Below are 112871 nucleotides of genomic sequence, written 5' to 3'. Positions count from 1 at the left end.
CTACACCAGCGACACCATCACAGGACCTAACCAGATCAGCCACACCATCACTGGTTCATTCACCTGCACATCCACCAATGTAATATACGCCATCATATGCCAGCAATGCCCCTCTGCTATGTACATCGGCCAAACTGGACAGTCTCTACGGAAAAGGATAAATGGACACAAATCAGACATTAGGAATGGCAATATACAAAAACCTGTAGGAGAGCACTTCAACCTCCCTGGCCACACTATAGCAGACCTTAAGGTGGCCATCCTGCAGCAAAAAAACTTCAGGACCAGACTTCAAAGAGAAACTGCTGAGCTTCAGTTCATCTGCAAATTTGACACCATCAGCTCAGGATTGAACAAAGACTGTGAATGGCTTGCCAACTACAGAACCAGTTTCTCCTCTCTTGGTTTTCACACCTCAACTACTAGAACAGGGCCTCATCCTCCCTGATTGAACTGACCTCGTTATCTCTAGCTTGCTTGCTAGCATATGTATACCTGCCCCTGGATATTTCCACCACATGCATCTGAAGAAGTGGGTATTCACCCACGAAAGCTCATGCTGCAAAACGTCTGTTAGTCTATAAGGTGCCACAGGATTCTTTGCTGCGTATAAAATTGGGACATCTGGTCACCCTAAGCAGCACACAGCAGTCCTGGGAAATCAGACACTGGTGGGAGGAGACCTCCAGAGAAGAAGGATCTTGGAGTGGGGGAGGGGAATCAGACATGCTGGTGGGAGTAAGGCATTCTGAGTATCTGAGACATCTCAGGGCATCAGGCACTGTGGAGAATGAGGCTGCCTGTGAGCAGACAGATAAGGTACGGGACATCCTGAGGGAATCCTGCACTCAGTGAGGGCAGGAGATCAGACGCTTTAGGTAGTTCTCTGGTTCAGATCCTCTGCAGAAAAGATGTCCTAGGGTGTGGGGCGGGGGGGGGGCAAATCGAACACTATCCTGGGGCAGGAATGTCGTGGGACAGGGAGATGTCTCTTCTTGCCCCTACGCCTTGCCTCCACTCCTCAGTGACTACTCCTGGCTCTGCCTCCAACCTCTAACCCTGATTCTGGCATGCACCACTACAGGCTGGGGACTGACTGGCTAAGCAGCAGTTCCGCAGAAAAGGACCTGGGGGTTACAGTGGACGAGAAGCTGGATATGAGTCAGCAGTGTGCCCTTGTTGCCAAGAAGGCCAATGGCATATTGGGCTGTATTAGTAGGAGCATTGCCAGCAGATCGAGGGAAGTGATTATTCCCCTCTATTCGACACTGGTGAGGCCACATCTGGAGTATTGCGTTCAGTTTTGGTCCCCCCACTACAGAAAGGATGTGGAGAGAGTCCAGCGGAGGACAACGAAAATGATCAGGTGGCTGGGGCACACTTATGAGGAGAGGCTGAGGGAACTGGGCTTGTTTAGTCTGCAGAAGAGGGAGGGGGGATTTGATAGCAGCTTTCAACTACCTGAAAGGGGGTTCCAAAGAGGATGGAGCTTAGCTGTTCTCAGTGGTGGGAGATGACAGAACAAGAAGCAATGGTCTCAAGTTGCAGTGGGGGCGGAGGTCTAGGTTGGATATTTGGAAGAGCTTTTTCACTAGGAGGGTGGTGAAACACTGGAATGAATTACCTAAGGAGGTGGTGGAATCTCCATCCTTAGAGGCTTTTAAGGCCCAGCTTGACAAAGCCCTGGCTGCAAGGCCGGCTCCAGGCACCAGCATTCCAAGCAGGTGCTTGGGGTGACAATCTGCAAGGGGCGGCCGTCTGTGTTTTTGCCCACCCAAGCAGCGCACCGAATTGCCACCGTGGATGACGGGGGCCGTCCATGTGCCATTAGGGCGGCACGCATGTTTCCGCGGCGGTGGCAATTCAGTGGCAGCTTCTGCCTTCAGCCGGAAGACAGAAGCTGCGGCCCTGCAGACAGCTGAAGACAGAAGCTGCTGCCGAACTGCCGCTGCCGCGGAAACACGCAAGCCGCCCTAACGGCACATGGACTGCCCCCGCCGTCCACGGCAGCAATTCGGTGTGCTGCTTAGGGCAGCAAAAACAGTAGAGCCGGCCCTGCCTGGCTGGGATGAATTAGTTGGGGATTGGTCCTGCTTTGAGCAGGGGTTTGGACTAGATGACCTCCTGAGATCCCTTCCAACTCTGATATTCTATGATTCTATGACCCTTGGTTCTAGGATTTGGTATCTGACCCTCGGCTCTGACCCTCAGCTTCGACTCTTGGTTCTGACTCTGGCTTGAGCCCTGGCTCTGATAACTGACCTGCATGAACCTTCCATCACTCACAGGAGACATAACTGCCTTGCCCTGAGCCTGCAGAAATCACAGGCAGAGTGTGTGAGCTCTTGGAAAAGGGGCTTTGTAATTCAGATGCAGGTTGTAAACTCCTGGGACAGGGCCAGGGCCAGCTCCAGGCACCAGCCGAGCAAGCTCGTGCTTGGGGCGGCAGATTCCAAGGGGCGGCATTCACTGCTTCGGCCGCCCCTGCGGGTTTTTTTTCTTTTTTCTTTTTGGTTTGCTGCTCCAGCCTGTAGGGGGCAGCAGTGCAGAGGAGAGGAGCACCCTGCTGGGAGTGGTGCCAGGTCTGTAGCAAGAGCAGCTGGGCAGCCGGCATCCTTCCCTGCCCGCCCACCAGAGTGGCACAGAGCCCTCCTGGCAGGCAGCGTGGCGAGCGCCCCGCTGAAGGAAGCCCTGGCTGCCCTCTTCTCTCTCTCACCTCCCCCCACCCCCCCCGCTGCCCAGGGCACATCTGCAGGGCTGGGAGTCCTCCCTGCACCCGCGCTCCCTCCACCCTGCAGGTTTGTTTGTCCGCCCCCCACTTCACAACTCCAGCCGGCCCACAGGTTTGTTTGTGTCCCCCCCGACCTTCGCTGCTCTGGCCAGCCCACAGATTTGTTTGTCCCCCCCCCCCGCCCTTTGCTGCTCCGGCCGGCCCACAGCTTTGTTTGTCATCTCCCCACTTCGCTGCTCCGGCCGGCCTGCAGGTTTGTTTGTCTCCCCCTCCCTTCGCTACTCCGGCCAGCCCGCAGGTTTGTTTGTTCCCCCCTCCCTTTGCTGCTCCGGCTGGCCTGCAGGTTTGTTTGTTCCTCCCCCTTCGCTGCTCCAGCCAGCCCACAGGTGTTTTTTTGCTTGGGGCAACAAAAAAGCCAGAGCCAGCCCTGGACAGGGATCTATGTCTTGCCCAAAGCCAGCCACACAGCTGGGCCTGACCATCTAATCCATGGATTCACTCCTGAATCAGCCCAAACGAGGTTCTCTCTCTCATACACACTCCTCTCACTCACAGACATACATGTTCAAGTGATGGAAGATAGGCCATTGTCACCAGGAAGGGCTCAGCGGGGGAGCGGGGTGGTTCCCAAACCATCTGCTCCCCAGCATCCCCCTCCAAAAGGCCATCAGTGCCCATCACCCAGAGACTCATATCTGGACAGTTTCAGCAGAGACCAAGGATGCCAATGGTCTATGGAAGCCTCTAACCCTGCTAAAGGAGACACTTCCCAGGCTGGACAAAGGCACATTAGTGGAGGATGAGGGGGAGGGCTGCTACTCCCCATGCCTGTCCATGGATAAATCAAGGAGTTCAGCCTCCAAGGCTGTGTCAGCTCCTAATCTTGCTTGCTCATGTTTCAAAAATTGACAAGGAACGAGAGCAAAGGTGACACACAGCAGTTTTCACAAGCACAACAGTCCCCCAGGACATCATAGGAAATCATTAAAAACAGAGGAAAGGCTCAGTCCTTTGGGTTACTTGGAAGAGGTCCAGCTCTGTCCACAGGCAGGCTGCAGTGATGCCGCGAGCCACAGCCACGCTCTGGGCTTCAGCTGTTGTCAAAAGCCAGAAGAATTCAGTGCGCCTCGCACACAGCAGAGCTCTCTCTTCTTGCCTGGCTAGATGATTTGCTTCTCCTTTGCTCTAACAGGAATTGTCCATTCAGCAATCTGAAGCCAAATGCGGCCTCGGGGAATTTTGACTTCTGACATCACCTCTCCACGGTAACTAGCTGTGATGTCATAGATGCTGAGATTGTGAGGTCATACATTTACCCACATGGAAACCAAGGATAGGAAGAAATAGAGACATCCCATTAATTTCTGCATAACTGACTGGGAGGAAGGGTGAACTTCCTCCAGCAGTGCCCTCTTATCAGCTTGCCTTGGAAGTGATTTAGGCAGGGTGATCCTCTTCACAGCAGAGCCTTCGTACCAGGCAGTTGGGACTCCAGACTCATGAGGAGCTAACGCTACCACAGTGAGCATATCTTTAGCGCTGTCTCAGGCTTGGGTAATGGAACTTCTGCCCTGCCTCAGACAGCTGAGAATCCAGAAAGGAGAGGGCCCTTTCCTCAGGGGCCTGGCAATGGGAGTTCACACTCCAGGACTGCAAGATTCCTCACTGCAGTGTCCTCTCAGTGCCAACTGCCACACCAGCACTTTGATCTGCCTTACACTAGTGCCAGCTGTGTCAGACCTTGCTTGCACGTTTCAAAAACTGCTCAGAAATGAGAGTACAGTAAAGGCAAGACACACACACACATTTCTGCTTCCTTTGCAAACCATTCCGCTGGGCAAATGCTCACAAAGCAAGTCATGTCACACAGCTGGGAAAATGAAGAAAAAGGCTCATGCAATGACTTGGACTGTTCCATCCTAGGTTCAGAACGTGAACTCCTCTTCCCCCCACCTGTTACTGCTTCCCAGTAACTGTGTACAGTACACACCTATGCCCAGGGAGCGGCTAAAGCAAACAGGATAACAACATTGTAACTTCAAACCCTGCCAGCTAACAATCCACAGAGCAAAGTTCAGCTGCTCTGGTTCCCTTGGTTCCCCCAGCACACAGTTGCCTAGCAGTATTTCTTTCAATGCAGAAAACCAGAAGCCACTGACAGTGAGCATGTGAAACTGGGGCCAGTAGACTCTCATCACCTCCACACTCACCCTCACGACTGTGTGTGGTCAGGCAGGTGCTCATCAAGGTGGGGGAATGGCTGAGTTTTGCTGGAAACCAGTCACAGTTGAGGTCTCTAAGACATCTCAGCACACCCAAAGGAAATGCTAGGCTGGGGTAATCAAGTCTCATGCTTCAGGGCATCAGCTGATCACAACAAAAGTCAGGAAGGAACACTGGACAACTGACCAAATGCCTTCAGGCAGCTGGGGATATTGCCTTCCCCTGAAGCATCAGGCACTGGCCACTGCCAGAGACTGTCTGTGCCAATGTCTGTATCTGGTGTAGCAACTCCAATGGGCCTATGAAATAATCAGAAACTGGACTCTACAGTTTAACTCAATGCTCTGCAACCTTCCACGTGCTCGAACGTCCATTTGAACATTTGCTCCAGAATGCCGATCCCTGCTATTGGACCATGTTTGGAAGGGCAGTAACGGCTTCTGGAGGGAGCCCCCGGGAACACTTCATGGCCAGACTGATGCCTAGTGATGATGGGGTGGGGAAAGGCATCAACAAAGGCACTCAGAAAGCCATACCCCCATGGTGCTCAGCTGCAAAGCATCAAGGGTATGACAGCCCAGATCAGGCTGGGACATGTGAGAGCTGGGTTCAATTCCCTGATCCACCACAGAGCTCCTGGTTACAATGTACAATGAGAATAAACTGGGCTGTTTTACAGTCCATGTGTCTCTCCCCACTCCTGCCTTCCTCAAAGGGGCTTTTCTCCTGGAGGGGAAACTTTGGCAGCCCTGCTCGCCCCTTGTGGCTTCAGCCATTTCTTGTGCCATATCCTGGCTCTTTGATCTCCTTCATGGCCCAGCTGCCCCATCCCCTTTATTCATCCAGTGCTGAAGTCAAAGCCCCACTTCATCATCCCCTCTGTGCTGATCCATTAGGGGCTTCCTCTCCTCTCAGCCCAAGGGGCTACAAACTGCACTTCCCTAAGCCAGTGGTGCCCCAGCGGGGTGGATTCACCCCTGGGTGTGTCACCCAGGAGCAGGGGGATAGAGAGGCGGGTGTTTCCTCCTTTCAGCACTGATAGGTAGAGGGAAAGCCTCAGGGAGCTGTAGTCCCAAGGGGAAAGGGGAACTGCTTTTGTCACTGCTGCTGTACCTAAGTTTTATGTTGAAGAATTCAACTGTTCCTGGAAAGACAGTTGGGCCTGGCAGTGAGTGCATCAGCTCAGCAGCCCATATGTGGCAGAGAATGTAGGCAAGCGATTGTCCCTGAACTAAGAGGGAAACTGAGACAGCAGCTGACCAAAGCCCATCCAGGAAGATGGCACTGTTATACCTTCCTCCTTGCACACAGCAGGAGCTCTATGTTACCTCCACAGAGCCTGGAGCCCTTGATGACGCTGCCTTGATGACACAGTAGCATGGGACTATAGCTTCCCTGGGCAGTCCAGCTGAGTAATAACAACAGTTAGCTCTCACACAGTGCCAGAACTGGGAACAGAAGCTAGCCCCCCTGCCGACACATCCTTGCCCTTAACCACAGGGCGTGCCTCTTGTAGAAGAAGCTGTGTGCGTGCTCGTGGTGTGGGGGGGAAATGTCTAATCCAAACACAGGTCTCTGCACTAACGGGAAAGCAAAACGTACTGGCTTCCTGGCAGAGTCCATCACTTTGTGAATGAAGAATCCCTCCCTGGTGCGTGTGGGGTCTTTGGAGAGATTCATTTCCAGAATGCCTTTTGGGGGGTTACAAAAGTTTAACTGGAGAGTAAAAGCAGCTGAGCGGGGTTTTTTTGGCCTGTGGGGAAGCTGAGAGCAGGAAACAAGATAACAGGACATGGGGACTGCCAGTTTGGATTACACCGATGATCCTGCAAGGCCGGTCTCCTGTCTCCAGCCGTGTCCAGTGCTGGGGGCTTCACAGGAAGGATGCATCTGATGGCTGTATCCTCCCACTTCTCTCTGACCTTGCCACCCTTCCATGTGTCACTCTGGCGCATTTTGTTCCAGCGGAGAATTCTTCAAGGAGGATTTTCACAAGAGAGCAACCTTGGAAAGCTGATTTCGCTTGAAGGAAATGTACTCGCCCCGCATTTCCCATACTTTCTTTGTCCTCAGTGTTGTTATTTTTATTTTACTTTGTGCTTCACTCCTTCCCTCAAGAATCTCAAAGTGCTTGACAAACATTATTGACCCTTCCTGCCCACCTCCCATGGGGCAAGAGTTAGCCCTGCTTTTCAGGTGGGGGAAACTGAGGGAGAGAGAGGTTACATGAATTATTTAAGTGTGGCTAGAGCAAGGAATGAAACCAAAGTCACTTGTCTCCCAGGTCTGCTTATTAGCTCCCAAACCATCCTCCTTTCAGCCCACTCCATCTACTCCTCCTCCTAGCTTGCCAGCCCACTCCCACGACCTCCCTCATGCAGACCCCCAGCGTGCATGGAATAGTCTGCGTCCAGGGAATGGGATGGTGTCATGGACACGGCTGAGCCAGCCCCCTTTCACACAGAAGCATGGAGATCTGCTGGTCAAGGGTCTCCATTTGCAGATCTAGGAAGCAGGTTTGAACAGGAGCTTGGTCCATCCCTCCTGACTCAAACTGGGGTGGAATCATAATTCCATGTCTACACATCACAGTGTATAACTTTGTATCTCACAAAGTAAGTCGCCCAAGCCTCAGTTTTCCTGTATGCCACATGGAGATATTTATACAGGAACTTGCAGGGAAAGGGAGTAGTTCACACACGTGCGTTAGGGCTTTCAGATCCTGAGATGGAAAGTGCTGCAGATGTATTTATAATTGTTGTTATTTCTGTGGGGTCAAACAGGAGACAAGAAAGGGCTTTGTTTACTCACAATCACCTTAGGTAATTAGCCAATGTGGTAAAAACAGCTGTGAAAAACTTGAGCAAGATAGCCCAGTCCCAGATGTACTGAGCTGCTTCAGCCTATCAGGTTTGCAACTCCCCTCCCACCACACCACCATCCCTCCATCTCCCCCCCCTCCCCACCCCTGCCCAGCATGGTTAGAGCAGGAGGCAGGCAGCCAGATTCTCAGGAGCTGCAACTCTCCACAGCCCAGATGACTTCGATGAAGCAAACGATCTAGCCCTGGAAGTTGCGCCTCCAGGGTTCTGTTTCTGGGTCTGCCAGTCACAGACTGTGTGAGCTTAGGCAAACCACGGGCTAACACTGCTGGGCTTCTGTTTCTCCCCTAAGTGACAAAGACATTTTCCTAACTCCCAACTGAGGTTAGGAAGTGTTGTAGGCCTTGTCTACACGATGCATTAGTGCACACCCGTGGGGTGTAAATTCTAGTTTGTTCCAATGGGTCACACACTATCTGGCCTGTATGGGACCTGCTGGCACCCACTACAAGTGCCCCAGAGCGTGTTAATGGAGTGCTGGGGTTGGCAACCTCCAACATGCGGCTTGTCAGGGTAAGCACCCTGGCAGGCCGGGCCAGTTTGTTTATCTGCCGCGGCTCCCACTGGCCAAGGTTCGCCATCCCAGGCCAATGGGAGAGGTGGGAAGCCGCAGCCAGCACATCCCTCACCCGCACTACTTCCCGCCTCCCCCATTGGCCTGGGATGGCAAACTGCGACCAGTGGGAGTCACGATCGGCTGAACCTGCTGACACAGCAGATAAACAAACTGGCCCGGCCCGCCAGGGTGCTTACCCTGGTGAGCCGCGTGCCAGAGGTTGCCGACCCCTGATGTAGTGACTTCTACATTCACACTAGGGCTTAAATTCTCAGAGTAGGGTATTTCCCAGAGAGCTATAAAAACTCCTGAGGGGTTGAAAATATTTATCAGCCCTCTGCTCTGGACAATTCTGGCTGAATTTAAGCCCTGGTTCATGCGCACTAGGGAACTTCTGGTGCACACCAGTAGGGTGCACAGGGGCCAGCTAGCACACAACTGGCAGACTAATGCACCGTGTAGCCAAGCCCTTACTGAATGTTAGAGTTTCAAGAGCCTCAGCTGAAAGATGCTATCACATCAGGCACAACCAGCATGTTGCATGACAGTCTCCATTCTAACCCCCTTTTCCCGTGCAGTAATAACTCTCTAAAACTTTCACCTTTTAGACTGAAAATGTCTAGACTTTCATCCATGCCCAAAAGGGAACTCTTTGGGAAAGTTTTGAGCCAAAATGGGGCAGGTTTTTTTAAAAACATGGAGCCTGGAAAATAAAACAACCCTTTTCCTCATTGTAAGAAAAAACTGGTTACTTGGCCTCTCCAGCACACCTTACCCATCTCCTCCACGGGCGTAAACTCCATTAAGGAAGGCCAGGCTATGCATGCATGTGTGACTAGCTGAGCTATGACTGTATATGAAGCACATGAGGAAACTGCAGCCCTTGCCTCAGCCACTGTGAGGAACCTCATCCATTCCCTGAGCAGAAGCCCCTACTGGGCTGTATTGCAAGGTCCCTTGAGGTCAATGGGAATCTTTCCAATGACTTCTGTGGGCTTTGAATCAGGCCCATACTACATCCCTTGTAAGGAAGGGCAGACAAAAAGCTTGGAGAGACCATTCTTGGGCAGCCTGGAAATTAGAGGAACCACTGAAATTGAAAACTAACTCACACTGCAAAATGCACATGCCCTCATGTAGAGTTCCCCACACATACAGCTTTCTGTGCAAAGCTGGATTCAGTTTCAGTGGATACCCTGGCTCTGGGGCAGCAAACTGCAAAAGTAGCTTAGCCGCAAAGCTAGGTGAGGCCTGCACACACCAGTATGTTTCTCCTCTTTACCCCATGAAGTTACACTCCTCCGGGAGTGGGCTGCGTACGTACAGCTTACTGTGTACTTTTCCATACACACGTCTTAGATGGACTCTGACTGACACACAACACATAGAAGGATGATGTACCTGGGTCCAAGGCCACGGAAGCAGCACGTGATGTACCAAGAGGCAGTCTGGGATTACGTGGTGAAAGATGGTATCGTAAGATCATCTGTGCCCAAGGAGGCAGAGCTCAGTTTTGATTATCTTGGACTTTGGAGTGCTTAAAAGTGAAAGCTTAACATTCATGCAGGATGAAATTTACTCTGTGCAGGGGCTCAGCACTGTGCTTATGCGCTGCTTAAGTCCCATTTAAGCCTCATTCGGAGGGCTCAAATGGGACTTGTGTGGCAAGATGGTCTGCTTGTTAGGGCACTAGCCTAGGACATTAAATTCCCTGCTCCTCCACAGACTTCACATATGACCGGAGGCAGGTTATTTAATGGAATTCTGTCCTGTTATTCATCTAACCATACACAGGAGACCAAGAATCCTTTATTTTCACCAACTCGCCAATGTAAAAGACCAAACATCTCACTTTCTCATCCCATTCCTCCTTCCCCACCCCCACCAGAGCTCCCTCTAGTGTTCTAAAGTGTGTACTGCAGGTACTCGTTCCTGTCCTATTCAGTAAACCTTCAAGAAAACAGGAGGGGGTAGCATGGATTAGGTTGAAAAATGTGAACAAGCTGAGCTCTTGGGCTAGTTGAGTCCAACCTTGATATGGGTATCTGAGCTGGAGTTACTGATCTTTCACATCAACAGATATTTTGCACTGTATTCGAGCCCAGCCCACCCAAACCAATGGGCATTCCCAGTTCCATTACTGTGTAGGTGCAGATAGGTGAGATTCCAGGTGGAGTGTGTAGGGGTGCTACAAAGGTGCACAAGGAGAAGACATCAGATTTGTAGCAAGGATTTACTGGAGATCACTAGATGGTCTCCCTGCACTTCCTACTCAAATCCCCTGCCCGACTCTACCCCAAGGCAGAATATTCCTTTGCAGTGAGCTCTGAGGGGTGAAGAGAAGAAGAAGTGGGTTTGTTTATCATTGAATCAATCTGTTAAAATGTGCACTCGCAGGGCAGGGAGGGGCCACAGTCCTCACCCAAAGCCAGGCCGCAGACAGGGAAAAGGCAGGAATGTTAATGGGAACCAGGTTCGCTCTTCAGTTTCCTTTTTGTGGTGGCTGCTGGCAGAGCAGGCCAGATTCCTGGAGCAATCTGGGGGATATTCTTTACTGGAAGGTGGATCTCAGCTGATCCCTGATGGGAGCTGGCTTTAGTCTTTACCCTTGCGCACAGGCTAGGGAGTTTTGCTGAGGCCCGAAGGAGACATTCCTGGCACTGAGCGAATTAAAGTTTCTGTGAGTTAGCAAGAGGCTACACGGTAAGGACAAAGAGAGAGGCAGAGCCAGACTATGCAAGTGCACAGCCATTCTTTGCCTATGGCTCCCAAAATGCTTTACAAAGTGGGTAAATATCATCTGTCTTGTGACAGCTACAGGAGAAACAGAGGCACCGAGAGGGCAGGGCCCAAATTATCAGATGTGGCCTCAGATTTGGGGTATGTCAGTTTTTGGGTGCCCAACTTGGATTGAATCGTCAGAGGTGGTGAACTCCTGCAACTACCATTGACTTCAACACCCACAAAGCCACTCCATTATCCTCTTTGAAATGCCTTCTTTAAACAACTGCACTCACGCACCATCCCTGAACATCTCCTTGTGGCACGGTACAGCACAGCAGGGTCACTGCCTCTGTTTCCCTACTGGTTCCTCACTGCTCCACCCAGCTTCCAACACCTTCTGGATTGAAGGGACCTAGCCAGAGAGCTCGATCACAGAACAGTTCTATGCCTACCAACATGCTCAAAGTCCAAAAGCAACACAAACATGTCCCTCTCTCCCTCTCAGCCCACAGCAGCTGAGCTGGGCTCTTCCTTTTATAACTCCTCCCTCGAAGACCCCAGCTTCAGGTGTTGCAGGGCAGTGCTGATTGGGCCCCAGCAGCCTATTAACTCTATCACAGTTACCTTTGCTAAGATGCCCACTCCCAACTGGTGTTGGTCACGCTGGCAATCTCCTATGATCCCTAAGGCCACTGGAGCCACTAACTCATTTTGTCACATCTGCCTCCACTGTCCCTTGTCTCTTCCCCTTTGTCCTTGCTTAGTCCCCTGTTGCATACTGTCTAAATCCTAGACTGCGAGTTCTCTAGTGCAGGGGCCATCTTTTCGTTATTTGTTTATACAGTGACTAGCACAGGGGTGGGCAAACTTTTTGGCCTGAGGGCCAAATTGGAGTTCCAAAACTATATGGAAGGCTGGGTAGGGAAGGCTGTGCCTCCCCAAACAGCCTGGCCCCCGCCCCCTCCCACTTCCTGCCCCCTGACTGCCCCCCTTCTCTACCCTATCCAACGTCCCCTGCTCCTTGCCCCTGACTGCCACTTCCCGTAACCCCACCCCCTATCCAACCTCCCCTGTTCCCTGTCTCCTGACTGCCCCACCCCCTTATTCACACCCTTGCCCCCTGACAGGCCCCCCTGGGACTCCCATACCTATCCAACACCCCTTGTTCCCCATCCCCTGACCGCCTCCCCCAGAACGTCTTCCCCATCCAACCACCCACGATCCCTGTCCCCTGACTGCCCCCCAGCACCCCTTGTCCCTTATCCAACCCCCCCCCACTTCCCAAGGGGGAGGGGCCGGGGGCTAGCCTCCCTGGCTAGGAGCTCAAGGGCTGGGCAGGACGGTCCTATGGGCCGGATGTGGCCCGCAGCTGTAGTTTGCCCACCTCTGGCCTAGCACAAAGGAACCTAGTTCTTCTCTGCAGTCTCCAGAGCAGGTCCTACATCACATAAATAATAATGGGTGTTCTGCACTTCCAAAAATCCAGAGCCTGAATCTGGATTTAAGAACCTAATGTTAGGCCCCCATTTTTGCAAATCTCAGCCCACATCACCTGGGAGAGTGTGTGTCCGTCCCTGGGAACGGGGAGGTTGCAAGCGACCAGCAGGGACTGGGAACAATTCCCAGGCAAGGTCTCATTTCCCAGAGCTGTACTAGGCCTCAGTTCCCACAGGGAGTTTTTCCCACAGCCTCTGTAGGGAGGTGGAGCTTATCCCTCCCCCTGTCTCCCATGGAAGAGACAGAAAATCTAAACCAGAGGAGTCTTTCCCAGAAAGGCTGTTTCCGAATCAGGAATTGCAGAGAATTTGTAATCTCGAAACCCCACTGGGTGGCCTGTGTATGGAAACCCAGATCTTGAGATACAGTCAGGCAAGACAAGCCAGTGAGATGAAGACCGCCTGTGTCAGGATCAGTGCTGCTCAAATTAACATCTGAAACAGACATGGCTCTAGCAGCATCTCCAGCTCTCCATGGACCTGGCCCAAGTCTCACTGAAGTCAGTGGAAAGTTTCTTGGAAGTCGAACCAGGTCACGAGTGGGGAGGCACGAATGATATCTGGCAGTGGCTCATTAAGAGAGATGCCACAACGCAGGTATCGCCGTCTCTTTGCACTGGGGCTGTGTTGGAGATGCTCAACCAGTCTAGAACTCATTCAGCAACACTAGCAGTCTGGCGACAGGGGCAGCGGTACCCAGGGCAAAGGCAGTCCGATAAAGGTGGGACTATCAGTGTGTTCTGCTTCTCCGCCAGGGACTGCACCGGAATCAACCATTCAGCAGAGAGACCCAACGAGAAGGGACTATCCGCAAGCTCTGCTAGCTGGGGGGCGCTCAGTACTTAAAGGGGGCAAAAAACCTGGGGGCTCCTACTCTTTTCTACCACAGTGAAAGTGACAGTATATCTGCCTGCCCTCTGCACCCCCACATCTGTTCTGACCCTTCATCTCACCTCTGTCCCCTCCAGCCCCCATCTGTTCCAACCCCCAGTCTCACCTCTGCTCACTCGTGCCCCCACTTCTTCCCTCCACCTCTGTTCTGACCCCCACTCTTACCTCTGCAGCCTCATGCCCCCACCTGTTCCCCCCCATCTGTTCTGACCCCTAGTCTCACCTCTGCTCCTCCTGCAGCCACAGGAGTTCTTCACCCCCACCCCCACCTCTGGGGGCGGGGCAGCTGCTCCAGGAACCTCTTCATCCCTGGCCCAGGTTGAGTGCTGCAGGGAGGGAGGGGGAAGGAGCAGACTGACCCAGTGCTGAGGGGGAGGGGGAGAAGCAGACTGACCTATTGGGATGAGGGGGAGGAGAGGATCGACCCATTACTCACAAGAGTAGGGAGGAGGAAGGAAGAGGGAGCGGAGCTACTCTGAGCTGCCAGGCTTATTCTACTCCCTCCTCCCTCCTGTTGACAATGGTGTCAGCTCCTGAGGGGAGGGAGAGAGCTGTGTCCAGTTCCTGCCAGCAGCTCTGATTGGCTGCTCTGCCCTGGGGGGGCGGAGCAGTGGGGAAAGCAGCGAATCAGAGGGGTTTCCCCTGGCAGGGCAGGGCTAAGCGCTGGCCTCCAGGGCACCACAGGACCAGGCTTGCCCAGCAGAGCGCCCTCATGAAGGGGCAGCGTCCCACCCTGCGGTCTCTGGGCTGGGCGACAGGGAGAGCGGTGCCTGGCTTCCCACTCAGGGTTGAGGGGCGGAGACGGAGGACCGTCGTGTCAGTGCCCCGGGTCCCCCAAACCACTTGCAACATCTTCGTGAACAGAGTAAAATGAGAGGGGAGGGGCCCTGGCAGACATGACATGCCAGGGTCCCACGTTTCTCTGGATGGGCCAGTTCACACTCCTCTTCCATTGTTGCACTGTCTGTGCTGTATTGGGGAGTAGCAGGCTCTCTGCTGTGGCCTCTGCTCTGAATCAAAGGGAGGGAGAGAGCAGCCCATTGTCCATTGTGTGCCCGCAAGGATGAAGAATGTGATTCAATAGGAGGCTGGAATACGGTGGTCTCGGGACATCTGGTTTCAACATGTGGCAAAGACAAAGCTTTCAGCCGGCCCCTGTGGAGTAACTACCTCACACAACTCTGCAGCCAACTGGGAGGGTAAACAAGTTGTTAACCCTCCTACCACATTAACAGCACAAGGCCAGTACACAAAGCAAAGGGCAGCCTGCTGGATCCAGGGGTGAAAAACGGAGCTGCTATGGAATTATGTCACAGCTGCTCCAGACCCTGCCTCTCCCTCAGGAAATGCTGTCAGAGCAGGGGCAGGAGGAGGCTCAGAGCTACAGTGGTGCAATCTAGTCCCTGGAACGGTGCGGGAGTGCCAGCTCTAGGGAGGGATCCAGTAACTCCATCCCAGCCTCTCCCAGTAGGAGTGCTAGGCCCTATACTCCAGTACTAGGCTGCTGTTGCAGGAGTCAGGAAGGGTGTCAACCCACAGTGGAGAACGTAAGTGCCAGGGATCGCTGGATGTGAGGACGCAGCAGAAATGAGGGCATGTTCACTGCATAGTATACAGCACTCACCAAGACGTTCATTTTTATTGAAAATTACGGATCAGTCCTAACTGTCAAGAGGATGCAAAAACATGAACCAGCAGAACTCAGTCCAAATGGGGACCAGATGCAGCCCCTCTGGATTCCCAGGGATGTTATTGTTTTAGCAATACGCTGCTGGACCACATGACCCGAGTGCTATTTTTAATCCAAGGATAACTCCAAGCAGGCCCAACTTTCCTTCGTTGCTGCAATTTATTCTTGACATTTCCCTTTAAAAACAAGGGCCTCGTGCCAGGCCTGTCTGCCTCCCAGTGCAGCATCATGGTAACTGCTCTCTCCTGTCTCCTCCTAAGCCACACACTGTTCTGGAGTGGCGCATGGTACATGGATTCTCCCTGGAAGTAATAGGTACCTAGAGCTATACTCATAGCCCCCGCTTCCCGGAATTCTGCTGCTCAGACAAGAAAATTTAAAACTATCCCCTGCCCCACAATGGGACATTTCTTTGCTGGCCTGAAGTTCCCCTTTCCTTCTGTTTGGCCGCAAGCTCCGCCTCACCAGCAAAAGGTTAGCTCCACACCGATGCTCCGCCCCTCCAGCAAAAGGATAATTCCGCCCCCAACCAGGGTATTTCAAAGGCAAGGGAAACTCAGAGGGAAAAAAATTGTAAGAAGTGAGGGAGGGGGAAAACCTATGACAGCTGCTAGTGGAAGCTCCTCAGCTGCAAATATCGCCACTGTTCAGAGCCAAACTGCACCACCTCTTTGGCCATGGATAGATGTGGCTTTCCAGGAAGGTGACAGAGAACAGGCTGATTCTGCTCTGCATCTCCTTGTGGGGTCTATATTGCCACAGTGAATGTAGGGAGGGAAGGTGGAAGCTGGCATCACTGTAGCAGCTTCTCCACAGAGAGTGGTTTCGACACTCTTGGTGCCTTAAAAAGTGGACCCTGCTGACTAGGAGATGAGGTGCTTGTACCTCTGTGCTCTGCTACATGGGAAAATGGCTTCACAGCAAAATGCATATGGTCTCAAGGCCTGATTGCCCAAAGAGCTAGGCAGCTGGAGCTCCATCTGAAATCAGTGAGAGCTGCAGACACTCAGCACCTCTGCAAATGAAGCCTTTAGTGAGGCCTGTACAGACTAAGCTCTCCAGCATCAACTGAATCCAGGGGGACCTAGAAACTGCAGCCTCAGAGCTATCGGGCCTCGTGGAGTCTACACACGCTCTCGGTGCTCCAGGCCAAGCACTGGTGAACTTAGTCCATGAGCTACTCGTATCCCTCGCTCAGGGAAAATATCAGTGCAGGCAAACGTGACGGTTGTTTGCATTTATTGTCGATACAAAGGGAGCATGTGGAAAATGAGATGAGATGCAGGCCTAGGGCTCCAGGCAAGTCCCCAGCGTGGCCCTTGGCACCAAAACATTTGAGCACCTCGGCTTCCAGCACTCATCTAACAGGGTTAGTGTTGCTGCTCTTAAGTGGGAATGAGGCCTGTTGCAAGTGTGAGGCCAGCAGGACTTGTCTTCTGGCAGGAGTGTCGCAGCCCAGTGCTGGGGGGAAGTGGCCATCACCTGCTGGCATCTCTGGAAAGGAGCTGCAAAGTTCCCCTGGGGAAAGGAAAGCTAAGGCATCTTGAGTCACCAGGGATTGATGTGTTTCATAAAACCAAGAGGGACTTGTGGAGCCGTCTTGATGCTCTAAGGGTATGTCCCAGACCGTAGTGCTGGAGAAGAGGTAAGAAACAGGCAGGGAGGATGGTGTCATGGCCAATCTGACTTTGGGAAGCTTCATCCTTGCATGAATGGCTGGGAAGGCAACTGCAGCTGGCGATGAAGGGCTCAGAGGAGGTGTGGGAGCAGAAGATAATGGGGACACAGGTCTAAATTCAGCTCTCGGTTACATCAGTTTAAATCCAGTGACTACAATTAAATTACTCCAAATTTATGCTGGTGCAACCAAGGGCAGAATTTGGCCCAGACTCTCTTACCAAGGCCGATAAAGAATTCTTTGCTTTTGGTGCTTTAAACCTGACTCAATAACATAAAATGCAGCAATGTAGAGATAGTGGGCCTGATTCTGCCCTCCCCAGTGTAAACCAGGGGTGACTCCATTGAAGGCATGTCAGAGTAAAGCCTGTGTGAGATGAGTCTCAGTCCAAGTGGATTCTGGAGTGGGAAACTGTAGTGACAGGATTGGGGAGGGGACATTATTTTGTACCATATGCGCAGTCCTACCCCAACATTCACCTGTTCTCTCTTGGGACTGAGCCATGTAGAAACAACACTGAGATGGCTCCATAACCTTCCTCGTTCTGGAGTCAGAATGATCTTTCCTGGGACATTTGCTATGTTGCTTTCTTATTCTGAGAGCAGGTCAGTCCAGGGTTATTACACTCCTAAGGTTGAAAATGACTGTAGGGCAACCAAGCTACAGCTCATGTGGAATTTCCAGGAGTCAGTCTGAACATTAGCACTCCAATGCCAACTACTTTGTTGCTAAAGCTGGTCAAAAAGCTGGAAAAACAGTTGTGCAGGAAATTTCATAACTGGTTCCATTTCAGGGGGGTTGAAATGGGCCCATTTTCCACAAAAGTTTTGCTGATGTTTGTTTATTCAACCTTTTATTGAAAGCACTATGGAACGTTTTTGGTAAACAGACATAGTCAATAAAGATTTCAGTCCCAATTTCCGTACTGGTTCCTAGTAAAAAATTATTGGTAAAAAATCTCACAGAAACTTTTGTGAAAAATGGAAAATTACGACAATTTAAAAAAAAAGTTCCAGTTTTGAATAAAGGCCTTTTTTTTCCCCCATCAAAAAGCTTTCTGTGTGTAAACTTTTGACCAACTCTACTTTGGATGTAGTGTATTAACCTCCCTACTCTATGAAAACATGTTTCCAGAAGCTAAAGCTTATTGCAAAGAAAGTGAGCATCATAGAGTCAGTGTCCATTTCGCTTGTGAAAAGTACCTATATCCTGCCTGTAAACTCTGGGAGATGGAAAGGGAGTGGGGGGTCCATCTATCAGAAAAAGAAGTGGAATGGTCAGCCGGAAGACACGAGTGTAACAATTTCCTGCATATCTCTGCAAATTAGTTCCAGGAAAATCGGGAAAAGCCAAATGGAATTTGGTCACTAGCGTCATGAGTTTCCATTTGTTTTCAGTCCACTTAAAACAGGAAGGTCTGCAGGGCTCCAAGGAGCGAACCACGTGAGTCCAGATGGAAAGTGGAAAGCAGATGCATCAGGTGTGGAAGGCATTAGAGATTGTCATACATGCGTAAAGTCTTTTCCAGCTGCTGGCTGACTCTCTGGTAGAAGATGATCTGTTGTTTCAGGTAGGACTGCATCATTTTCTTAAAGTCTGCTATGCGCCGCTCATGGAAGTGGTTCATCTCTGCCTGGAGGGAAAAGCCAACCACTCGGCAGCGTTTCCGAATCCCATCTGCCTCCTCCTGATCCATCTTCCCCTCGTCACTCATCCGCTGGCTCTCCTTCACCTTGGCAAAGGCTCCTGAGAGGGGGAGAGAAATGAGACACCAAGGGTTAGTAAGATGTAAATAGCGTGTCCGAGCCCTCCCTCTCTCCAAGCTATACCGTGTCCTCCTCTTCCACCCCAGCATCCCAAGAGAGAGACGAACGCTCACTGTGAGCACCAGGAGAGCTACAGATGCACCCTTGGCCTGGTTCTGTTCCCCCTTAGCTGTAGAACCAGGTCTTTCCCTTCAGGTTCACATACCTACTAATGCCTACACATTCCTATGGTCCTGGAAAAATCCAGCACTCCCTCTGCCAAGCCACATGAATGATGCCCTCCCTCTTCATCCTTAGTCCGTTCCAGTCTCCCAAACATCTGACTACATGGGACTGAATGAAAACAGGCAGCTGGAAAAATTGCATCAATCCAAGGCCCTGAGTGTCACTTCACTATACAGCCAAGGCACTGGGAAGGCACCAGCACACTCAAATGTTCCACAGACAGCTCTGGACAGCAATGCTGGGAATCACATCCCAGGGGGCAATCTCTGAGTAAGCTTTGCTCCCTGCATAAGAGAAGGAATGGATCCACCAAAGGCCCTATGTACTTTAGAGAAGCACAATACTCTAGCACTGTTTGCTCTGGCTTTTGTGGATCAGACGGAGTTTACATTTTCATCAGGATATGACACAGTTTGGCCCTGCCACATGGCTAGATCGATGTGTGTTAGAACATGGCTGGGTCACTACCAGGTTTAACAGCCCACTGTTTTCAGAACATACATGGGGCTTTAGTGTATCCGGCACCATCCAGTACATAGTGCATCAAGTTGATTATCAAAAGACCTGTGCTCTGTCTCCAGTTTTCCCACTGTCTTGCTATGTAACCTTCAGCAAGTCACCTAAACTCTATATACTGTGCCTACGTGTGAAGAGGGGATAATCATTCTTACTCACCTTTGTAAAAAAAGTGCTTGGAGAACTACTGATGAAGTGAGCTACATAAGGGCCTATTATTCAATTATTATAGTCTAGGAATAAATCTACATTGTAGCGACTCAGAACATCAAAGCTGCTAGAAGAGGCAATACATTAACAGAAGGAAGGAGCATGAGGTTTTATACAGTGTCTTAGGGATCTCAAGACACCCGACAAAGCAAAGGGTTCAGTTCTAGTCATGCAGTGACCACAAAGGTGAAATCTGCACATAGCAATAGCTTATGCACCTTTGGATCTGTGGCAGGAGGGATGGGAAAGAAGGATACTCCTGCTGCTTCTTCTTCTTATTGCAAAAGGACATGGGACACTAATCTTCCTCCTGGACAGCTACCACAGAAGGATAGAACAGACCCCAGTTCATAGAGTCATGGATTTTAAGGCCAGAAGGAACCATTATGATCATCTCACCTGATCTCCTGCATAGCACAGGCCAGAGACTCTCACCCAGTAATTCCAGCATCAAGCCAAATTCTCCTCTGAAGGACAATCTCTATAGCAGTGCAGCATCCACCGCATATGCAGTGTGATCAATGGGTACAGCAGGCCCAAAGTCTGCAACAACCTTTCATCTCCCAAGTGCCAGGTTCAAACATAGATTAGGTCACCTACTCTAAATACAGTGGATTCACCATTGTCCACAGCGGAAGTTTGTCCATATCACAACAGGCTTTTCTGCTAGACCCCATTATTCGGGTGAGCCTCTCAGGACTGTTTAAACCTATTCCCAATCATATTAAACTCTGCTGATATAAGTCACTCATAAACCAAAATAAGATCATGCACACAGCAAGGAGTTTACATCAGTTTAATGTAACTGGTTTAAAAACCTATTTAAATTAAACTAGTGCAACTTTCTCATGTGGACAACCGCTTGTACCAATTTTACACCAGATTAACTCCATTGTTTTCAGTGGAGCTACTGCTGATTTACACCAGTGAAAGTCAAAGGACATTCAAGTCCTGTGTGTTGTGTATTCTGCTGTGTTGTACCTGCTGTGTCTTTATTATTATGTATTCCCATAAACATGCACATGTGACTAAGATCCTCAAGGCAGGAACCAGTCTTATGTTTTGACACACTTCACCTGTGTACACCAATGGCACTATATAAATAACAATTACCATAAAAACACCAAAGGGTTTGTTATAATAAATAGAACACAGCAGGAGAGGCCAGAAGAAGATCAGCACAGGCTGCTTAGTCAACACTGAGGTGCATTAGCAGAGCTATGGCAAGAACTGCATGTCAGAATGAAGATGCACTGGCGGAGTTCTGTGGGGTCCCGGGGCAGGAGGACTGAAAGGTCAGGATTCAGATGTATTGGCAGAGCTGTGTGAAGGCAGCTTACACAGCACCTGTGTGTCCTATGCTTGGCTCTAGCAATTGCTATCATGAACTTCCACAGGTACTCTATTTGCCTACGCAAAAAAAAATTAAAACCTCTACTGCCCAAAGAGCAAGGATTGCTGGGAATTAAAGACTTAGCAGCTTAGGAGGACCAAGCATGGCTTTTTGAGACCCTGCTTGAAATCTAACTTGTGTAAGATGTCAGGGGAATCACATCAGCTCCTAACAGCACATACAGTTGTGAAAAATGCTGTGTATGTCTTTTGCACTGCTCCTCCAGTACTGCTGAGGAGCATTGTTCTCAGGTGATAAGCAATGTTTCCCCATATCTTATGCCCTTATGCCCTATGTCATGCTTGTTCTTTGTCTCCTAGGCAACCCCATGTGCTCCCTAGTGTCAGAACTTGCCAAAGGACCCACTCATTGTGCTCCAGAATTTCATATTTCATTAAAGGGGGGCGGGGAGGGAGGGGAGATTTTCAAAGCCAGGAGAGGGGGAATTGGATGGATGCCCAATTCCATTAATTTTAATTGGGTGTCCAAATCCCTTAAGCAGCTTTGAAAACCTCATTCGGAGTCTCTGGCCCTTACAGTTGTGAAGAAAACCTTCCAAACGTGAACAGAGCGTAGCACAGCCCATGCAGTGTAGTCTGCTGACTCTGCACAGAGCCTGAAGCAGTAGCTCAGAGAAGTGTGAACTGGCTCATTTAAATGTTAACATTGTTAACTATTTCACTGCTGATGACTTTAGGAGAAACAGACAGTTAGAGTACTGATCCTTTATCCAAAAACCCTTCAACCCTTCCTCAACTGCCAAAGCTCTCAGATTCTTCCCCAATGAGTGTTGAAATTTACCTGAGGCTGCCATGGCATTTCCAGCCTGCTATATTAAACTGCCACAGAATCAGGGCCCTTGGCACAGAAGTTAGGCGAGTTTGCCACAGACTACACGGGGCCTGGCTCACATTCCCCCTCAGATGAGCAGTTAAAACACCTCACTCACCCTGCCCCATCACCAGAGTCCAGCTATACTGCAGAGAGGCCATCGGCACTTAGATACCAAGTGGAAGGAGGGAGGGATTAGGCTGTGCCTTTACTCAGTGCATTTTTACGTACAGATAGCTATCTCCGTGTAAAATGGTAATGGAAACAAGGCACTATGATCTTTACCCCAGTGGAGCTAGTTGCGGTATACTCCAGCTGGAGGAGGAGGACTTAGTGTTGATCCCAGATATGGTTCATCATGGTACAACTCCCTGTGCCTTTGTCTCCACTAGGATTTTACACCCAGAGTGTGATCTTGAGGTAGCAATCTCGAAGTAAAAACACACCTGTTTCTGCAGTGCACACGTAGCACTAAACAGATCAGGCCTGTCCAGGAATCAGAGGTTAATTTCATCCGAAGATTCACAGCACCTCCCCACCCTTTCCCAAAAATGGCCTCAACCCAACCCTGGAGGGAAGGCATCTAACTACAGCCAGAGTCAGGTTCACTAAGTCACCCCAAACCAGATCCAACACCCCTTCTCCAGACACCCTCCAGAAGGGCCCCTGCCCAGCTGGTATTGGAAAGATGGACTAGATAACCTGATTACTCATTTCCTTTCCAACATCTAGGATTGCATTATCTAGAGCTCCTGCTACTAGGAACACGACTGAGCCAGAGGCTTTGCCCACCACATCTCCCGGAATGATGTTGGACTACCTTTGTGTTCACCTTCAGAAATCATTGACAATGGGGGAATGTGACATGGCCTAATTCCTTAGGCAACTGGAGTGGTACACTCAGTATAAGACTGCGATGGGGTATACAAGCCTCTCACAGGCTGGAAAAGGTTAACGAATTGGCGTGAGCACAACCAGCACCACCTGCTACCCCTGCAGTGCATGTCAGGCCTATAGGAGAGGGTGAAAGGGGACAGCTTGCTCAGGTATAGCTACCTAGGAAGGAGAGCAGAAAACCAAGTGTTCTTACTTGGGGAGTGTAGCGGGGCCAGGCAGTTACCTCACTCCAGCCCTGAAGGGGTTAAAACAGCCCTGGGAAAGGGCTGCTCTGGGGGAGCCAATAAGGTAGGCCGATTGGAGAGGCAGCCACAGCTGGCCCTATAAAAGGGCTGTGAGGCAGCTGCTTACAAAGTTTCTAGTGGTGGAGAGAGAATAGTGTGACCAGATGTCCTGATTTTATAGGGACAGCCCCATTTTGGGGTCTTTTTCTTATATAGACTCCTATTACACCCCACTCCCTGTCCCCATTTTTCACACTTGCTGTCTGGTTACCCTAAGAGAGAAGGACTTGGCTGCCTGGGAGCTGAACAGGGTACCTGAGGTGGAGCAGGGCTGGGGGAAGGCCAGAGGAGCTGAGGAGCTCCAGCCTGGGAAACCCCCAGGCTGCAAGTCTTGCTGAAGGCCCAGAGCAGGTAATAGAGTTGCAGAGATACAGCCCAGGGTTAGGCAAAGGCAGCAGGTCCAAACCCCCCTTGCCGTCTGCCCTAGTGAGCGGGGGCTAGATGATGATTGGCAGTAGCCACTGAGGCAAGATGGGGATAGAGGGTTGGAGGTTCCCCGGGGAAGGGAGACCCAGAGACTGTGGGGGGTAGTGCAGAGGTCAGAACCCTGAGGGAAGGGGCACTGAGGTCCAGGAGGGACATGGAGGGCCTGAGGCAAGTGGGACATCAGTCAGCAGAGGGTGCTCTGGAGCTGGAGACCTAATTCCCAGGACGACCAGCAGGAGGCGCCGTGCCAGTGAGTCGTCAACTTGCTACAGGGAGAGAAACCAGGAACAGGGCAGGACTGTGGCTGGTCACAGCCTCCCTGGAGGGAAGGCAGGCTGGACACTGGACTGTTTAGGTTTATCAGAGACCTGCTGATGCCTCACCTGAGGCGAAGGGTGATATCTGAGAGCTCAGCCAAGGGGCATGTGGTCCATTAACCTCAGAGGGACTGAGAACTAGGACAAAGCCTCCTTTATTCTGTGATTATTTGGGGACTGTGATTTTAGACTCTGCTACTCCAGGAGCAAGGGAGCATGGGGCAGGGGTGCCAGTGTTTGAACTTTTATAGTGAAATGGACAGAGAGCTGAGCCACTAGAATGGGCTGAAAACCCCACTGGGGAAACTGAGGTGGAGTGAGTGCAGCACAGGGGACAGTGACCCGATAATAAAGACAATCCCCCAAAACTCCTCAGACTTTGAGATATGTTAGGTTCCCTAAAGATCATTTCCACCTTGTCCCCAACCAAGAGCAAGAATTATCTGGAAGATCCCAGTCTCCTCAGACACGTAGGGAAATCCTTCCCAAGCAGCAATGCACACACACAGAATCACCGCCATTTCCCATTGTATCCTTTGTTTCCAATGAACCTGGAGGAACACTGCAAAGGAGAATGCATGAACCTCCACTGGCCTGCCCAATGGCTGTATGGTTTGACCTTGTCTGCCTTTATTATTCAGTATTTGTAAACGCTCTGTGAATGAGATTCCGTTTGCATGAATGTTAACGAATTGGGTGCTCGTCCTGTAAATACGGTTATTTGCATGGGAACGGGGTCATTAGTAATTCACTGATAGTTACGCACTGTACAGGGGTCAGCATCACCATGTTGCATGATGAACACTTGACAAAATTACCTTAGTGATGGACATTGGTGGGGGATGGAAGGGGGCTCCCAGCTGAGGCAGGGGGTTGGAGTGTGGGTTCTGGGGTGGGACCAGAAATGAGGGGTTCAGGGTGTGGGAGGGGGCTCCAGGCTGGAGCAGGGGGTTGGGATGTGGTGGGGTGTGAGGGCTCCAGCTGGGGGTGTGCAGGCTCTAGGGTGGGGCTGTGGATGAGGGGTTTAGGGTGTAGGAGGGTGCTCCAGGATGGGACCAAGGGGTTCGAAGGTTGGGAGGGATATCAGGGCTGGGGCAGGGGAGTGGGGCGCAGGTGGGTGTGTGCAGGCTCCATGCAGCGCTTACCTCTAGCATCTCCTGGAAGCAGCAGCATGTCCCTCCTCTGGCTCCTATGCAGAGGCGCAGCCAGGCAGTCCTGCGTGCTGCCCTGTCTGCAGGTGCTCCCCTCACAGCTCCCACTGGCCGTGGTTCCTGGCCAATGGGCTGGGAGCCTCAGAGTCAGTGCTCAGGGAGTGGGGATGGAGGCAGCATGCCTACAGAGCCACATGGCTCCTAGCCACGCAACGGCAGGGACAGGGAGCCACTTGCCAGGAGCTGCGCGAGGTGAGCACCCCCATAGACCTCAAAATTTTTACCACTGACACGTTGCCAACCCCTGGGGCTGTACTCCTGTTTAAGAAGTTTCAGTCCTTCTGATCAAGGGAGCAGAAATAATCCCATGTGACCAAACACCATGATTAGTCAAAGGGAACAACTTACAAACAAGCCACATGTTTGCACGGCCTGTTCAAAGAATCCCCACTCTCAAATGGATTTGAAAAATCTAAGTCTGTTTAGGAAAAGAATAAAAGGGTAAATTTTCAATGAACTCTGGGCCTTACTCTCCGCTGGCTTATTGTGCAAAGTGGGTATAATGCAGAGCTCAGCAGGAACCAGAATTTGTCTTTTGTAGGTATCAGAGGGGTAGCCGTGTTAGTCTGGATCTGTAAAAGCAGCAAAGAGTCTTGTGGCACCTTATAGACTAACAGATGTTTTGGAGCATTAGCTTTCGTGGGTGAATACCCACTTCATTGGATGCATGTAGTGGAAATTTCCAGGGGCAGGTATATATAAGCAAGCAAGAAGCAGGCTAGAGATAAGGAGGTTAGTTCAATCAGGGACAGGGCCGGCTCTAGCAATTTCGCCGCCTCACGCACGGCAGCACGCCGCGGGAGGCGCTCTGCTGATTGCCGGTCCCGCGGCTCCAGTGGACCTCCCACAGGCGTTTCTGTGGACGGTCAGCTGGTCCCGCGGCTCTGGTGGAGCTGCCGCAGGCGTGTCTGCGGGAGCTCCACCGGAGCTGCGGGGCCAGCGGACCGTCCGCAGCCACGCCTGCGGCAGGTCCACCGGAGCCGCCTGCCGCCCTCCCAGCAACCGGCAGAGCGCCCCCCCGGCGTGCCGCCCCAAGCACACGCTCGGCATGCCGTGGCCTGGAGCCGGCCCTGATCAAGGAGGATGAGGCCCTCTTCTAGCAGGTGAGGTGTGAAAACCAAGAGAGGAGAAACTGATTTTGTAGTTGGCAAGCCATTCACAGTCTTTGTTTAATCCTGAGCTGATGGTATCAAATTTGCAGATGAACTGAAAGTATTCTTTGAGTCGGAGACGGCGAAAGTAGGCTTCCAGATCGCCGCAGAACTGTATCATGTTAGTAGGGGTGGCAGGGCAGAAAGAGAGTCCCCGAGATAGGACAGCTTGTCTAAACTCCTACCTGCCACATGAGGCCACAACTGTGGTACCCCTAAAACACCCAGCAATATTGTCAATCTATCCAACCACACACTCAGCCCAGAAGAAAAGTCTGTCTTATCTTGGGGACTCTCTTTCTGCCCTGTCACCCCCACTAACATGATACAGTTCTGAGGTGATCAGGAAACCTACTTTCACCGTCTCCGACTCAAAGAATACTTTCAGGATAACACTGAACAGTCCACTGATACACAGTTACCCTCCCACCAACAGCACAAGAAGAAGAACTCCACATGGACTCCTCCTGAGGGTCGAAATGACAGTCTGGACCTATACATAGAATGCTTCCGCCGACGTGCACAGGCAGAAATTGTGGAAAAACAACATCGCTTGCCTCATAACCTAAGTCGTGCAGAACGCAATGCCATCCACAGCCTCAGAAACCACCCTGACATTATCATCAAAGAGGCTGATAAAGGAGGTGCTGTTGTCATCATGAACAAGTCTGACTACCAAAAGGAGGCCGCCAGACAACTCTCCAATACCAAATTCTACAGGCCACTTCCCTCAGATCCCACTGAGGAATACACTAAGAAAGTGCAGCATCTACTCAGGACACTCCCTACACTAACACCAGAACAAATCAACATACCCTTAGAGCCCCGACCAGGGTTATTCTATCTACTACTCAAGATCCACAAACCTGGAAATCCTGGACACCCCATCATCTCAGGCATTGGCACTCTCACTGAAGAACTGTCTGGATATGTGGACTCTCTACTCAGATCCTCGTTATCTCTAGCCTGCTTCTTGCTTGCTTATATATACTTGCCCCTGAAAATTTCCCCTACATGCATCCGACGAAGTGGGTATTCACCCACGAAAGCTCATGCTCCAAAACGTCTGTTAGTCTATAAGGTGCCACAAGACTCTTTGCTGTTTTGTAGGAAATTTCACAACTTCAATTTTCTCCCCCATTCTAAAATGGACAACAAACTAAATATTTCTTGTGAAACAAAATCCCCCTCAAAAAATTATTTTGGAGTCAACAGAAATGTTTCCTTTCAAAACAATCAAAATATTTTCTTCCAATTTCAACCATTAATTTTTTTTTAATTTTCGTTTTTTTATGAAAAACAATTTTGTTTCAAAATGAACAACTGAAATGGACCATTCTGGATATGTCAAAATGAGACATTTCAAGAACCTTCATTTCATTTCTTTCTAAAGAAAATTTTGTCAAAATGACATTTTCCAAAACATGTTAATTTCATCCAAAATGGCAATTTTTGGTCAAAAAAAAGACATTATGATTTAAAATTCCCAACCAGCTCTAGTGTAAAGTGCTGCCAAATCAAGATGATAGTGTTTCACCCTCACTTTGCAGTGGGGTAACTTACTGCAAATCAGAAGAATCAGACTCATTCTTAGCAATGAACAAGCCTTGATTTTAAAATGCAGTGATGGCAAAGGAAATTGCTCTGTGTCTGAGGTAAGTCAAGATGGGCTTCACAAGGCACTTCATTATTTATATCACAGCAGTACCTTGATGCCCTGTGCTAGGCGCTGTACATGCATATAACAAAATGTCAGTCCCTGCCCCAAAGAGATGACAGTCAACTAGCTGCTTCACAGCAGATACAAGAGTCCTCTTTCAATTTCGCTTTAGTTTCTGAGAGTTGAACTAATAGGCAGGGTTTTCTCGCTCTGATTTCTGACTTTCAGGCCTTGCCTAGCTTAGGGTACGTCTATACTACTTGCCGGATTGGCAGGTAGTAATCGATCTATCAGGGACCGATTTATCGCGTCTCGTCTAGATGCGATAAATCGATCCGCGGATCAACGCCTGTATCGACCTCGGCAGGAGGAATAAACAGCGTCGATAGGGGAGCCGCGGCAGTCGACTCGCCGCCGTGAGGACGGCCAGGTAAGTCGAACTAAGATACTTTGACTTCAACTATGCAAATAACGTAGCTGAAGTTGCGTATCTTAGTTCGATCCCCCCCGTGTAGACCAGCCCTTAGAATGTTAGAATGTAGCTCTGTTTAACTGATCGCCAATTCACTTGAGCTAACTAAGGCCTTGTCCATACACAGAAGTTGTACCGGTTTAACGGAGGCCTTGTCCACATGCAGAAGTTGCAATAGTTTCACCGAAATCAGTTTTCGGACTGATTTAAATTAGTGCAAACCCCTGCGTGAACCCTCTAATTTTGGTTTAAGGTGGCTTATTTCAGTTTAGCTTAAAGCTGTTCCTAACTGACTTGAGTTAAATCAAAATAACCCTGCTTTAAGCCAAAATAAGAGCATTCACATAGCCTTTTGCACCAGTTTAACTAAATCCACCATAAATTCAATTGCTGCAACTTTCTCCTCTAGGCAAGCTCTAACATGAGTGTAAATGCAAATGATGGCACTCCACCTATGTTTAATCTTGGACATGATTCACCCTAAGGCTCAGGGAGGGTCAAAGGAAAAATGATGCAGACAGAGAAACAGGTCTGAAAGTCAGAATAAGCCATAAAGTGAGCCACAACCAGGAACACTTTTTGTGAAATAACTAATTTAGCATTTACACTCAAGTTCACTGGAAATTAACTAGCTCACCTGACACCATGAACAAAAGTCACCATCTAGACAAGGCTTTGGGGGGGGGAGGGTAGCTGATACTTGTGGGAAAGACAGATTCTATTTTTTTTAATTTTTGTGAGAAGGAATTCTGCTCGGCTGTTTGCAGCATTCCTCTCCCCCATTCTTGAGCTCAAAGTCCATTTGCATGAAAATAGAATTTCTTCTTCCTAAGAGTTTCTATCAAGGCCAGCTGCGTGCGCCTGACCTGAGGTTAGAGTCCTCTGTTTGTGACAGCACAGTAGGTTGCCAGTGGAAGTTAATGTGATGTCACAGGATTATGACTCCTGATCAGGATGTAGCAGGAACAGAAGCTCTGTTTAGAAACAAAGGTTCTAATCTAAGCCAAACCCTGCCCTTGGTTACAGATACAAGCCTCACTCAGGGCAGATTCTGGGCCATACTTTCATACAAAAATCCTTAGTAATAAGAATGAGTGGAAAGAAATATAGAAAATCTTGAAGGTTAAATTCCATCTTGGGGTAAGTGCAGGGAAGGCAGCTGAGTGACACCCGAGAGGAATTTGGCTCCCAAGGTTTAAGAAGAATTGTTTCTAGCTGAAATCTATTATCCAGGTTTTCTGGGTGGTGGTAGCTGCTCTCCCAGGAGTAGATTCTGCCATCCTCACACAGAGAGTAGCACTTTACTCCATTAGTTGTGCCATTCATTCGTATGGAGCTACTTGCAGTAGCAAGGTTCTTCTGAGGCCACGTCTACACTACAAAATGTTGTTGACCTTACTTACGTCGGCATACAGCCACTGCAGTTATAAATCACTTGTGTGTGGACTTGGCTGCTTGTGTTGGCCGTGCACGTCCGCACCATGAGAGCTTGTGTTGATTGTATTGTCAATGTGGGGCATTGTGGGACAGCTCCTGAAAGCCACTAACAGTCAATGTAAGAAAGGCAGCATCTACACTGACACTGCATTGACCTAATTACATCGATCGTGCCTCCATGCCGCTCAGGAAGGTGGTGTTACGAAATCGGCACAACTAGGTCGATGCAAGGCAGCTTACATTGACCTAACCCTGTAGTGTCGACCAAGCCTCAGTTTAAGGGTGGCTCTAAGTATTTAGCAGGACACTTCCTCATGAACACAGAAGCACTTTTTTTTTACCTGCAAGCCAGGTGTGATTCACGGTTCTGGTAAGATAAACCAGATCCCACCCATAAACCACAGCCCTTCTGTCCGTGCTATGGCTTCCTGGATACATACAATGGCATTGTAGAAAAGCACTTAACAGCCCAGTCTTCCTGCCTGTACTTTTCACTTGCAAAATATTTGCCCTGGAGTGAAATCAGAGCTGGATCCTCTTGCCAGCTTCCTCCTCTTGGATAGAAATGCAAGTCAGGGGAGATGGCAACCCTGAAGGAAGACAGAGAGTCTATGGGTAGATTTTTCTCCAGTAGGAGTCAGGTGCCTGTGCTTTTGGAAATCTAGCCCTCTGTGAAGGACAAGGCTGTTTTCTCCTGGGAAGGCATTTTGTTCCTGCAGCACCTCTAACCTGGGCCTCCTGGACTGGTTTACAATGCAGTACCTCTTGTTTTGCCACATGTCCCCAAAACACCCAAATGTCTCACTTTTGCCAGGCCACATATGAATAGAGGAGGGAGCCTGGCACAAGCAGTAGGACTTCTGAGATTGAAAGGGACTGCCTTTCCTCAAGTGCACTACTTTCTATAGTGAGTCTCACAACTCTGCTGCTAGCCAAACACAGATACAAACAGTGTGTTCTGGAATCCAGGCCTCACCAAGACTCTGACGCTAGCTACTCTGACAAGCAGCATGCCAAGACTTCGTGTTTGCCTTGCTGCTCTCACCTCACCAATGATCGTCTCCTGTTTCCTGGGCACTCTGTCCTCTTCTGGGATAAAACAAGATTCTCCAGCTCTCTGGCCCAATGGGGCAGCCTGGCTCTGCACTGGCAGACACGGGACAATGAATTTCCAAGAGTTTTTGCTCTCTGGTGCTCTGAGGCTCTTTGAGAGGAGCTAACAGAGGCCTAGGGCTTCCCTAGAAGCAAAAGACTGTGTAGGCTCAGAGCAAACATGATCCTAGCCACTTGCAGAAGGTGCCCTAGGCTGCTCCCTGCAACCAGTGTCGCGAATACAAATACATCTCAGTCAGCTCTGCCAGTATGGGGAAACAGGGATTTATCTGTCACTAGATTTCCTTTCCACACATTAGTGGAGAGACTGGGGATACTTAATCAAGGTCTCATTATCTCAATGGAGGAGATGAGAAACGAGGAGGAGGAGAAGCTGGCTGGTCCTGGTCATGAGGTGATTCCTAAGCAGGGTTCATTCAAGAAAGTCTCTATCAGGGTTGGACTCCCCAGCGAGGAACCAATCACAGGGCTGCCAAAATGCATTCCGCTTCCCCTTCTAAGTGTGAGTCAGTGGGAGGGAAATTAGGCCTGGTACCACAGCCAGAGTCAGGTAAAATGTCAGGTGGTCACATGGAATGCTAAGAAATATAGGGCATTAAGCAGCAGCACATTTGACTTCTGCATAGGGCAGATCCTGGCCCATATCCTGGTCCCAGAGATTCAAACAACCCTTTCCAGAGGCAGGATGGTCTAAGAGACTGAATATGAGGCTGGGAGAAACAACATTTGAGCTCTGCCACTGACTCACTCTGTGCCTTGGGGAAGTCACTTAAGCCCAAATTTCCTAAAGTGGCCTCTAATATTAGCTGTTCCAGTTTAGACACCTCAGCGACTTGCAGAGTATGGAGCATCCACGACTCCAGCTGAAGTCCCCAGGGGCAGGGGATACTAAGGTCCTCTGAAAACCAGGCTCTGGAGCTTTCCAAACTTTGCACCCAGAAAAATGAAGCATCTACAATTCCAGGTTCCTGTTGAAACCTTGGACCCTAATTTCATTGTTCTCAGATTCTCTGGCTGCAAAATGAGAGTAATTATGTGCACCTGCCTCCCAGGACTAACAGGAGATTGAATTAGTTAATGGGGGCACAGCACTTTGAAAGACAAAATACTGTGAAACTTCTATAAGAGGCTGCCTACCTCCTGTCCTGAGAGACCACCCCAGATTATCCCCAAGGAAATTCAGTCCAATCCTGCTCCACCTTCAGGAGAAGGCCACCTCCATTAAACAGCCAAATGTTGCCTGTCCCTAGGGCGGTCTCCTGAGACAGGCTTATCATGGCAGCAACTGAGGCCCAGAGAAAGCTGCGCGTGGGCATAGCTTACCTTTCTGAAGGTGAATGATGTCTGGGAAGTTGGAGAGGAGCCCTTGGTACAAGGAGAGAGTGTCCAGCATGAGGAAAAGGTCATTCTTGGGCTGCTCAGCAAACATCTCCCCTACAGTCTCATACGTCTTGCCTGTGTGCGAGATGGCATTGTTGAGTGCGTCCGAACTGTAGGGCGGGTCCATCTGGAAGGAGTAGCTGATGGCTTGGAAAGCGTTGCCCAGCTTCTGGAACTCCTTCCGGAACCCCCCCACGTGCTTGCGCACCAGCTCCGAGGCCACGTTGGTCAGTTGCAAAACGCTGTCATCCATCTTCTTGCTGAAAGCCTTGAACGAATCCACCCGGTCTTCCACGTCCTGCAGATCCTGGTGCTCTGTGGGGATCTGGAAGGTCAGCAGGAAGCTGGCCCCCACCATCTCATCCTTCTCTGCCCGCCGCTTGCCCATCTTCCACTGTTTATCATCGCGGCAAGTGAGGAAGTGCTGGAAGCCCTCATACTGGGACAGCACAGGGTGGCTGGTCATGTGGTCCATCCACAAGATCAGCCTCCGCTTGCGCTTCTCGATGAAGTCCTCCTCGAAGCGCCCAGTGGCCTGCTTCTCGGGCAGGTGGGGAACCGAGATCACTGTGAACTTGTTCAGTAGGCGATTGTACAGCCAGTCGAAGTGCTTATACCGCCGATAGACAGGTGCATTGATGCCGCTAGGGGTCAGCTTGTAGGAGATGTAGCTCTTGATGCCCTTGAATTTTGTTTGCTTGGTGGGCTCCTCCACAGAGCAGATGAAAGGGTGCGGGTTGGCCCTCCACTGGGGGCCCTTGGGACCCATCTCAATGGAGTAGGTCTCAGCGATCTTGGACATCATGGGCACATCTCCCAGGATAAAGGCCTCCACACCAGAGCGGACGAAACAGGAGAAGCGGTTGAGGTTCCGCCCCACCACACTGCCCCTCTTGGAGGAACTGATGCTGTCCTGCCTCTCCAAGGCTGGCTTGGGACGATAGCCAGCATTCTGGTTGGGGTATGCTGCAGGGTACTGCAGATTAGGGGAGGGGTGCCCATTGGTGCCAGGGCTCCCCCGTGGCTCTTCTACCACTGTGCAGCCATCATCCCAGTCGTCCCAGTCATCATCATCATCATCCTCAAAGCTGCCCTGGTGGGAGGTGTTGGTGTTGGTGTTGGTAGGGGGCATGTAGAAGGACTCATTCCCAGGGGAGCTGGCTGGACTGTTTGAATAGTCTGTATAACCAGAGCTCGATCGGGACCTGAGGATCTCAACGTAAGAGGCAGGGAAGATGCCAGTTTCTCCTCGGCTGTTCTTGCCCTGCAGCCACCCGTCCAGGGAGTTTTCGCTGAAGATCACCAGCTCCTCATTCTCCTGGATGCTGATCTCTTCTTTGTTTTCACTCTGGAAGTTGTAAAGTGCTCTGGCTTTCAACGCCATGACTGCTCCTTGGAGGACTGTATAACTTGACACCCCCCCAGCACACCACTAAACTAACACCTCAGACGCTTCAACAGCCAGAGACACTGGTTTATAATCTGTAAAACACCGGTTTATAATCTGTAATAGTGATGTGGAAAAAAAGTTTAGTTGAATTCACCTCGAAGTAACAAAAATATATATGTTTATATTTTTTCTAATTTTTTTTTTAACTTAAAGGCCTATACATTCATATTGCAGTCTAAATTCATCGGTTAAAAATGGCATTCCTAGGGCAATCAAACATGTTTTGCACCCTCCATTTAGGTGATATAGGCCTCAGTCAGATGGACACATATCCATAAAGTTGTCAGCTCCATGTAGATTTTATCTAGCTGTCAGTCTGTCCCTGTGCTGTCCACCTTTCCTGTTTGAATTTACATTAAAAATATTCCCCAAATAATCTTGATCAAATGCAAGAAATCAAAAATCCCCCTTTTTTTTTCTTGAATTCTTTTTTTTAAGGATTAAGAACAAAATTCTAAATCTTGGCCCATCTTCCAAAAAGCATATCCAGTGCAATTCAGAATCACAGTGCTTGAAAAATACCTTTAAAAACAGGCAAAACAAAACAAAAGAACAACCTTAAATGATCCCAACACAAATATTTTGCAATTCCTGGTGGGGCTGATTTTTGGAAATCCTCAAACCTCCAAGGGGGTGGAGGAAACGAAAAAGCCAAAAAGCAATCCAAGATTGAATGTGTCACGCCTCTCACACAGCAATAACAACACAGTCGCCTAAAAAAATCCCACCCTCTTCAAGATGTTAAAAGTTCATGCGAAGTTTAAAAACGGAGACCAAAAGAGAAGTAACTGAGCTCTTCAGGGATAGGGAATCTTTAAATCACTTTTACAACCCAAATTGGCAAGTGCCAAGTGAAAAAGGAAGGATTTGCCACTCACCCAACGACACAAAGTTAGACAAGCCCCTGATGAGGGCTGAAAGATTTTAGAATCAGATCCATTGATTCCGTCTGAAAACTGTTTGGCAAAGGGGTTTCTTTTGTTGGAATTATTTCCTGGCCAGCTTCTCTCTGCGCCCTGAAACTGATACAGTCAGAGCAAATAATGATCCAACCCTTTGGAGAGGAAACAAAAACCAACCATCAAAAATGTGGCAAATTCCTTTCTCTTCAAACGAGCTGCACACAAAACCCACCGAAGTTCCTTCCAAACGCTGCAGTGTTTCCAGGATGAAAAGCCAAAGCGTCAGGCAAGGGAAGCAGCGATCCACTGGATCCCTCCTTCGGAGCACTCCCTGCAGATTTTGGGGTGCAACAATGAAATTTCCCAATTCCCAGTGATTGCAGGGGAGTGGGGTGGGGATACGATTCCGTTTTCTTGTGTCCACGGGTGAAGCGGAGAGGGGGGGAAAGCTGCCCGAAGAATTCAGCAAAACAGAGGCACTTCCGTTTGGAGAGAGGGATAAAGCCAGGAGACACACTTCTCCAGGCTGTGCTGGGCGAAAAGATCTCTGTTCTGGCCCCAGTCCTGGCTGCTGCGGCTTGCAGGGAGATCTGGAGGCCCAGATACCTACACGTGCCAATTCAGACCCCTTTCTCTGGGGACAAGGACCAGTCACCTGCAGCAGACCTTTCACTCCATCTTGCCGAGCCGCCGGCCGGAATCTGCTCCAGCCAGAGCTCTGCGAGTAAAGATGATCCCGGCCTCCGCCGTTCTTGCGCAGGGCGCTTATGCAGGAGAAGTCCCAGTCTCTGGGCTCCTCCTCCCGGCTCTGTGCTCCAAGGTCCCGCTCAGTTTTCCTTGTTGATTCCTTCCTGCGCCTGCTGTTTTGCGGTGCCCTCAGTAAGTTTTGGGGAATTGCCTGTTGTAGCCTGGGGGCTCTCCAGTTCCCTGTTTGCTCTGCCTCCCACGTACCCCTGGATGCCTCTCCCCCGCTCCACAGCTGGGTCCCTCTCACACTCCAGCCTTTTCCATGACGCAAAGGAGGGAGGCGAAGCTCGAAAGTTTAAAAAGCCTTCAGGCGAACACAGAGCCAGGCTGCAGGGAGCCTAGCTAGGTCACAGGCTGCCCTCTACAGGCAGTCAGCACGGCTGGCCCCCGGAGCTGGGTTTCTTATCTATGGGGGGCATTTATCTTCCTGAACATCGGAGGGCCTCATGCGTAGCTGGATCTGAGCACTTCCAAGAATTCAGAGGTGTTCAGAGCTGAGGCAGGTAATACCTAGCTTTTCATCGTAGATATCAAGCCGCTTTACAAAGGAGGCCAGTATCATCATGCCCATTTTACAGATGAGGAAACTGAGGCACAGATGGTGAAGTGACTTGTGTAAGCTCTCCTAGCAGGCCAGTAGCAGAGATGGGAATAGAACCAGGTCTCCTGAGTCCCAGCCCAGTGCACCAGCCACAGGGACACACTGGCAATTCCTTTATTATAAGTCAATTATTTTAACAATTATTGTTATAATGAAAACCTACAGATCTAGAGCTTGATTTTCCTGTCCTTTGCACAGGTATAAACAAGGAACAACTCCATTAAAGTCAGTGGAGTCACACCAATGTAAACCTGGAATGAGTGGAAAATTTGGCCCCTAGTGTGTCATATCTCCTCTACCTGTCTAATTGAGATCCCAGTCCTGCAAGTTGCTTACCATAAATGAACATATGGCCCCACATGGAGCCCCACTGGAACAGCTTGCAGGATCAGGGCCTTAGATTACATCTCACTGGTGCGGGGAATATCTATATTTGAAGGCTTGTATCATGCCTGGCACATTATCAGTGCTTAAAAATAGTAATTAATTAATGTCTACATTTTCCCAAATAGGTATTGGACCCTAGGGCGCCACTACAAATAACTGCAGGATACACTGGTATTTCCAAGTGTCCTGTGATTGCAGAAACAGAACATCACATCTGAAGGCTGAGCATCTTTCTATTTAGTTTTTGTTTACATCTTTATCATTTTTGTTGAATGCAAAAACTGGTGCGTTCAGTGAGACACATAGAGCTGAATTCAGACTGTGTGCAGAAGGAAAAAAGCAGAGCCAGTGGAGCTGCTCCTGCTGATTGCGGGTCTGAATGTGGCCCATACTGTGTTAATATCTAGTAAGATACTTGAGACTGTAAATATAAAGAAACAGGGAAAGGGGGAGTTTCTCAATTTTCGCAGCTCCTCCACTCATCCTACTTTATAGGAAGTAAACAAAAGTGAAATCTGTGAGGACCTAGCCAAGAGAAACAGTGTGATCTCTTTTAATCAGTGCAACGCCTATGTTTTAATACACACATTTACTGGCTTTATACATCCTAGCTTCAGGCGTTAATTGTTTTTTGTTTTGTTTTTTATCACCTTCAAAAAGCTTAATTTCTATAGGGTAGCCTGTGCAGGTTGGTTTGCTGATTTGCATAGGCAGATTCTACGTGAGATATTTTCATACAGTATCATGGCAGGGTGGTTAGCAGCTGATTTTTAGATCTCTGCTCCTAAACTTCAATCCTGTCTGCTTTAAAGGGCCAGATTCAGCATTACCCAGCACCTTGTTTAGTCATTTGCACCCTATGCAAATTTTACACCCACTCTGAGGTGGTGTAAATCAGTGCTTTTCAAGCTATCTGATTTGGGGGACCGGCAATTTTTTTTCCAACGTGCCTGGGACCGGTGCCATATTATTATCCTATTCGATGCTCTTATGAGGAAACTCGCTGCGGACCAGCAGCTAATGGCTCGCTGACCCACCACTTTGAGAAGCACTGGTGTAAAGGACTACAGAAGGCCCTTTGTCTCCTTCACCCACTCCCAACTTCATACCTTCATCACTGGGCCAATCAACTTTCACTCAGGGCCCAATCTCACAAGGTGCTGAGCACCTTCAACTCCTATGGAAGGTAGTGTGAGTGGTGGCATCCAGCATCCCCCAAGAGGAGCTCAGCACCTTACAGAATCAGGCCATTTCTTTTATCATTCAAATCACTTCTAAACAAGAGCTGGCCAAAAAGTTTTGGTTGGAAATTTTTGCTGAAAAATGCAAATTCAGCTACACCAAAACATTTTGCAAATTCATACCAGTTTTGAAGTTTGTTTCCAAGAAAAACAATTCTGAAAAAATCAAAATGTTTTGATTTTTTTGGTATGAAATTACTTGTTTCAAAATTTCCTTTATTTTTTTCAAAGTTCAAAAGTGTTAAAACATAGCTGAAATCTAAACAAAACATTTTGCTTGACTTGAAATGAAATTGGTTTTCACATAAGAATGGCCATACTGGGTCAGACCAAAGGTCCATCCAGCCCAGTATCCTGTCTTCTGACAGTGGCCAATGCCAGATGCCCCAAAGGGAATGAACAGAACAGGTAATCACCAAGTGATCCATCCCCTGTCACCCATTCCCAGCTTCTGGCAAACAGAGGCTAGGGACATCATCCCTGCCATCCCGGCTAATAGCCATTGATGGACATAACTTCTATGAATTTATCTAGTTCTTTTTTGAACCCTGTTATAGTCTTGACTTTTCAATATGCCAAAAATTTGGAAAATGTTTGCTATTGGTCTGTCCTGAAACTAATTTTTGTTTTTACTTTTTGAAATTGCCACCCAATTGAAATATCCCACAGCTCTGCTCCTAACAATCCACTTGTCCCACAAGGCCAATGTGTGCAAACATCCCAACCTAACACTGCTGTCTGCTACCAGTGTCATTTACACTGTTATCTATTTGTGCCTTTATAAAGTCTGCACTGGAGGGCCAGAATTATGTTTGCTGTGTATTTTTCCTACTGCAAAAGAGCATATGTCTGTGGTGCTGTACACATAATAAGGTACAAAAGGGCAAACCAAGTCTTGTGTTCTTAATTCAGAACTCCTGTGTGGAGTGTGGAGAGGCATGACAGGCTAATTTTGCTTTAATTATGTCTCATTTAACTTGGACATTTATTAATAATCATTATTATTATCCCACTTTTGTGGAACCTGGGGCACATCGCTGTCTCTTCCCTGAAAAGTTTACAACCTATGGGCCAGATCCTGAATGTTCTTATGCACATGAGCAACCTTGAGTAGTCTCACTGACTTCAGTGGGAGAACTTGCACAAGTAAAGCTACCCAGGTGATTAAGCATTTGCAGGATGAGGCCCTATAAAATGAACCAGAGATGGGACACATTAAGGATGCCATAGTAAGTATTATTTAGGTCTTGCTCCTGCAAATGCTTTAAGCATAGGTGTAGCAGAATTCTATTTTTTCTTTATAATTTCAACAGGTCATATGTTTATTTTTAAGCATTTTTTTTTCAGATTTGTATCGATTTAAATTTTCACAGTTGCATCTTATGGGATGGTAGGCTGGGGGTAGAGTCAGACAATTATCTGTAAATGTTGAGATTCAACAAGAATGCCCTAGAACCCTTAAGACACAGTCAACATCACATGCCAAAATACACAAATTAAAGATGTTTAAACCCAAGTTCTCAAGCGCCATTCCCCTCACTTTGCCTAGCTGCAAATGTCCATGATTGTTGATGGAAATATTGTGTTGGCAGTTTGCGGGTGTGCGGTGAACCGGACATTTAGTGATCACAATCCACCCCTTTCCAAGCCTAGTTAAGCTGCACCCTTGGCCTGCTCACGCGCTCCAAGGCCCAGCCCCCCCAAGGGATTTAGGTGCTGGAATCAATGGGCGTAAGGCGCCTGAGCACCAAGACGGGTTTGCGGGATGGGGGCCCGACACGGCAAGCGCCGCGGGGGCATGTCCCAGCAGCAGCCGGCCCCATTTGCTGCTGACATCCGAGGCGGTTCTTTGCGAGTTCTCCCCGCTGCCACCGCCGGGCCGACGAGAGCAGGGTGCGGGGGGGCTCCGGCTTGTCCTCTCGGCTAGGCTCGTGCAGCGCCCCGCGCACAGCAGCCCGGGGGGGCGACACGGGCACCCGCAATTCAGCCCCCTCCCCTGAGTAATTAGCTGCGGCCAGCCCGGGGCGGAGGGATCCGAACCCGGCCCTGTCCGCGCTGGGCCTAAGCCGGGCCGCCGGCCTCCCTCGGCTCGGGCGCGACAGACCCACCAGCGCTGCAGCCTCCCCCGCGGCCCGGCGGAGGCTCCGCAGGCAGCGGGGCGGGGCCAGGCACGCCGGGCAGGAGGCTGCTCCGTCCGGCCGGAACCCGCCTCGGCGGCCTAGTGAGAGCAGCGACTCGGCTCGGCTGGAGCGCGGCCCGGTGAGCGGAGCGTCGGGCTGGGGCGGGCCGGGCTCTGCTGCTCTGTGTCCGCCCCGGCCGGCCCTGTTTCCAGCCCCGCTCCCGTCTGCCACCCCCGATCCTACCCCGCCTTCCCCACCTCCCCTCTCCTTCTCCCGTCCCTCCATTCCCCGCTACCCACCGCCCTCCTCTGTCCTCTGATCCCATCCCGCCTTCCCCACCTCCCCTCTCCTGTCCCTCCATTCCCCGCTACCCACCGCCCTCCTCTGTCCTCTGATACCATCCCGCCTTCCCCACCTCCCCTCTCCTGTCCCTCCATTCCCCGCTACCCACCGCCCTCCTCTGTCCTCTGATCCCACCCCGCCTTCCCCACCTCCCCTCTCCTGTCCCTCCATTCCCCGCTACCCACCGCCCTCCTCTGTCCTCTGATCCTATCCCGCCTTCCCCACCTCCCCTCTCCTTCTCCCGTCCCTCCATTGCCCGCTACCCACCGCCCTCCTCTGTCCCCTGATCCCATCCCGCCTTCCCCACCTCCCCTCTCCTGTCCCTCCATTCCCCGCTACCCACCGCCCTCCTCTGTCCCCTGATCCCATCCCGCCTTCCCCACCTCCCTCCGTCTGTCCATTCCCCGCTACCCACCGCCCTCCTCTGTCCCCTGATCCCATCCCGCCTTCCCCACCTCCCCTCTCCTTCTCCCGTCCCTCCATTCCCCGCTACCCACCGCCCTCCTCTGTCCTCTGATCCCATCCCGCCTTCCCCACCTCCCCTCTCCTCCCGTCCCTCCATTCCCCGCTACCCACCGCCCTCCTCTGTCCCCTGATCCCATCCCGCCTTCCCCACCTCCCCTCTCCTTCTCCCGTCTCTCCATTGCCCGCTACCCTCCTCTGATCCCATTCCTCCTCACCTATCTTCATCCCCATCTCCCCATTCTCCTTCTCCCATCCCTCCATTCCTCCCTACCCTACCCCCAATCCCACCTCCTCTGATCCCAGCCCTCCCCTGCTGTTTCATCCCCATCCCTGCTGGCCCCCATCCCATCCCCCTGTTCTCCTCTCATCCCTCCATTTCCCACTATCCACCCCACACCTCTCATCTTTCCACCCCATCCCATTTCCCCCTCCTCCCATCTCACTCCAGTGCTCTCACCTCCCCTTTCCCCCAGTTCCTCCCTCCATTCTCCCTGGCCTGATCCTATCCCATTCCCCTGCTCTCCTCTGTCCCATCCTTCCATCTCCCTTCTCTCCACCCCCATCCATCTACTCCCATCCCTCCAATCCCCTCATCCTGCCTTCTCTCCATCTCTCCCCTCCCCTTGCTCCCATCTCTCCCTGCCCTCACTCTTGTCCATCCCCTGTTCCCATTTCCCCAACTGTCCCACTTTCCTCCCAGCTTCACTACCCCTTTCCATTCCCTACCCCTGTTCCCATTTCCCCTGTCCTGCTCTCCTCCACCTCTACTCCATGTTCCCCTCTACCCCTCCATTCTCCCGCTCCATTTCTCCCATCATCTCTCCATCCCTCTCCCGCATAGAGCCACAGCATGGTCTAGCTTAGTGGGCTGGGCATGAGGACTCCTAGGTTCTGTTCCCAGCTGCACCTCCTGAGCCCACATTTCCAAACTTTCGTTGTCCTCCATATTGAAGCACCTAATTAAATGGCCTGGTGATCCGAGGGGCTGACTACCAAGCATTGTCTCCCACCGAGATCCGTGAGAGTGGCAGGTGCTCAGCACCTCGAAACTCTGCTCCCCTTTATGTAGGTGCCTGACCGTGTTGGCTTTAACCTCTGTCCCCACAATTTCCTGTGACATGAGAATGCTATTTCCTAACCTCCTGGGACTGGCTGGGAGGATTAATTAATATTTGCACATTGCTTTGACAATGTGAAGAGTTAGGTTTTATCCTGCCATCCCTCCTGGGCCCCATTGCCAGCTCTCCTCTTCCGTCTGCTGCACCCTCTCCATCTGTGTGTTGGGCTCCCCTTTGCTCTGGTCATCCACCTCCACCTCTGAACCCATCCTGTAATCCTTTCAGCTGGGCTGTAAAACACCATGTTCTTTCCCTTCTCTCCAGCCACCTGGTCTCCCTGTTTCTTTTGGATGCTGAAGGCCTGGGGAGCCATCCCAAGCTGCTCAGGCAGGAGGAAATGAACTCTACCTAATGTTCCACTCAGTTCGCTTTTTCTCTTCCAGACAGTAAAATGGAGGAATTGAACCAAGCACTGACTTCCAGCTTCGCTGTGTCTCAGGACCTGAACAGCACAGCAGCCCCTCACCCCCGACTGGCACAGTACAAGTCCAAGTACAGTTCCCTGGAGCAGGCAGAGAGGAGACGTCGGCTCCTGGAACTTCAGAAATCGTAAGGGTTCCATAATTGATGGCCTTTTCCCCTTGGCTGCTGATCCTTTTAGAGCTACTCCAGGGGCTTGTCTCTGGCTGCCCCATATCTTGTGGGCCAGGCATTTTATCAATGGTGTTTTGATATGTGGCGTCTACTCACTGTAGGGTCATGTGAGTGTGAAGTACTCTGGCCTTGGTGCGTCTCCAGCATGTACCCATGGGTTGGCATGTTGGAAGGCTGGCACTAGTGCTACCACTGTAGCTGCTGGGCTGGGAGACGGGGAAGGCTGGTACCAGTGAGTCAGGAACGGTCCCTTGGTACCGCTATGATAATGTATAGTTACTTAGAATCCACAGAGCTAGAGGAATAGCTCCACATGAAGTGTCCAAGTGTGTAGCCTATATGGCAGTGTGCATGGAGTGGAGATGAGAGCATTCATGGGAATCAGAGCAGAAATGGAGAGTGGGGCATTCCTGTGCTGCCTGGGAACGTGTTCTGCGATGCAGCTTTCAGGATGACCAGCTTGGGTTCCTTATAACTGTGTCTTTCCAGAATAAGAATGCTCTGACAGGATGTGCGATTACAGTGTGTTCTACTCATGCTTTGGGTATGTTAAGGCAGAGGCCAAATGCCTCCAGCACTGAGCTGTGTGTGTGTGTGTGGGGGGGGGGGGGGGGGGAATAGACGCCGGAGCTCCACAACCCACAGTCTGTTGTTAAAGTTAGAAAACTGTTGTTGTTCTGGTATTCTGGTTGGCTCGTGTGCGGATGGTCTCAAAGGGCACAGCTGAGAATCCTCATTGGCTACGTGGCCCATTCCCTTAACAAGCGCATGTATTCAGCGCCTTGCTCGCTGGATCCAGACGCAGCATTCCAAGGTGCGTGGGAGGGCGGAAATGGCCATGTCTCCTTTCAGAGAGGGAAATGGGTTTCTCTGTTCTCTCCTGCAGTAAGAGATTGGACTATGTGAACCATGCCAGGAGACTCGCAGAGGATGACTGGACTGGAGCTGAGAGGGAGGAGGAGGAGGAAGGTGAAGATGCGGGCAATGAGGATATGGACGTTGACGTGGGCAAGAAGTTGCCAAAGCGCTATGCTAACCAAGTGAGCAGGGATACATAGCACAGGGAAACGATGGGCTGGCTCCTGGGAATGAGCGTGTGCATGTGTCTGTGCGGGAAAGTGCACGCATGGGGTGAGTGCTCACTCCTGCATGCAGACCACACTGTACATGCATGCACAGTGCTTATAGGCAACAGTTGAAAGCTCATCTGCATTCAGGGCAGAATTGCAGGGTTGGGGGAGGGGTGTGTGGGTGGATGCCCAATCCAATGGTGAAATCATAGTAGGGATAGTACGTAAGATAGAGTGAAAGTGTTTCCCAAAGTAGCAACACATTTCCTTACCTCTATTATAAATCCACTGTTATAAATGTTTTAACTGACTCACACCAACGGCTTTTAATTCATCGTGAGACCTTCTGTCATTCCCTATGGGGCTGTTCAGTGCTATTAAAAAGAGGTTGGATATCCACGTAAGTGTCCATTTAGATGCATGGGGCTGTGAACTGTAAGTCACCGATGCAGATCTAGGCCTCGTTGGAGAAAGCAGGGCCATTATTTGTGTTTCTTGACCTATAAGTATTTGTTCCGTTCCCAAGTGTCGTCATTAACACTGTTGCTATGTAACCCTACAGCTAATGCTTTCTGAGTGGCTGATTGATGTCCCCCCAGATCTGGAACAAGAATGGATCCTGGTGATGTGTCCCATGGGGAAAAGGGCACTGATTGTGGCATCCAGGGTAAGAGATCATAGTGTGGGTCAACCAAACAAAGCACAGTAGTGGAACTCTGTATGGGCGCCCATCCGTCCATCCTAATAAAATCAGATTTTAGTCCAGGAATTCTGGTTGCGGTCTTCCTGCCAATGCTGCAAAAAACCTGCTCCTGCTCCTAGGGGAGTTTTGCTACTGATGTCAATGGGGGTATATCTAAAACCAGCTATGCTGGGGGGCCTGATTTCAATACAGTGGTCCCCAGATGCTGTTAAAATACAGCCCCATCTTGTAAGGCACATGGGACAGGTCTGGGGTTGTAACTGGATCTGTGTTTTAAAGCCTTGAGTACGGTCACATTGCAAGTCATGGGTCTAACAGCAGCACTTTCTCCATTTCCCTGCAGGGCTCCACTGCAGCTTACACCAAGAGTGGATTTTGTGTCAACAGGTTCCCCTCCCTCTTGCCAGGGGGAAACAGGCACAATTCGGCAACTGGGAAAGGTAGTTATCTGAAGAGACCTTCAAAATCAGTACAAGAGACCTGGCCTACTTCTGTGTATTTAGTCATGGGCTGCCCAGCAGGACTAGGTTCTCCTTGTGGCTAAAGGGTAACCTAACTTCTGTGTCTATCTATTTACATTGTGATGTGAGATGTTTGGGGAATATTGGTGGTATTTTTTACCTATTGTAATATCAGTTTCTCTTGGAGAAGAGTGATATTGGTTGAACTCAGGCTCACAACCTCCATATCCTTTTCCCACTTAAAAGCCAGAGCTGTCTCTGTGTTAACGCAAGTCCCTCTGCACTGGTAGACTGTGTAGTATTCCTATGGGTAAAGTGTGTGTGAGAGCGGGGTGGGCAAACTGCAGGCCGAATTTGGCCTGCCAGCTGTTTAAATCTGGCCTTTGAGCTCCTGCTGGTGAACAGGGTCTGAGGCTTGCTGTGTTCTGGCACTCCAGCTGGGGAGCAGGGTCAGGGGCTGCTCCACACAGCTCCTGGAAGCAGCAGCATGTTCCCCCTCCAGCTCCTATGCGTAGAGGCGGTCAGGGGGTCCGCTCTGCATGCTGCCCCTATCCCAAGTGCCGCCCCTGCAGCTCCCATTGGCTGTGAACCACAGCCAATGGGAGCTACAAGGGTGGCGCCTGCGGCCGGGACAGCGTGCAAAGACGCCTGGCCACGCCTCCACATAGGAGCCGGAGGGGGACATGCTTCTGCTTCCCGGAGCCTCTTGAGGTAAGCGCTGCCTGGAGCCTGCACCTCTGAGCTTCTCCTTGTGCCCCAACTCTTGCCACAGCCCTGATCGCCCTCCTGCCCTCTGAACCCCTCAGTCCCAGCCCTGAGCACCCTCCTATACCCCAAGCTCCTTGTCCCCAGGCCCACCCCAGAGCCCTCACCACCCCCCTGCACCCCACTCCTCCACTTCGGCCCAGAGCCCCCTCCTGCACCCTGAACTCCTCATTTCTGGCCCCACCCCGGAGCCTGCATCCCCAACTAGAGCCCTCACTCCATCCCACACCCCAACCACAATTTTGTGAGCATTCATGGCCCGCCATACAATTTCTATTCCAAGATGTGGCCCTCGGGCCAAACAGCTTGCTCACCCTGATGTAGAGCCTGCACTTGCTCTTTGTAATATTACATGAAGCTGCATTGAGTCTGTTATTTAAGAGGGTTGTGAATGCATGGAAGACTCTTTTTCAGTGGATTCATAGCTTCCTCTTCACGGTTCGGGTCCTCCACCTAGCAGTCTGCCCTGAATGTTCACTGACTCCATCAGCAGATGTTGTCTTTCCTGTGCCCCTCCAAGCTAGGTTGGATTCTACTGCGGTAGCTTCCAAAGCTGGAATGGGAGCGAAGATTGTGTTGGGCAAAGTCCTGGTAGTGTCAGAGCTGTAGTATGTAGTTTGGGTCTGTAGCACTCCATGCCTGGATTACTTGTGTTTCTACGTACAGACTACACGATCTTGGACTGTATCTACAGCGAAGTGAACCAGACGTACTACATCCTTGACGTGATGTGTTGGAGGGGGCATCCCGTTTATGACTGTCAGGTACTGGACCTTTCTTCTCCCTAGCCAGTGCATTCAAACCCGCGGCCCCACCCCCCTTACTGGAGGGAGCCTCGTTGTGTCACTTGTTCTCTGAACTGTGTCAGATATCAGGGATTCAGTGGAATCTGCAGTAGGTGGATGCCGTGAGGCACCACAGTAGACTCCCCAGTGTTTGGGATGGATGATCGCTACCCTATGTGTCTTCTGCCTTCTCCAGACAGATTTCCGATTCTACTGGTTTCATTCTAAGATACAAGAAGAGGAAGGACTGGCAGAGAAAAGTAGGATTAATCCAGTAAGTCCTTTGTATCCAGAGCACAAGGAGAGTGGGTTTAACTCTCCCATTCTGAATGGGAATGTTTTGGCGTGTTCATTGGTTTGATCTTCCACATGTCACCACTTGGTCACTGCAATGTTCTTCTGATGAAATGAGATCCCACATTCAGGATGTAAACAAACCATTTAAAAATAATAAACCTGCACTTTCCACCCTAAGTGCTGGAGGAGATCCGGGCTGCAGGGTATTAACTGGCTGCAGTGCCACTTTTTTAGTCTCCCTGACTGAAATGTAGATGTAAAGGAAAACCAGCAAGGTTTCCCCAGGGACAGCATTAGTGTGCATTTGCTGTCTGACAGGAATCCTCTTTTGATGTTAGGAGAGAGCCTCACCTGCTCTCAAGAACTTGGTTTCTGTCTGAAGGGTTGAGTTGGAGGCAGAACCAGAGATTCATAAAGCACCAGTCCTTCCTCTACTGAGCTGTGCTGAATGCATGAAGTTGAAGGGCTGAGGCTGTGATGAGGCCGGTTTCTGTGCAGTACAGAGCCCCTCAACTTCCACTGACTCCAATGAGAGAGAACACATCAGAGGCCCCTGATCACTGAGCTGTTATTTTGAACAATTGTTCCTGAATACTCTCACTCTTGAAATCCAGGGGGCTACTCATGAGTTTAAAGTTAGCAAGTGCTTAAGCACCTTGTTGAAGGAGGATCTTTTCCCTGTTCCATTAAACTGGTTACTGCTGCATATGTGAGCCATGGTCTCAAGGGTTTTTTTAAAAAGAAAAACCAAAAACCACCACCTCTGCCAGCTCAGGTCTCTGCTGAGCAAACAGAAACATGGAGCTTGTTCCTACAAGCACTTGCTACGAGGTGGTTTGCTCACTGCCACGAGTAATTCACTTCAGTGGGGTTTCTCAGTGGCAAGTCTTGTACTCAGTAGTAAGTCTTTCTAGGATTGAACCCATAGATTGTAAGCTCTTCAGAGCCTGGACTCTGATTTATATGGTGCCATGTGCCCTGTGGGGCTATGAAACTCGTAACCGCCAACCAGGCAGAGTTGGTTGTGCACTCAGTGATATGCTCAGAGAGAGCGATTTGGGCCTAAATTCACTGCAGGCGTAAGTGGTCACATCTCTGATTTCAGTAAATATGCATCTTATGTCAGTGGCAAATTTGTTCATCGACATTCAACAGATGCTACTTGTGCTCACGCTGAAACAGGAGTAACAGAAAGATCATTGGGCTAGTTTTCAGAAGTGGTTGGCACCTGCATCTGCCATTGACTTGAACTGCAGGTAATTGGCACCTCTGAACAATTAAGTCCTGTTGCTTTATCTCCAGAACCAAAAGCTTTGCAACATTTGGTACAATTGGCCTGTGAGAGAGAATGCACTAACTGCTCTAATTCTCTTACCCTTTCAGTTTAAATTTGTGGGCCTGCAGAGTTTCCCCTGCACCCCAGAGAGCCTCTGCGAGGTGCTGGCCATGGACTTCTCCTTTGAGGTAAGATGGCTTTTTGCCTTCAGTGGAGGGACTGGGGACTTGGGACCATGCTGCGGCTCAGTGACAACAGAGCTGTGTGTTGTACAGGGGCTGGGGGTGGGTGGGAGGTGGTTTTAAGGATGTACTGTAAGAAGAGAAGCTGCATTTGGGGTAATATGTCTGATTTTACTTGGGAATTGTGGCTTCTGCAGACATGCTGGAAGCCAACTCAGCTGCAACTCGGCTCCCATGCAATGGAACAACAGTAAAGGAAGGTCTTGTTGTTAAAGCACTAGGCTGAGACTCCGGAGACTGCAGTCATTTCCCACCTCTGCCACAGAGACCATGTATGGCCTTGGACAAGTCACTTCATCCACCTGCAGCTTTTCTCCATCTGTGATCTTGGATAACCATACTTCCCTGCCTCATGTGGTGAGGACAGATTCACCTGTGGCTGAGGTGTTTAGATCCTACAGTGATGGGGGGGGGGGCATATATAAACCTACATAGAAAGGGAGACCACCATTCCTCAATTACCCCAAGCCAAATGCCTCTCTGACTCTCAACTGCATCTCTTGAGCTCTCTGGGCCCATGTAAGCAATTACAACAAATGCAGACTGAAACATACTGACAAGCAAATGCTAGATTTGCTGGTAACACTTGATTGTCTGATGTCTTCTTTTTAAGGCAAAGATAGTCATCAGATTTGGCCGGCAAGTCTGAGTCCTCTGAATGGCAGTGCTGGAATTGTACTAAGCAAAGAGCAGGATGCCCAGAACGTCTATAAAGCCTTTATGATTCTTTAACCAATAGGCTCTCTTGCCTGCCAAAACTTGAAGAATCTGGCAGCCTTAGTGACATCTTTGGCCCGAAAGCTTAATTCTGCCTCTAGACATCTCCCCCTGGAAAAGAGCTGTAGAACGTAACCCCATTGAAGGAGGAGTAGAAAGTTCCAGGAAGATACTGAAATTCTCAATAGACTCAATTTTCCTCTCTGGATTTATCAAACTCTCTCATGTATCCCAGTCACAATTTGTCCCCGGGTGTCCAGCCGTGGAAGGCTAGTGCATCAACATGCTGTGTCATCACGCTGACCCTTGTCTAATTTGGTGCAAGTTGTAGCTCTGAGTTCTCTTCCTAACCAGTACTGACACAGAAATAGGTCACCAAGCATTCACTAAAGAAAACTGAATGAATGATCATGTTAAATTTGCCACCAGAGGGAGCTCATGAAGTCCCTGTAATGTAGCATGGACAAAAAGAATTAAAACTTGCGGGCTACAGGTGGACCAAGTCTTGCTTACGGACTGCATCCTATGAAAACCAAATGAATTTGCTATGTTTGGCTGCTTCAGGAAAGCAAAAGTGAATTTTCCCCATTTGTTAATTATGGAGGGATGTATAGTGCTCATGCTGTTCAAATGATCTCTTGCAGGTGATGGCAGTGAGTTTAGCCAAATTTTTCATACCTCGGTCCCTAAAGTGAAGTTTCTGACTCCAAATTTAAGACCTGATCGAAAGCCCAGTGAGATCAGTGGGAGTCTTTCTGTTGATTTCAGTGGGCTTTCGATCAGTCCACTGGCCTTTTTAAATAAAAGTGATTTATGAGTCTGTTTTTCAGAGATGCACAAATCTGGTGGAAGTAATTGAAAATCTTATTGAAGTCAATTGGAGCTGTAGGTGCTTGGCTCTTTGGAAAATCACAAGCCTCTTTTACTTAGGTATCTAAGGCTATGGCTACATCTGGAATTTCAAAGCGCTGCCCCGGCAGCGCTGCGGGAGCGCTGCCGCGGCAGCGCTTTGAAGTGTGAGTGTAGTCAGAGCAGCAGCGCTGGGAGAGAGCTCTCCCAGCGCTGCATGTAAACCACATCCCTTACGGGTGTAGCGTGCAGCGCTGGGAGCCGCGCTCCCAGCGCTGCTGCCCTGATTACACTGACGCTTTACAGCGCTGTATCTTGCAGCGCCCAGGGGGGTGTTTTTTCACACCCCAGTTGCAGCGCTGTAAAGTGTGAGTGTAGCCAAGGCCAAAGTCTGAGTTTAACTTGAGGCACTCAAGTTTGAAAGTGTTGGCCACAAAAAAATAAAATCCCTCCATACCAATTTCCCATCAAGTTTAGTCTTGTGCAAACAGTAACATTAACCTGTTTCTGAATTGGCTGGCGTCAGGACAGTGATTCAGTGTAGAGACAGACAGCAAATTAAATTGGCTGGAATGAAAATAGAAACTGAAGTATTACAGAAAAAACCTCTTGAGAGGACGTGACTTATGTCGATCTAGCTGATTCGTGGCCCAGCTTCTTGGGGCTCTCCCCATGTGCTGAAATCTTGAAATAAAAGGAATGCAATTGAAGGAGCTTCCCTGGGTCTCTACCTAGCAGAATCCCAAAGTTGCTTAAAGACTCTCTCCTGCTTTGTGTGGCTAGTATGGCCTCTTATTGACAGCATGCTGTGTTTTACCTGGAACATATTACATGTGTCTGCATGGCAGAGTGTGGTCACGTCAGGAGCTCTCTTTTCCTGAGTCATCCCTTACTTCCCCCATGTGTGGGTTTGCATGCAGAATATTCAGGGATCTTGCCCAAGCAGGATATGAATCTCATTGCTTTGGTTCATGTTCGATTAACACAAGTCCTCTGTCCGTGAGATTTTTCTGCCAGAGCCCCACAGTGATCGATAACCAAGTAACCCTCTCTCTTTCCCAGTTACTCTGCACAGTCAGCCTCTTTGCTCACACGTAAATTGCTTTTTAGAGTTCAGCTGGCTTTGCTAAAAGGAGCTTCCCCCCTCCCCCCTCGACATTAAGAAATCCCAAGGTAAGGTGTAATCTGACCAAGTGCACCTATGGGAATCAGTGGAAGGGATAATCGAAAATCCTTAGTGTGCTGGGTAAATTTAAATGGAAAAGAGGCTAATAGGTAACATCAGCCAGCTTCAGTGCTTGAATTGCAGTGGTAGCAAAAAGCTAAGGGCCTGATCCTTCAAGTACAGAGGGCCCTTAACTGCCATTGATTTGGAGTGGGAGATAAGGACACTCATTACCTCCTGAGATTCATTAAGAATTTATTGAGCATGAGGAAGCTGACGGAACAGGAACAGTAGACTGATCAGGGCTGCTTGGCATCGCTGCCTCTGACTAATCACTTCCAAGATGTCCTATTCTTTTAATAATAATAAAAAAAAAAACCCAAAACCCTGAGATGTTCTTTCTGTAAGGTTGCCTTATTAAAAATCAGCCTGAGTTTCTTCAGTGCAGGAGCACAGCAACCAAACCCAAAACACTGATATTTGCTGATCAACTGACATTAGCCTACCGTTTGTTGTGTTTCTTTAATGATCCGATGGACGTGACCCATTCAGCATTTAATTGTATTCTCATTGAAAGAGGTGCTAATCTGATAGTATTGGAACTCTTGGGTTTCCACTTTACTCTTCCTTGGTTCATCTCATTGTCTGAAGTAATCAAATAAAATGTCTGATTGTTTTAGCTTGAAAGTGAAAAGAGATCAGTAAAACTGGGAAGCATCAAAGTCAAATGTATTTGCTTTCAGATATCTCTGTGCACGCTTACACCTGAAATACCTCTGTCCCCTGATGTAAATGCTGCCCGTTCCATCTCTCTGCCTCTTACAGATAGATGGGCTCCTGTTCTACCATAAACGAACCCACTACAGCCCTGGCAGCACCCCACTAGTGGGCTGGCTCCGACCCTACATGGTATCGGACATCCTTGGGATGACTGTGCCAGCTAATCTGCTAACTACCAAACCAGACTACGCCGGGCACCAGCTCCAGCAGATCATTGAGCATAAGAAGAGTAAAAAGCTGACAGGAGAGGAGGGATGCTTGAGCTCCAAGGAGGTGGCTGAGAACGGACATTATGAGTTGGAACACTTGTCTACACCTCGTCCAGCAGAATCTCTCAACAGCCAAGTTGAGACAGCAAGCCAGATGGAGAGCTAGACTACTGTAATGGGATGGTTTTATTGAGAGGGTGAGGGGCCACAGCGCAGCCTTCTCGTTTTCCATTGCTGCTCATACTAGCTGGGAGGAGGATAGTAATCATCACTGGATGGCTCTGTTTTAAGTGGCTTTAAGGGAAATAGGTCAGCTTTAACAGTTGTTGCAAGGACTATCACTTCTGTGGAGATGCTAAGGATTAGTCCTACCTGCTGAAGAAATCTGCTCTTGGGATTGTACCCTGTGCCAGACTGCATGGTTACTCATTTAGAACCTGATCCTGTTCCTATTGGAGTCCATGGCCAAAACTCCGTTCTCAGAGCAGGATTCACACACCTCTTTGTAAACTGAACACCAAATACCAGGCCTCAGACAAACCTTATTAGGCTGAAAATCTGGGGCATTTCCACCTCCAAGCCAGTAGTTTGTACTTAAGACCCTTTCGATGAAAGTTTTTTGTGGTCAGTCTGATTCTAGTTTCAGAGGCTTGCGCTCTTTCTAAAATCTGAAGGCTGTGTTTGACACCCACATGTTAGTGAGAAGCAGACTTTCCTTGCATCAGAACAAGCCCCTGTATCAAAAAATGGTCTTATGCAAAAAGAGCTCAGAATAATTTTATTCTCTGACCCTTTTTGCAGTAGGCGAAATGCCTGTCATGTTGATTTTTTTTTTTTTTTTGTGGTTGAATGTACAGAATAAAATGTTTCACAGAAATATTAACTCTTCAGTCTCTCTTACCAGTTAACCAATTTTGTATTATCATTTAGATATCTTTGGATCAGGCACTTTATAGCACTAACTGAAAATATTATGTATGATAGAGTTTCACAACTCTATCAATGCACCTTAGTCCTTATCTCATGCTCTCCCCAATCCTAGTCCTCTCTTGTATACAGATCTTCAATTGCATTTATATGTACCAGGATATGTCTACACTACAAACAGTACAGCTGTACCTGTGTTGTGTGGGCACATGGTACTGCAACAGGAGGGTGTTGTCTGTCGCTATATTAAACCAATCTTGTGAAGCAGCAGCTAGGTTGTTGGAAGAATTCTTCCATCAACCCAGCTGCTCTATGGTAAGGGTTAAGTCTACATAACTGCGTCACACAGGTATGAAATTTTTCACAGCCCTGAGCCATGGAGCTAGGTGATCTAATTTTTAGGTAGACCAGGCCCTAGTTTTATGATTTAAAATGAGTATCTGCTAGGTTGAGACCACCAAACTCAACTGACTGGTTACCCAAACTAGGTTTTCACTGGCGATAAAAGGCCAGTATGTTAACTCCCAGGTTTGAACTCTTTATTATGTTATATAGACAGCAAATGAGTTATGGTTCCAACCAACCCACTTAAGTTAAAAGAGGTGGATGAAATTTCATACTATAAATACTACTGTAGGTGATGTACCTGATTCTCCATGAAGCTCTGCTTGGTTATTATGAAGAGAAATCACATTATGTATAGTAGGTGATGAGCACCCTGATACCAGGAATGATTCTTTATGTGTAGACAGTAGATCTATTTATATACTCCCCCACCCGCCCCCATTTTCCCCAGAAAATGCTGGCTTCTATGCCAAGAGTGTGGGTGGCTTGTAGTGGTTTGATTGTACAGCTGATATTGATAATACAAGTTGGCAGCAGGAACTGTAATAACTATACTGAAAACTCAGCATGGAAGAGAATGTTGGCCTGTTACCCCCTTCATTCACACACACATGGGAAATCACGCCCTGGATGTGTGAATGAATTTGGTTGTTAACACTTGGCTTGAATATGCTACAGGCTTCTTCAAACTGCTGTTTATTGTTAGTATGAAACAACTTTTGGGGTGGGAGGTCTGTACTACCCTCCCCTTCTCTGCACAGTGAGGGATGGAGAACGTATGTGAGGTACACCTCTACCCTGATAGAACGTGACCTGATATAATATGAATTCTGATATAACGCAGTAAAGTGGCGCTCCAGGGGGCGGGGCTGCGCACTCTGGTGGATCAAAGCAAGTTCAGTATAACACAGTAAGATTTTTTGGCTCCTGAGGACGGCGTTATATCAAGGTAGAGATGTAATAAGTGTCCTAAGACCTGCTGTAGCCTAAACCAGTGACAGACTCTGCTTGTAAAAAATGAATAATACTGCCGTTGCTTGTAAAAAATGAATAATACTGCCGTTGCTCTCTGTGAATCTCAGATTCTGATGGCAAAATTCAACTGGTTGGAGGAAATTGGTGCAAGAGGCACGCTGGAAGCATGGGCCCCTAATCAGGGTGCTTTTCAGATGTAATAAAGTGCTAATTTATTTAATCATCCAGGATTCCAAATCTAAGGCTAAGCATCCCTGGCCGCTTGCTTTGGGAAAGGGAAGTCTGCAGCTCTGGTTACCTTGTATGCTGTCCTTCACAGAGCTTTCCAAGGTCCTCCAGCAAAGGGGAGTCATCAGTATAAAATACAGTAGGAGGAAAAAGGCTTTTTCTCTGATAGAAGGGGGAAACTGAAGCTGTCTTTATATGTTGTAAAGGATCCCTTGCAGACAGTGCTGCATAGTTCTGCTTTAAAAATATTAGCAGACTCCAGGAGTAAATCTTTACATTACAATTAATGCTGAAACTGAAAGGGTGTGTTTGGGGAGAAGGTGTTAAACAAAAGTTACTGGCTGCAAAGCATTCTGTTTCCATAACTCAGCTGTTGGGTGTGATGCTGATACTGGAGCGCTCTCCACCCTGCTCCAGGTGGAACAAGCAGCTGCCTCTGCTCCTTGTACCTGTGCATGGCAATGTAAGTTACTGCCAGGTGCAACAGGAACCTGCTGAGGCAGCAACAAGGAGATAGCTGGGCAAGTGGGGAGAGCTCAGTATAGCAGAGCCAGCCAAAGTGTGGCCTGTGGGTTTCTAGAGGTGTGCTCATCTTTAGTGTGGAGATGTGGCCTGCAATCAAGCTCCAGCTCAGAGCACTGTAAGCTGGCAGGATCTTCAGCCTCCACGGGCCTCACTTCCATGGAAAAGATGGAGATAGCTGCCCTGTGCTCCATTTTCCTGCAAGTTAGATACAAGCCCTCCAGCTGCTGGCAAGTTGCCAGGGCAGCCCTTGTCAGCGGAACAAAATGTCCACCCCTGCCACAGCCACTGAGGCCAGTTGGGGTATAGCTTTCTGAGCAAGCCCTGTTGCAGTACCCAGACGTGCCCCCAGAGGCAGTGTGCAGCGACTGTAGCATGAAAAGTGCTCGGAATCAAAGCTCTGAAGGCATTTTTAAAAATCCCTTTAGCACCCGGCTGTCCCAATCCCCACTAGCAGCAACTGCTGTTCAGCTCGTTAAGTAGAACCACCTACCCAGACTTTTAAATGCCTGTCGATGAAGTGGAGGTAGATCTAGTTAATGGATTTGGGGAAGTGGTGACCACACTCCCTTTCCTTGGAAATGGGACCTGAAACTTGTTTGTTTGTGATGTGGTGAAATGGTACGGAAAAAATTGCAACTGCTGATCTAGTTCATTACTGGTCTTGTTCCCCTACAAGGGAATCCATCATCTGTGTATCATTCTAGATATGAATATTGTGCATATCAGTGTGGTAACTTACACAGTGCAAGTGAACTGGAGAGGAGGATTTTTGCTTCTTTCCATCAATCCCTAAGCCAGTGAGAAATTTAGTAGGTAAATATTTTTTTTTTATTTCATTTATAACAACAGTGACCACTTCCCGTCAGAACATGCTACAATGAGGAGGAGTGGCTGATCTCTTTGACCACTGCTTGTTATGGATCCTCCTATGTCAGGCAATTGACAAAGTGTGTCACACTGACCCCAAAGTGCAAGTGCCAGAGAGGTCAGTACAATATACAGCACAAAATCACCATTAAGGGGCATTGGTGGGCAAGGCACTCTACACTTAGAAGACTAGGCCCCTGCTCTGAGAAGATGAACATCGAAACCAGATATTATTTACTTGTACTGCCGTAGCTCCCGGGAGCCCTAGTTGTGGACTAGAACTCCATTGTGCTTGGTGCTGTATAAACACAGAACAAAAAGATGTCCCTGCCCCCGAAGAGTTTACAATGTAAGTAAACACGATTGCAATGGACTGTGGTAGACAGGAAAGGGGAAGAGATAAATGTAAACAATGGGGAAGAACTAAAGCTAAGCTCTTGTAAGCACAATACTGTTCAAGGACAACATAGTCTGTCTATCTGCATTGTCTCTATAATGGCCAGATGCAAGAGTGGGAGTTGATAAGAGTGGATTAGGGGAAGCTCTCTGGTGAGGGTGATCCTGTAGGGATGTGGGGTGGCACAGATCTTGGAGTCTGGGCCATGTCAGATCTTGGACTGCAGAGACTGCAATAGTCCGCCCTAATCATATCTCTTTGTGAATGTATTGGAGTGCTCAAGCAGGGCATTCAAAAAAAGAAGCAAGTACATTCTGGAAGAGAATTTGGACATGAGGAAAACAGAAGGGGAGATTTACTGTAAAAAATGTAGTTAAATGCAGATCGGATTACAGGAAACAGCCACAAAGCAGGCATCTGAAGTTGAGATCAAATGAGCTAGCTCTTCGGGCCCAGCATGAATTTTTCCTGATCAGCAGTTCTTTAGTTTCTCGTGACCTTGCACTCTTTCCTCCTTAAAAGGCACATTTTCACATCTGTTCAGCTCCAGTGGAGGTAGGAAAGATGGGAGCTCTAGTGTAGATAAAGTAGCAGTAACTACAGCCATTTTAACCACCACGTCATGTAGACTTGTTCTGGCTTAGCCAAAACGGTAGTTAAAACACCAGTGTCGTTTACCCCATCCTAGTGCTCCCAGGGCTGCTACCACAGATAAAGCTGCACTGGCAGGAATAAGAGTGGGGATTTTTTTTTTTTTTTGAACAGAGAGGGACAAGGAGGTCTTTTAATCCTATGCATTCACCTACACACTCATGGGCAGGGCTGCTGAGAGCGGGTTCGGGCCTTGGTGAAAATTTTTTTTCAGGCCCCCCAGCAAGGGTGGACTGGCTAAACAGGGCTGTGGGAGCCAGGCCTGGGGCCTCCTTCCAGACTGCCAGGCTCCTGTAATTTGTACCAACTTTCCCCTCCCCCCCCCCCCCCCCCCCCGCCCATCAGCTCTGCCCATGGGACTTAATTGAAGAAAGCATCCGTAATTGTAAGACATGCTAAATTTACCCACTTGGTCACACTGTCTTTTGTTCTCTTCCCTATAGATCTGAGCACCTTTTGTAATTCCCTTCCACCCTCCTTTGACTGCATGTTGTTTATCTGTGTCCTGATCCTGCCACTGGATCCCAGCAGGCAGACCTTACCACTAGTGATCTGCAGGCGCACAGGAGCCCCACCTGCATTGACCTGATTGCTGGATCCAGGCCTTAGATTATGTGGGCTAGTTCTTGCAAACAGCTGTGCCCATAGCGTGCCAGGCACTTTACAAACACATAAGCGAACAAAGGTCTTTTGGGGGCAAGCATGCTGTTTTTTGATGTAGCTATAATGTGCTTGGTAGACTAGAGGTGCTGTGGAAAGAATTTACACCTCAGCTGGGTCACTTATAGACAATGAAGGGGAGATTCTTGATCTAACCGACTGTTCACGGGTTTGCACAAGTTCTCTTGCAACAGGGTGACTTCTAATATCCTCTTCTGTATGAATCTCTTTCTCTCTCCCTTCCCTAGATTCCTCTTTCTGTTCCTTTTTTGACCCCTCCCTTTATCTCCCTTTGCCTCAATGGATAGTTTCCTGTTTCTCTCGCCTTCCTTTGGACGAATGCCTCCCTTCCCCCTCCCCGCTATGCAGATCTCTCTCCCTCCCTCCCTTAGATTCCTCTCCCTGGCTGTCCTCTGCTACTGTTTGTGAATGAGACTCAGTTTCTGAATGGAGTTGCTGGGGGCTCTGGCTGGCTCATCAGGGGAAGCAGTATTGGCCATGAGAAGGGGAGGGGGACGGGTTCTCTTTGCTTCCTTCCTCCCTCCCTCTCTGCTGCTTTTGAGGAATAAGGACTGCGAGACAGACAAGCGAGAGATGGAGGCTGCAGGAAGGAGATTCACTCTCTAAAAGAAAAATACAAATGAAGAGAGGGAATTGATCGTCTCCTGCTAACTATATTCAGGAAGCAACAGCAGGGGGATCTTGCAAAGGCAGAGAAGAAAAGCCCAGGCGGATTGAGCCACAGTGTGGAGAGATTGCAAGCAGATTTTACGGGGGGAATGAAACTTCCAGAGCAGCTGGGTTTTTTACCCCCTTTTGTGTGTGCAATTTTCTGGAACCTCCAAAAGCTTTAATGAAACCGAGGAAGAACTGAAAGAGCCCGACGTTTGCAAAGAAACCAAAAGAATCGTTGCAATTTAAGAGGAGACAAAACTGAACTTTATTTTTTTCTTTCAAGTTGCATCAGCTTTTCGGGGGAAGGGATCACTGCATTAACCTTTCCCCCTCCAAGTGTGTAGTTAATCTGCAAGAGAGACTAATGGGTGCTGCCTGGGAGCTCAGGAGCAGCGTCCCCAGTTGAGCGGGGTGCTTGAGGGGCCCCTGGCTGGGAGGAAGAGAGGCCAGCCAGCTGCCTCCCTCTGGGGTGTTGGGTGGGGGAAAAGGGGCTGGTGTGCTGGTTTTGAGTCAGGCTGGTCGATGTTTGAAAGCCCTGGCTTAAAAACTCCGAAGAAGCAAGCAGTAGCAGCAGCCGCCGCCTCCTCCTCAGCAGTTTGCAAGCAGGCGGAGCTGCGGCAGCAGGATGGCCGCAGAGCTGAGCCCGGAGGAGGAGCAGGTAAAGCCGTACCCTACACCGGGCGCCCTAAAGCAGGGCGAGGGGGGGCGCGCGCAGGTCCGAACTAAGGGCTCCGGGGGGACGGGGCTTGTGGAAGCGGGAAAGTGGGGGGCACATACTGCTCCCCATCCCTCCCTCTGAGCTCTGTGGAGATGGGGGTGGTTGCGGGGGGGCAGGGGACTGGTGTCTCGAGGGGCTGGATCAGTGCCCCGATGCCCCCCACGTTCGCTACGTCCCCTTTATTCTCCCCCCTGTCTTGAACTGGGGGGGCTCCCCAGCTCCTCCGATTGGGAAAGGGTCGTGGTGGGGGGGACCCCATAGCCTGGTCTCTCCCTCCCTCCTGGGCGGCTGGTTACCCTCTGACGGCCCCGGGGCTCTCTCCCAGAGGGCTATTGTCCCCTCCATGGGAAGCTTTGGGGAGATCACCCGATTTGGGGCGGGGGGCTCCAGGGTGCGCGCGGGCGGGGATAGGCTGAGGGAGCCGCGGCCTAGTCCTCGGCCTGGCGGCTGGGTCCCATGGGGACCCCCAGCGCCCCCACCCCATAGGGCTCCCAGCAGGGGGCGCCGCCCCGCCCCTGGACGAGCAGCGCGGGGGGGGAGTTGGGGGGAGACCCCTTGTTCCGGTGGCAGCCGCCGCCCAGAGGCCCGAAAAGCAAAAACAATCGGGACCACCCGCAATCCCCCAGTAGCCCCCCAGGTCCGCTTGGGGTGTGTAGGAGGGTGAGGGGGGGTCCAGCCCCCCACCAGGGGCTGCTGTAGCAGGGCTCAACCCCCAGCTAGACGTGGGGGCCTCAGTGTCGGACCCGGCAGAGGAGGGCAGGCCCGGGGTGTTCCTGGGGTCTCCAATCTGTGCCCCTTTCCACCTTTTATCCCCCCACCCCACCCCCAAAATCATCCCAGCCCTTTTTATTCTTTTGAGTGGGGGCGGGGACGTGAAACTGAAAATTGTGCAGAGAAGTTCCCACCTCCCTCCTCCTCCTCCTCCTCCTCCTCCTTCCCGTAATGTTTTAGGGAGTGGAGCGGGCGGGCGAGCGAGAAAAGTCTCAACTCTCCCCCAGGCCGTGTCCCCAGCTGCTCCGGGGCCTGCTGCTCAGTAGGATCTGCCTCCTGTCTCGTCAGCTCCCGAGAGATCCTGCAGGGCAGCTTGTGCTCAGGGAAGCTTGTCTCTTCCTGGACCTGCCTCAGTGTGACCTTGGGAGGGAGTGGCTGTGTCTTTGTGCCTCAGTTTCCCCCAGTGTAAAATGAGGCTGTCCACCTCGCCAGGTGTGCTGGGAACCTTACTGCATATTTGTGATGTGCTGTCCTCCTTCCACCCCTAAGCAAATGTGCTGTGGCAGTGGTATGAGGGGTGACTGGGCTTATTACCTCACCCATTTTAAACTGGGACTACCCCCTTTTCCTGTTTTGCCCTCTTCACTTCACTCTCTCCAAAGCTGGATTTAAGATTTTATGCTTCCCACACCCCATTCCTCCCCATGACGTTTGTATCTTCCTGTCACTGGGTTGCGTCACTGCAGGAGGATGTTGCATACTTATAAATATAGGGACTGTGCTGTGAATTTTATGGGGGAGTGTTAACCTCATCCTGGTTACGAGGGGAAGGTGGGGGAAAACTGGTGGGTATGGGTTGTGCTGCTGATTCAAGCCAGCTGATTTTCCCATGCTCCTGTGCTCTTTAAAGATGAGAACTCTTATAGTCTGTACCTTTAACACTTCTATGTCCACAGCTTCTGCCTGCTGCACCTGGCTGTCTTCACCCCCCTTCCTCACCTCATTATTCCCACTCTTAGCTGCTACCATTGTGGACTCACAACAGCTCCGTTTTCTGCCCAAGCTTAGATCAGTCTCCTCTGCGCAGTCCAGAGTGGTCCTCAATCCAGTCAAGGAAATATCTCTATTCCTGGGAGTGGCGGAAGGGAAATGCAGCTTGCATCATAGGCGTATAGATCAGATATGCTACGTTTGGAGCTGTATAAAATCCAAGGTTCTGCCAGGTTCTGGTTTCAGTGGAAAGAAATCCTGATGCCCTGTACTTGTAGTGAGCTGCAGGTAGACCCACTGTGCTGAGAGCCCCATTGAAGTCAAGGGCATGGGTCCTCATGGACATTCATTATGGGACTGCTGGTCATTACAACATGAAGTCAGCCTCAGCAAGTGGCTTCTGTATGAGATCAGAGTAAAACACGATAGCTAGGTTTTAAACAGTGGGGAAAGGGGGCCTGGATTTTTTTTTTTTAAAGATATACTTTGCTTTATATTTTCAAAGTGTCTTTAATAAATCAATCCTCAGACCACCCCTGTGAAGTAGGAATTGTAATCACCGTTTACAGCTAAGAAAACTGAGCCACAGATGGTTTGAGTGACTTGGCTCAAGGCCGCAGTAATCCGTATTAGAGCTGGAACTGGAACTCCACATTTCCTAGCTCCTAGCCATGTGCACTCACCACAACTTTCTCGCTCCTTATAAGTCACATGAGAGATTTGTAGTAATGAAATCTGAAGTGAGGTTAATCAGATCCCATGCAGGTTGTTCCTGCTGGGGTCAGGTAAGAATTAATTCCCCTTGTCATATCATTGCACAACTCGTCCAGGGCATTGCTTTTTTGGTCATCTTCTGAATCCTTAATTAGTGCCTCCTGAGACAGGGTGCCAGACTTGAAAGACTGGTGCTCCAGTCTGATATGGCAAATCTTTTGTTCATAGATTCATGATTTTAAGGCCAGAAGAGATCATCTAATCTGAGCTTGTGTATAATACAGGCCAGATAACTCCCCCAAAATAAATCCGAGAAGAATATATCTTTCAGAAAAAACATCCAGTCTTAATTTAAAAATGGTCAGTGATGGAGAATCCACCTTGACCCTTGGTAAATTGTGCCACTGGTTAACTACCATCATGTCTTACTCCTCCACTGTCTCTGAGTTCCTGGCTGGTTCATCATCTGTCTAAACTTCATATTCTCTTAAAATATCATGAACTGCTCTACAAATCAAGATGATTTTTGGGTTGTTATTGGTAAAGAAACTGAAGTAGACATTGATCCTGTGTAAATCAATGCTTCACATGAAACCTGATGTAGATTTCTTTTTGTTAACATCAAACTCTACTGTTGTGGAGGAAGCCTGTTTTGCATTGAGAATCACAGGTAAACTCCTTTATCCCAATCTCTCCAAAGATACCAGATTTGCCTGTTGCTTTGAGATACGCTCATTTATTAGGATTACTCTTCTGTGGAGGTGGGAGGTTCTGTACTTCTATCAATGTACTGCTTGTGTCACTTGTGTTCTCATATGGAGCTCTACATCTCCCTGCTGCAAGTCTCTCCCAGTCGAGCTATCCTGCAGGACCTAGGTTCCCCAGGGCTGGGTTCTTCTAGCCCCAGAATCAGATGGGCGTGCGCACACACACCCCCTTCCCTCTGAGAGGACCAAGTTAATCAGCACTCCCAAGCTGACCCCTTATATGTCCCTGGACTCAGCAAGCTGGTTCAAACAGCACCTCCAAGCTGTCACCCTCCTATGCCATGGGCACCGCACCGGAATAGAGTACACCTGAGCAGGCTCAATGGAGGAGCACTTTCAGTCTGCCACCCTATTATATGCCCCAGGTTCAGCGTGTCCCCATCCCCACTTTCACGTTACACTTGTTCTGGTCGTAACCCACTTGATGAGTAAACCCCCACTGGATTTTTGGGTGCTGCAGGGATCTTTAGCTTAGGTATGAGGAGCGTTGCTGCAGAGTGAATGGGGAACCAAAAAACATCCAAGAGTGGGGGAGAGAGAGAGAAGCTACCACCTTAACCATGAAACTTATTTATTGCCAGGTAATAACCATACAAGGGGAGCCAAACAAAACAGTTACAATAGTAAATCTAACTTAAATTTTATTATAAAAGTCAGGTTTAGAAAACTATAACTGATCACACAAGTCAGGGTCAGAAGGCTGTACCTAGAGAGAGGGTTGGGTTCTCACCGCTCCGTGAAGCTTGAATCGATCGGGGTTCCCAGGTGATGGTGGTAACAGAGGGTCTGGAGTGCTGGAGACAGGCAGAGCCCCCAGCATGATCAGTCAGGAGAAGATGCAGATGTTGGATCCAGGCATCAGAACACTTACTTGAGTGTGGGTATGGGTTTTTGTAAGGAAAAAACAATGGTTCAAGGGAGAACACTAGATTTGTTTATGTGTAAACTGATGGCTCAAAGGAATATACCAAAGTTGTTTTGTTCAGGCTAGACAATGGGAGCTGATCATTCCTGGCTGTGGGCGGTGTTCCTTCCAGGGAGCTCACAATGCAATTAGGGAGCTTCAGTATTTTGGATACTAGTAAAGGACTTATTACTAGAATTGATCTGATAACTACTGAGCTGGTGTGTGCAGATGTGGGTTCATTAACATCTGGAGCAGAGATCCCCCATCATGCAGTGCTTCCCTGCTTTTCTGAGGCCTGGTCTACACTACGCTGTTAAACCGATTTTAACAGCATTAAATCGATTTAACGCTGCACCCGTCCACACTACACTGCTCTTTATATCGATTTAAAGAGCTCTTTAAATCGATTTCTATACTCCTACAAAACGAGAAGAGTAATGCTAAAATCGATATTACTATATCGGATTAGGGTTAGTGTGGACACAAATCGATTTTATTGGCCTCATTATTTTACAGTAGCTACCCACAGTGCACCGCTCCAGAAATCGACGCTAGCCTTGAACCATGGACGCACGCCACCAAATTAATGTGCCTAGTGTGGACGCGCACAATCGACTTTATAATATCTGTTTTATAAAATCGGTTTAAGCTAATTCGAATTTATCCTGTAGCGTAGACGTAGCCTGAGCCCAGAGTTCAGTGTGGTCCTTTACTTGGAATCTCTGTTCTCCATTCTGTATGCTAATAGAGATGCCTCCTTGCCCCATCTTCGATGCAAATGAGGCAAAGGGTGTTTCCTTAATCCTGTCATCCTTGTTTGGAGAGGTTTAGGTGCATCTCCCACTGCCTTTTCGTTTCTTTTTGTAAGTCTTTCTTCTGATCGGCTTTGGTTCAAGCACAGGCTGCAGGGTGTAGGGGTGGAAGGGAAGGTCTTTCATGAGTCAGGCAGGCTGGACACTGTGCCTTGGTTCCCCAAGAACACAGAGCTGATAGGTAACACCAGGGAGACAGCCAAAACTTTTGTTTACTAATGTTGCACTGAGGAAGCAGGAACAAATTCAATACTCATAGCTCAAAAATCCAAGCAGAGGCCTGTAGGGGAAAAGAACTAACAGTTCTTCTGATGGAAAAATAAATTCTTCCAGTTTTGACCTTGATAGTGTGTCTGAAGATCTTATGTTAAAAATCCAGTGTGCTTGTTTGTTTTTAAGAGCAGTTTACACAACAGTCAGAGGTGGTCTAGATAATACGTAGTCTTGCCATGTGTGCAGGGGACTGGACTACATGACCATTCAAAGTTCCTTCCTGTCCTACGGTTCTATGATTCTCTAATGTCTGTGCAGTGATCTATGGATGCTATTTAGGCTACAATAGAAATGCTGGGTAGTACTGTCATTGCACCCCATTCTCCCCACTTGCCCTCACATAAATAGATATTACCGTTTTGATCCCCGGATTTCCTCCTTCAACCTCCCGTTAGAGGAGGAAGGGTTCCAGTCTTCCATGTCTCCTAAAGCAAACAATAGGAACTGTTTCTCTGACCAATACCAGCTTTTAGTTCTTGCCCAGTGCTGCTTCTATTCCGGGTACGTGAATCAGTATGTGGGGATAAAATGTTCTTTGCTCTTTTCTCTAAAAAAGAAATGGCCACTGTGGTCAAATGGGGGTGACATGGCACACTGGAAAACAAGGTACTTGCAAAGAATTGTTCAGTCAGTAAGGACTGGAGATCTGAGGTCTTGTCCACTAATGTACTGTGGATGGATCAGAAGTGCTAAATCCATTATATCCTGATGTAATTTGTATGGAATAAAAATGATCTCACAACTTTTTGTTGAGAAGGTAGTGAGGATTTCTTGATGTCACTGGATACTCCATCTCTGACAATGGTAGGCTAATGGGCCAGGGCTGCAACGTTCAATAGCACGTATGTCAGGAAGTGCAACGTTTGGAGAGTTATCGATACTTTTTTAATTCCACCCTCTTGCAACAAATGTGGGACTTCTGACATAACCACATAAAAGGCATGCAGTGATTAAAAAATTCTGTGGACACTTTCACTTAAAGAAATATTGTCAACTTAACAAATCAGATTCTTTCTGCAAATGTTACCTACTACTAGGAGTAATGCTTAAGGCCCCGATCCTGCAAAGACTTAAGCACGTGCTTAATTTTAAGTATGTAAGTAATCCCAATTGAGTTCAATGGGACTACTCACAGTGCTTAAAGTGAAGCATGTGAATAAATCTTTGCAAGATTGGGGCCCAAAATGATGCTGATTGAAAGAGTTTAGCACTTTGGTCCATAGTACGTTTTTTATTGTTTCCCTGTAGGGTCAGTTTTCCTGTTTGCTGTGTGAAATACCCACACAAACAATAGGAAAAGACAAACTCTTGGAAAGGGATTTTCTGGAGCATTCAGTGTTGTCCGAACTCTGCTCCCAGTGACGGCACTGGGAGTTTTATCACTGCAGAGTGGAGCAGTTAGACCAGTGCTGTGATCCCTTTGAAAATCCTACCCTTGGCTAATATTAAAACATAACTGCAACCACGACAGTTGACAGGAGAACTGAGGGCAGGTCAGGTGGATTGGGAAGACCTGAAATGACTTTACCTCCTATTTAGACATTGATTAGATTTGAAGATAGTGGTGTCCTTTTAAAAATCTAGGTGAAGAGGCAATTTCTACATAAAAGAACACACCTGCAGGCATATCACCTTATGCTATGAGCCTGCCATATCTCACCAGCTAAACAGGGTCAGCTTTGTTTAGTTAGCACTTGGGTGAGACATCTTAAGAAACATCCAAGTGCTGTCTAAAGTGTTGTTGATTAAGGTGGTATTCTTCCCTCTGAGGCCATGTCTACATCTAAAATTTTGCAGCGCTGGTTGTTACAGCTGTATTAGTACAGCTGTATAGGGCCAGCGCTGCAGAGTGGCCACACTTACAGCAACCAGCGCTGCAAGTGGTGTTAGATGTGGCCACACTGCAGCGCTGTTGGGCGGCTTCAAGGGGTTTCGGGGAACGCGAGAGCAAACCGGGAAAGGAGACCAGCTTCGCCGCGGTTTGCTCTCGCGTTCCGCGAACCACCCTGCAAACCGCAGGGAAGGAGACCTGCTTGCTCGGGTTCGGGGAACGCGAGAGCAAACCGGGAAAGGAGACCAGCTTCGCCGCGGTTTGCTCTCGCGTTCCGCGAACCACCCTGCAAACCGCAGGGAAGGAGACCTGCTTGTTCGGGGAACGCGAGAGCAAACCGCGGCAAAGCTGGTCTCCTTCCCCGGTTTGCTCTCGCGTTCCCCGAACCGCCGAGCAAGCAGGTCTCCTTCCCTGCGGTTTGCAGGGTGGTTCGCGGAACGCGAGAGCAAACCGCGGCGAAGCTGGTCTCCTTCCCCGGTTTGCTCTCGCGTTCCCGGAACCACCCTGCAAACTGCAGGGAAGGAGACCTGCTTGCTCGGGGTTCGGGGAACGCAAGAGCAAGCCGGGGAAGGAGACCAGCTTGATTACCAGAGGCTTCCTCAGGTATGCTGGGATACCTGCTTATTCCACGGAGGTCAAGAAAAGCGCTGTTAAGTGTCTATACTTGATTACCAGCGCTGGATCACCAGCGCTGGATCCTCTACACCCGAGACAAAACGGGAGTACGGCCAGCGCTGCAAACAGGGAGTTGCAGCGCTGGTGGTGCCCTGCAGATGTGTACACCTCCTAAGTTGCAGCGCTGTAACTCCCTCACCAGCGCTGCAACTTTCTGATGTAGACAAGCCCTGAGTCATTTCTGAACCAGTGATCTAGCCTGGCGTTGTGCTTCTGGATGCGTCACTTCCCAGGCGAGAGTTAAAACCTGACAGCTTGTGGTCACTGGAGATCTTGGGGTACCTTTCACAAGAGTAGGGAAGTTAACTGTAGTGGTCTGGCAAAACTGACTAATTACTTTCTGTTGACCTAAATAACTCCTGGCATTTCAGTAGGATTTATTGTTCACTTCCTGTTCTAAACGAACACACAGTCATAAGCATACCATTGAAGGGTTGCTGTGTTGTACCCCAGAAGTGTATTCACTCTATTTACATAGATATTTTTTTTTTTTTTTTGGAGAAACAGTGTAGGGAAAAATGATTTATCTTCTGTCATACTGCTTGACTATCATGTGAGTCTCTGATTTATGGCCTTGTAACATCAGACTCTACTGCAATGCGTAAAAAAGGGGTACAGTTACAAGTACTACTTACACTTCAATTTTGGATTCCCAGGTTCATGTGCCATTAAAATGTCAACATAAACATGTTTTGGATTTAATCTGCTGCTGAAAAGAGAATGCACTGGAATGCTCTTTCCAAGCATGTCTGCAAAGCCCCTGCCCTCTTATTATTCAAATTTCTGCCCCCATCCCCAGTCCCCAAACTTTGCATCTGGTCTGATGGATACAAGAAATTAGTCAGCTAATTAGAAGCGAAGCTGGCAGTAGATTAGTCATGGCAGGGTTAGGGGAAGAAGGGAGGGAAGACGAGCTTGCAGTATGTGTGAGTGCTGGTCATTACCGAGACCTCTCTACCTATCCTGTTGCTCCAGCAATTAATTCTGTCTCTCTTAGATACATGGACCCTTATCACCGTAATATGGGAGTGCCTCACAATCTTTAATGTAACACTTGGGAAATTGAGGCACAAAGAGACTAAATGACATTCCCAGGGTCACACAAGCAGTCTGTATCAGAGCGGGGAATTGAATCCAGATCTTCCGTGGCCCAGGCTAGAACCCTGACCACTGGAACATCTTTCCTCTGATTGTCTATTTGCTGGGGCAGGGACTCTGTCTAGATCAAAATTAATTTAAAAAAAAAACAAAAACAAAACTTTTTTAGGATCTAAATTAAATACATCTTTTTCTTAAAAAATAAACATTTAAAATTTGACAACCTATGTTAAGGCCTAACCTTACTTTAAGTTATTTTAATAGGTTATACTAACAAAATTCAAGCAGTCCGTGTTTGCTGCCAGAATTTTAAAGAAAGTCAAACCACTGAACTGGTGGAAATCATTGGCCAAGCACCTGGAACCAGTGTTTGCTAAAAGGCTAAACCAGCTTTTGACATCAGTAGCCTCTTCTGTAGACGCAGAGAGAATATTTTCTTCATTTAGGTTTATTCAGCTATTTCCGTTCAATGACTAGTTCATTCAAAGTTGAGACAGCAATTGGGAGCCGATAAAGTAAGAGAGCATGTTTTCTTCTAACCTGTGAATAAAAATGAGATGTAAGAGGATAAGATCTGCTAGTTCTAAAATCTTGAAGGACGTGGTGACCCGAAACAGTAAGTTCAATTCACTAACTACAGGTTAGTGAATACTTCCTTTGTTTAATAAATCAGTTAGTTTTAAATGCAAAACATCTTTTGATAAATTTATATTTTCTGTCATATTGCAATATAATTGAGATAATTGTCTTTAATAAAAAATCAATTTTAAAATGCTGGTTTTGTGCATTTTGAGTTTAATTCAAATTTCCACCCAAATGCAGTTTAACATAAATCACAAGTACAAAAATTAATAATCTAGTAAAGAAGAAATGCATCAGTCACTGTTGTGTAACGTAATAAAAATTAAGGATCTGAATAAATGTAAGTTAAGCTATTAAATAGCTTAAATAAACACGTATGGCTATTTTGTATCTTCCTGGTTATCAAAAAGAAGCACCAAATGTAGTGTAAAGGCTGTATTTAGTTGCAGATCGGCATGTTTTAATGGTTACTAACCAATGCGAATGAACTGTTCTTTAGGAAAATAATTAAAAAGTACAAATGCAAAACTAGATTAAAATCAGTTTTAAGTCAAGGATTCCTGTGCTTGCGGATTTTAAATCTCACCCATTTTAATCCTCATTTAACCCTTTTGATTTAAATCTGTCACCCTGGTCTGTACAGCACCTACCACATGTTGGGAGCTACCACCATGTGAATAGCATGTCAGTAATTATTACACTTTTTTAAAAATCCCTTCTGTTTCTATTAGAACGTTTTGAGTCTCAAGCAGCCAAGTCGATTATTGCATTTTAAATGGTTGTGTAGCAGAATTGTAATAGAAGACTCCATACGCATGATAGAGATCACTTGCTCCGGATGAGTAATAGAGAATGTTAATCAAATAGCACATCTCTCCAGGGAAGATGAAGTCCATAATTTATTTAAAATTATGGATTCAGTTCTTATTTTTTATTTTAATATTACTGTAACCCAGGTGCTAGTTTAGATCAATGGTGAGGATATTTGAGGTTTGTAACGCTTGGGAGTAAATGTCTGAATTGTAAAACATGAAACATTTTGTCTTTAAATAAAAACAACATGTTTTCTCCTCTCTCCCACCTTCCGCTCCCACCCCCCCAATATGTACTCGCCTTTAGGATAAGCACTAAAAAGTGTGTGTTTTGGAAAGTTATGAGACCTTGAAAGCGAAGCCTTAAGGGCATACAGGCTTCATAAACCCTAACTATAAAGAAATGCAAATACACGTGTTAATGCAATGCTACAGTTGCAAACTTGCAGCGAAAAAGTCAGGAAACACAAAAGCTAAAGTCCTTGTAGCAATGTTTCCTCATCTGTCTTTGAAAATAGACCAAATTTTCAAAAGCTGGCCGTCACCATTTGCATCCACACATAACTGCAGGCCTAAACCTTTACCATAATCATCTCTTGCCACAATTTCTGTCACTTGGACATCTAAGTACCTGATCTGCAGTGCTGAGGTATCTACAGCCCGGCCCCAACCCTGCAAATGATTGTGCATGGGAGACTGGCAAGTTCCCGTCTTATAGGACTTAACTGTGTCAGAAAATTACCTTCACAAAAAGGGAAGGCCCAGTTAAGGCATGGTTGCATATCAGGCCTTCTCTGTATTAAGGTATTAAATTAACAGCCTCCCTTGTAATCCAGATTTCTCAATACAGCATTTGTGAATTAACTTTATCCTTAACAACTGCATTTCCTGACTGATAAAAGCATCTACCTAACTTAAAGCAATGACAGGGATTTTGCATTTAATTCCCTTGTTCAAAAATAAAAAATAGCTATAGCACTATGGAATTGGGCAAAATAGAACTGCGCAGCTCCATAAATTCCAGCAACCTGTTCGTCCTTGTCTGCATGGGAAAGTTATACCGATAGAAAGTGAGGATGAATTTAAAGCTCTGTAGTAATATCTGTATAATTCCCCAGATACGCACTCTTGTTCTGGCACAAATGTGGCTATTGCCAGTTTATCTTATGTCACTTTGGAAGCAGTTTAAACTAAGCCCAAAAACCCCCCAAAAAACAAAAGAAGAAACCCACTCTTACTCCAGAATCGGAGTGTTCGGATGTGGAGTTACACTGTAGTTTAACTATACTGGCCTAACTGGAAAAATTTCCTTTGTGGACAAGCCCTTAAATACACACATCCAATCTACCTCCAAGACTCTCTGCTCTCACACAATTTCATTTTTCTTGCAGCTCCATAGGTTTTATACCACACCGGTATGTGGATACAGAAATAGACCAGATGCAGCATTGTGTATGTGTAGGCTTGGAAAGATTAGATTTGCATGGGTGAATGTCAGTAAAGATCAAGTTCATACTTCCATTGATAATAGAAATTTACAGAAAGGTAAAAATAAGAAAAATGCTGTTTGAGAACTTATTAGTGACTATCATTAAATAATTGTCTGATCCTATCCCCATCATAATTGCCCATAACTGTGAAAATTTAAATAGATATAAATTAGGAGGAAAAAATGGTTAAAAATAAACATTGATCTTATCCATTGAACTGATAAAAATGCAAATTGAGTTCTGCAAAGCTAACATGCGTGCATGAAAATTAGGGCTTGTCTACATGTGAAGTGCTATGGCAGCACAGCTGCAGAGCTTCAGTGTAGACACTACCTACACTGACAGGAGGGGTTCCACCTCCCTGAGAGGCAGTAGGTAGGTGATGGAATTATTCCTTCGCTGACCTAGTGCTTCCTTCAGGGGTTAGGTCAGCTTAACTTTGTCGCTCGGGGTGTGGATTTTTCACATGCCTGAATGACATAGCTGAGTTGATGTAACTTTTTAGTGTAGACCAGGTCTTAATATTGAATCACTTCCAGTTTACTGTGGGAAGCCTTTTATCAGCAAGGTCTAACTATACATAGAGCAGGATTTTCAAAAGTGCTCAGAGTTGGCCTAACTCTGCTGCCAGAGTCCATTTAAAAATTCCTGGTGATGTCAGGCCAAGGCCGAGTGCCTTGGGAGCTCCAACCTGTGCACTGTTAAAGTTCAGCTGGTTTCAACTTACTTGTTCTCAAGATATATATATTTTTAAAAAGGGCAAGTTTTTAACTCCTTGTTCCTGTAACTAAACAGTGGTAGAACAAATTTTGCTCAGAGAAAAATGCACACAGCTACGCCTAACATCAGCTGCAAGGGCAAGGTTCATCCCAAAGATAGAACTTTGAGGAGAACTGTGAGTGAAAGCAGGGGGCTTTATCCTGGAAGGTGAGTTGGCACCGTAAGCACAGTGTGTGTGATTTGAAAACTATAATCAAAATGGAGAGAAATTCATTATTGCCGGAATGTACTACAAACTGCAAAGCATGATGGGAGCAGTGGAAAACAGAAAAGTAGCAGGCTGCACAAACATTGAGTAATGAATTAGATTCCTTCTAATTAAGGATTTATTTCAGCAAGAAATTACCCTGGGACCTCTGTGTCCAAAAGCGAAAGGACCTATCTGTATCTATCTGAGCTAAAGGCAAACCTGTGTTGCTGTCAGTAGCAACCCTATGTGAGGCCCTTAAACAGTTCAGTGCGCAATAGACGCGCCTGTCCAGACTCCCTTTTCCCCCTATGGAAGTCTCCATCCAAGTGCTGCCCAAGCCCAGCCTTGCTAAAGTCTGAAGTCCTCTGTTTAACCCACAGCACTGATTATTGAAGAGCAGAGGCAAGGCCAATGTAAGCTTTCCCCACACTGCTCTGCCAATTAGCCTCAATCATGATGTGGAGGGATTGGCTCTAGCCATGAGAAAATCGTTTATTTTCCATGTCCATTCACTCCATGTTCTCCCTAGTTTGCTAACCAAGAAGGCTGCCATTTATGGTGGTGGTGATCTTGTGATGGCCCCATGTACTGGGAATGGAGACCACTGACTCTTTTCTCAGAAATCCAGAGTTGCTGTTCTGTGACTCCCGTAATTTATTCATCACAAGATAGACTTATACAACTGCTGTATCATCTGATTTTTCTTACACAACTAATGTTACAGTTTAAAGTCCCAATCCTATAAACACTTGCATAAAGGAGCTTAGTTCAAACGCAGAGGTCTTCCGGGGGTACATCAAACCGTCTAGATATTTGCATAGTTTTACCACAGGCTACATAAAAAGCCCTAGCGAAGACAGTACAAACTAAAATTTTTACACAGACAGTGACTTGTTTATACTTCTATATATACCAGGGGTGGCCAAACCGCGGAGCCCCTCATGACTCTCTCCCTCCCCACCCCCCCCCATTCCCCATCTACCAAATTGGGCGGGGAGCTCAGGGCTTCTGCCCAGCTGGAGAGGGTGGTCTAGGGGCTTCAGCCCCACACGAGGCACCTTCCGGGGCTGGGGGCTTCAGCAGGAGCAGAGCTGAAACCCCAGACCCTGGAAGGTGCCTCCCGTGGGGCTGATGCCCCTAGACCACCCTTCCCAGCTGGGCAGAAGCCCTGAGCTCCCCACCCTGCCATAGGGCTAAAGCCCTGAGCCCCAGCAGGCGTGCCCGGCTCTCAAACTTCTGGTGATTATCGTATGCGTCTCAGAGGGTCAGTAAGTTTGGCCACCCCTAGCATATACACTGAGATATAAGTATAATATTTATATCTCAATCAATTTATTTTATAATTATATGGTAAAAATGAGAAAGTCAGCAATTTTTCAGTACTAGTGTGCGCTGACACTGATTTTTTTTTTGTAAGCAAGTAGTTTTTAAATGAAGTGTAACTTGGGGGTATGCAAGACAAATCAGACTCTTGAAAGGGATACAGTAATCTGGAAAGGTTGAGAGCCACTGTTTCAAGCCACCACTCGTCAGTTACAAGTTGAGGAGGCTAGGAAAATGATCTTACATACAAATATTTTTGCCGTCACATAGAGTGATGCACGTAAACGTGTTTGACTCGGTGAGGAAAGCACTGGGCTGAGCATACGCAGCAAATCATTTTCAGTTTGCTTGTATCTTAATTTCCAAAGCAACTTTCCTAGACCAAGGCAAAGCCCTGTACTTCGTTCAGGGATAAACTGCTTCCAAGTGATTTAGGGTTGGACAGCATGGTCTGCTCTGTGAGAGACTTGGAGCAAGACACAAGCTCAGAATTTATAATCTGAGTTGACGGACAACACGCTCCAGGGATGCAATTCACTGGGAAACATCTTTCTGAGCGTGTTTAACAAATATTTATTATTCATAAAGTGCCTAAGGTACTTCATGAAATTTAAAATTTTTAAAATCCTATGACTGTGAAATTGACCAAGATGGACCATGAATTTGGTAGGGCCCTAGCTATAAGGATGGTTCTACATCAAGTGGGGATTCCCTAGGAGCAGGACTGAAGAATGGGGCCCATAGAATGTAAAATGCTCAGGGCAGGGATCTGTGACTTTATTTCTTATGATTTCAGCTATTTAAATCTGAAATTTCATGGTGGTGTAGTTGTAGGGCTCCTCACCCATAAAGGAGTTGTGTGTGGGGGTTTCGCAGTACTGCTACCCTTACTTCTGCACTGCTGGTGGTGACAGCACTGCCTTCAGAGCTGGGCAGCTGGAAAGTCGCAGCTGTTGGCTGGGAGCCCAGTTCTGAAGGCAGAACTGCCGCCAGCAGCAGCACAGAAGTAAGGATGTCATGGTATGGTATCGCCACTCTTACTTCTGTGCTGCTGCTGGTGGGGTGCTGGGTGCCTGGCCAGCAGCCGCTGCTCTCTGGTTGTCCAGCTCTGAAGGCAGTGCAGAAATAAGGGTGACAATACCATGACCCCCCCTAAAATAACCTTGCAGCCCCCCGTTCCCCGCAGCTCCCTTTTGTGTCAGGACCCCCAGTATGAGAAACGTTGGTCTCCCCTGTGAAATCTGTATAGTATAGGGTAAAAGACCAGATTTCACAGGGGGAGACCAGATTTCATGGTCTGTGACATGTTTTTCATGGCCGTGAATTTGGTAGGGCCCTGCTTATAGCTCTAATCTGCCTTCCCCTAGTGGCTCACTATATGAGAGCAAGGAGTGGAAGGGCAGGGGAGTAGCATGAGCACACTACACTCTATCTAGCCGCAGCTTGCAATCAGCATAAACTAGAGCAGCCCTGAGGCCTTAGGCCAGGAGTTGGGCACCCCCAGCTCCCCTGGAATTCAAGAGGTTGAAATGACACTTAAAGCCGGTGCTGCCCCTCTTCACTCAGTGATGGAAAGGAAGGTCAAAAGAATAGTACATTTATTGACTTCGTTTAAGTCTGAGTAAGCTGAACACAAAACATCTGTTCTCGTAATGGCTGAAAATGTCATTTCCCTCGCCACCCAGATCTCAGAAATAACTGAAAAGGGTTTTTTTTCCCTTCAAATTTTCCATCAAAGTCACTGCTGGTTGGAGCCCAGAGTGTGATCAGTTCCAGGTAATTGATGTGAGCAAGTGCCAGAGCTGGGGGGGTGGGGTGGGTGTTGGAATGAAGGTGCCCTGTGATGGAGCTCTGACGCTGCAATCTCTCTTCTTGTGGTGTCATGGCTGGCAGGGGACTGTGCTGTTGAGTTGTATTATGTGCTATGTGACTAGGGATAAGAACCAAGGCAACCCTTTCCCCTCCCCTGCTGCTCCTCCTGCTCATGCGTTTTGGTGCCTTCAGTATCCCAGACACAAGTACCATCTGCTGGAAACAGGATGTGCCTGTGTTAATAATTGTATTAGAATGTGACACTTCAGCACCTGTTTGAGTCCCTGGTGTATTTAACAAGAGAGACCAGCTGAGATCATTTTGTAGGCAGTGGAGGGTTTACAGGAAGGAAGGACAAAGCACTGCAATTCCCTTGGGAAAAGAAAGAAATCGGAACAGGGATCATTAAAAGAACTGATGGCAAGAGGGTGTCTTAGCACTTGATGGCCATTGCAAATGGCATCCCTTGGAGAGATGACTTCATGTTCTCTGAAAGATTATTGAGTGTGGCAGGATGCAGGCTGCTCTCCTAAAACCTGGAATCTCAGGGGTCCCTGCCAGGGTGCTGCCAGAAGCTGTGGCTGGGGTGGGCATTGCTAATAGCATTTTATAAGAAAGCTCAGACTGCTGGAGGAGTAGCTGCTGTTGGTCAGGCACTGTTCTGAGAAGTTCACGCTGCTGGAATCCTAGCAGACTTTGATAGGAAACTGCTGTACGGAAGCTCACGCTGCTGGAGTCTTCGTTCAGTGCTGAGAGAGGGCTTGGCTCTAGGTAGGGCTGCACACTGGGGATTTATGTAGCACAAAGAAACTAGTTAATTACAGTCCGTGTGGACATGTCTACTCTACATACATGGTGGGAAATTCCCCCTTCTCTAACACCAGCACAGTTCCACCAGCAATAGCAACAGTGGGAGCTCTAGTTCCAGGCTCTGAGCACGACTGTGTTTAAAAGCACAGCCGGCTCTGTTTGTACAGCCCCCAGCACAGGGGGGAGGGGGCTGACTTTTGATTGGCACCACTGGAGTGCAATTCATCATCACTTTGTCTATGCAAACACTGCCACCTGCTGTTGCTGCCTCTGGTGAGGAGCTTTCCCCTACCATCCTTGCTCAGGCAAGACCCTGCTGGGAGCATGCAGCTGTGGAAATGGTGGTGTTAATGGATAGCTTAAAAGCGGCTCCATGATGGCTGGTGAGATAACAAACTTCATCATATTAAAGCAGCTGGTGCAAATGGAAGGGACATGGCAAATATCCTGCCCCGTTAGCTGGAATCATGAGGTGAAGCCATAGTTAGGTGCCCAGGCCAGTCACACATGGCTGGTGAAGTGCTAATAAACTCAGGCCCTTCACTTCCTCCTGTAGGAAGTCATTAACACCAGGACCTTTTCATGCTGACTAGCTCCGAATCATTGCAGTCATTCTGCCTCGCTGGGAGCTTGCAGGCTCTCCAGAGCGGCCTGACATCCTACACCGCCGCTTTGAGCTTCCAAATTCTTCCTGTTCCTACTGCGATGGCAGCATTTCTCGAAAGCCAAGCTTAGCTGCTTTTGCTTGTTTGTTGCTCTTGCACAATGCCAGGGATAATGGAAAATTCCTTAATTTCAGAACTGCTCTTCCTGTTTTATGTCACGGGCTGGGTGACTTCAGTTCTTTGTCTGTGTTCGTTTGCCTGTATCCTTTCTACTGGGGTTTGTTGGAGGAGAGGGGGTAGGGAGCATAATTTAATTCTGAACAGTTGACTAATGCACACCCCGCCAGATGGTCTCTGGGTTAGAGCAAAGGAGTTGGAGGGATTGAGTGTCCTTTGTGTGTGCACCTTTTAAGCAATGCAGTGGTGTTAAAAGCAGTAGTGATTCCTCTCTCGCTCATCAAGTTTTCAAAACAAGAAAATCGCATGCTGCTATGTGAATAAAACCTTCACATGACTGCACAGTGGAGTCTGATAAATACACAGCATTACAAAAATGATAAAGGAATACATAACATTTGTTTTGAAAAAAATGGAGGGGGAATTGAATTGAAAACATTAACCTTTAATTATTTCTTAAACTACAAGAGACCCAATTCCCCTCTCATGAGTTATTAAAACAGACTTAGGAGTACAAAGAATCCTAGGGTGAAGATGGAGCTAGAAAGAATTCCAGTTTTTAAAACACAGTGTCCGCTATCCAGCCCCTCCAGCTGTTGCTTGTGGCTCCTTCACAGCTTCTCTAAACCTAAAAGTAGTTTGGTTTATATGGGACTGTTTGGCTGGCTGGGGGGAGGTTTGTATTTACAGGTGGATCCATGCTGATGCATTTAACAGGAATTTATATGTGCCCAGAGCAAGAAATTCAAAGGCTTTTAACAACAAATCCAATAAGCTTTTGAAGGAGGAGTTTGGAGACCATGTGAGACACAGGTGTCTTAGAAAAACTTCAGGTTGACACTTTATTTTAGCTAGGTCCAGGAGATCAGTGGTTGGTTCTCAACATCTCCAGACTACTGTACCCCTTTCAGGAGTCAGATTTATCCTGCGTACCCCCAAGTTTCACCTCACTTAAAAACTACTTGCTTACAAAATCAGACATAAAAATACAGAAGTGTCACAGCACATTATCACTGAAAAATTGCTTCCTTTCTCATTTTACCATATAATTATAAAATCAATCAATTGGAACAGGGTTGGGCAAACTTTTTGGCTGGAGGGCCACATCTGGGTATGGAAATTGTATGGCTGGCCATGAATGCTCACGAAATGGAGGGTTGGAGTGCGGGAGCCGGAGGGAATGAGGGCTCTGGCTTGGGGTACAGGCTCTGGGGTCGGGCCAGAAATGAGGAGTTCAGGGTGCGGGAGGGGGCTCCGGGCTGGGACAGGGCACGGGCATGGAGGGGGTGAGGGCTCTGGCTGGGTGGGGATAAGGAGTTGGGGGTGAAGAAGGGTGCTCTGGGCTGGGATCGAGGGTGTGGAGGGTGGGAGGGGATCAGGGCTGTGGTAGGGGGTTGGGGCATGTGAGGGGGTCAGGTGCAGGCTCCGGGCAGCGCTTACTTCGAGCAGTTCTTGGAAGCAGTGGCATGTCCCCCCCACCAGCTCCTATGCGGAGGCACGGCCAGGTGGTTCTGTGCGCTGTTCCATCCGCAGGCACCGCCCCTGCAGCTACCATTGGCCACAGTTCCCAGCCAATGGGAGCTGCGGGGGTGGCGTTTGGGGTGGGAGCAGCATGCAGAGCCCCTGGCTGCCCCTATGGTTAGGAGCCAGAGGGGAAACATGCTGCTGCTTCCAGGAGCTGCGCGGAGCAAGGCAAGCCCCAGAGTCCGCTCCCTAGTGGGAGCTCGAGGGTCAAATTAAAATGTATGAAGGGCCAGCTGCGGCCCCTGACCCGTAGTTTGCCCACCCCTGAATTGGAATATAAATATTGTACTTATATTTCAGTTTACAATATGTAGAGTAGCATAAACAAGTCATTGTATGAAATTTTAGTTTGTACTGACTTTGCTAGTGCTTTTTATGTAGCCTGTTGTAAAACTAGGCAACTATCTAGATGAGCTGATGTGCCCCTGGTTGAGAACCACTGCAGCAGATAATGCATTGGATTGGAAGTCAGGAGACCTGCATTTTTTCTGGCTCTGCCAGTTGTGACCTGGTGCAAATCACTTCACTTCTGTGTGCTTCCATTTCACCCATTATCTGTCTTGTGTACTTTGACTGTAAACTCTTCAGGGCAGGCATTGTCTCTTATTATGTGTCTGTACAGGGCCTTGCACAATGAGGCTCCGATCTTAGTTGGAGTTTCTTGGTGCTACTGTAATCCCTTCCTATTAATTGATCCTATTGAGTCATTATAGCTTGTAATATTGATAGCTGAAGTTAGTTATTCTGAGATCACTCGGGACCAGATGGGCACTTTCCTTACAAACAGAAATAAATAAAATTCTGTTCTCTGCTACATGCGGTCCACTCCCATTGACTTTAATGGGAATTGTACGTGCATGGCTCATTACAGAATTTGGCTTGAAATCATTCACGCAGTACGTGTGTAGTGTTTGAAAGTACAAATAAAGGCACTGGAAAAAGGAAACTGAAATATTTATTTCAACCTGCCAAAACCCTGGTTCAACAGTCCTTGTGTTTCTCCTTTGAAAATGGATGACCTCACTAGCCCCTTAGTTCACAAAAGGAGCAGCCCCTTAATCTCTCAGCACTACGGGCGGTTGCATTGTCACCATCTCATGCATGGGAAACAACAGAATCCTGAACGTGGGTCTTGGCAGTTAAATGAAGGAGGAAATGAATTGCAAATATTTGCTTTAATAACGTATTTATAAGCTGTAAGTTCACCCCTATGGTCTGAGAATGGTTTAGGCGCTTAATTTTTTTTTATTTTATTTTTTTGCATGTATTGAAAAAGCAATTAATTTCCCCTTTAAGGGAAAGAGAAGTTTTTCCCATAGAGAAAAGTATTTCATGCGTGTGTTGAGTTCCATACTGCAAGTAACAAGACCGTTTCCCCCAGTGGTTATAATGAGTTTTACACTTCCAGGCTGTTGGAGCTGCATTGGCTGGATGGATAGATAAACTGACTAGGAATGTATGTTCTTAGTCAGTTTTCATGCTGCTACGAAAGTGCTTATGCTCAGGAGTGTAGCGCTAATCCTCTGCATCTGCTGACCCAGGCTTAAAACAGTGCCAGGATATGCCCAGAGAGGGCTAGATTCTAGCTGATTTATGCCAGTGACAATCCAGAGTAATTCCACTGAAACAAATGGTGTCACTTTGGATTTTCTGGTTCAGAGCCTCTCTTCTTGAACTACCTTTGGGATCCTAACCTAATGTTTATTTGTAAGTTTACATGTGTTGTCAAAACTTTGGAGTCCATCATGATGTGAGTTTTTGGTTGTCTCTTTGGTAGCTACCTTGCAAAGCAACTGCTTTATCCCAGTTGATGTGTGTGATGGGGGCTTTAGTGAGGTGGATGAAAGAGCTACAGGATGGTGCAAGATTTCCACCAACCCAAAAAGACCACACCAAGGAACCCCAAGTGGGGAACTCACGCTGTACACATAGGGAACCTTCAAACATAAAAGGGCCCCGGTGCACAAACTTGCAGCTCCATAAGCAAAACACAACAAGCAAGTTCTCAATCTACTAACTAGTTCAGCCTCGCTCTTTTTTTGGATCAGCCCGTTGATATCTGTTCACTTTTACCAATTGATTTGCTTTTTCAGAACCAAGCCTTCTATGAAGTTTCATTCAAACAAATCTAAGGCGAAGATCCTACAAATACTTATGCAGGTGCTTCAAGATAAGTGTGTGCATGCTTTCTGCACCCTGCAAACATCTCCTCAGTCAATGTTGAGCTGCTTGAACCGGGCATCTAAAATTGACACAGCATTAAATTGAGTTGTCTTGTCTTCCTTTTGTTTCTATCCACTCTCCATGGCCCTGTCTCCGGTCAGTAGCGACTCCACCCATTTCCCTTCTAGGCAGTTCTGTGACTTTCTTGTTATGCCTAGTTGGAAACAATAACTTTGTTCTCATCACTTCCTGTGTAACTCAGGAGGATCAAAGTTTTAGTTCTCAGATTGCAAGTCAACTAAAATTTCTACTATCTAAAAGCTTTCCAATCTATCTCTGTCCCTAGATGTGCTTCGGAATGCGGTAGAAGCACGTTTAAAAAAAAAATACATGGCGGGGGAAACCTACTGGGTTGGTTTTTTTCCCCTCCTGGGAAAAAAAGTTTATTTTCCAACCTTTAAAGGCTGCTATCATTACTTGTGTTACAGGTCTGCCAAGAAGCAGCAAACACTGTGGGGACCCCATTGTGCTAGTTCTGTATAAGCATATTGTCAGAGACCGTCCGTGCCCATAGAGCTGGGCTAGTTGCAGCCACCCTCCCTTCTATTCAAAGGGACGGTACAAAAACTAGAGCGGAAATTGCAAGACTGATGTTGCCATTGCTGTGGATGGAGCAGAGCAAGTGGCATATTTGTATCCATCATATCTAGAAAGATCCCACCATTCTATAGACCAGGTTATTCTCACAAGGACTAATGTCCAGGCCAAACCTGAAAGAACTGTTCCTACGCTGTGAGTCAAGAATCACATCCTGGCCAGGAGGCGGCAAAGTCAGGCAATTGCCCCCTGGAGTTAAGGCCGTTTCGGAGGAGGAGCTAAGTTTAAAGAGATTATTGTTACCATCGGGCATAGAGGCCAAACCAAGATTGGGGCTCCATCCTGCCAGGTGCTGTATAAACACCTACTGAGAAACAGCCCCTGTCCCCAAAGAGCTCACCATCTAAATAGACAAAGGGAGGGGGAGATAAACAGAGGCAGAGAGAGATAAAGATACTTGCCCATGGTCATACAGCAGGGCACTGACTGAGCCAGGGAGGGAACTCAACTGTCTTGAATCCCACCCACCCCGGTGCCCTATTCACTAAGGGTAAAATTTTCAAAAGCAAAAATGGCACTTAGATGCTTGAGAACGTTACCCTAGATCCCATCGCCCCCATGGTGACAACTAGAGCTGACTAGCCAAGCCTCAAAAATCATCTCGTGTTTTTAATGAAAGCTGAGATTCTCCTATATTTACGCAACTCCCGGTGCTGAGGCTTTGAGGAAAGCACCAAATACCATGAGCCTCGCACTTAAATGATGAGTGATGGCAATGCTGCTATAGCTTGAGGAAGGCAAATAGTGTGACTGAATCATACATGTGGTTTATTTTATGCAGAGCCATCTTTATATCTTGCCGGGTGATGCATCCCATTCTACGGAGGGTTCTTGGCTTCTTCTATCTAGAGATTAATTGTCAGTTATTTATTTTTGAAATAATTATCACCCCAGAGGGGATGAAAAGGTCCTTTGCGTGTTCTCACAGTAGAATATTTGGGATTTTGTTCTGCTAGGATCTTTGGAGGATCCCGTTAGGAGGTTGTCAAAAAAAAGTATCATGGCTAGAAAAGCAAACCACTGTCTTACGGAGTGCTCAGGGGAGCTGACACTCATCCAGTTCCTGCCTGGGGTTACACCTGTGTGATCCTATGGCTATGCTAGGTATAGCGGAGAGCAAAATACTGCCTTATATGTTTGGTTGTGGTTTAATTTCTTCCTTCCTTTGCCCTGGGCTTTCTTTGTTCGCATGGCCTGGGTTGTCCAAGGCAGCAGTGTGTTTCCTTCTTGGTCACTTGGATGTTTGCTGTTTCAATCCTTGCTTTGCTAAAGGTTTTTTTCTCTGGTTTGGTGCTAACTGGTTCCCAGCTAACATGGTATTTCAAGCAGGTGGGCATATAGCTACTAAAGCCATGGCTGGTGGTGGCCTTTATGTCTTTGTCATCCACCCTCCTGTACGGAGCGCTCTGGCATCTAGCCAGTGTTTGGTGGTCTCCGTCTGTCAGCTTTCCAGGTGGGTTTTGCAGGAAGGAATGCCTGGGGTAGGGGCACTATCAGGTTCATAGGTGTGGTTGATTTTAACCCTGAGTTTCTTCTCTCTGGGAGAATTGCCCTCAGCAGCTGTCTCACTGTCATATTTAAAGGCAAAGACCTCTGAGGTTTCCTTTCAAACACCGTAGAAAGCCCTCTTGCTGGTACACAACAAAGCTCATTTGCTTTGAACATTCTCCTCAGCCTATCAGAAACTTGAACCTACAACCCTGCCTGTCTGTCTAATTTCTCTCCTTGGATGTTTTGCTGCTGCCTCAAACAACTTGGTATATGCAAACCAGAGCCTATATTTCCCACAGAATCCCCTCTCCGCTCCATTTCTTTGTTTTATTCACAGAAGCACCATCCTACCCCTCATTCAAGCCATGAAACTCCTCCTTCCTCTGCCCCCACGGCTAGACTTTTGCTAAGCCATTTTGCTTCTTTATCTACAACAGAATTCATCTTCCCCCCTCCTTTCCATCGTGGTCACCAAGCTATTTCATCTTTTGCCAGCCTTCCACTCTGATGGCTCCAACTCCTTCTCTGTTAGCCTCTGCTCCATCCCTCCCTAGTACCCTTCTTCCATCCCAAACTCTACTACTCTGACTGAACCCCCCTTCTCCTTGTCTCTCTGCATTGGCTTCACCTCTTCTTCCATGCTAAGTGTCTTCTCCTGGCTTCTAGGGCTTGCCAAGCCACAGGGAGGGGAGGAGTTTTGGAATCACCTGCTATCTGTGCTGTGCCCCAGCCCCTCTCCAACTGTTCTGTTTGTCTTCTCCCTGCCAGATCACACCAAGTTCTGTCTCATAAACCATGCAAACCTTTGCCTATTCCACAATAACCACTAGCACATCCCATGCTGTGTGTATTCCGTCATAGATTGTACCTGCTTTCGTAGAGGTTTACAAGTTTGGCATTTACTGTATAGAAATACATGTACTAACTGTGCTACATAAATAACTAATGTGGGACAAAGACCTTGCCTAAGTCACACAAAGAGGACTGGTAACTAAGGATGCTTTTGCCTGATGTGGAATAGATTTAATAGATTGATAGATTTCAAGGCCGGAAAAGACTATTATGATCACCTAGGCTGACCTTCTGCATATCACAGGCCATGGAATTTCACCCATATTCACTGTAACTGATCTACAACCTCGTTATCCCGTCAGTACTGTTGATGTAAATAACTCAGGGAAATAGCGAGAGAGCAGGAGGTTGGTGTTGGAAGGAGACGAATCTGGGACTAAAGTGAGGGATGTGTCTCTAGTGAGGCATAGCTGAGACAGTAAAAGGCCAGGACTCTGGTCAGGCGAAGGCTGGTGGGATTCCAATATACTTGGCATCATCCGGAGGTGGTACAGTTTGTTCTCAGCAGGTATCCAGCAGTACGGAGGCTAGTAGCGCTATCTCTCGTCCTCTGGATTTGCCAGCTTTCGGGGTTTCCAAAAGCATTGAGTGGATTTCCAGATTCTGCCTCTGAGGCTTGTCTAACTAACCACACATAGCTATGACCCAGCACTCTTATGGCTTCCTGGTGCCTTTCAAAGCTGCCATGGAAAGCAATATGCAAACTCTGGAGACCTGTGTTAAGTAGAAAAGTGACTTGCTGCTGTAGCTAACAATGCACCAATGAAAGATCCCTGTTCTTTTATTGCTTAATCAGCCAGAGCTCGTTTGTTCCCACTGCTCTCATTGGCTGCTGGGATTGATGAAAAGAGTGAGACTGCAATGATTGGTGCATCATACTGTACAGCTGCACTGCCAGCTGTCCAATCATCCCATCTCTTCCTCTCTGCCGATTTGTGCAGGCTGCTTTGAGCTAGTGATTTGCATCTCCTTTGCTTCTCATTTCATTGTTACTGCTTTACCATGTGTCACCTACTTTATCTGATCCATCTAATGCTTTTAGATACACAGTTGGGTTAGAGTGAATTTCAGAATAGCTTCTGTACCAGATTATTTTCCATCCCTTGGTATTCATTGTGTGCAAACACTGATGTGTCTCTTCCCTCTTGCCTTACCATGCGTGTCTCTCTCTCTCTCTCTCTCTCTCTCAAATAGGCCACGAAGCAGTTCCTGGAGGAGATTAACAAGTGGACTGTGCAGTACAATGTGTCTCCGCTTTCCTGGAACGTGGCCGTCAAGTTCCTCATGGCTAGGAAGTTTGATGTCCTCCGAGCGATCGAGCTGTTCCATTCCTACAGAGTACGTGAGCCGGAGCTGTCTTGGTGAAAGGGGGAGCTGGAGTCAGGCCGGGCTTTTCTGTGCTGTTAAGTGATGTGATGCATTGCAACAGCTGTTCTCGTTTCCAGGGGAACAGTTATGCCCTCAAACTGTTTGTTTTTTTTCCTCAGATTTTTTTTTTTTTTTTTTTTTTTTTTTTTTGCGTTGGTGAAAAACCTACAAGCGTATAAATCAGCCATGCAAAATCATTGTGAGTCGCTCAGGCACAAAATCAATTCAAACCACCCTCCCGGGATGATGATAGCAAAAAAACTAGACAATGTTTTAAACTTGCCCATCGTCCAGACTTGTTCCCTTTCAGATACTTCTTGTCTTCCACTGCTTGGTCACAGTTTTTTACAGGAATGTGTCCTAGGAATTATTGAACTGGGTAGCTCTAGACCATGCCAAATCCAGCCTTCTTCCCCCTCCTTTTTGAGGAACAATGTTGGATTCTGTAGAGCAGAGGTTCTCAAACTGGGGGTTGGGACCCCTCTGGGGGTTGCGAGGTGATTACATGGGGGGTCATGAGCTGTCAGTCTCCACTCCAAACCCCACTTTGCCTGCAGCATTTATAATGGTGTTAAATATATAAAAAAGTGTGTTTAATTTATAAGGGGGGGTCGCACTCAGAGGCTTGCTGTGTGAAAGCGGTCATTAGTACAAAAGTGTGAGACCCACTGCTGTGGAGGTTGTTATCTGATGCTCATCACCATAATACCCGAGTGCCTTCTGGTCCTGCACTGATCAACTTCACTACACATCTGTTCTAATCCATTTCAGGCGTCGCTGTTAGCAGATATTCACAGCTCCCTTTTCCAAAGCAGCTGTAGAACCAGTGCCAGAGCCTTACTGGGGCAAAGGTTTCTGTTGCTGGTATTTTTATTCTGGATTAAAAAGCGGCCCTGTGTCCTCTATGCAATCTATGAAACCTGAACAAACCTCAGACTGAGAATCCCAGGTGGCTTCTCTATGGATTCTCACACACCCCCATAATCCTCTGCCTTGGGATCCGGCTAATAGGTTAACCACACTCTCAAACTCTTAGTGTGTCTGCCCCCGCTATATAAACCCAGGAACTACATCACAACCCCAGTCTGCTGCTTCTGTGCCACAGCACCTTGCTTCTTTCAGCAGCTGATGGGAGGCACAGGAGGTACCTTGGTTGTAAGCTGAGCATCTGTCCCTACTAGGATGTGGTAATACCTTTTGGGCAGGTAGCAGCCTCTGGTGCTTTCACCAAATGCCTGGCAGTGTGGTAGCACACATCACTCATTGTGGCTTGCAGTGGTATCTGCATCAAGACAGTGGGGTGTAACTTTTTTTAGTGACGAGGGATTTTGGGGGGGCCTGTTTTTGAGGCCCCAATTTGAGATCCCTTAAAGGGGCATGTACCTCAAGAGGCAGTGCTCAGCAGGCCCCTTTAAGGGATCTCAAACTGGGGCCTCCAAAATCCCTAGTCATTTTTGGAAATGTAGGCTCAGGTCTTATCTAAACTTGTTTACATCCAGAAGTGGCGATTGATGCATCGATGGTCGATTTAGCAGGTCTAGTGAAGACCCACTAAGTCGATCTCAGATTGCTCTCCCATGGACTCCTGTACTCCACCGGATGGAGAAGAGTAGGGGGAGCCAATGGGAGAGCGTCTCCCATCGACATCGTGTAGTGTGGACCCCGTAGTAAGTAGATCTAAGCTACTTTGACTTGAGTTACACTATTCATGTATTTTAAATTGCGTAGCTGAGATCGAATTTCCCCTGTAGTATAGACAAAGCCCTAGTTGTCTAGATATAAGTACATGTGAGACCTTTTGGAAATGTCGGTGCTGGCTCGTAAAACCTTGATCATACCAAGGGGTGATTGAGTCTCTCCGAGGTAATGTGTTCCCTTGGCGAAGGGTGAATGTAAAAAGTCGGTTGGCAGCCCTGGCTGCTCTAGATGCCAGAAGAGTATTGGCTTGTTTGCAGGCGGTGAAGTTATAGGCTGGAGTCATTGAAGCATGGCAAGTTTAAGTGTCTCTCTCGAGGTTATAGAGCAAGTCCGAGGTGAAGCCGGAGAGAGAACTGAAACCTAGTCCTGGCCACTCTAGCCACTGGACAATGCTTCGTCTGTATAATGAAAGATTAGCTGGCTCATGGTTCGTCCGGTAATTGCTGAAACCAGAACGGTATGATCCTGAACACTCAAGTGCTACCCACACTCACCTGCAATCAGGTTTGGAATATCTCAGCAGTGACTCAAGCCAGCGCTCTTCCTCTTGCAGTACAGACCAAAGGCAGAACGTTTATGGTGCTGACAACAAACAATCCCCCAACTGTGCGACAAGCAAACAGGAAGGGATTCCAAAACACAATTTTCTCTGACCAATGGCTGCTGTGCTTGAGCACCCGATACTGAACAAGGGTGGCATTTAAACTACTTCTCCTTCTCTCACATGCCCTCTGGCTCATGTGCTAGAGTGAACCTGGGCTAGAAACCAAAACAAGGGCTTGGTCCTGCAGGATCTGAGTCCCTGGGAATTGAAGGCATGCCACATCCCCCCAGGAGACACATCAGGTCAGAGCCAAAGGTGAGAGGGCACTGACGGCACGCTGGCCCCAGCCTTACAGAATACCACACACGTTCTATCACCTGGCCAGGGATTTTACTGTCATTAGTAACATCCTCACCTTGTTCAAGGAGGGTCAGTAGATTTGGCTGGCAGCTTTTCCTGTGAAATACACATACGTAATGGAACCTCCTTTTAACGAACTCTGATGCAGCGACGCTCCACCAGCATGGTCCTGATTCAGCAAAGTACTTAAGAACATGCCTGATGTTAAGTATGTGACTAGACCCATTGATGTCAACGGGATTAAGTTCAGCATGTGATTAAGTAGCTTGCTGAATCAGGGCATATGAGAGACAGAGGGCAGCCCTAGTGCCTTTCTCCAAGAACTTGTTGCCTATTTGGTGTCTTGGATCAGGCTACCTGCCCACCAACCATGGCTGACAATGGCCTTCTGATAAGGCTTGAAGCGTGTTGCTACTCTGGAAAGTCACTGAAGAAAAGCCACCCTGGGGTTCCATGTTTCCTTTTTCTCAGTAGTCCCACATCAAATGTACTTGGTTGACAAGTAAAAAGATGTTTTCTCTATCCACCAACCCTGCAAATCTGACTTGTGTTCTGGGAGTCAAGCCAGGTTCTTTCCATCTTGTGCATCACCACCAGTTGAAAAAAGCTCTGCAGGGCAAATTCTCCCTTGAGTTACGCCTGTCAGCTCCATTGCCTGCAGTTGGTCTGCCCGATGGAACTGCTTTGGGGTTAGAACTTAGTCACTGGGTCTGTCCATGCACGAGGAAGAACAGACTGCAGCTCGCTCTCCCAGTGCTGGATTAGTTTTGCAGGACTAACGAGAAAAGAGCACTAAATGTGCCCAAATCTAGCTCTGATCAAGCAGCTGGAGCAGGGGCTGTTGAGTAAGAAAGTGACATTTTATACAGACCCTTCTTAAAGTGGAACCTCAAATAGAAAACCACCTTGAACTATGTGCAGCATCTGGACACACATGACAAGCTGGCGGGCCTCCCATCCTCTCTGCCAGCCCCAGTCCTGGGCTAGCTGGCTAGCTTTGATGGCCCAGCCAGGGAATTGGTGGTTCTGGCCAGCCTCAGGGATGTGAGAAGGTGGCACAAGTTTTATAGCCAGATCTGGAAATTTGTTTGGGTTAGATTTGCATGAGGCTTGGTCACTAAGCAGGTGGGTGATGATGGTGGCCATATACCTGTAATGATTCCCAGCTGAGCAGGAAATAGTAATGGCAGCTGATTGGAGGCTGCTTTCTGTATGATTGTTGTGTGCCTCTGAACCCTTAGGAAACTCGGTTGAAGGAAGGAATTGTGAAGCTGAAACCTCATGAAGAACCTCTACGTTCTGAGCTGCTCAGTGGGAAGTTCACCATCCTAGTAAGTGTGAGATCATGCCCTGGCCTTCCTTGCCAATGTGTCCGATTTGTGCAAGTGGAGCCCTCTCCACGTCCAAAGGGCCTGCAACCTTGAGAGACAGCTGGGCAGCACTGGGAAAAACTAAGCGTGCATGGGTCTTGGAAGGCAAAATACAAGGTGGTATTTTCACCATTATGTCTCATGAGATTGTAGCCCCAAGGCAGGGACTCAGGATTTTGGGGTGGTCCAGCTGGGATCCTTGAAGAAGTGGGGGCTGTGCTTATTCACCCACAACAGCTGTTTTTCCTCTCTTAGTCTCTTCTTTCTCCTTCTCCCATTGGCTGCATCAGTGGACTGCTCCTACCTCCAAGCTGAGCATGATGGCAGTGTCTCAGAGACGTGGTTAGCTCATCACCATCCTGAGCAGTGAGGGTCCTAAGGGAGCTCCTGGGCCAGTTCTCCTCCACAGCAGTGTTTGGCATTAGCTACTCCTTGGGCTTATCCCCTTCCCTTGGGTAATCTGGTTGGTTTGGGGAAAATGCCAGCTAAAGATGATCAGCTTTTGGGAGCTCCTCTGGTTCACTTTAAGGGTGCAGCAGACTATTGGGAGGCTCGTAGAACGGAGTGAGTAAGGAGATAGAATTGTCTTCTCCTCCGTGGATGTAAGTCATGCTTTTCTTGTCCCCTGTGGATCAGAGCAGGAAATCTCACAAGTAATAAACAGCGGGAAAGGGGAAAATAGTCTCCCTAAAATAAACCAGTAAGTGGTCTGTGCAGGTCAGTTCTGTATGGAGTGTCCTGCACATGTCTGCTACATTCATACTCGCAGTTCTGCATCTCCAGTCTGCTGCAGCATGAAACCTCCATCATTACTATTTATTTGTAGTGCAGAGGCACTGTCCCAAAGAGCTTTGTACCATCCATGTTCTGCCACCTGTCTGGTCTTTATGCTTTTCCCCTGATTACCTTCTAGAGTGCACGGGACCCCTCCGGAGCCTCTATCGCACTATTCACCGCCAAGTTACATCATCCCAATAAAAGCGTCCAACATGTGGTGCTCCAGGCGCTGTTCTATCTGCTGGACAGAGCTGTGGAGAGGTGAGTACAGATGTGTGCGTCACGCAACTCCTGACTGCTCAGTTTGCTGTTCCTAGATGGGCTTTAATGCCTGTAATATCCATTGCAATCTGGGCGGGATGGTTTTCCCTGTCCTACTGAACTCCACAATCCAGGGTGTCCAGCTGTACGTACTACCCGGCAGGAATTTGTAGCATGGATTTTTTGGAGAAATCTTGGCTTCCTTCCCCTCTGCCTCCAATCCCTGCAGCATTTCCAGCCTGTGTCTCTTGTTGTAGACAGATGTGATTATATGCAGGACTAGGCCTGGGGACCAAGGCAGAGGTTTATTTTTTAAACCCTGCTCCCTGAGTTCATGACTCTTCTAACCCACCAGATCTGTCTCTTTTAGCTCCCATGCTATTTGAGATAAGAGCCCAAACCCAAGCTGATTCATTTGAATGACCTTGGCCTATCTCCTACAATATAAAAGGTACATGCATATTAGCTGATTTTTCAGGCCTGCCACAGAGCCTGCCTGTCTGAGCAGACACTGGTGGAGGCCCGCAGCACACCAGGGTAGGATTTCTGTCTAGTCGGAAAGTGCAGTGGGGGTCTTAGGTTGTATTGGCCACATGATCGGTGATTACATGATGGGTAAGTGCTGTTACTTTGGCTGATTTTTCTTTTGTATCTCATTGTGGTGTCGATATGATGCCGCATGATGGAATTTCGGTTTTTTCAGTTTGCTTTCTTAAAAACCTAAGAACTTACACGCACAAAAAGAACATTATTAAGGTTGCAAAGTCCAGCACTCAAAAGAGGAAATGCCAGAATTTCCTGTGAAACTTTAATTTGGTCCTTTTGCATGGCTGCATTATGAAACGGGCTTTGGTGTCATGGTCACATACTATTTTTTCTACAGGGCCTCTGCCTCATTCAACTTACAGGCAACCATCAGTCTGGCATTTCCTATCTTTTGAGTGCTTGACTTTGCAACCTTAGCAATGTTCTCAAAATGCAGTTTGCATGTATGTTATAACTACGTTTATTTAGGAGATTGCACTAACAACTACACAAGCCCTTTATTAGGTTTTGAAGATGTCCCATATGTGGTTTATTTCCTTCAGTGTGCCTTTGAAGGGTCCATAAAGAAGAGAAGTCAAGGGGCATTTGGCCGAAATGCTGAGCAGTATTAATTGAATCAGTGCTGTTAAAGCAGGGATTTGAAAACTCCAAGCTGTAATTGTGGTACGGCTGCCCCCAGGCAATATAAATTCTCCTACACGAGGTGCATTAATATGTTGAATTATAAGATTTTGGGATATCCAGCTGAATCCCAGCGCTTGGTTGGTTGAATGTCCCTAACACTGCTATTTATTTATTTGTTTTCATCCAGCTTTCAAAATGAACTCTGTTCTTCAGAGCAGTGTGTGCGGGGCTCAGTCAGAAAGGCCAAAGGCCTGCGAAAGAACGGCTCACTGCACTGCAGTAAGCTTATGGAAAATCCCTAGGCCCAGCTGGCTTCCCTGAGAAATTTGCTAAAACTCGTAAAGATCTCGCACCCCTGATGCTTTTGACTGATTCGAGGAAGCCGTGGCCTCTTAATCCCTGGCTGAGTCATTTGGCTCTGGTATGCTTTAAAGAGCTAAGAACCATGGTCTCCCCTGAGGATTTTTGGTAGGGGGATGAGGCAGGATGTTATCTGGGCACCCACATTTGGAAGCAGGGAGTAGACTCGTTTTATATGTAACAATATCATTCTTTGGAGCAGCTAGTATGCACAAAGGTTAATGTAATGAAACAGGGAGCATACTGTGAAACACATGACAGGCTGACCCACTTTCAGGGCTTTCATTTCCTGATGCAAAAGTGAAAGGAAATTCTCAGCTATTCACCCCTTCCCCACTCTGCTCGTCCCTGGGGGCTGCAGTGCTTAGGGCATGGATGATCACTCTGCATTAGGAGAATTCTGATTCCGATAAGCTGCAGTGTCAGAACATAGTGGGAAAGGCTGAAACTAAAACTACTTTACCTCTGAATTGTCTTGCTTGTCTGGTGCTCCATATCATTGTTTCTCAACCTTTTGGATACCAGGGACTAGGCTTGCTGCCTTCCTAAACTGTGTCAGGGAGATATCGGAGACTGGCCTGTTGAGAAACACTGCTCCGTACGACATAAATGCATTTTGTTGGCATTTAAATACAAGGCTAGTTCGGAGTGTTACCATGCCTGATGCACCCTCAGCCCTAATACTCTACTGCATAAAGCTAAATTTTGAAAAGGAAATGTGTGCTTTGCTGTAGAGTGCATAGAGGAATATGCATTCATTATCCCAAGAGCTTATCTTCTCTTTTGGGCAGACACGCAGTTCAGACTTGTACCCTGGAGGGCTCGGGATTGGAAAGTCCGATCTCTAAGCAGTGCAAAGATTGCTTTTTGTTGGGGTTTCTCATGGATTCTCCTCAAGCCTCACAAAACAAGATGCATTGTCCCTTTGATTATCATTGTTCATGACTTGCATTCCAGTAGCACCCATGATGTGGTAGACACTGTCCAAACACACAGGATGACACAGACCCCACCCCAAAGAGTTTATAATCTTTGGCCAGGTCTATGCTTGGGAGGCTTTGCTAGTATAGCTATAGTAATTTATTAAGATTGGCAAAGAGCCAGGGCAGCTGCAACTTATACTGGCAAAACTTATCAGACCCCTGACAGCAGCAGTCTGTAGTGTAGACATGGCCTCAAAACCTGACACTTCTACAAACGTGAATCCCAGTCCTGCAAATGGATCTGTATAAATGCAAAGGACTCCCAACGTGGATTCAATTGCAGGATCAGGGCTGCTGTCTATAAATGGGCAAGTAGTTGCACCGCCGCCTGTGAGTACATCTAGTCAGCTACCTTTTGAGATTGTAAAACGTGGGCTGACCTGGGGGGGATGGCTCTGGTGTGCCAGTGAATTTGAAGTGCCATGCATACCTATGGCACTGCAGAAATAATCAGCATCAGAATTTTCAGTGAGTGTAAATTGGGTCCTAAGCTGAGTGAAAGTGCTTGTAAGTTTCAAAAAAAATAAATAAATCAGGAGTTACTGAAAAGAGCTCCATTTGAAATGCCTTGACTTCCATTTGCTGTGACTCTGAGTACTGGGGGAACAGATTGGATTGAGAAAGTGCTTAGTGAAGGTTTAAATTGCCTTTGGCTAAAAGCGTTACAAAGTTTAAATAGATCTCAGCTGGCAAAGCACTGGAATTACTGTTGATTTTCTTTTTGGCTGTTTTTTTTTTCTCTGTTGTAATTAAAGATAAATTAATTAAGATGCCTTTACACAGGCTGAAGGCAAGCAGACCATTGAACTCAGAGTCTGAAGATGCTAGCAGAGCTCCAAAAAGGACTGGACACTGCTATAGATAACAAGAGCATCCAGAGTTAATATTAGGAGGGTTAATGGTAACATTTCCAAAAGCCCCTGACTGACATAAGAAAATCAATGGGACTTAGCCCTCTAAATCAGTGAGGCCCTTTTGGAAACTTTGCCCTTAAGAGTTTTGGAAGGCAGCGTAACTCGCCATTATTTGTTGTGCATTGCCAGAATATCTAGGATCCCTGGTCATGGCCCAGGGCCCCACTGTACCAGGTACTGTACAAACACATGACAAAGAGCTGGTCCCTCCCCTCATGTTTCAGGGCATAAGCTAGTCTCTTTATCAAAGAGAGGTAGGTAGAAATTTTCCCTTCAGGCAGGTTATACCATAACAAGAAACCTGACAGTAGCTGGTGCTGGCTTGATCTAGACGGGCATTTTTTTTTTGTTGTTGTTCTTATAACCACCCAGCAACACACAAATAATCCATATGGGGGAGAAGGGACAGATTAACTCAATGAGCCAGTAAATCCAAAGCAGCAGAAAATCCCCTTCCTTTTCCGTTCCATCGAGGAGCCCCGGCCTCTACCCTCCCCAGAAACCCTATAGAAAAGATGGCTTTTGTCTCCTGCTTAGCAGGCCAAAGTTGCACATTCAGTTTAATTTCAATTTTGAACTAATTAAACACGTCCAACAATAAGCGACCAAAGCAATCAGAAATAAACATTTAAAAACCTCAGGAGGACACTGTAAACTCAGCTTAATGTACCAAGTACTTAGCTATGCCCAGCTGGCCAGTGCACCCTACTTCAGAAACATCCAGCGTGATCTCAGAGAGCCCCAGACAGAGGCGTTGTGTCGCACCACAAGTAGATGCATAATTGAAGCCATATCTGCCTATGTGCATCCTGATTCCCCATTTCTGTCTCATGCCTCGCAAAAATGAGAGAGAAGGGGTCACGATGATCCCTGGTTTACAAACGCCCTGTTTTCAATTGAACAGGAATTTTGATTTCAGCATGAATGGAAAAAACAGGTTTTATCTGCTACAGATTTTCTTTTACACTCCGAAGCTAATGATTGTTTGAACCAAGAGGCAAGATGCTGTTTGTACAGGGTGGTGGTGCATGTGTTAATTACAAGCAAGGTGTAATTAACAAGCAGTGGGCACCTTGATCGGTTTTCTAGTGCACAAGCCAGCCCCAAGCTTTTCTAATCTGCCCAATGGATCACGTAATTGCACAACGTTTAGACAAATTATTTTTTTGATGTGCACCTGGCACTTAGGGCATCAGTTCAGAAAATAACAGGCAGTTTGTGGGCACAAATTGGCCCTCTTACATCTGGAACTGCTGCATTGCAGATGGTATGTTTCTGTGCTATTTTACTGGCCAGACCCTGTTTAAAGCAGCAGGGCCAGCTGCCCCATTCATTTGGACCTGGTGCTTCTGTAGTAGAAATGCTACTTTGAAAGAGCCATTTCCAAACTGCTTACAGAGGAGAGGATTACACCACTTGCTAGCCCAGCAGCCATCTTGTTTTTATTCTCCTTAACTCTGAATGCTAGATTACTGTGTCTTGCCTGTAGTAAGGACCCGATACAGCAAAACACCATAAGCATGTGGTTGAGTCCTACAGACATCAATGTGAGTTCAGCAAGGAGGTTGCCAAATTGCCACCTACGCCGAGAATCGATAGTGTAAATACCCCATGTGAGTTTCTGTGATTTTTCTGTTCCTGAACCTCAGTGGTGTCAATTAGCTGAGGGTCTGGCCTCTGTTGTTCAAAATGAATATCCTGCTTAACTCTTATTGGAAAAAATAATAATAATAATAATAATAATTTAAAAAATTGTGGTACTGAAAAGAATCAATGCTTTGTGCATCTCTGTGCACCAGAATTCCACATCACCTGCAACAGGTGATTGTTTCTCTCTCCCTCATTTACCCAGCTTTGAAACACAGAGAAATGGCCTGGTGTTCATCTACGACATGGCAGGCTCCCACTATACCAACTTCGAGCTGGACCTGAGCAAAAAAATCCTCAACCTGCTAAAGGTAAAGGAAAATGGGGGGTGGGGTGGGGTGGGGTGGAGAGCTGATGAGAACAGAGGCTTTCCCCGCTGCATCTTTCTGAGACTATGCAACCTAGTGTAGGGGTTAGAAAAGAGAGTGCAGTGGATAGGGCATGGACTGGGACTTGGGAGACCTAGATTCAATTCCTGACTTGGACACAAACTTCCTGTGTGAACTTGGACGAATCCTTTAATCCGTCCTGTGCTGCAGTTCTCCCTCTGTGAAATGGGTACAATAGCGCTGTGCTATCTCACTGAGTGTCATGGGGATAAAATTCATTTTAAAGACTGTGAAAAGGGCCCTATATGTACCTAGATAGACTGCAGAGTGAAGCAGCTCCCTCTGAACCCCGCTTTCCCTTAGATCCTGAGAGTTCAGAACACATGGCTGTCTCCACTCTTCATGGTAGCAGGAGTCAAAGCCATTGCCAGTGCTATAAAGGGAAAGGATGAGAGTACTTGTGGGAAGTCACCATCTCTGCAGTGACTTCTTTCAAACACTAATATCTCTGCTCTACTTAGCTTGCTATCCAAAGCTGCCTAGACTGAGAGGCAGTGCTGTCTAGTGCGTAGAGCACAAGACTCAAGATTTGCTTTCTAGTCCCAGCTCTGCTATCAGCATACTGTTTGGCCTTGGGCTAGTCAACTTCAGTTTATCCATCTGTACAATGGGGAGAACGGTAGTTCCCCATTTACCTCAAAGTGGATATTGTGAGGATCAGTTAGTTAATGACCGTAAAATGTTTTGGACACATAGGGCCTGATCTAAAACCCACTGAAATTGGTGGGAATCTTACCACTGACGGGAGTGGGCTTAGATCAGGCCTGGACAGCACTATATAATGTGAAGCATTTGCTATTAGAATGTATCTGTTTCATGGCGCAATGGTCAATTAAAACAGAACCAAGGTTTTTTGACTTGTTTGTTTTTAGTATCCTGACAATTACTGATTGCCCAAAGAAAACGTAAGAGAAATAAGGAAGCATTGCACAGGGAAATTTTACCGCAAGACTTTCCCTTTAAGCGCATAGATGATTAAACTGTACTCATAATGCATTTTATGTACATACAGAAAAGTGAAATAGTCCAGAACAAATTAACTCTTGAGCTTTAAGGAAAAAAAGATCCCAAAGTTCCAATTGTGTGTGAACACAGCTAGGCACGTATAACGTGCTCATCAGCATGGCCCCTGGGCTGCACTTCTGTAACTTCCTAAAGAGCAGACTCAAAGCAGCTTGTTCTTTCCTCCAGTTAAATTGCCTCTTGCTGTTGGGCCCTTTGGCAAATTTCTCTCCAGGCATGTGCTGTATCTTCCCTCTGCTGGCCGTGAGTGGGGAAGGCAGGAAAGAGAAGGCATGGGTTGAGGTTGAGGTTCTAAAATGCATTCATGTGCTATCCACAGGGAGCCTTCCCGGCTCGTCTCAAAAAGGTGTTTATTGTGGGTGCCCCGATGTGGTTCCGAGTCCCCTACTCCATCATCAGCCTCCTGCTGAAAGAGAAGCTCCGAGAAAGGGTGAGTAAAACATGGGTGCTGGCACATGGAGAAAAGCCCCGAATCAGAGTCCCTGCCGTGGGGAAATTCTCCATTAACAGGGTGTCATGCAGGGAGACTGTGAGGCAAAGCCTGATGTTGCGTGATAGACAGGTGATCTCATAGCCTCTTGTGCAGCCTTTTTCATAGCACGCTGGCCAGGCATTCCAGTGACGGCAGCTGGACCTTTCTCCCAGTGTTGCTAAAGAAGCATGAGGCTAAGGGCTAAATGCACGAAGAGTGCAAACAAGAGCAGCTGCACTGAAGCCAGCAAGGTTGTGTCCATCACACCCAGGGTTCACTTAGCCCTGAGCACCCAAAAACGGCCCCGACTGTTGAACTTGCAAGAATGTCAGCTCGTTTGTGCCTGCCTGTGTCCACACCCAGGGCCGGTGCAAGGAAGTTTCGCGCCCTAGGCGAAACTTCCACCTTGCACCCCCCCACCCAGCTAACCTCACCCTGCCCCCACAGCAGCTAACTCAGCCCCCTACCCGGGGAGCCCCGCCGCAGCAGCTACTCCCTGCACCACGACAGCTAACCCCTCTTCCCCCCGTCCCCCACGGCAGCTAACCCCGCCCAGGGAGACTCCCCCTGTCCCCCCACGGCAGCTAACCCTGCCAGGGGAGACTTCGTCCTCCCCACCATGGCAGCTAAGCCTGCCTGGGGAGACCTTCCCCCACGGAAGCTAACCCTGTCTGGGTAGCCCGCCCCAGCTCACCTCGGCTCCACCTGCTCGCCTGAGGGGACTTTTAGGCGCCCTAGGCGGCCGCCTAGTTTGCCTAAATGGTTGCACTGGCCCTGCCCACACCAAAGTGCTTTTGTGTCTGTGCAAACGGTCACACCGTTACCCTGCTGGCACAGCTACGTGCTCTCTTGCAGCCAAAGCTTCCGAGGCAGCACTTGGCCGAGAATCTCCAGTTGGACTCTCTTGTTACTGTTAATGTGTATGATAACTGTGGCCGTTGGCTCTAGTCCCAGCCAGGGCCCCGTTGTGCTAGGCACTACAGAAGCACAGAGGAAGAACTTTAAGCCAAAGCTGAGCCCTTTTGAAAATCCCACCCCTGATCTCGTCCTTTATTGTGCAGCTGCCAGTGTCCACAACAATGCGGAAAGATGGTAAATGATCGACGCTTAAGGGGGAAATTAAATGTTTTTTGTTTTTAACATGTGGGAGGGTGTGTTTAAAAAAAAAATCCACCCTCTGATTTAGGTCCCAATGCAGCAAAGCACATAAACACGTGCATAACTTTAAATAGATGAATAGTGCCATTGAAATCAGCATAACTACTCAACTGTACATGTTTTGCTGGTCTGGGGTCTACCAGAACTCATATTTAGCCTTTAATTTAAGGCCCAGTCCTGACTTTTTGGGCGAGGTTTAGGGCACTCAGCATATTATAGATCATACTCTTAACAGGCTAAATGAAAAGGGCTTTAATTTACCAAGTCCTTTGATCAGGCTTCTGGGCTTTTCCTGCAAAAGTGAATTGTATCACATCCACCTGCTGTCTGTCTTGGGTTTTCCCTTTTCACTTAGCACCACAGACGCTACAGGTTGTAAAGCAAAGCAGGAGTTTGCATTCCTTCCAATGGTTAGGGTGTTTATATTGTCATCAAAATGTAAGGAATGCAGCTTCCTGCTTTCGCTTCAAGCCTGACCTTGGGTATTGGCAAATAAGATTAGTTTTTAAAACAATCCTTTCTTCACATTCCATTTCTAGGTCTGCCCCTGAGTTCTGTTAACCATCTAGGGTCTGAAACCATTCCTTCCTTCTTGGAAAATAAGGACAGTGTTTTTTAATTCCTTTTAATCATCAACCAAAAGATCATATTCAGACCTTGAAACTGGGCAGGGTTTCTAAGTAAAGGAATTTAATCAGAGTGTATGGTCTTTCTACGGCCCCAGAGTGTGCCATGCTCTGTAGACCAAGTCCATGCCTTGAAGGGGTCCTCTTTCAGATAACTAGCAAAACAATGACCATTGTGTGAATATTTCTTAACCAAAGAGGATGTATAGCTGGCAGCCTCATCGGTATCCTTAAATAACCTCAGATGGAACCATGTCCTTGGAGTTTAATGCACCGAGGTCCTATAATGGCCTGGCTTTGAATTGCACCTGCTCTCCCCACTCTGCCTGATTAGAGCCGGAGACTTACATGAGAAGCATCCACCTGAACTGTGGACTTTTCCCCAGTAGTCACAGATCCAGCCTTGTAGTCATGGAAAAGGAGCTGTTTCTATCTAGACATTCACAGACCAGATCTCTGTTCTGCTCCAGCAGATGAAAGGCAGGTGCCCCCTACTGGAGTATGTCAGAACAGCTCCATTCACTGAAGAGAACAGATTTCTAAACAAGAGACTGAACGGGAAAGGGAGCTACTCAGAGACCTTTTTGTGAGGAATTTTCCAGGCCTTGTAATGGCTTCAAGAGAGAAGTGGATCAGTTCACTTCTTAGCCCCAGACAAGCAGAATACATCCCATTCTAGGTGTCCACTGTCTCAAGCAAGTCCCCCCCCTTTCTCCTCCCATCACATACAGGCTAGGTCAAGTCCATGTTCAATATGCGTTTCACTCCATTCCATCCCGCTCTGTTCCCCCAGGTTCAGATGGTGAAGATGTCGGAGCTGAAGGAACACCTGCCCCGGGAATGTCTCCCGGAATACCTAGGGGGATCCCTCAAGCTGGACCCTCTCAACTGGAACTGCCGGTTCCTCCCCCAGCAGAATGGCCACCCAGACCCATTGGATGAGCTGATCCTGGTACCGCTGGTTTCCCCACGAGATAACGGCTCAGTGCATGTTCCAGGACCGAAGTGCTTGACTGTCCATCAACTAAAGGACCATGTGAACCGAAAGCAGAAAAGGGGAATCTATGAGGAGTACGAGGACATCCGGCGCAAGAGTCCTGCAGGGACCTTCATCTGCTCCCTGTAAGTATGCTAGGAAAGCCATTAGGCATGGTGATAGAGGTGTTGGTGTTGGAGGGATACATCACCAATGGGTCTGCAAAATCAGAACCACAGCTGGGCTTTCTTGAAACAATCCATCTCTGCTGCTTCCATTCTCTTCATCCATGCAGTCCATGCAGCGTCAGTGAGTCTGACCTGAGTCTCCTTCCTCGCATGGCAGGCTCCGCAGCAGGAGATGGAGGGCAAAGGGATGGTTTAGAAATCATCAATAAGTTTAAAAAGGGGACTCCTACGACCAGGACGTGTTTACTGTACACGTGTCCATATCTTACTGGCCTTGCAGTGGGAGAGCAAACCTGATTCTGCTGTGCACTTCTGCACGCAGAGTGCCACCAAACCAGCCCCTTCCTTTGTGGCTGGGCAAAGCAGCGGCCGGAAGGAGGCAGTGCCTCCAGCTGAGAAGATTGCAGGTCAGGTGCATTGGGATGGGTGATCCTTTGCTCTAGCTGTCCGGGAAGGTTCAACCTGGTTTCTTATTGGATTGCTGACTTACCAATGCCGTCCCAGAGCAGGTGGGAGAACAAAGCAACCTTCGTAACATCACGGCCCAACTTACCAGAGACGCGAACTAGGTGTCAGTTTGACCATAACAATCTGCTAGCTGGGCCTTTCCCTAGATAAGGAAAGCTCTGGGTCTGATTGATGGCAGAGCCAAAACCTGGGCACCAGGCACATGGTGTGACTAGAACAGAGTCCGTCACTGCTTCCCGTCTGCTCTCTCTTCCTCACTTGTCCTGCCTGTTCTGTGCCCCACAGGGCTCCGTATAACCAGGAGAAGAACCGATATGGGGACGTGCCGTGCCTGGACCAAACTCGAGTGAAGCTGACCAAGCAGTACAGCCGCTCCGAGGTAAGAAGGCAGAGGCCGTTTTCCCTGTGGTGCTGACTCTCTGCCATCTGGATGGCCCCTCCCCCTCATTCTTGGGGTGGCAGTCGCATGCTGGACATGCCTGTGTGCTAGGGTGAGTGCTCTCACACTGCCTCAGCTGGCAAATCAGTGCCTGGCCTGATGTTCTGGAAGCACCACGTAAGACTGAGCATGAGTTTATTCTGTCTCCAGCCCAGAGACCCAGCCCACCACCTGCTCCAGGCTTTTACACATGCCTGCTCCTTCACAGCAGGGTCTCTCCTGGGGCAGCCAGCCCTGAGAGAGCAGAGGCTCTGGAGGGTAGGACCCTGAGGCGCTTTGAGGCCAGGTCCCCGGGAGAGGCTGGCAAGTCTCTCCCCTCTTGCCGCTCCCTTCCACCTCTGAGGAACATCCTCGGGTCCTGCCTTACGCTCCTTGCCAGGTCCCTCCGTCTCCTATGCTGTGCATTCAGGACATAGGCAAACCCTCAGGCCGGTGTGGCTGGCAGGAAAAGACCTCCCTCGGAGTCAGGGGACACCTCTACGCACTCTGCCAGCCTGTGGTGCCTTGAATCAGAGTCTCAAAGCCACATCTTCCACCTGGTTTTCAGGGGGGAGGGATAGCTCAGTGGTTTGAGCATTGGCCTGCTGAACCCAGGGTTGTGAGTTCAGTCCTTGAGGGGGGCCACTTAGGGATCTGGGACAAAAATCAGTACTTAGTCCTGCTAGTGAAGGCAGGGGTCTGGACTCAATGACCTTTCAAGGTCCCTTCCAGTTCTAGGAGATAGGTATATCTCCAATTATTATTAAATGGGGTGGAGGGATAGCTCAGTGGTTTGAGCATTGCCCCACTAAACCCAGGGTTGTGAGTTCAATCCTCGAGGGGGCCATTTAGGGAACTGGGGTGAAAATCTGTCTGGGGATTGGTCCTGCTTTGAGAGGGGGTTGGACTAGATGACCTTCTGAGGTCCCTTCCAATCCTAATCTATGATTCTGTGCTTGCCCTGTGCTTAAACAACAGCACAGGTCCTCCTTGTCCCTGTGTTGGAAACACCAGCATCGGTTACAGCAGTAGTGGAGCATTCTCCTGGACAGAGCCATGTGCCTAGCAGTGCTGGGCAAGGGGAACCCGGTGCGGCCCTGGCTGTGCTGGGGTGACGGGAAAGGGGCACCCCATGTCCCGCCCTGCTTTAACACTCAGAAGAACACAGCTCTTTAAGGGCTGGATCTTCAGCTGGAATAAAACTGCCTAGCTCCATTGCCTTCAGTGAGCTTACACTGATTTACACCTGCTGAGTGTCTGGCTCTAAGTATTAGCTTCTCCTCTGAAAGCGAGATGGGAACTCCATTCACCGGGTGTGATGTTGAGCCCCGACAGCCAGCCAGCGTCTCGCGCTACGGCCCCTGCTAGCTGGAAGCTCCCAAATGCCAGTTTCAATCCTCTATTGTCGCACTCAGCACACGTGCTCCCTGGCAAGAAATGCCTCCTGCCAGCGTGAACATGAGGAGCATGGAGCCAAGCGCAGTGCGCTGGGCTGGCTGCTCAAGGGGCAGCAGTGTGGCTCTCATTTAACAAAAATAGCTCAGCCTGGAGAGCTCAGAACCCAAATGTAGCACACGGGGAGGCTTTGGCGTGACTGCGGCTGCGTGAGCATGCAGGCGAAAATAGCAGGAGTGAGCCCCTGCCTCGTTCATCTGCCCAGGCTGGAGTCTGAGGGCGCCTCTCCTAGAATGGTCAATTATGGCATTAATCCCTAAATCCCTGAGGGATGCAGCTCTGGCCACTGCTTTGAGGTGTGTCAAGTTTTCAGTTGCCCCAGGAGGGAGGAACATGGAACCTGAGGGCCCCAACTTGAGTCCTTGCAGGGAAAGGGATCTTTGTTCCTTTAAGCTTCCTGCATGTCTGTGCTTTCTATGGGAGGAAGGGAGTGAAGAGAGCCTGTCTCTGCGCCCCTGGGCAGCATGGACAGCAAGGCATCGTGGGAGGTTATTTGGGAGCTCTGATTTGAATCCAGTCAAGCTTGACAGTTTCTCTTCCCTGCAGAGTTCGTTACTTTTAAGACACCTCCAGGTGATCGGAAGGGCTGGAGTTTCGCTCTATCACATTTCACTCCCGTCCCCTGCTTTTAGTTGCTATTTGATCTCTGCGGGCACTTGGGCTCCCCTCTTCCCTGCCGTCCTTCCGCCGGTTATTTGTCAGGGGTATTTGGAAATAACAATAGCCTAAGCTCCACCCAGCCTGGTGGGAGCAGGTTGCAGGTCCCATGGCACCGGTGCCCCAAGTGTAACTGGCCTGAGAGGTGTTAGTGTAGTTGCTGTAAGCAGCATCATGGCTGTGCAATGGACAGATTTTGTTTTAAAATAGGCCAGTGTTTTAAAACTGAGCTCCGTCCCAGCACAAAAGCTGGCTTGCAGGAGATGCCAGAGGTGAGGTTCAGGGATCTGGTAATGCATGGGGCCCAGTCCTCTTCTGTCTATCCCAACCTGTGCTCAGCTGACTAACAGCTTTCCTCTGCCCTTGGGCATTCCTCCTCCAGCATGTTGTAGTGGTACGCTCCGCAGGGTAATGGTTTGTGTATCTTTCTTTCTCCAGCTGACAGACTACATCAATGCCAGCTTCATGGATGGCTATAAGCAAAGGAATGCTTACATTGGTACTCAAGGTAAGTTCATACTCTGCTTAGAATGGGGTCAGTCCGCCATGACGCTGGGCCCACTGGTAGGCGGTGTCGGGGCACGGAGCTGGCATGGCGCTGTTCATATGCTGCTGGTGGGGGGAGTCCTGGCACTGATCCAGTCTGTGCTGGTAAGAGTCCTGTAAAGAGTGATTCTTGCCTCTGGAGGGGCTGGAAAGTGGCTGGAAGGAGCAGGTGGAGCTGCGGGGTCGGAAGCATCCTTAGAGCATGGCGGCTTGTGGGAGGGGCTCACTCAAAGGGGTGGGGAGGGGAGATGTACAGCGAGGGCTTGATCCAAAGCCCACTGGAGTTCATGGAAAGACGCTCATTGATTTCAGTGGGATATTCGTCAGCTGTGTGCAGGACAAGTCTGGGAAGTGAAGCAATAGTTTAGACAAGTCACTTCGCTTCTCTAGACTGGTTTGTTCCCCTTCTGGAGGGTGGAATGCTTATTTCTCGAGCCCTACAAAATTCACGGTCCATAATTTCACAGTCACAGGATTTAAAAAATGATAAATTTCATGATTTCAGCTATTTAAATCTGGAATTTCATGGTGCTGTAATTGTAGGGTTCCTGACCCAAAAAGAACTTTGGGGGGTGGGGGGAAACAGGGGACGGAGGAGGGTTTGCAAGATTATTGTAGGGAGGGTAGCGATACTGCTTCCCTTCTGTGCTGCCACTGGTGGCAGCGCTGCCTTCAGAGCTGAGCGGCTGGAGAGTGGCGGCTGCTGGCCGGGAGCCTCGCTCTGAAGGCAGCAGCTCAGAAGTGAGGGTGACATGGTATGGTATTGCCACCCTTACTTCTATGCTGCTGCTGGCAGGGCGCTGCCTTCAGAGCTGGGCGCCCGGCCAACAGCTGCTGCTCTCTGGCCACCTGGTTCTGAAGGCAGTGCAGAAATAAGGGTGGCAATACCATGACCCCCTAAAATAACCTTGTGACCCTCCCAACTCCCTTTTGTGCCAGGACCCCCAATTTGAGAAACTCTGGTCTCCCCCATGAAATCTGGTCTTTTCTGTGCTTTTACCCTACACTATACGGATTTCACAGGGGAAGACCAGATTTCACTGTCCGTGATGCATTTTTCATGGCTGTGAATTTGGTAGGGCCCTACTTATTTCCCTAATAGCTGTGAGGATTAGTTAATGTACAGAGAGCTCTGTATAAAGCTAAAGTGCTGCAGAACTGCTTCCTGCAGAGTGGAGGAGCAGCACTGGCTGGGGACACCAGACATCCCTCCCTGCAGGCTGGCACAAAGCCCAGAGGGCTGTTGAAGAAGCTAAGCCAATGCCCATCGAGAAGGGAGAGCAGGGATTTTTGGGGGTGGGGGAGCAAGAAGTTTGGCAGAGAGGAGGTGTGACCACAGGCGATCCAAAGGCACAAATGCAGCATGTGTGGATGTACCCAAGCTAGCTAGCGTGCTGAATACAGCAGGGTAGCTGCAGCTGCATGGGCTGGCCACCTGAGCAGATACTGAGGGTCCCAGGCAGGATTGTACTCGAGCAGCTAGCCTGTGCCACTGCCGCTTCACTGCTATTGTTAGCTAGCTAGCTGCATCCAAGGTGGTGCGGGCACGGCTGCGCGTGCTGCAGCTGTGCCTCCCACTCGCAGCGCAGACATACCGTTTGAGGCTGATATTTCAAAGGTGCTGACACCCATTCAAGTCCATGGGAAAATCAGGCCAAGTATCTGTAGGCCCTGCTGGCAGGGAATGGAGTCTTACTTGAAACATAGCTTCCCTCTCCCCTCAGCTGTATGAGCATACGGCAGCCAACGGTCTCACCCAGTACTGCATGTCTGTTTGGAAATGAGCGTCCTGGCTAAGGTAGATGCCCTCTCCCAGGAACAATCACAGCCTCCATCTCTACGGCACTTGGCACCACATACTTTGGTTCCTGTCGAATGCATCTGCCATGCGATAGAAGCATCCGTCTCACTGTGCTGGGGCTTGCAGAGCATCTGCCTGCATTTAAGGAATAATCCAAGTCCCCTTTTGCCAAAGCTCGTATAACTCTCATGTGCCCTGGGGTCTCAGGGAATGGAGCAGCCTGGCAAATCATCTCGCAGGAACCTCTCATTACTCCTCTGGGGAGCAGTTGAGCCATTGGTCAGGGCAGAGCAGCGATGAGACAGACTGATTGGTTGTATTTGATTTGTCTGTGTCCAGCCATGTGGTCAAACTTTAAACAAACAAAAAAAACCCCAAATTATTTGCTGCCAAAGTATGTATCAAATCACTCCAGTGCCATTGCCTAGTTACAGAGCACTCTCTCTCTCGTACTTACATCCCTGTTGCTCCCCAAAAAGTGTTTCAAGATGACCACATGTTCTTCTACAAGACAAACAAAATCCCTGTCAATATTTCCAACTGAATAGTGGCGTAGCAGCATAAAGCTCCCCTGTCAAATCGCTTTGAGCTCACAGTGTGCATGTGGCAGCAGAGATGCTATCTGTTGTGGAGCAGCCCCTCCCCCAACCCTTCCTGGACTCCCCTACTTTGCAGCAGGCCATGGCTTGACAGATGACTCTGCCTCAGTTTCCCCTTTCAGAGTCCCTCGAAACAATCTAATCCCACCAGAGCGTTTGATTTATTACAGAAGTCCCATGTACATGCATCATAACAAGTCCTACAACCATAGTCCAGAATTTCCCAGTATGGTCCAGACAGTACATGCAATATACAGCCTCGGCATCTCTTGCCACACCCTGGCTCTCCAGCGCAGCCTTGGTGTCCCTCCCCATGCCCTGGATCTCCAGTGCAGCCCTCTCCTGCCCTTATAGCAGCCAGCCTCCCCAGCCCTTCCAGCTGGAGTGCAACCCATCTGTTGCCAGCTTCCCCACAGCCTCTCTCCTGGGAGCATCCCTCACTACCACAGGCCCTCTCATGGTTCCTCTGGGTCCAGCTCTCCAGTCCTGGAGATGTCTGCAGGTAAGGTCCTCTGCTGCTCTTCCTACCTTCAGCCTTCTCTGCCCCTTAGCCATCTTGCTGCTCTTCAGCCTTCTCCCAAACTTAGTCTCCTAGGCCTTGTCTGCACTGTGACATTGTCAACAAAACTTTTGTCTTTCACAGGTACTTAAAGAAGCCACCCTGCAAAAGACAAAAGTTTTGCAGATGCAAAGTGGCAGTGTGAACGCGGCTTTGTCGGCAGGCGTGCTCTCCTGCCGACAAAGCTAATGCCGCTTGCTCGTGCGACTGGAAGTATTTTGTCAGCAAAAGTGCTAACAAAATACCGACAGAGAGCGTTCTCACACACAGACTTTTAGCGACAAGGCTGTGTTGACACAGCCTTGTCGCTAAAAGCTGCATAGTGTAGACAGGCCCCTAGCCAATTCCTCCCTCTTCCCAGGGAGTGCCTGCAGAGAGTGTTCAGCAGTTGTCTGTAGAGATCCCCTCCAATCTCCTGGCCTTTCCTGACTGACTCACTGGGTCTCTCCCTGATGTTTTCTAGCCTCCAGGTGCTGCCCCACCCTCTTAATTGGCCAACTGGGAGTACTGCTCTGTCACAGGGGCCATGGACCTGCCTCATTTACACGGGCCAGCCCATTCCTGACCCAGCATTCTGCCACAGAAGGCTCAGCTGTTGTTTTGTTGTTAACACCTTTCTCAACTTTTACACAAAGCCACCACGGGGCCGACAGCAAATTCACAACCTTTCCTCCAGCCCTGCCCAAAAGCTTTTCACATCACCACGTTGCTCTTCACAAACCTCCCCAGGGCTGGTGGCATGCAGTTGAGATACGGCCAGCAGCTAAGCAGGGCCAGAAAAATGGGGTGCAAATCTGTGACAGACATAGCCAGCTAGAAATTTGTCAGCCATTTTAAGCACCTGGCTTGTATCGTGTTTGGTCTGCGAGAGGAATGGGTGTAGTGTTTACAGTGGGTCGTCTCACCTAACTTTCTTCCTACTCTAGCCATGTTCTCCAGCCTTGTGTGCTGGCACCGGTACCAGTGACAGCAACTGTAATGTGGCTGGGAGGAGAAGGGAACTAATACCAACCATTATTAATCACACAGCAGTGCTGGGCAGTGAAAAACAGGCGCTACCTTATGTGTATTTACTAATGCTCTTAGAAGCTCCATGTAGCATTTCAGGGATCCACATGATTTTATGAGGCAGCCCTAGATGGTTTGTTGTCATTGCTAGGTGCTGATTTGCCGTACACCCATGGTCCAGGTGCTACCCTCTTCTTGGGTTGTTCCTGAGGGAGTGGCCAGAGGGGATTGGCTGGAGCAATCCAGCGGGAGGTGTAATTTGTGTATCCTCATGTTCACTGGGATGCTGGATGAGAATTGATGTGTCCAGCACCTATGACCTTTCTCATGTGTGGTCTGTCACGTCAGGACCTCTGGAAAACACGTATTGCGACTTCTGGCGCATGGTGTGGGAGCAAAACGTTCTGGTGATTGTCATGACAACCAGGTGAGTGTGTGTGCGCGGAGAGCAGAGACCACTCAGCCTCTTGGATGAGAGGTTCTGGCCACTTGGGGATGTTCAAGATCCTATGTCCCTTTTCACAGAATGAGAGTTAGTGCCATGGTGCAGGCTGAAGTCCGTTTTTTCCTTAAATCTCACGTCCTGTGACTTCAGCATACAGCACAGGATATGGCACAGTTTGCTTTCTTCTTCACTTGCTGCCCTAAATATTTGTAGTGGTGTTCTGCACTGTTAAAGCATCTGCCACATTCTGCCCAAGAACTGGCTGCATTTTGGTTGTTGGTGGACATAATTTATATATGTATATGAAAAGTTCATGTGTATATGTGTAGGGGTGTGGATGTACATATGTCTGTATATGTATATATAAAGCGCCATACAAATTTATATATACATAAAACACACACACTATATATATATATTTACTCTGTGTGTATGTATACACACACACACACAGAGTAAATATATATAGTGTGTGTTTTATGTATATACAAAATTTGTATGGCATTTTGTATATACATAATGTATGTGTATGTATATGTAGAGAGAGTTTGTATAGTACTTTGGGATCCTGTTTCCCATTTCTGAAGCCCGTTCCTTCTGTGACCTTGGTTAGGTGACTTAATCTCCCTGCCTCAATTTCCCCATATGTAAAATCAGTCTATTAATATCAGCCTCCATGGAGTTTTAGTCTCTTAATGTTTGTGAAACACATTGAAGATGTGTGAAGCATTATCATTATTTTAAGTTGGAGTTTGATTTTAGCATTCTGGGGAATAGCTTACATCAGTGGGTCTCCATTTTTTCCACACCTGGAAGGGCAGGATGACTGCAACCCCTGATGCTTGCTGGTGTCCACCACCCCTGTTGAGAGCCTCTGAACTGTTGTTAGCTGCCCAGTCAGACAGGGCTTACTGCATCCAATTATGCTTTGATCAGGTTTACAAGGTTCTCTCTACAACCATTTTGGCTAAAAAGCTAATTTTGTTGTTTTTGTTGTTTGTTAAAATGAAAAGGCAAGAAAGGAAGAATGGTTGTGACCCCCAACCTTAGAGTCCTAGTGTATGTTGAAATGACCTATCAGATTGACAGACACCCCCAAAATGGCCACTGTAACGATGGATTAAGTGGCCGAGCCGTTTGTCTCAGTGCAGTGTTTACCAGTCTGACATGTCTGCCCAGTATTTGGGGGTGCTGTCAGGGCAATTGTTTCTAAGGTGCTTGGCTCGCCTCGTTCTTCACCTCTCCTCCACGGGAGGACTCTGTCCCCCATTTCCCTCATCTCCCGTTACCAAGCAGGGTCTGAGTGTAGGGTCAGAGCAGGTGCAAGCCCGCCAGCACATCTGTGACCCAGCTGCCCTACGGGTTGGTAGGTGGCCTGGTTGGGATGGAACAACCTCCCCAATCCACTTCAGGGAGGAGGCGATGAAGAACCCATCTTCTCCCCACCTCTCTTATGTTACAGGCTTGAGGAAGGAGGCAGGAGGAAGTGCGGCCAGTACTGGCCGTTGGAGAAAGACTTCCAAATGTGCTACGGATCCCTCACTGTCACCAACCTTGGGGTGGAGAACCTGAACCATTACAAGAAAACCCTTCTGGAGATCTATAACACTGAGGTAATCCCCCGCCCCTCATCTCAAGGAAGCTCTCCAGAAAGGGGCCAGGGGACTAAGCTCCATGGGGGAAGGAGGCTGCCATCCTCACTGGTGCCTGTGGAGGATCAGGCAGCGTGGATGAGACCCAGCTGCCGTCCTCTTGGCTGCCTGTGGAGACAGGATGGTCTATGGCAGTGAATCCCAGCTGCATGGGGAGAGGGGAACGGCCATCTCTGTGGAAGAGAGATGCGTGGTGAAGCATGGTGTCTCGGCAACACTGCTATGTGGGCCAGCTGGGCTCAGAAGCTGCCCCGGGACCCCGCTGTGCTGATGAACTCCGCTGGCTCGGAGAGAGGTTGCGTCTGGGTTGTTTGGCATTGATGGCGGCCTGCTGATCCCCGGTTGGGAGATGGGACCCTTGGGAATGCTGTATGTGGGTGATGTGACAGAAGAAAGGGGCGGGGACACAGAAGGGGATGGGATGGGTGAGGGAAGGCCCATGCTGCAGGGCTTGCAGTGGCTGGTGTGCAGCTGCTCCAGGAAGAAGAGAGGGAATGCCTGGGGTCCACGCTGTACATGGGGAGGAAAGGGGCGCCCCCGGGGGATGGGGGCAGGGGAATGGAATGGAAGTGAAAAGCACTGAAGGTGGGGCTTTCGCACACAGCACAGAGAGAGGCGTCTGGTGTCCCATTTCCAGTACTTGAGTTGGCCGGATTACGGTGTTCCTTCTTCAGCCGCCACTCTGATCGACTTCCTGGGGGCGGTCAAGCTGCAGCAGAGGTTGGCGGCCAGTGCCCTGGGGCCTCGCTTCAAAGGTCACGCAGGAGGGCCGCCTATGGTGGTCCATTGCAGCGCTGGCATTGGCAGGACAGGTAATTACAGAGCAGGCTGCCAGGGGAGCCTCTGTAAATAGGAGACAGAGAACACGGAGTGAAACCCTGCTGGTGTCATTCCTGGTGAACTCCTAGGAGGCACCGTAGTTTGAAGGGAAATAGCTCCTCTTTCTTCTTACTGTATTTTTTCCCCTATGGGAAGTTCTCCAGACACACTGTGAAGCTATGGAGATTGTCACCATCCCCTGCTACTTTCCAGTTCCAGCTCCGTGTCCCATGGGGCTTATTGCACACTGAGGGCTGTCTGCGATTTGTTTCCGGTTCAGGCAGTCCTTAGTCCCTTCCCAGGGGGAGCCATGTACCTTCAGCCTGAGAGCTGGGATCCCGAGAGCTGCTCTTTGACATGGCAGATTGCTCTTAACTGGGCTGGTCCTTCGTGGGAGACTCACACGGGAACTTCTTTCTGTGGGATCCACCAGGGCACATTGACAGGGACACACGCATCTGGAGCCTTAAATCCCCGCATGTCCTTTAGGGATGGAATTCCTCCCCCTTGTAAGAATTCAGTGTTAATCTGTGGCATTAGGGCAGAAAGTTCCCCAAGGGTAGCTGAGATTTTAGGACTCCTTAGGACAGTAACTGGGAGTCTACGAGTGGCAGTGGAGAGCAGAATTGTCAGAATTTTCTGTGGGGTGGTGCTGCTGCAGAGGCAGTGTTTTGATGGACTGTCTTTGTCCCATCCCTCAGGTACCTTCTGCGCGCTGGACATCTGCCTCTCCCAGCTGCAGGACACGGGCACGCTGAACGTGTACCAGACAGTGATGCGGATGAGAACGCAGAGAGCCTTCAGCATCCAGACCCCTGAGCAGTACTATTTCTGTTACACGGCCATCCTTGAGCATGTGCAGAGAGAGGGCCTGCTGCCCTCCACTCCCACACGGGCCCACCAGGAGAAGAGCTAATGGGGACGCAACCCAACCTGATGGCAGGGACTGGCTCTCCTGTCAGTCATGACCAGCCCACCTTCCTCACAACCAATCCGGATTCAGCAGAGCCTTCAGTAACCAAACTCCTTTGTTGTAGGGCTCCAACTTTTCCTTGGCTAGCTGGTTCTGATGAATCGCAGCTAGTAGCCACTGACTAGCGGCTCATGGTCTTAACTATTAGCACCTGCTGTTGAACTGTGCCTTATTCAAACCAAATTGTGGCTGCCACTTGCCAGGGTAACTAGAGATAAGTGGGAAGAGGTTCTGCTCCTCAGTATGATTTCGTTTTTGTGGGACCACCTGAATTCCACCTGGAGGACTTGACTTAAAGAAATAACCATTTCCAGTACCACCCTAGCCTTGGGCTTAGAAAAGACACATTCGTCAGTCTTACCTGCCACTAGGTGTGTGTGCCTGTCTGTCTGTATGTGTGTATATAATATATACTCCATTTGTTCAGGTCTAGCCTACGTAAGTATTATATAGATACATATATACACGCACCTGGTTCTGGCTGCTCCCGGGGCTCAGTGTTGTCATGTTGTCTCACTGCTGTGATCTCTCCAGGGCGAGTTATAGCCTTGTGTTGTGAATGGCACTGTGATGTTACTGGCTCTGTTTTGTTTTTTCTTTTCACTCCTCTGCTGCAGCTGTAGAAGATGCACACTCGCTAGTGTACATGCCTGGCGGTGTACGGACCACGGCTTGTGTTGCGCTGATACATTCCTGTTGGATCGGAGTAGTGCGGAGAAGCTGCGCTAGGCCCAGCTAGATCAGAGCACATGCTACATCCCCATGCCAGGGGTGGCGTGCAGGGGTTACACTGTCTTACCTAGCAACAAAGAGTCCTGTGGCACCTTATAGACTGACAGACGTATTAGAGCATAAGCTTTCGTTTCTTGCCTGTCTTTTATTTGGAGGAGGGGTCCTGGGGCCGATCTTTTCCCTTGAGTGAGGAGTTGCAGATCTTCACTGTGATGAGGGGACCCTTCCTTCCCAGGCTGGAGATGGCTCACTAGGGGGAAAGCGATGGGCGGCAGTAGGTACGAAGTGGCGCAGGGCAGAGGGCTGTGAAGTGCTGTCAGAGGAACTGGGCTTTACCAAGGAAGTCTGAACTCAATTGGTAGGGGTAACTTACTTGTGCGCTAGAAGCTGTGCTTTTCCAGGGAGTCCCCCTCCCGCCTATCTCTGCCAGGCAGACATCATCAGGATGAGGTGCGGCTGCCGAGCGCCAAGCCAAGACCACCTTAAGGTACAGAAGCCAAAAATCTGGAGCAGCAGCTTACCCCTTCCTTACTGCCCAGGCGGTGCCCGGCCTGCCATTCAGTGCACAGACTGCGCAACCCCAGCCCTCGCAAGTGCTGCTGGGATATCTGACCATCATGCCCCTCCTTCCCTGCCCAGGGAAGTGAGGTTGGCAGTTGAGCAGACCTCAGTAACTTTATACTGTAATAAGCTCTCTGAATGTGTACATTCTTATTTTTACAACCTTTTTGGTTTTGTATTTAACGTTCACTTGATCAAGCCAGAGCTGGAAATCATAGTAAATGTTCCTATGCGCTGTCGCATGGCGAGACGGTTTTGTATTTACGTATAAACTTACCTACAGACGATCCATATGCTTAGCTTCATCAATGCAGCTGCTTGGGGGGTGGGAAGGGAGAGTTGAAGTCAGGGAGTCTGTGGACACAGAGTGAAAGAGGGACTGGGTTAGGATTGTGGGTCTGACAGCCTGAAATGTAGCTTTGTCCAGGGGGACCCAGGCCTGGTCCAGTGTCCACTGAAGTCGATGGGAGTCTGTCCTTAAGTCCAGTGGGGGCAGCATTGGGCCTGCAGGGGGTTAACCAATGCAGACCTCTCTTCCGCTCCTGTTGGCCTCAGTGGGAGTTTGTGGCTCCATGGGAGAAGGACCTCCTAGGTAGATCTTGGACTCAATGGTAGAACGTCACACAAACTGTTTGTGGTAGCAGAGAGAGAACCAGGCTGCTGTTTTTGGTTATGCATGCTTTAATTATGGATTAATTTACCGTGCTTCTCATGTATACAGTACTTGCCCAGATAATCCATCAGGATGTCCATTACTTAGGGCCACAGCCAGTCAGAAAAATCACAGGTGAAGAGTCTCCTCTTACTTTTCCGTTGTTTGGCTTTGAGCTAAATAGCCTTGTTGAAAGAGGTCAGGCACAGGTGTTCATCTGGGTGTGGCTCATGGGGTTTTCCTTTCAAGAAAGCTAGCTCTCTTTTCTGTAATCTATGGGTTCGGCCCAGACACCTCTGCCCCTTCACTATAAAGGAAAAGGTGCACCGCTACCTCGATATAACGCCGCCCGATATAACACAAATTTGGATATAATGTGGTAAAACAGTGCTCTGAGGCGGGGGCTGCGCACTCTGGTGGATCAGGGCAAGTTCAATATAACATGGTTTAACTTATAATGCAGTAAGATTCTTTTTGGCTCCCAAGGACAGCATTCTATCGAGGTAGAGGTATATGTGCAAAGTCCACTGACCCCACCCCTCCCCCCCGAGCTCTGGATGAGAAGGCTGACAAATTGTGTGCGCCCCTTTAAGGGTTTCATGTGCAGATTTTCTGTACAATTTAATACAGAAGCCTCAATTATACCGTTAATTACAGATCACTCAACAGGCTCAGTACAAAGGGGCAGGGTTTTGAGCTGCTCAGGTAAATCAGAGACACCCTGACACCCATTATTTATGTCCATTATATTAGCACCTAGAGGATCCCACCCATGATCAGAG

At 48.5% G+C, this 112871-nt stretch overlaps 3 protein-coding genes and 1 long non-coding RNA gene across 8 annotated transcripts; 2 read left to right on the top strand and 2 right to left on the bottom strand.

Annotated features, from left to right (window-relative positions):
- Nucleotides 1–15128: 15128 nt before the first annotated feature.
- On the bottom strand, nt 15129–33548 carry SNX33 (sorting nexin 33). Its single transcript, XM_050967008.1, has 2 exons — nt 32104–33548; nt 15129–18617 (listed from the first exon to the last, which is right to left on the bottom strand). The coding sequence occupies exons 1-2, from the start codon at nt 33542–33544 to the stop codon at nt 18364–18366; spliced, it is 1695 nt and encodes a 564-aa protein (XP_050822965.1). The 5' UTR covers nt 33545–33548; the 3' UTR covers nt 15129–18363.
- A 6078-nt stretch (nt 33549–39626) lies between these two features.
- On the top strand, nt 39627–52308 carry SNUPN (snurportin 1). Of its 3 annotated transcripts, none has more exons than XM_050967047.1 (9): nt 39627–39747; nt 41917–42082; nt 43014–43167; nt 43760–43864; nt 44244–44340; nt 45793–45890; nt 46108–46185; nt 47592–47672; nt 47864–49379. In XM_050967047.1, the coding sequence occupies exons 2-9, from the start codon at nt 41925–41927 to the stop codon at nt 47918–47920; spliced, it is 828 nt and encodes a 275-aa protein (XP_050823004.1). In that variant the 5' UTR covers nt 39627–39747; nt 41917–41924; the 3' UTR covers nt 47921–49379. The 3 variants fall into 3 exon arrangements, with proteins under 3 accessions (XP_050823004.1, XP_050823003.1, XP_050823002.1); XM_050967046.1 differs by lacking the exon at nt 47864–49379 and adding an exon at nt 51287–51441 and having other exon boundaries at nt 39629–39747; XM_050967045.1 differs by lacking the exon at nt 47864–49379 and adding an exon at nt 51283–52308 and having other exon boundaries at nt 39633–39747.
- LOC127057898 (uncharacterized) lies at nt 39845–40822 on the bottom strand. Of its 2 annotated transcripts, XR_007776221.1 has the most exons (4): nt 40567–40822; nt 40334–40487; nt 40176–40257; nt 39845–39947 (listed from the first exon to the last, which is right to left on the bottom strand). It is a non-coding gene; the product is annotated as an uncharacterized LOC127057898 (long non-coding RNA). The 2 variants fall into 2 exon arrangements; XR_007776220.1 differs by lacking the exon at nt 40567–40822 and having other exon boundaries at nt 40334–40560.
- A 5083-nt stretch (nt 52309–57391) lies between the features above and the next one.
- PTPN9 (protein tyrosine phosphatase non-receptor type 9) lies at nt 57392–111724 on the top strand. Of its 2 annotated transcripts, XM_050967005.1 has the most exons (13): nt 57392–58354; nt 83655–83798; nt 87672–87761; nt 88714–88838; nt 94118–94223; nt 95644–95754; nt 98374–98702; nt 99498–99591; nt 102181–102250; nt 106604–106682; nt 108163–108313; nt 108957–109164; nt 109873–111724. In XM_050967005.1, exons 1-13 carry the CDS (start codon nt 58322–58324, stop codon nt 110085–110087), a joined length of 1755 nt encoding a protein of 584 aa, XP_050822962.1. In that variant the 5' UTR covers nt 57392–58321; the 3' UTR covers nt 110088–111724. The 2 variants fall into 2 exon arrangements, with proteins under 2 accessions (XP_050822962.1, XP_050822963.1); XM_050967006.1 differs by lacking the exons at nt 57392–58354; nt 83655–83798 and adding an exon at nt 85354–86385.
- Nucleotides 111725–112871: the final 1147 nt, after the last annotated feature.

The sequence above is a fragment of the Gopherus flavomarginatus genome, chromosome 9 (genome assembly GCF_025201925.1).
Source record: "Gopherus flavomarginatus isolate rGopFla2 chromosome 9, rGopFla2.mat.asm, whole genome shotgun sequence".
Lineage (NCBI taxonomy): Eukaryota > Metazoa > Chordata > Testudines > Testudinidae > Gopherus > Gopherus flavomarginatus.
The sequence above is the reverse complement of the archived record's forward strand: the minus strand, read 5'-3'. Positions and strand labels throughout refer to the sequence as shown.

What these genes read in the sequence shown, in the direction of transcription:
- SNUPN (XM_050967045.1), top strand. Translation starts at nt 41,925, where the DNA reads ATGGAGGAATTGAACCAAGCACTGACTTCCAGCTTCGCTGTGTCTCAG. An exon ending in CAATTCGGCAACTGGGAAAG is followed by an intron (nt 44,341 to 45,792) that starts GTAGTTATCTGA and finishes TTCTACGTACAG; the next exon opens with ACTACACGATCTTGGACTGT. An exon ending in AGAAAAGTAGGATTAATCCA is followed by an intron (nt 46,186 to 47,591) that starts GTAAGTCCTTTG and finishes TTACCCTTTCAG; the next exon opens with TTTAAATTTGTGGGCCTGCA.
- PTPN9 (XM_050967005.1), top strand. Translation starts at nt 58,322, where the DNA reads ATGGCCGCAGAGCTGAGCCCGGAGGAGGAGCAG. An exon ending in CTGGACAGAGCTGTGGAGAG is followed by an intron (nt 88,839 to 94,117) that starts GTGAGTACAGAT and finishes TCATTTACCCAG; the next exon opens with CTTTGAAACACAGAGAAATG. An exon ending in TGGAGATCTATAACACTGAG is followed by an intron (nt 108,314 to 108,956) that starts GTAATCCCCCGC and finishes TTTCGCACACAG; the next exon opens with CACAGAGAGAGGCGTCTGGT.
- SNX33 (XM_050967008.1), bottom strand. Translation starts at nt 33,544, where the DNA reads ATGGCGTTGAAAGCCAGAGCACTTTACAACTTCCAGAGTGAAAACAAA. An exon ending in CATCATTCACCTTCAGAAAG is followed by an intron (nt 18,618 to 32,103) that starts GTAAGCTATGCC and finishes TCCCCCTCTCAG; the next exon opens with GAGCCTTTGCCAAGGTGAAG.